The sequence below is a fragment of the Narcine bancroftii genome, chromosome 5 (assembly GCF_036971445.1).
Source record: "Narcine bancroftii isolate sNarBan1 chromosome 5, sNarBan1.hap1, whole genome shotgun sequence".
Classification (NCBI taxonomy): Eukaryota; Metazoa; Chordata; class Chondrichthyes; order Torpediniformes; family Narcinidae; genus Narcine; species Narcine bancroftii.
The window spans coordinates 40,099,898-40,244,076 of record NC_091473.1 but is presented as its reverse complement, the minus strand read 5'-3'; the positions used below and the strand labels follow the sequence as shown (position 1 = coordinate 40,244,076).

The following is a 144,179-nucleotide window of genomic DNA, read 5'->3' as shown; positions in this document are numbered from 1 at the left end:
TTGCTCTATGTTCTTGATCTAATTCCAATCCTTCTGGAAATGCTTCTTTCCCCAACTTTTCCGGGATCCATTTCTGAAAAAAATTTCACTGGATCCGTTCCTTCTATATCTTCCAGTAAACCTACTATTTTGACATTATTACGCTGACTTTGATTTTCCAGTGAGTCAATTTTATTCAAAACCTCTCGCTTCTGTATGCCCAACCAGTTCAACATAATCCATCCTCTCAGTATATCTCTCCACCTTGTCATTACAATCACGAAATGCCCATTTAATTTCTTTAAATTCATCTTGCACCGTATCTACTGCTCTCAAACATTTATTAACATCCATTTTGATTGCAGACACTTCTTCATATATATTAGCCATTTTTCCTCTCAACTCAGCAAATTGGGTCTTATTATCTAAAAAACCTTGAGTTACTTGTCCAGCCATATTATCCATTCTTCTCATAAAATCTAGACTCGAGGTGTTGGGAAAGTGGGCAACTGCCACGGGAGGGAAGAAAAACACCAGGATAGGAAAAACACCCCTGTGGCTATTCCTCTCAGCAACAGCTATATTGTATTGGATGCTGTTGAAGGGGATGATCTGACAGAGGATGGCCACAGTGACCAGGTCACTGGCACTGAGCCTGGTGCTGTGGTGCAGAAGGGAAGGAAGAGGAATGCAGTGGTCATAGGGGACTCCATTGTCAGGGGAACAGACAAGGGATTCTGTGAGCCTGATAGATGGCCAGAAAAGCACCCTTTTATTCCCATCCTTTGTCTCCTGCCAGTCAGCTCCTGTAATTTTCTATCCATGCTAGTACCTTTCCCATAATACTCTGAGCTCCTATCGCTTTAAGCAGCCTCATGTGCGACATCAAAGTCCTTCCAAAAATCCAAGTAAACAACATCCACTGACTCCTTTTTCTATCTTGCTTGTTACTTCATAAAATTTCAACAGATTTGTCAGTCAAGATCTCCCCTGAAGGAAACCATGATGACTTCGGCCTAATTTATATCAAGCTTTCAAGTTCCCGGAAACCTCATTCATCATAATGTTGCCCAACAGTTACTTTGACTACACCTCTTCACACTGTCTCCTGCAAGGATTTTCTCACTATTCCTCCATTTTTGTCACAAAGTAACACTCTCCCCTTTCTCGATCTCTTTGTCTCCATCTTGGGAGCCAAACTCTCGGCAGTCATTTTCTACAAACCCATCAACTTTCAATGTTACCTTAACTACACCTCTTCACACTCTGTCCCCTGTAAGAATTCCTTTCTCACAATTCCTCTGTCTCCATCACAATATCCTGATGAACATATGAGACCAGGTTAATTAGGAAACTTCAAGAATATAAGTGGGTGGGAAATAGCTAGCATTAAAAAATACACAATTTGCAACAAATAAACATGTTTAAGGAACAAACAAATGGCAGAAATTAAAGACATTAAATCTAAAAAGGTAGGTGTTCTATTATTGAACAAAAAAAGTCCATGCAATTGATAAAGAAAAGGAAAATGGAGTGTAAAACAAAGGCAAGCGATAAACATGCAATAAGGTTTCTGTAGGTTTACAGAATGTTTGTGACAAAGTTATATTTTTCCTTTATTTTCCCTTGCACCATAATGTTTGGCACATTTGGCTTCACAGGTGTTTTTGAGTACTTGGGTATGATTAATTGCTTCATTGGTGCAGGTTTAAAAGAGCTCGGCTTGCTTCTAAGCTTTTGACCACCTTTAGAGTCTGTAGTTGCCATTTTTCCACATGAGGACCCATTACAAGGCTGAAAACAAGAATAAAACAGTAAAAGGCAATGCCCAAACCTCAGGATTGCTAACATCAACTGTTTGGAACGTCATTAAGTAAAACAAGCATACTGGTGAGCTCAGTGGTTGTAAAATGTTCTTTTGGATCTTGACTAGGGACCATGGGGACAAGCTGCGAGCGAGGGGTGAGCAAGCAGGTTCCACGCAGATGAATCCATAGCAGGATTGGTAAGTGCTCTTTTGGATCTCTCCATTGGCCAATTTGTTCTAGCCAATAAAAAGAGAGGAAGCTCAAGCTGAGCTGCCAGTGAGGGGTGGCCAGTGGAGAGCAGGACTAAAAGGCTTTGGCTCACAAGGCTTTGGCGAGCAGAGGCTGAGGACGAGTCTGATTCCAATAAGGTAAGACCTTTGATGGGGGATGTCACATGATACCGTGAGGAGCAGTACGCACCCTAATGACTCCTGTGGGATTAATTTAAAAAGTGCATATTAAGAAAAGTTTTTTTCTATAAAAACTATTTTAAAGTTAATATAAGGTGATTAACAGAAGAAAGGAGACGTCACCTAAATTAAAACCTACTAAAAATCAGAAAAGAAGAAAGAAGCTGGACCTTCCTTAACAACAAAGCAAGCCGCTGAAGTTCTCGCTGGATCTGCTGGTGTGGACCCTGACGAGGGACTTTCCTCCGGAGCCTTTGAGGCGGGAACCCTTAAAGATGGCACCGGGGGAAAAACTAAAACTGCACCACGCATGCACGATAAGTCGGACTCATACGATACAGTAGAAAGAAAGTAGGAAAAATGCAAGGTCTCTTAAAGGGTCAGTCCAGCATTTCAACATCTGAACAAGAAGGAGATACATCTCCAGTGGAAGAGGCTTCTGAAGAATATGAGAGTGAAGAAGAAATGTCAAGTTCAAAAGAGGAGCAGACTAGAGGCAAGAAAAATATTTTTTAAAAGGAAATAAATAAGATTGAGATAGAGATAGATGAACTTCAAATAAAAATTAATTTGTCTTTGGAAAATTATTTTAAATTGTTGTCTGAAGAATTGAAGCGAGTTGAAAACAGATTTGACAGTTAAAGGTGATAAATGACGTCTCACAGAGAGTTGACAAGTTGGAAAGTAAGATTCAAGATGAGAGGAGTAGTGTATTGATGAGCGGTCTGATATATCTGAAGACACGACAACTGGTTTGATTTCGATGAATGAAAAACTATTGGAAAAATTTGATATTCTGGAAAATTATAGCAGAAGAAACAGTGTTAAAATAGTAAGGATGCCTGAAGGTAAAGAAGGTGAAGATGTGATCCATTTTTTTCAAGAATGGATACTGAAGATATTTGGAAAGGAACACTTTGAAGACAAGATTCTAATCGAAAGAGCCCATAGAACTCTGAGACCAAAGCCAGGTTCGAGCCAGAGACCCCGATCTATCCTGGTTAGATTATTGAAAACCAGGATAGAGAGAAGCTTCTAAGTTTGGTGAAGAGAAGAGCTAAAGAATATTGACCTTTGAACTATGAAGGGGATAAGATTTTTTTTATCCAGACTTGAGTCAAGTTCTATTAAAGAAAAGGAGGGAATTTAATCCAGTTAAGAAAGTCTTATATGATAAAGGTTATAGATTGGTCTTGCATTATCCAGCTACTTTGAAAATATTTGTTCCAGATAAACAGAATGTTTTTTTACAAATTGTGTTCAAGCTGAAGAATATGCTCAGAGTTTGTCTAAAATTCACGTAACAGAAGGTTCTGTTGCAATTAATTTAATGTATAGGGAGAGGTGGTTTTACCCCCCCCTCTCTTTTTGTTCTTTCTTCTCTTTGATGGATGGAATTGTTCTTTAGATTAAAAGTTTTGTTTTCCCCGAGGGCATCAGGGAAATGTTAGGTTGATTTATGACAGCCGCATGTGTTTTCTTGGCTTGGTCATGACCCGTAAAATGAAGGGAGGTAGTGCTGGTTTCGTCTAGCACTTGGGGAGGGATTCTGTTTTGTTTTGTTTTTTCTTTTAGTAATAAAGTATATTGTATTTAGTTTGAATAATCTGAATTTTTTGGATTGCAGACGATGACATTCAGGAACAAATTAATTTGTGGGAATTCTTCCTGGATAGGAGTGATAAAAAGGAATTTTATAAATTTTATAAATAAGGACAATGAATAAAGTCATTAAGGTTATGAGTTTTAATATTAATGGGACAATGAAAAAAAGAAAATTCTGTCTTATATCAAGAAATTGGGAGTAGAAATTATTTTTCTACTAGAGACTCATTTAACTGAAAAAGAACACTTAAATTTAAAAAGAGATTGGTTAGATCAAGTAGTTTATTCTTCATTTAATTCTAAGACTAGAGGAGTAGCAATTTTATTTAAGAAAAATCTGCCAGTTAGGGTTGAAAATGTGATTATGGACCTGACAGGTAAATATATAATGGTAAATATTTTCAGAGGAAAACACTTTGTTAAATATATATACATCAAATATAGATGATGAAACATTTATACCAGATACTTTTTTGAATTTGGTGGACATTCATGAAAATATTTTAGTAGGAGGTGATTTCAATTTTTGTTTGACTCCTTTATTAGATAGATCATCAAGAATAACAGTTAAATCTAAAGCAGCTAAAGCTTTGTTATATTTAATGAAGGATTTAAATTTAATTGATATATGGAGAATGAAATATCCTAAAAGTAGAGATTATTCTTTTTATTCCAATAGATTTGATATATACTCTAGAATTGATTTTTTTTTGTTGCTTTTGGCTCAAAATCAATCAAGAGTTTTGAACATTGGAGGGTGATATCACACCGATGGAGTAGTGGCTGAAGAAGAACAGCCCTCCACAGAGAAAAGAAAAAACAAAGCTGGACAGAATAGAAGGCTAAAGAAAGATAAAGAAACCAAGAAAACCCAAGAGATGGCACCAAAAAAGGAAAAGACCAGAAAGAAAGATAAAGAAGAAGGCAGGAAAACAGCAGAAAGAAAAGAGGTTGGCCCTACCTTAAAAAAGAATATCCTATCCCCGAAGCTGTTAGATGCCAAGCTGGGCAATGGCCCTCCCCAGAATAAACTACAAAAATGGCTCACTGAGCTACAAAAAGAGATGCAACCGTGCTTGCGCGATTCTTCACGCATGCACGGTGCACATAACAAAAAAGACACTGATGGGAGGGGAGCCCAGCAATAGGACAAAATGGAATGGACAGAAAGAGTCAGACAGATGACATCGTGGCAAGAAGAGGTGAATAGAAGACATGAGAAGGAGTTAGAGAGAGAAGAAAAAGAAAAAGATAAAGACTTACACGGAAAAGAAGAAGGTAAAAAAGATAAACAGTTAATATTTCAATGAACAAATGAAGACATTAAAAGACATTTTAACAACAGAATTTAACACAATAAAAATAAAAATGGAAAAAGCCAAAGATAGAATGCAAAAACTAGAGCTGGCATAGCATATATAGGAAAAAGAACAGATGAAGTGAAAGAATGTCAGGCAGCTGTGAACTGAAAGAAAAGCTGAAAGATAGAATCAAAGAAATTAAAGAAATACAAGATCTGTTAATTTTAAAAATTGATGTGTTGGAGAATTATAGAAAACAAAACAATATAAAAATAGTAGGCATGCAAGAAGGTGTAGAAAGGTCAAACATGAAGGGATTCATAAAAAGATGGATTCCACAAGTCTTGGAAACAGAAGAACTACAAGACAAATTAGAAATTGAAAGAGCACATGGAACATTGGCACGAAAGCCTTATTCAAACCAAAAACCATGTTCCATAATAATAAAGTGACTAAGACACACAAAGAGAGAAAAAAATATTAGAGCAGACAAAGGATAAAGTAAAAGAAAATAAACAACCACTGGAATATAAAGGAGAAAAAACATTTTTCTATCCAGACATTAGTTTTGAGCTCATAAAGAAATGGAAAGAGTTCAACTTGACAAAACAGACATTGTGGAAGAAAGGCTATAATTTTATACTACGACATCCAGCAGTATTAAAAGTATTCATTCCTGAGGAAAGAAATAAACTGTTTTCAGACCCAAAAAATGTCCAACACTTTGCAGAACAATTGCCGAACAGACAACGAAATGAGAAGTACTAAAAAAAAGACTACCTAAACAATGTATAGAAATAAGATGTAAAGATAATAATGTAAATATAAAGTTTAAAAAAGATAAGAAAAAAAGTCGGGGGGGGGGAAAGAGCTTTGTTATATTTTTGGAAAACGTATAATCTTTCTCTGGGGGGGCAGCTGGAGAGAGAAGAAGAACTGCTACTGCAAAATCTGTTGATGCTTGCAGTTATTACCGCAACCCAAATAGATAAGGGAGTTGTGGGGGGCGTGGCAAGATGGCATAAGGAACAGACGTGCCTTCCAGTCCTCTCCTGATTGTGAGTTATTGTTTTGTTTATAAGTGCCCGTTAAAATTATTTAAAAAGTTTATAAATAGTAAGAGGTGCTGAATTAATATCTAATGGTACATTTGCTAAAAAAAAAGTAAAAGAAAACGCCAACAGATTGCTAAAAAATTACATCTCCCGAAATTATCTGAGCCTACCTGTTTACAAGAAGCCAGGACTCAGCGTGGAATGGATCCAGGAGAAGAAGTGCAGGATTCGGCATTGGAACTTCGTACTGTACCGGTAGGGCTCTTTAAAGATGACGCCCGGCAGCCTTTGGAACAAAGGGCTGGCCGGGCGCGTGTATTTCAAATAACGCCCGCTGTGAGCGCTGTTGCTGAGAGTTTGACAGCTGAATCAGCTGGGACGCCACCAGCTGGAGAGTTAAAGAGCCGACCTCCGATTGATATAGCGGTGGCGCTGCGAAATGCACCACCAGTTATGACAGTTTCCCAGGTTTAGATATAATGAAGGCTTTTGATGAGATATGGCTTAAAGATAACCCTGACTATCAGCCTCCTGATATTGCTGAGGGGGCTGTGGCAGGGGTTTCTACACGGAGCCATACTGCAAGAAAGGCTGTTAAACCAAGGGAAGGGACAGAAGATCCTTTGGTCTCAGAAACAGCAGGATCCTACTATGTCTGAATCTACCTTTGCTGATATGCTTATCAAGACTCTTGAATTTATGTTATATTCTTCAATGAAACAGCTAGGTAATTCTATGACCCAGGTCTATTCCAAGCTTAATACATTGGTAGATATTAACACTCAACAGATGGCTGACAATGGAGCTTTTAAACTTGAAACTAATGAAAAACTTGATATGTGTGATCAAGGTTTAGTTGTCGTACAAGATCAATTGCAAGATGTAAACAAAACAATTGAAATATTGCAGATTCAGAATAAAAATTTAGCAAAAAAGGTTGATTATTTGGAGAATCAATGTAGACGGAGCAACGTAAAAATTGTTGGTTTGCCAGAAGACATAGAAGGGCCAGATCCAAGAAAATTTTTTACTGAATGGATTCCACGAGTGTTAGGACAAGACAAGTTCCCTGAAGGTTTAATATTGGAACGTGCTCATAGAGCAGGGGTGTCAAACTCAAATTCACGGAGGGCCAAAATTAAAAACTTGGACTAAGTCGAGGGCCGAACTAAATATTTATTGAAAATTTTCAACAACATCTGCATGTTTTCTCTTCTTTCAACATCGCCATAACCAGCCAAGATATATGCCGACACAGGACGTGGAGTGTTATCGATGTGGAAACCGAGGTCACTTTGGAAAAGACCCATATTGCCCGGCCAAAGGCAAAGTTAGCAGAAAGTGCGGAGGTAAAGACCACTTTGCAAAGAAGTGCAAAAGCAAGTCCAATGCAGACCAGAAGGGGAAGAGCACAGCTTCCAAAGGCAAAGCTTGGGGGAAAGGAAAGTATCCTGGAAAGAAAGACACTATCCACCATATAGACGGTGACCCAGAAAGTGACGATGATGATGATAACCAGGATGGACAGAGTTGTTACCAATTTACGTTGAATAAAGTGCATCATGAGAAGGTCCCAGTGATCATTGGTGGAGTGACGGTGCAGGTCATTGTAGACTCAGGCAGTGACAGTAATGTGATTGATCGACATCTATGGGAGAAGTTGAAAAGGAAAAAAGATCATTTGTACCTCAAAGAAGTGTTCCAAGAAACTGTATCCATACACAGCAACCAAGCCATTGCAGACCATTGGATGTTTTACTGCAACTGTTGAAGCTGGAGATAAGTACACCGAAGCAGAGTTTATGGTCATAGAAGAGAGGGGAGAACCATTGCTGAGTAGAAGCACAGCGCAAGACCTGGCAATACTTCATATTGGAGCGTGTCAATTCAATTCAGTCATACGAGGATATGAAGCAAGAATTCCCCGCAGTCTTCCAAGGAGTAGGAAAGCTGAAAGGTCGACAATTGAAGCTAGCGGTAGATGAAACGGTCAAACCCAAGGCACAACCAATGCGCCGAACTCCGTTTGGACTTCGTGGGAAAGTCGAAGCCAAAATTAAAGAATTGATGGAACAAGACATTATTGAACCGGTGGAACATTCGACACAATGGGTCAGTCCCGTAGTGATTGTGCCCAAACCAAAGGGTGACATAAGACTATGTGTTGACATGAGAATGGCCAATGAAGCTATAATTAGAGAACGACACCCTATACCAACAGTGGAGGAAATACTTCAAGAACTAACTACCAGCAAGGTATTCTCAAAAATTGATCTGAAATGGGGCTATCATCAATTAGAGCTGGATCCAGGTTCCCGAGATGTAACAACATTTGTGACTCACTGTGGATTGTATCATTACAAGAGACTATCATTTGGAATTAATGCAGCTTCGGAGATCTACCAGTATGAAATCCATCGAGTGATTCAAGGCATTCCTGGAGTTGCCAACATTTCTGACGACATCATAGTCCATGCACCAACGAAGGAAGAGCATGACAAACGGTTGAGGCGTGTACTATCTAGACTACAGGAGGCAGGCCTTACCGTGAATGGAAACAAGTGCCAGTTCGGTGTGTCAGAAATGGACTTCATGGGACACAGACTTACATGGGAAGGACTAAACCCTGCAGAGGCCACGGTGAAAGCTATTGCAGAGGCACATGCACCTCAGAACGCAACAGAGGTGAGGAGTTTCGTGGGATTGGTCAATTTTTGTGCAAAGTTCATTCCTAATTTCGCTACAGTGGCAGAACCACTAAGGAAACTAACCAGGAAAGGTGTACCATTTCATTTTGGATCTGAGCAGAAGAAAGCGTTCACAGCGCTGAAGCAAAGCCTGACAGATGCAAAAACTCTTGGATATTACGATCCGGCGGCATCAACCAAAGTCATAGCGGATGCCAGCCCGGTTGGTTTAGGAGCCGTGTTGGTCCAGCTGCATGATGGAGGACCAAGAATCATTGCCTATGCCAGCAGATCGTTATCAGATGTGGAAAGAAGATACTCTCAGACAGAGAAAGAAGCACTCGGACTTGTATGGGCCTGTGAGAGGTTCCATGCATATTTATACAGCATTGAATTTGAACTCATCACAGATGATAAGCCATTAGAGGTGATCTATGCACCTAGATCCAAACCATGTGCCAGAATAGAGAGATGGGTACTCGGACTACAACCCTACAAATATAAAGTAATCCACATTGCAGGGAAAACAAACATTGCAGATCCGCTGTCCAGATTGGTGAAGGATGGTGGTCCACAATCCAAGTCAGAATTGGGAACAGAAACAGAGAGCTTTGTATGCTTCGTAGCTATTCAGTCGACACCGAAAGCTGTGACGACGAAGGAGGTCGAGAGAGAATCCGAACGTGATCCAGAACTCAGGGAAGTAAGAGAATGCATGCAGAGTGGACAATGGGACAAGTGTACTCGCAAGGCTTACATTCCCATTAGAGACGAACTTTGTTGCATCGGACAGTGTGTATTGAGAGGTTGCAGATTGGTGATACCGCAAAGATTGAGACCGAAGATTGTATCCTTAGCGCATGCAGGACACCTAGGTATTGTTGGTACCAAGCAAAACCTCAGGACCAAGGTATGGTGGCCAGATTGTGATAAATATGCAGAGAAATTTGTTAAAACTTGTCACGGATGTCAAATCACAAGTAGGAGTAATCCGCCAGAACCGATCCGGAGTACGCAACTCCCGACAGGACCATGGATCGACGTAGCTGTTGATTTTCTTGGACCTTTACCGACGGGTGAATCAATTATGGTAGTGGTAGATTACTACAGCAGATACTATGAGTACATGGTGTTGAAGTCCACAACCACTGAAAAAACAATACAAGCGTTAGCAGCGATATTTGCGAGATATGGATTACCTGTTACATTATACTCTGACAATGGTCCACAATTCATTTCAGAGACATTTGCGGAATACATGAGGACCACAGGTATCCACCATCATAAAGTAACTCCGAAATGGTCGCAAGCCAACGGAGAAGTAGAGAGACAAAATCAGTCCATTGAAAAACGATTGAGGATTGCACACGCAGAAGGACAAAATTGGCGAGAAGCATTGCTATCTTATGTGGCTGTCTATCGAGCAACGCCTCATTCAACCACTGGGAAAAGTCCTGTAGAAGCATTTTTTGGGAGAAAAATCCGCACAAAAATGCCAGAAATAAAGGAAATCCGAGACGACCAGGAGATGAGGGACCACGATGCTGAAAAGAAAGGTGCAGCAAAGCTGTACACAGATTCGGAACGTGGAGCCAAGTACTCAGACATCATGCCAGGAGATAATGTTCTAGTGAGGCATGAAACTGGTGGTAAGCTAGACACACCTTATTACCATCAACCCTATACTGTCGTATCCAGAAGTGGCAGTATGGTGACAGTCAAGTCTCCGACTGGAGTCCTGTATAAGAGAAATGTCTCAGGTGTAAAAAGGTACCAGTCCAGAGATACATCTGGTGAAGAGGTTGAAAGGCCAATACGAGATGCTGAAACTGAGAGACCTGATGATGTTCCAGAGGCAGTTACCAGCACTCCTAATGAAGTGACTAGAGCGCCAGAAACACCCGAAGCCGTGGCGAGCAGTATTTCCGACGCTGAAAGTGAACAACTGAGAAGCGACGACAATATCGCAGGCAGGCCGAAACGAAACCGGAAAGTGCCCAAACGATACGAAGACTTTGTGCCATAGTTTTAATAAGAACTTTGGGACAGTATTTCAATCTTATATCATAAAGTGCATGTATGAGTGCTGTAGGAAGTAAATTTTATGTAGTTGAGTTATAGTATTACCATTAGTTACGATGTTTGTAGGTTTCCAAGGGATATTGGTAAGTGAAGGTAAAGTTTATTTCTGATTAAAGGAGGGATGTCATCATAATGAATATGTATGAGATGTACCGGAAGTCACGTGGTAGGAGAGAGAGAGATAAGAACACAAGCAGGAGAACAAAGGAAACGGGAAAATAAAAAGACACTGAGAAGTTTACCTGATAAAACTTGTGTTTAATGTTTTATTAACTTCACATTTTGGGCCACAAATGTGACAAGAACATAGTACATTGAAGAGAGACTGGGTAGGGCATGTAGTGGCATCATCATACAATTCAAAATCCAGGGGAGTAGCTATATTAGTTAAAAAAAAATTGCCAATCAATATAAAGGAAATGGTAACAGATCCAACAGGCAGATATGTAATGACAAAGTGCCAGATTTATTCAGAATTTTGGAAGTTACTAAACATCTATGCACCTAACAAAGAAGATCAGGAATTTATGCAAAACATCTTCCTAAAGATAGCAGATACACAGGGACCTATCTTGCTAGGAGGGGATTTCAACTTCAACCTGGACCTAATGATAGACAAAACTGGGAAGACAATTAACAATAAAAACAAAATAACTAAATTTATACTAAAAGCCATGCAGGATATGAAACTAATTGATATTTGGAGGAAGCAACACACAAAAGAGAGAGAATATTTATACTACTTGAATAGACATAAGACCTACTCAAGAATAGACATGTTTTTGTTGTTGGCATAGATCCAAGGGAGGGTTAAAAAGACAGAATATAAAGCAAGATTATTATCTGATCACTTCTCCCTTGTTATTAACAATCGAAATTGAGAATGTCCCACCAAAGATGGAGACTAAACCGTACACTGTTAAAAAGACAAGATTTCAAAGAATATATTGAACAGCAAATTAAAATATACTTTGAGATAAATATGAAGTCAGTAAAAGATAAATTCATTTTATGGGACACAATGAAGGCCTTTATTAGAGGACAAATAATTAGATATATGACTAAAATTAAAAAGGAGTATAACTGGGAAGTAGAACAGTTGGAAAAAGAGATAACAATTATAGAAAAGGAATTAGCGAAAAGGGGAGATACAGAGAAAAAGAGAGAACTGGCAGAGAAAAAATTAAAATATGAAACACTACAAACATATAGAGTAGAGAAAAATATAATGAAAACAAATCAAAAATATTATGAACTGGGAGAAAAACCCCACAAAATATTGGCCTGGCAACTTAAAACAGAACAAGCTAAAATAACCATTCTAGCGACAAGAAAAGATGATAAACAGATCACATATAATCCATTGGAGATTAATGAAAATTTTAAAAAATTCTATAAACAATTATACCAAACTGAAAATATATGAAAAAATTACAAAATTGACAAATTTTTATGTAATATTGAACTATCACATCTACCAATAAACAAAAAAAATAAAATGACAGAATGTTTTAAGACTGAAGAAATACAGGATATATTAATGAAACTACCAAACCATAAAACACCAGGTGAAGATGGATTCCCTATAGAGTTTTATAAAGTTTTTAGGAATCTATTAACCCCTCCCCTCCTAGAAGTAATGAATCAGGTGGAAGAGACTCAAAACTTACCAGAATCATGTAAAACAGCAATAATCACAGTAATTCTGAAAGAGGGAAGGACCCGTTATTGCCAAAATCATACAGACCAATATCATTATTGAATACAGATAATAAATTAATAGCAAAATTACTAGCAAACAGGCTGAATAACTGTGTATGGAAACTAGTAAGGCAAGATCAAACTGGATTTGTTAAAAAAAAGACAGGCAGCTGATAATGTTTGTAAACTTATCAATTTAATTCATACAGCGCAAATAAATAAAGCACCAGCAGTAGCTGTTACGTTAGATGCAGAGAAACCCTTTGACAAGGTAGAGTGGAATTATTTGTTTAAAGTGTTACAGAAATTTAAACTACTGGAAAAATTTATTAACTGGATTAGAGCATTATATAATGGACCATTAGCAAAGGTAATAATAAATGGATATGCATCAGATCACTTTAAATTAAGCAGGTCAACTAGACAGGGATGCCCATTATCCCCTTTACTGTTCGCTTTGGTTATTGAACCACTGGCGGAGTTGATAAGGAAGGAAACTTTGATAAAAGTAATACAAATAAAAGAGAAAGAATATAAAATCAGCCTATTTGCATACGACATCAGACTATGTTTAACAGAACCAATTAAGTCAATTAAAAAAAAAACTATATAAGAAACTTGAAGAGTATGGAGAGAAATCAGGGTACAAGATTAATACAAATAAAATGGCAACCACAGTCGAATAGATAACAACTTAAAACATTTATACAAATTAAACTATGAACCTGTGGCGGCACACTCTCTCATGGTGAACCGGCCCCGTGTGTAATGCCATGTGGCGGGGCAGCCATGGGAAGATGGTGCTGTCAGGGTTTCTCCCTGCCTCAAGTCTCCTGTCCAGTGCACCCTTGGGGCTGCGATTATGATGTCACAATGCATGAGCTGACAGCTCACACTGCCCTTAAAGGGGCATGCGCTGAATTTGAATAAAAACAGTCATTAACGACTTTCAATGTGATGGCTGAATCTTTCCTGGCTGTGTCCAGCACTACATTGGTGACCCCGTTGAGCCCAGATGACTCTCTGGTCTCAAGAACATGGATCAGGCAGAGATCAATGCTGTTGCCATCAAACTGCCCCCCTTCTGGACCCATCACCCACGTATGCATTTTGGGCAGGCTAAGGCGCAGTTTCAACTGGGGAACATTTCAGCAGATGCCACTATGTTCTACCACGTCGTGAGCATGCTGTACGAAGAAACAGCAGCCAGGGTAGATGATCTAATACACAATCCATCAGCTGAGGGTAAATATCCTGCCCTCAAGATCCTGCTCCTTGGCACTTTCGGGCTCTCCCCTCAGCAGTATGCCTTCAGGCTCCTGCACCTCAACAGGCTTGGGGACCACACACCATTGGCCCTAATAGATGAGATGCTGGTGCTCGTGAAGGATCACAAACCTTGTTTTCTATTCTGTCAGATCTTCCTTGAAAAGATGCCCAGGGGACATCCAACTACTACTGGCAGATGAGGACTTCACAGATCCATGCCGAGTTGCAGCCTGAGCGGACACCCTCTGGTGCACTAAGAGGGAGAATGAAGCAGCCCTCAGTCAGGTTGCATGACCAAGAGCCAGCTGGCCGCAACACTCCCCCAGGCACAAGCTGGAGGAGCACCATTCCACCTGGTGCTTTTACGATCAGCATTGGGGAGTGCAAGCTCATAAGTGCCGACAACCATGTGAATACCAAGGGAAATGACCCGGCCATCCACCGTTGATGGCTGCGACGGCTGGCCACGTGGGCAGCCTCCTTCATGTTACCGACAAGTCCACCAGCTGATGTTTCCTGGTGGACTCAGGAGTGGAGCTGAGTGTTCTGCCCCCCACCGCCCTCAAAACATGCACCAGATCTTGTGGTCCCACCCTGTAAGCAGCCAACGGTTCCGCCATCAAGAACTTCAGTACCCGCGTGGCGCAGATCCAATCAGGAAAGAGAAATTCCACTGGAAGTTCGTGTTAGCCTGAGCGGGTACTGCGTTGTTAGGGGCTGACTTCCTGAGGGCTGTTGGTCGACATTAAGGACAAGAGGCTGGTCAATGCTTGCACTTTCCATTCGGTGCACCTGGACACCACGAGCACCTGCAGGCCCAAGATTGCTGCCATCACCACTTCCATGGATGAGTATTCGAACATACTCCATGAGTTCCCCACCATCCTTAAATCACGATTTAGCACCACCTTAACCCAGCACGGGATATACCACCATAACTCCATGCAGGGCCCCCCACTGCATGCCAAGTCCAGATGACTTCTGCCCCAGAATCTACAGCTGGCAAAGGAGGAGTTTTCCCGGTTGCAGGAGTTGGGGATCATCCATCGCTCGGACAGCACCTGGGTATCCCCTTTCCACATGGTCCCCAAATTCTCTGGGGGCTGGAGACACTGTGGTGATTACTGGCATTTGAACTATGCGACCACATCGGACAGGTACCCAGTTCCACACATTCAAAACTTCTCGGCCAATCTCCATGGCGCGCAAATCTTCTCCAAGGTCGATCTGGTGTGGGGTATCATCAGATCCCGGTCCACCCCGAGGACATCAGCAAGACGGCAATCATCACCCCCTTTGGCCTCTTTGAATTCCTGCGTATGCCTTTTGTCCTCAAGAACACGACCCAGACTTTTCAGCGCCTCATGGACGCAGTGGGTAGGGACTTGGACTTTGTGTTTATCTACCTCGATGATATCTTTATTGCCAGCCAAAACTGAGAAGAGCCCACTTCCATACCCTGTTTGCCCGACTGGCGGAATTTGGCCTCACGGTTAACATGGCCAAGTGCCAGTTTGGCAAGCAGAAGCTGCAGTTCTTGGGACACACCATCTCAGCAGCAGATGCTGTCCTGGCACCAGAGAAGGTCGCAGCCATCCAGCAGTGCCCCAAGCCAACCACCCTCAAGGGCCTGCAGGAGTTCATGGGGATGGTGAATTTTTATCATCAGTTCATCCCCGGCGCAGCCAGGACCATGCGACTGCTGTTCGCTTTGATCGCCGCTAAGGAGAAAATCCTGACCTGGTTGGAGGAGGCAGAGATCGCTTTTACCGCAACAAAGGAGGCCCTCGCCAATGCAATTCCATTGGTGCACCCATGCCCGGAGTCACACATGGTGCTCTCGGTGGATGCCTCAGCCACGGCGGTAGGGGGTATACTCGAGCAGTTCCTCAAAGGACATTGGTGTTCACGGCCTTCTTTAGCAAACAGCTGTGCCCACCAGAGCTCAAGTACAGTGCTTTCAACCGGGACTCCTGGTGCTGTACCTGGCCATCTGGCACTTTTGATACTTTCTGGAGGACAGGCCCTTCATGGTGTTCACAGACCACAAGCTCCACACACAGGCACTCGCGATAGCCAAAGATCCGTGGTCGGCTCGCCAGCAATGCCACCTCTCCTACATGTCGAAGTTCACCACCGACATCTGCCACAGGGCAGGCAAAGACAACATTGTGGCAGATGTGCTCTCTCATCTGGCAATCAATGCTCTTGCCCCTGGCCTTGACTACACACAATTGGCACAGACCCAAAAGCTGGACACAGAGACGCAGGCTCTCCAGACTGCCATCTCTGGCCTCGAGCTCCAGGACTTTCAGTTGCCCAACAATGCTGGTCTGCAACGTCTCCACTGGCTCGCCATGCCGGGTAGTCCCACCTCAGTGGAGGTCGAGGGTTTTTCAGCTTAGTCCACAAACTAGCCCACCCCTCGGCGAAGACTTCGGTGCTAATGGTGGCAGAGTGGTTTGTGTGGCACGGGCTTAAAAAGGAGGTGGCTGAGATGGCGAGGAACTGCACCAGGTGCCAGGCCTCCAAGGTCCACTGGCATATGCAGGCCCCAATCCAGCAATTCAACCTGGCAGTGCGGAGATTTCACCACATCCATGTTGACATTGTAGGCCCCCTGCCAGTGTCCAGGGAAGCGCGTTACCTCCTCACAATAGTCGATCAGACCACGAGATGACCAGAGGCCATTCTCATCAAAGAGGCTTCAAGAAAAACGTGTGCCAGAAACCTAGTCAGTCATTGGATCACTAGGTTCAGAGTCCCAGCGCACATCACCAGTGACTGGGGCACCCAGTTCACCCCAGCACTCTGGGATCAGCTGGCGAACCTCCTGGGGGTTAAATTCCACCACACCACAGCCTACCACCCACAAGCAAATGGTTTAGTTGAGAGGTTTCATCATCATATGAAAACCACCCTCATGGCTCACCTCACCAGCCTAGGCTGGGCAGACGGACTGCCCTGGGTCCTCCTCGGCATTAGAACAGCACCCAAGGAGGACCTATAGGCGTCTTCTGTGGAACTGGTCTACAGCGCACCGCTCTCGCTGCCCGGTTTACATATTACCAGTTGAAAACTTATTTAAAAGATAAATTGGGAAATAGCTTGAGATTACCAGAAAGTAGCAGCTATGAATATTTAATCACAGACACAATGATAATTAAAACATTTATTACCAACATGTACATCAAATTGAAATATAAGAAAGAGGATGAAACAAAGCATAAAGCAAAACAAAGTTGGGAAAAAGATTTAAACATAGAGATAAAGAACAAAACATGGGAGAAGTTATGTATAGGAACAATGAGGAACATGATAAATACTAGATTATGTATGATACAATATAACTGGCTACATAGATTATATGTTACTCCTCAGAAATTAAAAGAGTGGGACCCAACATCATCGGATCGATGCTTTCGTCGTAAACAAGAGACTGGAACAACGTTACACGCAACTTGGACATGTTCAAAAGTGAAAACTTTCTGGGAAGATCTAGACCTAATATTAAACAAAATCACAAAAAAATAATATATCGAAAGATCCAAAAAAATTTCTGTTAAATTATATATGAAACAAAAAATTATGACTAAAATTAGACAGAGCCCAAATAAGATTTATTATGAGAGCACTAGCAATAGCAAAAAAAATGTATTATGACAACCTGGAAAATGGAAACAAGCCTTAAAATACAACAATGGTAAACAGAAATAAACAAGAGTATTTCATTAGAAAATATTACATACAATCTGAAAGACAAGTGTACATTATTTGAACATATTTGGGAACCATACATAAAATATGTCAGATAATGCCGACCACAAACCTTCATCTCTTAAAACGACATTTACATGAGCACAATAAGATTTAAATATGTGAAAGTGGACAATACAACTGTTTTGTTTTTTGTTATTTCTTTGTTTTATGTGTTTTATTATTTATTGGTTTTTGAAGAAGGGGGTTGGAGAGGGGGAGAGGGATGAAAGGGGGTAAGGGGGGAAGAGGAAATATCACTGTGTATATATTAGTGATGATCATTTGTGAATGTTATTGATATGATTCATAATGCAAGAAATTAAAAAAAATTAAGTAAGAGTTTTGAACATTGAATATAAAGCAAGAATAATATCTGACCATTCTCCATTGTTGATTGAATTGGAATGTACTGAAAAAAAATCCGATCAGTATATAGATGGAGATTAAACTGTTTATTATTGAAAAGGGAAGATTTTTACGTTCAATAGAAGATAAGTTTATTATTTGGGATGTGTTAAAAGCTTATCTACAAGGACAAGTTATAAACTATACTTCAAAAATTAAAAAGGACTATATGAAAGATGTAGATAAATTAGAAAAAGAAACAACAGTATTGGAAAAATAAATTTAAAAGTCATCATCAGAGGATGAATTTAGATGTTTAATTAACAAGAAATTACAATATAATACATGTTGACTTATAGAACAGCGAAAATTATATTACAATATAAACAAATATTATCTAGGAGAAAGATCTCACAAAGTTTTAGCTTGGCAATTAAAAGCAGACAGACTTCTAGAATGATTAATGCAATACAATGAGATAATAATAAAGTGACATTTAAACCACAAGAAATAAATGAAAATTTTAAGGAATTTTACGAAAAATTATATACATCTGAATCATTACAGGATGAAACTGTTATAGATGATTATTTGTCACAAATAATATTACTGAAACTAACTGAGACAGACAAAGATGATTTGGATAGACCTTTTACTGAGGAAGAGTTTATGAAGCACTTAATTGTTTAAAAAATAATAAATCTGGAGAAGATGGATTTCCAGTTTAATTTTATAAAGAATTTAAAGATTTTATAATTCCTCTATTTATGAAGGTAATAGACAAACTTTTAGATTGTATATTCTTCCAGAAATTTTTTCAACAGTGATAATTATGGCTATTCCTAAAAAAGACAAAGACCTATTAACACCAGCTTCATATAGACCTTCTTCTTTGGCTTGGCTTCGCGGACAAAGATTTATGGAGGGGGTAAATGTCCACGTCAGCTGCAGGCTCGTTTGTGGCTGACAAGTCCGATGTGGGACAGGCAGACACGGTTGCAGCGGTTGCAGGGGAAAATTGGTTGGTTGGGGTTGGGTGTTGGGTTTTTCCTCCTTTGCCTTTTGTCAGTGAGGTGGGCTCTGTGGTCTTCTTCAAAGGAGGTTGCTGCCCGCCAAACTGTGAGGCGCCAAGATGCACGGTTTGAGGTGATATCAGCCCACTGGCGGTGGTCAATGTGGCAGGCACCAAGAGATTTCTTTAGGCAGTCCTTGTACCTTTTCTTTGGTGTACCTCTGTCACGGTGGCCAGTGGAGAGCTCGCCATATAACACGATCTTGGGAAGGCGATGGTCCTCCACTCTGGAGACGTGACCCACCCAGCGCAGCTGGATCTTCAGCAGCGTGGACTCGATGCTGTTGACCTCTGCCATCTCGAGTACTTCGACGTTAGGGATGAAAGTGCTCCAATGAATGTTGAGGATGGAGCGGAGACAACGCTGGTGGAAGCGTTCTAGGAGCCGTAGGTGATGCCGGTAGAGGACCCATGATTCGGAGCCAAACAGGAGTGTGGGTATGACAACGGCTCTGTATACGCTTATCTTTGTGAGGTTTTTCAGTTGGTTGTTTTTCCAGACTCTTTTGTGTAGTCTTCCAAAGGCACTATTTGCCTTGGCGAGTCTGTTGTCTATCTCGTTATCGATCCTTGCATCTGATGAAATGGTGCAGCCGAGATAGGTAAACTGGTTGACCGTTCTGAGTTTTGTGTGCCCGATGGAGATGTGGGGGGGGCTGGTAGTCATGGTGGGGAGCTGGCTGATGGAGGACTTCAGTTATCTTCAGGCTGACTTCCAGGCCAAACATTTTGGCAGTTTCCGCAAAGCAGGACGTCAAGCGCTGAAGAGCTGGCTCTGAATGGGCAACTAAAGCGGCATCGTCTGCAAAGAGTAGTTCACGGACAAGTTTCTCTTGTGTCTTGGTGTGAGCTTGCAGGCGCCTCAGATTGAAGAGACTGCCATCCATGCGGTACCGGATGTAAACAGCGTCTTCATTGTTGGGGTCTTTCATGGCTTGGTTCAGCATCATGCTGAAGAAGATTGAAAAGAGGGTTGGTGCGAGAACACAGCCTTGCTTCACGCCATTGTTAATGGAGAAGGGTTCAGAGAGCTCATTGCTGTATCTGACCCGACCTTGTTGGTTTTCGTGCAGTTGGATAATCATGTTGAGGAACTTTGGGGGGCATCCGATGTGCTCTAGTATTTGCCAAAGCCCTTTCCTGCTCACGGTGTTGAAGGCTATTTCAGTGTTAAATGTTGATTATAAAATTATAGCAAAGATATTAGAAAATAGAATTAATGATTTTCTTCCTTAATTAATAAATATGGATCAAGTGGGTTTTGTTAAAAATATACAAACTTCTGAAAATATAGTAAGGTTATTAAGTATAAATCATTTAGCACAGAAGGAAAAGGATTTAAGTGTAGCAGTTGCAGTGGATGCAGAAAAAGCTTTTGATAAGTTAGAATAGGATTTTATATTTAAGGTTTTAAGTAAATTTGGTTTTGGATCAAATTTTGTAAATTTGATTAAAGCTCTTTATAAAAATCCTAAGGCTAAATTAATAACTAATGGACAGATATCTCAATCATTTAATTTGACTAGATCAAGCAGACAGAAATGTCCCTTATCTCCAGCTTTGTTTGCTTTGGCTATAGAACCTCTTGTACAAAGGATTCATATAGACCAGCAATTGAAAGGGGGTTTGTAGAAAATCAAACCTAATATGAGATTAATTTATTTGCAGATGATGTGTTAGTATTTTTATCTCAACCACAATTATCATTACCTAGATTTTATAAACAATTGATAGATTATTGAAGAGTTTCAGGATATAAAATAAATTGGGATAGAAGTGAGGTAATGGAATTAGTACAAGGTGATTATTCATAATGTTAAAAAGATATTTAATTTAAATGGATGAATTGATTAAGTTCTTAGTATACATACAGATAATAATTTGAAAAAAATATTTATAAATTAATTTATATTCCATTATTTAAGAAAATAAAGGAAGATTTTTAAAAGTGGGTAAATTTATCTACAACTTTATTTGAAAGAGTTAATTGTATTAAAATAAATATTTTCTGATAATTCAATATTTATTCCAGACTTTACCTATTTCCATACCTCAAAGCTTTTTTAGGATTTAAATAAACAAGTTAAGAAATATCTTTGGAAAACGAAAATGGCAAGAAAATATTTAGAAAAATTAATATGGAAATATGAATTAGGTGGATTACAGCTTCCTAATTTTAAGAATTATTATAAATCAGCACAATTAAGATTTATTGTTTATTTATTTGGGAAAGGTAAACCATCATGGAGGAAATTGAATTAAATAAGATCCAAGAAACTACTTCTGAGGAATTTATTTACAAATGGGAACCAATGTAATTGACTACTGAGAGATTCTCCATTATTGAAGCATTGGAGTAAAATCAAATTAGAAAATGATGGAAATCTTTTGTCATTAAAAATGCCATTGATTAATCCTCTTAATTTTTTCAAAAGGTAATCATTTTTTGAATATTTGGAATAATAAAGGAATTTCTAAAATAGAATATTGTTATGAAAATGGTAGATTGATTGATTAATTAAAACTAAATATGATATTCCACGTAATACACATTTTTGCTATTTTCAATTAAGAGCTTATTTAAGAAACTAGGATCTGATATGGTTTTAAAAGATCCTACAGATTTAGAACAGTTAATTGTTGATGGAATGGTTAAAAAATTATCTCAATAGCATACAAGAAAAAAAACCCCAAATTAGGTTTGTTTAAGTCGAAAGAAAAATGGGAACAAGATTTAAAGATATCAATAGATCAACAAATTTGGCAAGATTTATGTAAATAAATTATATCTAATACAATTAATGTAAGATATAGATACTTCATTATAATTTTGTACATCAGTTATATATCACACCTCAGAAATTGAATAGATGGAAATCAAATACATCAGATCAATGTTTTAGATGTGGAGAAGATATTGGAATCTTTATTCATTCTACATGGTCTTGTTTAAAAGTTAAACCTTTTGGATTTCCATTAGTAAGTTTTTATGACAGGTTACAGGTGTTGTTTTTCCACTAATTCCTGAATTATTGTTGATGGGAAATCTTGAAAATATAACATCTGGCAAGGAGCCAGATGTCATGGTCCATGTGGCAACCATTGACATCGATAGGAGTAGGGATGAGGTCTTGAAGAAGGAATGTTGGGAACTAGGAAATAAATGATCTCTATCAGATTTTCAATTGAAATTTGTTAAATTAGCTTTGGTGATAGCAGGGAAGTGTATTGCAGTTACTTGGAAATCAGATGTTACATCGACATTAGGAAGATGGCATACAGAGATTCAAAGTTCTAGTCCTTTAGAAAAAAAATGCATATAATCTGAGGGGTAAATACCCTGTACTTTTACTGATTTGGAGCCTGTATGCTCGAACAATAGGATTAAAATTATAAATAATTCCTTCGAGTCCTCCAGACCAGTGAAGTCTTCCCTTAAAATTAGTAACTTTTTTTAGAAGAATGTTTCTTTTAGATCTTTGACCGTCTTCCGAAGTAATCCAATTTAACATGTAACTAACTATGTTATTAGATATTTTAGTAATTACTTTTTTTTAGTAGCGGTAGTAGGGGTTAGGGTGGGAGGTAGGGATTAGTTGGGGCTTAGATGGTTATTTTTAAAAATTATTTCATATTTTATCTTTCTTTTCTTTTTTTTATATAAACGAACATGTATCTATATGTTTTATAACAAAGTGATTTCTCTTTGGCTTGGCTTCGCGGACGAAGATTTATGGAGGGGGTAAAAAGTCCACGTCAGCTGCAGGCTCGTTTGTGGCTGACAAGTCCGATGCGGGACAGGCAGACACGATTGCAGCGGTTGCAAGGGAAAATTGGTTGGTTGGGGTTGGGTGTTGGGTTTTTCCTCCTTTGCCTTTTGTCAGTGAGGTGGGCTCTGCGGTCTTCTTCAAAGGAGGTTGCTGCCCGCCAAACTGTGAGGCGCCAAGATGCACAGTTTGAGGCGTTATCAGCCCACTGGCGGTGGTCAATGTGGCAGGCACCAAGAGATTTCTTTAGGCAGTCCTTGTACCTTTTCTTTGGTGCACCTCTGTCACGGTTGCCAGTGGAGAGCTCGCCATATAACAGGATCTTGGGAAGGCGATGGTCCTCCATTCTGGAGACGTGACCCATCCAGCGCATCTGGATCTTCAGCAGCGTGGACTCGATGCTGTCGACCTCTGCCATCTCGAGTACTTCAACATTAGGGGTGTAAGCGCTCCAATGGATGTTGAGGATGGAGCGGAGACAACGCTGGTGGAAGCGTTCTAGGAGCCGTAGGTGGTGCCGGTAGATGACCCATGATTCGGAGCCGAACAGGAGTGTGGGTATGACAACGGCTCTGTATACGCTTATGATTTTACTAATTGTCATATATGTGTTAATTTTAAATAAAATATTCAAAAAGATAAGATCTTTGATTTTAAGGTAGGAAGGGTTAATGGAGACAGCAACTAGGGCAGTAGATTGCTCTGATGGCAGGATGTGGGAAATCTGGAGCAGCACAATTGTCCCTGATGACTACACCTGCAAGAGATGCATTCAGCTGCAGCTCCTGGGAGACTGTGTTAAGGAACTGGATCTGGAGCTGAATGAACTCAAGATCATTCAGGAGGCAGACAGTTATAAAGGGGAGCTTCAGGGAGACAGTCACCCCTAAAAGGCAGGAGACAGGTAACTGGATGACTGTTAGGAGTAGGAAGGAGGAAAGGCAGATAGTGCAGGACACCGCTGTGGCCATTCCCCTCAACAACAAGTATACCATTTTGGATACTGTTGTGGGGGATGATCTTCCAGGGACAAGTTGTGGTGGTCACATCTCTGCCACAGAGGCTGGCCCCTTGGTTCAGAAGGGAAAGGGGAGAAGAGGAATGCTATAGTAATTGGGGACTCATTGGTTAAGAGAGCAGATAGGAGGTTTGTTGAATGAAATTGCGGTTCCCAGATGGTATGTTGCCTCCCAGGTGCCAGGGTCAGGGATGTCTCTGATCAAGTTCATAGCAGGAGGAGGGCAAGGAGCCAGATGTCATGGTCCATGTGGCAACCATTGACATCGATAGGAGTAGGGACAAGGTCTTGAAGAAGGAATGTTGGGAACTAGGAAATAAATTAAAAAGCAGGAAATCAAGGGTGGTAATCCCAGGACTGCTGCCCTTGCCATGCACCAGAGAGGGTAGGAAACAAAAGTTGTGGCAAAGAAGAATGCATGGCTGAAGATTTGGTGCAGAGGCCAGGGGTTTAGATTTGTGGATCATTGGGATCTCTTCTGGGGAAGGTCTGACCTGTACAAAAAGGATGGGTTGCACCTGAACTGGAGGGGGACCAATATCCTGGCAGGCAGGTTTGCTCGAGCTGTTGGGGAGGATTTAAACTAGTTTGGCAGGGGGGTGGGAATCAGAATGTGACTGTAGAGATTAGGGAAGGACAAAAGCTTGATGCTACATGTTCTGAATTGGTGATGAAGGACAGGCAGGGGCAAAACATAAATGTAGCCAGTTAGAAGGGTTGGAATGTGTCTATTTCAACACTGGGAGTATTAGGAATAAAGGGGATGAACTTAGAGCATACATCAGTGCATGGAAATATGATGTTGTAGCCATTACTGAAACTTGGCTGGAGGAAGGGCTAGATTGGCTGATGCAGGTATCTGGGTTTAGGTGTTTTAAAAGGAATAGGATGGGAGGTAGAAAAGAGGGGGGTTGAGTAGCATTACTGGTCAGGGATAGTATAATGGTGATAGAAAAGGGGGATGCTGCAGAGGAAGTGCCCACTGAGTTGATGTGGGTAGAAGTCTGAAATAGGAAGGGAGCTATCACTGTGCTCAGAGTAGTCTATAGGACCCCAAATAGCCCTCATGACATGAAGGAGCAGGTAATTAGGCAGATTTTGGAATGGTTTCGGAAATACAGGGTTGTAGTTATGAGTGATTTCAACTTCCCTAATATTGACTGGTACCTCCTGATTGCAAGAGAGATAGATGGGGCTGAATTTGTCAGGTGTGTTCAAGAAGGATTCCTGACAGTGTATGTGGACCAGCCGATGAGAAGAGAGGCCAAACTGGATCTGGTTCTGGGGAATGAATCTGGTCAGGTGGTGGACCTCTCGGTGGTGGAGCATTTGATGAGAGTGACCACAATTCCCTTAGCTTCAGCATACCCATGGAAAAGGATAAAAACAGACATAATGGGAAAGTGCTTAACTGGGGAATTGCTAATTATGAAGTGATGAAGCAGGAATTAGAAAGAATAAACTGGAAACAGATGTTCAAGGATGAAAGCATGGAAGTAATGTGGAGGAAGTTTAGGGGCCACTTGTGCTGCGTTCAAGATTGGTTTGTCCCACTGGGACAAAGAAAAAATGGTAGGGTAAAGGTACCGTGGCTGACAAAACAGGTGAGGCAGCTGGTCAAGAGGAAGAAGGAAGCATACATTAGATATCTTTGGCTTGGCTTCGCGGATGAAGATTTATGGAGGGGGTAAATGTCCACATCAGCTGCAGGCTCGTTTGTGGCTGACAAGTCCGATGCGGGACAGGCAGACACGATTGCAGCGGTTGCAGGGGAAAATTGGTTGCTTGGGGTTGGGTGTTGGGTTTTTCCTCCTTTGCCTTTTGTCAGTGAGGTGGGCTCTGCGGTCTTCTTCAAAGGAGGTTGCTGCCCGCCAAACTGTGAGGCGCCAAGATGCACGGTTTGAGGCGATATCAACCCACTGGCGGTGGTCAATGTGGCAGGCACCAAGAGATTTCTTTAGGCAGTCCTTGTACCTTTTCTTTGGTGCACCTCTGTCACGGTGGCCAGTGGAGAGCTCACCATATAACATGATCTTGGGAAGGCGATGGTCCTCCATTCTGGAGACGTGACCCACCCAGCGCAGCTGGATCTTCAGCAGCGTGGACTCGATGCTGTCGACCTCTGCCATCTCGAGTACTTCGACGTTAGGGATGAAAGCGCTCCAATGAATGTTGAGGATGGAGCGGAGACAACGCTGGTCGAAGCGTTCTAGGAGCCGTAGGTGATGCCGGTAGAGGACCCATGATTCGGAGCCGAACAGGAGTGTGGGTATGACAACGGCTCTGTATACGCTTATCTTTGTGAGATTTTTCAGTTGGTTGTTTTTCCAGACTCTTTTGTGTAGTCTTCCAAAGGCGCTATTTGCCTTGGCGAGTCTGTTGTCTATCTCGTTGTCGATCCTTGCATCTGATGAAATGGTACAGGGCTCATGAAAAATATATGGTAGCCAGAAAGGAGCTTAAGAAAAGACTTAGGAGAGCTCAAGGTGGGTATGAGAATGCCTTGGCATGTAGGATTAAGGAGAACCCCAAGGATTACAAATTTAAAACTGCGGAATACAGGGGCAAATTAAAGAAAAAGGTGCCTTTGTCCCAAACATTATGGAGGGCACTGTATCTATAGACAACTGATTTCTATGGTTCTATGACCCCTTCATGTTCATATGTTTATCTAGAAGCTTTTTAAATGCTTCTATTGTATCTGCTAAAGTTCTTTATTAATCTCAACTAAAGTATATCTTCTCTATTGTTTTCAAGTATAAACAAGGTATATTTCCCATTGCAAATATTAAGATGATGTACATTAGCATGGATTGCAATTATTTTCTCTCTATAAATTTATGGCTTCACTGAACAATATGGTTAAAAAAATCAAGACACCCAAAATAAATCCTTGCTAATTGCTCAGCTTAACTTTTGCCTTTCTAAATGTTCCTAAGATTGGAGAGAAATTGCTTGCACTAAAATGTGTGAAAATATTAGCTGTCACTGATATGTACAGTACTTAAATCCATTGACTCCAAGAGTATTCAGTTAGTTGCTTGATATAATTGGTGGGGAGGGTCTTAAACTGCAAAAAACATTATGTAAATACAAGATTTGTTTTTCTTTGATCTCTTTGAAAATGGAATGCAACGTTCAGACTTTCACTCCAAGATAACATTTCTAAACAGCTTTAAAAAATTAATGTTACGCCATTTCACTCTTGAATTTTCTCCTTATTTTAAAACATTGAATGATAGGCAAATATAAGCTTTATTGTTCACTTTCATGGATTTTTTTTCCACTTTCCATATTAATTTGTGATTCATACATGTAAGATTCTTCCCACTTTCACTTACATTACAGAAATAAAATAAGTTTCTCTGCTTTTGTGGTCCTTTGTTTTCTTTCAAGATGATAGAGTGTACCAAGTGAAAAGGAAATGTTAAAGCAAAATTGTGACTGACAATTAGATGACACTGTGTGGATGTAAAGGAGTGAAAAGGAATGTCAGAGAAGAAGAATCAATAATCAAACATGCAATTTGAATTGTAACTCAAAAATGAAGGCAGTTCATCAGACTGCATTTAAGTGAAATGTAGGTCACTAAATCTAAAGCTTGTCAGATAAATGATGTCTTGAAAAGTTTTGGAATATAGGAGTCATTTGAACAGAAGATCAGAAACCACAAAAGGAACTGCAAATGCACAATTATTGAAATTGAAATTGAAAGAAAACATTTATTGTATTCATTCCATTGTGTAAGAGTGTCTATTCCTGAATTACACATTAATCTTGACTGTGCACAGATTCTTTATTTATGTAAAGCAGTACTAGTACCAGAGTTTGGCATTTCCCAAAGCACACAGCTAATTTGTTGAAGTATGAAAGCATAGTGCTTAGTCTTCTGTCTCACAGCTCAAGTGATCCATACTTAATCGTGACCTCAGGTGCTGTATGTGTAGAGTTTGCATGTTCTCCCTTTGTTGCCATCTAGAGTCCTCCCACCGTCCAAATACCTACTCGAGGTAGGTATGTGGAAAACAAAGCAAAGGGAATATGATTAACATGTGAGAGAGAATAAATTGCAGGAATACAAGGAAATAATGAAAGACAAATAGTCCCAAGGGATTAATCTTCTGGGAGCCAATGGACCAAAAAGCTTCCTTCTGTATCATAATAGGCAAGTAAGCACCAGATGCATTGTTCAGTGTTCCCTTTGGAGCTCAGTAAATCAAAAGTTTCTTCTTCTATCAAAAACAACTGCAACCAACCTCTTTCTACTGGATCTCAGGATTTTTCCAATGATATATTCAAACTGGAGTTACCCTTACAAAAAAATGTGTGGCTTTCCTTCACTATGGTGAGCTCTGCTGAAACTTCTTCCTCCATTTATTACCATTACTGAAGCTGTAATAGCCTCTGCTCTGATTCTCTGCCTCTGGGGCCATTAGTATTGTGTCAAAGTTGCTATTGAATTAAACCAGGAAATTTGCCAGATTCCATTCCTTAAATCCTTCACACCAAGTTTCTAGGCCATCAGACCATAAGATGCAAGAGTAGAATTATGCAATTCAGTTCATTGAGACTACTCTGCCATTCACATCATGGCTGATGAATTTTTCCTCTCAACTCCATTCTCCTGCCTTCTCCCCAATGAGCTCAATCTATACCAACATGTTATTGTTTGAATACACAATGGCATCTTTTCAGACAATTGGTAGCCATGCTGTTTTAATTTCTGAATGAGAATTGGAGCCCACCTTGAACAAAGACACACAATGGTAAAGTTAGCTGTATGTGATGAAGCAGAAGCTTTTGTGTTAGAACTGGGATTTGTACATGGGCATCAAAGTATGATCCTGTGTCTGTAACAAGTTGCTTGACGTTCAACGACTAAATCTGAAGCTTCCATTATAAATGAAAGGGAGATTTATAACTGAAAAAGAGGAATAGTGTGCATCAGTGTGATTTATAAGATGTAATAATTCAACAATAAAGGCAAGAAAGGGATGCTGAAGGGATACATTTTCACCAGTTAATATCAAGTCTTGGATAAATAGAATCAAATAATGAAGAAACAATATAGTCAGTGGGAGTTCCATCGATGAATCCTTTTCCATTGTTGTGAACAAACCAACATGGAACTTTGGTGCCTTGCTTTAGATTGTTCCTGTAATCTTTCTGGGACCCCCTGGAAATCAGGATTAAAAATGTAAGCAAGAAGTTCATAGAAGTTTAAAAATATTGTATCAGACAAATTAGTGGTGTTCATTATCTTAGATTTTATACCTTGTGACTTTGAGTTTGTGACTCTTTACGATCATTGTTGCAACAGGTTTGCCTTGATTTAAGCCAGGACGAATGTTATAGATCTCATGATTCACTCCATGATAAAACTGGCCTGCATCAGAGTAAAAGAAAATTAATTTAACTAAAAAATTATTTAAAAGCATCAGTTTAGGGGATAATGATCTTTTATTTGATTTTATCTGAGAGGAAGGCATTCTGATGGTGATCTGTAAATGCTGTAATCTGAAACAAAAAAATAAATCAGCAGGCTAAGTAATATCTATGGAGGCAGAGAGAGTTTGGGTTAAGACTCTGAACCTGGACTGGGAATGTAAAGGTAAGGTAGCCAGAAATAAAGAGGTGAGGGGGTGGCTGAGTCAGAGGCTGGTAGGTGATTGATGACCCCAGATGAGGGGAAAGGTGGGGGGTAGGGGGGATGATGGACTCATGGTACCATATAGGGGTGGGTAATGAGGCTAGGTAATGAGTGGTGGTGGGGATGGAGAAGATAGGATGGGATAGATGAGCAAAGGATGTGAGACCTTGGGTGGACAGGTGGGAGTGGTAAAGATAGGGGAGATGGGTTACCTGGAACGGAAAAATTCAAATGCCAGTGCGTTGGTGGCTACCTATGTGGAAAATGAGGTGCTGTTCTTCCAGTTTCCATTTGGCCTTAACATGGAGGTGGAGAAGGCCAAGGACAAATTGTAACAATAGCGAGCAATGTGATATTCACAGTTATTATAGACATAAATTGTTTGTCAGAGGATTATTTTTAAACAAAGGAATTTTTAAGCTCACTTCAGTATCAGACCAGCACTAGAACTGCTTCTAGTGCTGCCCAGAGTTGACGTGTGAATTATCCACATACCCAGTAATCCATGGGTCATATTTGAGAACCTGTGGCTGTCAAGTGTATAAAATCCCAGGAAGTCTCTGTGTTGAGGATGCTTTCTCCAGACATGATGCAACACAATAACAAATGTGGCATCACCTCCCATTGTCACTGTGAGATTCCTTTCTTTCATGATCAAGAGTGAGAAGCTATGAAATAAATACAACATATTAGGCTGTGTTTGCATTGATCTCCTGAATACTGAATGAGTAGAAGCAAAGCTTTCAACACTGTCTATTTCAATGATCTATTTCATTTTACCCTTTAATAGAAAGGCAATGCTTGAAACCCTAGTCAATGAGTAGTCAGTAATGGATAGCATTCTGATTGGTCCTTGTCATCATGATGGACCAATTAGTTGTGCCCGCAGAGATCCAACTCTCCCCTCAGTGGATTGCTGCCCAGTTTTACTCTTCCTTATCACAGGTCACTGGCCATCCTGCATCAACCTCTCCATGAAACAACTATGACAACAAGCATCTCTAAAGTAACAGTTACCTCGCTGGAGAATTATTACATCATGTTGTACTGTACCATGGGGGTAAAACAAGGCAATTGAGCTTGACAATGAAGTTAAAGGACAGAGGCTCAGAATTTATGCCCTTGCATCTATATCCATTCACCATTTGCAGCAATGAAAAGTTAGAGGGTGGAAAAGACCAAAAATGAACAAGGAAGGAAGGTCTTTAGAGTAGGAAGAGGAAGCAAAGTATATTAACGATGATTTTAAATGAAGTTTTGCTAAATCATGGTAATTAACCTGTGGGCAACTGAGCAGTAGTGTGGTGGAGGAGGAAACTAGCTTTCATAGTGGATGAAAACATATCACTGTCAAATATGATTTCAAAGTTACAAAGAGCTTAGCTCAGCTCCCGGTAGGAATGTTGACCCCAGTGAGTTAGGGGCTAAAGGCGATGGGTTGAATCTTAACTTGCTCAGGCCCACCACTTAAATCCAGTGATGGTTTTCTACCTGTCCACCAACGATGCTGACCTGTAATGCAGGCATAAAATAAGCTAACTTTCATCAGCATTTCTGCTTTGGAATCTTTTTCTATACCTATTATCATGGATTTACATCAACATTTCCAAAGTTAGATCAAAAGTAGCATCAATCAAAGTTGTAGAAATTAGTAGTTGCTTTGCAAGGAACTTTGTAAGAATGAGAAGTATGGCTAAATTTCTCTTTGCATTACCACTGTTTCCTGAAACATTGCTTTGTTATCATGTAAATCACACCTCGGCTTTGTTATAGATGCTGTTGCAGACCACGGGAAAATCATTTTCTCTTTTCCATGAAAGACTGTGATCGTTTGAGTCGATATTTCAATTTTTATATCCATGTTGTTGTTTAAAATTCCAAATTTTCCAAAGTAGGTATTTGATATGTTGTTTGTGTTTATTTTGTTTCCTATCAACTCACCATTTACCACAAAACCTTGAAGTAAATTGAAGAATACATGAATTAGTGTTAATCAGTTGTAACAATGAGAAATTAAAATCCATTTAATCATCTTACCACAGCACAGAATTATGATGGAAGACCTCAACAAAAGAGAATTTCTGCATGAACGCAAGGCAATTAATTCATAAATCAAGGAAATATAGAAAGGCTATAGATAGGACTGGGCAGATCGTTGGCAGATACAATTTAATGTTCAGAAATGTGAAGAGAGAATAGAATAAAAGTAAGTAGCTTGTTAAAAATAGCAGGACTGAAAAAAAAATGTTTAAAAGTTATATCTTAACTTAACAGAGTCATATACCCACAAGGTATCCCATTCTGGACAATACATTTAGGAAAGATGTAAAGCATTTTAGATTCAAAAGAAATTACCAAAATTCATGGCAGAAATAAGAAATAGATGGCAGAAGCTGGGGTTTTCTTGCAAGAGATGTTGAGATCATAACTAATAGAGCTATTTAAAATTAACAGAATGAGTCAAGAGAAACTGCTCCCATTGCTGGAGGGATCAAGAATCAGGATAAAAGGAATGAATGTGATTGGCAAGAAAATGAAAAAGTATTATATGGCTTATTTTAAAGTTGAATAAGTAAATGGCTTTGAGAATGCAACACGAAGGAGAGCAGTGAAGGAAGAGTAGACAGGTATTTGAAAAGAAAAATTCGAGAAGCCCATTGGAGTGAGGCCAATGTTCTTCTCAGCATGAACTCCATAGGCTAAATGTTCTCCTTTTGTATGATAGCTATTCTGTGAGGAAAAAATGCATAGTCAAATCCTAGCTGGATTGGACATGACTGAAAAGTGACCCAACACTTCAAAGGGTCAGTGATCTTGATTTTGTCTGTCATTCACTGCAGATAACAATTGTAATGTTTTCCTTCCTGTCTTACTTTAACACCCCAAAATTTGCTGTAACAAGGCAGCCTTACAGACACCATTCACTGATGGCGCACCTTGGTGTGCTGATAATCCATGGCTATGTTTCCCTTTCTTGTGCCAGGTTAAGCGATGATGTCGACCTACCTGTATATGGATCCGAGATCAGATTTAGAAATGAACCGGGCTTCCCATCAACATTGAAGCAAACAGCATCATTGTGGTTGTTGGTCGAAATGACAAAATGAGGATCGCTGTCAACTTCAAAAAAATTGTTAAAGATTTAGAACATTTAACTTATTGCTATATTTTCATAAAATAAGATTTGAGTCCATGGCATTTCAACTTCACATATTTTTGAAAGCAAGCTAATAATTTCCTGTTGCTATCATATTTGAATATGACAATTAATCTGGGTTTAAAAACAAGTAGAGCACTTCGTGAAATACATCGGAAGATAAGGCCTTTAAATTATTGGACTTGTTCCTGCATTATGCTCAGAAAGGTCAGTATTTATCTGCAAAATAATATTATATGTTGTAGTCATATTCACACAACATATCTCACACTTGAAACAATGAAACTCTGTAGACTGTAGTAAAGTTTGTTTTAGGAAGGGAATCACATTGAATCATGTTGAATCAGAATTAGTGGCATTACATATGTGAGCATCTCCTTTCCTTAAAATGTTGAGCCATATTATAGGGGTGGGAGTTTTGAGCTGATGATAAGGGAGTGAATTTGCAGTTGCTTTCTGGTATCTCATCCAAAAAGCATCTCTTCACACATGCACCAATAATCTAATTATCTGCAACTTTTTTAAAAAAACTACATGCACACAAACTTACTGCTTCAGCAATTTGACACATGTGGGCATACTCTTTCCAACAAAGTGGCAATCAATTTTGGTTCATATTCGCTTCCTATTGCAGCAGGGTTGAAGTTAATTGCACAAAGAACGGAAACTGGGACGGTCTGATCTGTATAGCTTAGTTACAGTGCTTTTGGAAAATAAAAGATCAGAGCAATTTACCAATCAATAATCCACATTAAACATATTACTCAACAATGTGTCAGCCATTTGATCTTGGATTTTTAATAATAGAGCACATTGTAACTTTTTTTAAATTGTGAAACTATAAACACTGCAAAACCACATATCAGTTCTTCTTTCAGCAAATTTATTATAATTAATTCTGTCCTAAAAATATGAGATATTCTAACTGGACAGTTTACCCGATACATAATCTGAGGTCAAATGAGTTCTAATTGAAACCAGTTTAAAACAGATGACAAAGGTTCAAAGATCACCTACTAAAACCAGGAATGAGGAGTGATAATTCAAATTAAAACAGAAATAATTCTAAACATTTAACTTTGAGGGAAACAGCATGCAACCAAGAGAGGCAAAAGCAGCTAAACAAAAATAGCCGAGGGACCTCTGGAAATTAAGATGTTCATTTACTGCGGGATTAATAAAAATTTTGTTCTGTGACCAATTTTGATCTGCTCACAAAGTGGTGGTGTAATGTGTTGGTCTTGCAGAAAGATCCAAAAAAGCTAGAAAAAAGATTACTGGCTTGAAGAATCTGTGCTGCTCAGATACGCTCAAGGACTGCTGCCCCCTTATTTTAAAACCATGCAGATTTACCAGCAATCTGATTTAAAAAAAACTAGATGGCAAAGATTATTCCAAATCCATAGCTTTGGGAGTTTGGTCTAAACAATCTACCACAATTGGCTGGGTGATAGTTCTTTTTCCCATAAAGAATAATTAGCCATTGAATATGTGGAGTTTGGTAACTCCTTGCATATCGTTTGTAAAGATGCAGGACGATAGAAAGTCTTCTGGCCCAATTACAGCCAAATAACCTACATTTTGGAGGGTGGGAGGAAACAGAGTACCCAGAGAAAACATATGCTAGTTACAGGGAGAATGTACAAACTCCTCATTGACAGCGCCAGATCGAACCTGGATCACTGGTGCTGTAATAGCATACATTAACTGCTATGCTATCCATTCTTTCAGAATGAATGGAGCAGTCCTTGACTGGGACACATATCAAAGTTTAATAACAGGTGTCCTGGACTGAAGGAGAGTTTTCCAGGATATTTTTATTGTTGATATTTTTATTGCCTTTTTTGCCTTTACCTGGAGTCTAACAGCTAGAGAGTTTAATGGAGGTAAGGAAGATATATTTAATCATGATCTCACACCATAACATCCAGCAGACTTGTTGAGACACCTAATCTTTCCTTGTCTGTCAGTTCTAGATGTGAATTGGCACATTTAAAAAATGTATTAGTTCAGTGATATTAAAGAAGAAAGAGTGAAAAATATCTCACCATATGTATACCTGGGTGCTGTAGAGAAAAAAATGGTATTAATATGTCATCAAGCAAATAAGATAGCTTAAGACATCACTGAATTATACTGCTGCACCTTTTGGGTTACAGAGCAATAAAGACATGTACCAGGCAAGTCTAAAGAAACATTAATTGCTTTAAAAATAATTAATGTTGCCTGGTGGAAAAATACACTGGCAGGATGTGTTCAACAAAACAAAAACCTAGCTATGTTATGAGCCCAGAGGACCCCAAAACCCAGCAACAAGACAAATGGTTAAACAAAAGTTGCTTTTAGTTATCTTTAAACATGAAAATAGAATCAAACTTTAACTTATCACTATTGACTTACTAAACCTAACTTCACCCCCTTCTAATTCTACGCGCACGTGTATGTAATGTATGTGTAAGTTCAGAAAAATTCTTTGGTTCACAGTCTAATCTCACTTCTGACTCCTCCAAGTTCACTGGTTGCAGGCAATTCTTATACTGTGCACAGAATTTAACATATATGAAGTTCACCAGGCTTTAGTGCTTGAAAGGTAAATGGTTACTGGTCAGGAAGGTTCTTGTCAGTTTTCAGAGAGAGATTTGTTGTTCCTTTTACTTCCATCAGCCACTTCAATGTCTTGCCGAAGAAACTTTCCCCCTCAGAGTTCTCCAGATGATAACCTCCTTCTTTCAGGTCACCACAGAATTCCTTGTTTTTCTTATTCCAAGTGAAACATTAGACAGCCAGTCCTCTCCTCTTTCATCAACCACAAGGGCTTTGATCAGCCCGTCTTCCAAACGGGGTGTCCACAAGCTTGCCAGCTTGTCCTGTTCAAGTCCCAGCTGCTTATGCTGACTGTAGCACCATACAAGTGATCTCTGTGTGTGTCTCTCTCTCTGAGCGAAAGTCTGTTTTTCTCTCTCTCTTTCTCTGAGAGAAGCCTGTTTTTCTCTCTCTCCCTCTCTCTCTGCTTGCAAAACCACATGACCCTCTTAGAACAACAAGTTCTCTTCCAGACAATCTGCGGCTCCAACAAGATCTTTCATCTGTTGCCTTTTGTAAACAATAATCCATTAGTGAAGTCTCTTGAGCGCTCTTCAAATTGTTCTTGTTTGTGTTTTTGCTGATGCTATGCATTCTTACAACATTGTATGACTGAAATGAATTTATATACAGGTATTCTTGAATAAAAGATGCCTCACAAGCTCCATTTCCCACCCTTCCCAATATTTTACACTTTCCATCTTGACCAACTAAACTTTTAAGTTCACTTTATTTAAATTACTGATTAAGAATAAATAAAATGTATTGAGTGATGTAACTGATTACATTTCCAAAGTACAGTATTGAAATATAACTAGGAGTTCTACAAATTTCCTGCCTGTTGGGATCCTGGTATAGATTTTGATCCCTTTGGTATTCTCCATTTTACAGGCATTCTTTAAACTGGCATCCTGGCAGATATCCCTTTGGCTTATCTTGTTCATGGGACCAAAAAGAAAATCTGATCCATTGTACTTCAGTGAGAGAGGTGGCAATAATTTGGATTTCCTTCATATATTCGATTTGACAAAACATTTTTTTACAGTTGTTTCAGAGATTTTCAGAAATACTTACCTGCGGCAGCTCCCACTTGTCGATAAATTGCTTGGGCCTGGGGTTTCTCTGAAAAAAAGAAATGGGAAGATTCGTGACATTTTTAAAAAAGAATTCAACTTAATGTTTTTTAATCAGCTGCCAGAATATTGTTGGAACCAAAACACAATCCGATGGAGGAACTCAGCGAGTCGAGCAATATCAGTGGGAGAAAAAGCACGGGCGAGGTTTCAGGCCAGAACCCTTCATCAAGATCGATCGAGTGTCAGTCAAAAGTATGTCTTCAAGCTGGGTAAGAATCCACAACCAATATCAGTTGATCTGATGTTATTTTTAAATATACTGTATTAATGATATGATATGCAGGAGACAATTTCAGAAATTGTTCTTATTGTTAAGAGGTTTCAAGAGCTTGCATGGAAAAAGAAGCAGATGGTCACTAGGATTGGGCGTGCAAATGCCAGAAGGACCATTAGCAAGCAACAAAAAGATCAGTTTTACATCACACTGTTCCTCACTGTGGGTTCCAATGAATTGTAATCAATTACATAAATGAAAGGCTGTTTTAGTTGTACAGACTACACATTTAAGTTTGGGAAATAAAGAGTAAATTCAGGTATAAATCTAAAGTATTGAGACTTATAGTTGTCCTTTGAGGGTGGCATCGTAACATAGGAGTTAGTGCAATGCTATTACAGAGCTAGCAATCAGGCTTTGAATTCAGTGCTGTCTGTAAGGAGTTCATACATTCTGCGTGGGTTTCGTCTAGTTGCTCCAGTTTTCTCCCACCCTTCAAAATGTACCGGGGTTGTAGGTCAATTGGGCGGCATGGGCCAAAAGGGCCTTTTACTGTGAAGTATGTCTAAATTTAATTTGAAAAGAATACTACATTATAGAGGTAATGGAAGAAAAAAAAACAAAGTGGATAACTTGGAGCACTTAATCAAATATAGCATACAATTAAAGTTTTTAGAATGAAGTGCAACAGTGTAAATGGTTTCAGTGATCTGATCCATTCACCGTGGTCAATTTACTCCCTTCAATAACTGGTTCAAGGAGCCACTAATCTATTTAGTTACCAATAATTTTATCTGCCCCCAGAGGGATGCCATGCTTTGAAACTGTGATACTCTTGAGGTGTCCACGATCATTACAAAAGTTGCCCTTCTCTTGTGCATAGAACTATCAGAATCCTGTGGCATGATATATGAAGATGACTCCAGACTAAACAACATAGCTGATTGGCACCAATAAATTTTCTCTTTCACAAATTGAGCATTGCACTATTCCCAAATAAAATTATATTTAAACTAGCAATAAGTCAAATTTATTGTCAACTGATTGCCTAAGTACAACCCGATGAAACAGCGTTCACCAGTCCTCGGTGCAAAGGCATAACACATGCAACCAGACATAACACTCATATAGACAAACAATACAAATGCAGGGAAAGTATTCGTCTATACAAACAAACAAACAAATAAATATTGTTTCCTAAATATGAGAGTCTCGGATGGTTAGTATGAGCAGTTCCTTTGGTCGTTCAGCATTCTCACTGCTCGTGGGAAGAAACTGTTCCTCAGCCTGGTGATGTTGGCCCTGATACTCATGTATCTCTCTCCCAAAGGGAGCAGCTGAAGTATGCTGTGTGCAGGATGGAAGGGGTCCTCAATGATTTTGCACACCCTCTTCAGACAATAATCCTGGTAGATCATTTTGATTGGGGGGGGGTGGGGGGAAGGGAGACTCCAGTGATCCTCTCTGCCATTCTTATGGTCCTGTGTATTGACCGCTCATCTATTTTTCTGCAGCAAACATATCACACTATGATGCAGCTGGCCAGGATGCTTTCAAGATGCTCCTATAGAAGGTTAACATATTAGTGGCCGGAAGCCTTGCCTGCTTCAGTATTCTCAGAAAATGCGGTTGGTGTTGTGCCTTCCTGACAAATGAAGAGATGTGGAGTGTCCACAATCGGTCACTAGTTGAATGAACTCCAAGGAACTTACTGCTCTCTACTTTTTCCCCTACAGATTTGTTGATGTTTAATGGAGAGTGGTTGTTGCTGGTCCTCCTGAAGTTCACGATCATCTCCTTCATCTTGTCAACGTTGAGACTCAGGTTGTGGAATCATATCCTGCACCATATCACAAGATTTATCACATCTTCTCTGCAGTGCAATTACTGTTGTGTCATCTGCAAACTTGATGACATTGTTGGAATTGGATCTGGCAATGCAGTTGTAGGTCAATAGCATGAACAGGAGTGGGCTGAGCACACAGCACTGAGCTGCACAAGCGTGATGGTGCTTGGTGAATGTTCTGCCACAGATAGACTGTGGTCTTATCAATAGGCAGTCCAGAATCCAGTTACAAAGAAGGGTGTTGAGTCTCAGCAAAGACAGCTTCTCCACTAGCCTCTGGGGAATGATCAGATTAAATGCTGAGCTGAAGTCAATGAATAGCAGCCTTCCTAACATAGAATATATGGGGTGACTTTCTTATGAAGGCTTCTGTTCTTCCTGCTAAATTACAATGGGCTAATGAAAAAATAAATTCCATGAAAGAATAAAATGCCTCCATTTGTCACATTCCCTTCACTCTCTCTCATCCTGCTTTTCCCAGAGTTACTATTCATGAATTTTGATCATATATTACTTAATATCCTGTAGTAAAACACTTACAGGTGTCCTCCTTTTGATTAAGTTATCTTAGAATGCAGTTATCTTAGAATGCAAGAAATCCTCAACGATAATAACATTTTGTAAATTGTTTCCTGGAAATAATATCAGTATACTTAACTATAACACACACAAATTCATTGGTATTGGCAGAAGGTTGTGGAATCATATCCAACTTAAGCACATGCTTTTGATGAACACTGTGCAGTTTCAAGAAAGAATGGTGCATTCACAAAGGTGACAGACTTTGTTTAAGATAAGCTGAGGCTGTGCTTCCATGTATGGTATCATTCTGAAGAAAAATATGGCCTAAAAAATTCATCATCTAGAAATGCTGCATCTGATCTGTGCATCATTTATGATTTTTAGACTGCAGGAAAATCACTGAAAAAAAACATAATTACTGCCTGTGTCCTTGTTCATACTGGGCACCTTTTTAGGCTGCAAGTACCTGAGTACAACAGTCCCAGAGTGTAGTAGGGTGGATGACCGGCAACACATTTTTCCAGTACAATTTACACTGCAGGCTGCCTCCAAAAAGTTATAGGGGTCCTGCAGGATAAACTGTGGTACAGGAGTTGTCTCAAAATTCCTGCACATTCCTTTCTAGACTGCCCGTGTAGCGGCAACATTCCTTGATTGTGTCGTTACATGCCTGCAGTCTAAAAACCAAAAATGTTCAACAAGATCACACAAACAATTTCATCAAAGATGAATGACCTTCTTTTAATAAAATTATATTTAGCTGCATTTAATAATATTGTGAAATGTTTTAATTTGTAAAAGATGTTATTTATTTGTAAAATTCAATGGTTAACCTTTTAGAAGATTGCAAATTTTGTTTCAGAAAAATTATTTCCATTTTTAGGATCTCAAATATGTTTAATTTACAATGAATGATAAAATAAATCTCAATATTAATGAATTAAAAAAAAAATTAGTGTTGACATAGTGCAAGATGAAAAATAATTGCAAATCAAGGTTAACACAAGAACATCAGCCAATGCTGTGATTGTAGTTGAATATATAAAAATGCTGAAGAAACTCAGCAGGTCATGCAGCATTCTTTATGGTAAAGATAGATAATGATTATTTTGGACCTAAGCCTTTCATCAGGGTATGTGGTGGTACATGGTATTGTGGGCATGTTCCCCACTGAGCTGGGCAGGCTGGCCTGCCTACTGAACTGGTAGCCCCTTCCCTTCAGACCCCTAATAAAGGCCGAGAGCACTAATCTCCTCCCTCATAGCTACCCTTGGATTTGAGCCAGCAGCATGCTGAGGCATGCTTGGATCTTCATATCAATGAAGCCTTTGGCCCTTACTTCATGCCTGTGAATGGTCATTGATTGTGCTACAGGGTATGAGCAGAAAGCAGGCAGGCAGTGACTGAATAAAATGATGGGGGAAGGGGCAGGGAGAGGACAAAGGGTAATTTTATCCAAAGATTACCACCTTCCAATGGCTTGTCAGCTACTAAACTCTCATTCTTGGTTTTCTCTGGTTTTGTAACCACCATTGATGTTAATGGTGTGACAAAGTTGTATTTCAGCGAAAGTTCCAGAATTCTATCTGTTAGATTTTTCTTTTCATTTCCACTGACAGAAACCCTGAACACAAGAATGAAAGAACTTAATTTAGTAGCATTTTGTCGCGCATGAAATAAATAATTGCGATGCCATTTGTGGAATCATTTCAACTATTCATATGACTTTCATCCACAGGAACTTAAAATTATAGCAAAATAATTGAGACATTTTGTAGCAGTGCCACTGAAAATAATGACAAAGCCTCACAAAGAATTAACAACCAAAACATTAATCTTTCAATTAATGGAGCATGTGAAGTAGGATGGCACGGTTTGTTTAATGATTAGAGCAACACCTTTACAGCACCAGCGATCGGGACCAGGGTTGGAATCCTGCGCTGCCTGTAAGGAGTTTTTACGTTCTCCCCGTGTCTGCATGGGCTTTCCCCAGGGACTCCAGTTTCCTCCCACAATTTGAAACATAATGGGGGAGTAGGTTAATTGGGGGTAAATTGGGCAGAATGGACTCTTGGGCCAAAATGGCCTGTTACCATGATGTATGTCTAAATTTAAATTTAAAAGTAATCATTAATTTTGGAATATGCTTGATATTACAGTTTCTTAGATAACAAATGTTTGATACTTTACCGCTGGTTCAAGAGTTGTTTTATAGTCAAATAAGCCCATAGTCGTTCGGTAAATTCACCAAAAATATATTGCTGTTGTTTGGTAATAGTCTCAGCCTCTGGTATATTTATATCAGCTTTTAAAGTTAGGTTTTCAGTGGCCTGTTGAAGAATTAGAAGAGGAGTTAAATCTTATAAAGATTGCAAATGGAGACAGAATAACAAAAAATTGCATGAGCAATATCTGACAGCTTTCTTACATATCTAAAGAGTTATTATGATTGTGTCACATCCTGCCTAAAATGGGAACAATAACCAGTAAACATAGAATTTTACAAGTACTCCTGCATCATTCGAATAGTCTTGGAGACTTTTGATTGCTGAGACAGACAAAATGTACAAAAATACAGAATCCATCCAAATAATACTTAAAATGAAAATAGATCACAATTTCAAAGAGAATGTGTGTAAAATTATACAAAAAGTAATGATAAACTCAGCCACCACAGGTTTGATGGGCTGTTACATGTAGCACTTTAACACTGTCATTCTATTTTCTATATGATACACCCAAAGAAATCAGCAAATCAGATACTATTACTTACTGTTTGAGCATTGACCTCTGCTGTGAATAATTGTAGGGTATTGTCTGAAATCCTGCCAGCAACCACAATTTCTGACCCATCATAATATTGTCTAAAACTGTTTGTAGTTAAATCTGAGATGGCATTTTCTGGGTATTGCAATTCAATATCCAAAAGCAAAGGATTTGCCACTTCATCATAAAATCCCTGTAAAAAGAAATATTTAAAACATTTCAAATATTTTTCTAATGATGCAATCACAGAGTCATTGATTCCTATTTATGCACTAAGTGGTCAGACCCACTTGCAAAATGATATGCCTAACATGAGGACTTGCAACATTTTTTGAAAATAATTTCAAGTCTCACAATCGACTTCCTAGGCAATGGTAATTAAGGGAGGGTGATATTCACATAACTGCATTCCCCACCCTACCCTTCTTCTCTGACCTAGTGAAACTAACCACCAAGCTCTGAACTGTTCCTCAGTCTTGGCACCCGACATCACAACACAAAAAAACGGAAGCATTTTCCCAATCCAATTCCAGTTTCAATGCTTTGACTTAGCCTTCTACACCCACACACCAACCCTTGTCCTCTTTCACAGGCTACAACTCTCTGCAACTACTCATTAGCTGCACAAATGACCATAATATCCAGGAATGATTTATGACATCTCTGAAAAAGAACACAATCAGACTGTATCTCATCAAAGAGCAACTCCTCTAATTGAAAATGCAGAGCTTTGCACACTGATGTCAATCACCATGTGTAACCACCAATTTCTTTGGTCTTGCCTAAGGTGAAGCTAACTCTTTTAGCAGCGTACTCAGTAACTCGATTGTGAGCCAGAATCCAACCTCAATGCTAACCTTTTCCCTCTGGCCCTCTCCTGGGAAAAGCTATCTTTACTCATAGGCATGGTACATGTCAGCAAGGTATATATGAATATTTTATATAACCTCTTTTGGCTATTTGGTGTTAAAGAATGTATCTAATGTAAACTTGGCTACCCTCTTGAATCCCAGGTATTTCTTTGAATTAGCATGTGTAATACATAAATGTGCTGGAGAAGCTCAACAGGTGATGCAAGAACAAAGTAACCAACTTTTCAGGCCTGGGTGTTTCTGACGATGATTTGGCTGTGTCCCGCTGAGTTTATCCAGCACATTGGTGTATTACTTTCAACCCTAGCATCTGCAAACTTTCTTGTTTAACTCTGAGTCAGCAATTGGTCAAACACTTCTTAATCTCCCATTCGATAAATTTGTGTTCATCACTTGGCCTGTAGCAACATGGGCTGCTAGCTACAGGTTGAATATGTTGTTTGAATATTGTTGGTTGAATGTTGGCTGAATTTACATTACACACTTGGCTTTTAACTAATATGCAACTTTAATAATATAATAACTCAGTGGTATCTTGTCTGGATGTTTTCAACGATCAGATGTTCCTTTCAGTTCATTAGGCTCAATATTCAACATCTCAGCTGGAAGTAAGATTGGAATAAATAACTAGTATATCGGACTGCTTTTAAGGCAAGTTTATATAGATTCACAATGCATAGATAACTAGTTAGAATAACATTTAATATTTTCCAGTGCATATATTTTGTTCCTCTGCATCAGTTAGGAATGGTGGGAATTTCAATATGTTTTCAACATATTGCTAGAAATCTGTTTAACAAATGTTTTCTGCTAAAGAGGTGGGGTAGTTCTGATAAGTGAGCCAATATCTAGAAATATCTAACAATCATTTCACCTGGAGCTGCAATGAAGCATCTGAATCCTCATAAATCCGTCGTGCTACACCATTGTTGTCCAGTGCCAATTTCTCCAGAAAGCTGAATTTAACATCAAAACCAAACCCAAGAGTGTACACGTTATATTTTTCATTGACGGCATTTTTAACATTTTGCTGAATATTTGATGGATTTGACTCTCCTGCAGTAAACAAAACAAAGACAAATAATTTATTTTGGAGGGCAAAAAATTCTTCAGCATTCAAATAGTTCCAATAAATAGGTAATTCCTTAACTGGTCATCTGAATGTTGCTGGTACCTAGTTCTATTAAATATGTCCAAGTCTATATTTTCAAAACCTAGAGCATAAGCTCTAACACATGTTGTTAAAGTAAGATTGTGCACCTGTAGCCCACATATTTCAGGATCCCAGCTATTAAAGGTAAAGAATAAGGGTGATTGGATTTTATGGAGAGAATGAAAGTGATTTAGATCGGTCCAAAATGAGAGTAAGAAAAACTTCAAGTATAAGGCATGATTGTAGGTTACAATTTACACAAAATTGATGGAGAAACTCATCAAGTCAAGCTGCATTCTTTATGTATCAAGGAGAAAGATACAGTGTACAATCAGTGTCTGCAGACTTTCCATTGTAGATTGGAGAGCTACATTGAGAAAAGTGTGGCAAAAAGTAACACTCAAAGACAGCAAATATATATCCCATGAACATACAACATCCCCTCAAAAAGTGGCCCTATAGTAGCTAATAAACTATATTCAAAGATTTATTCAAGAAAAAGGCATTTAATATTGTTAAAAAAAGAGTATTCAGAAATTAGATACATTTAAGAATTCAGCAGTGCAGAACTAAGAAATTAATAAAAAAGAGGGCAAGTAATACACAAAAATAATCTCCCAGGCAACCTAAAAATAGACAGTTTTGTACTGAGGACTTGCGTTGTAAGGAGAAACTGGAGATATTAGTTCCAAGAGCGTTGGAGATTGAGGGATAATGTTATACAATCATGAGGGACATGGATAAGGTGAATAGAACCATTGAATATCACAGCACAGAAACAGGCCCTTTCAGCCCTTCTAGTTTTTGCTGAACCATTTTTCTGCCCTGTCCCACTGACCTGCATCCAGTCCATGGCCCTCTATACCTCTCCCATCCATGTACCTGTCCAAATTATTAAATGTTAAAATTGAGCCCGGATTCACCACTTCAGCTGGCAGCTCATTCCACACTCCCATCTCTCTTTCTCTGTGAAGAAATTTACCCTTATATTCCACCTAAACTTTTCCCCTTTCACCCTTAACCCATGTCCTTTGGTTTGTATTTCACCCTCCTTCAGTAGAAAAAACCATCCTCATAATTTTAAATACCCCTATCAAATCTTCCCTTATTTTTCTATACTTCAGGGAATAAAGTCCTAACCTGTTTAACCTTTCCCTGTAACTCAGTTTCTGAAGTTTCTGCATTCTTTCTACCTTATTGATTTCTTTCCTGTAGTTAGGTGATTAAAACTGCACAAAATACACCAAATTTGGCCTCACCAATGTCTGAAGCAACTTAACAATAACATCCAAACTCCTGCACTGAGTACTTTGATTTATGAAGGCTGATGTGCCAAAAACTCTCTTTAAAACCCATCTACCTGTGATGCCACTTTCAGGAAATTATGTACCTATATTCCCACATCCCTCTGATCTCCGCAGTCCTCACTTCCTACCATTTACTATGCACGTCCTTTCTTAGTTTGTCCTTCCAAAATATAACACCTCACACTTGTCGGCATTAAATTCCATCTGATATTTTTCAGCCAATTTTTCCAGCTAGTCCAGATCCCTCTACAAGCTGTGAAAACCTTTTTCACTGTCCGCAACACGTTAATTTTAGTGTCACCTGCAAACTTACTGATCCAATTTACAGCATTATCATCCCGACCATTGATATAGATGTCAAACAACAATGGTCCCAGCACTGATCCTTGAGGCACACCACTAGTCACAGGCCTCCAGTCTGAGAAGCAATCATCCACCACCACTCTCTGGCTTCTCCCATCCAGTCATTGTCAAATCCAGTTCACTACTTCACCATGAATAGAGTGTCTGAACCTTCCTAAGTTCTCGTGGGGCCTTGTCAAAGACCTTACTAAAGTCCATGCAGACAACATTCATAGCCTTTCCTTCATCAACTTTCCTGATAACCTCCTTAAAAAAATTCTAAGATTTGTTTAACAAGACCCACCATGCAGAAAGCCATGTTGACTATTCTTAATCAGTCCCTCGCTATCCAAATACTTGTCATCCAATTTCTTAGAACACCTTCAAATAATTTATCTGCGACTGAAGTCAGGCTCACCAGCATATAATTACCAAGGTTACTTTTGAAGCCTTTATTAAACAGCATGAGCTACTGTCCAATCCTCTGGCACCACACCAATGGCTAAGGATATTTTAAATATTTCTGCCAGAGACCTGCAATTTCTACACTAGTCTCCCTCAAGGTTCGATGGAGTATCTTGACAGGCCCTGGGGATTTATCCACCCTTATTTACTTTAAGACAGCAAGCACTCCTCCTCTTTAATCTGTATAGGCTCCATGACCTCACTGCCCATTTTCCTTACTTCCCACAATGCTGTGCCTATTTCCTGAGTGAATACTGATGCAAAAAAAAAAACATTTAAGTTTTCCCTCCATCTCTTTTGGCTCCATACAAAGCCGACCACGCTGATCTTCAAGGAGACCGATTTTGTCCTTTACTATTCTTTTGCTCTTAATATATCTGTAGAAACCCATAGGATTTTCCTTCACATTGTCTGCCAAAGCAACTTCAGCCTTCCTAATTTCTTTCTTGAGGTTTTTCCTTGCATTTTTGTTATATTCCTCAAGTACCTCATTTGATCCATGTTGCTCTCACCCGCTATACCCCTCTCTCTTCTTCTGAACCAGTTCTCTTATGTTCTATATTCCTCCATTTCTCTGCCTGCATGTGTCTGCCTAAATGCCCCTTAAATATTGCAACTGAACCTGTTTCTGCCAGTTCTGGTGGCTGCACATTTCAGGCACCTCTGTGTTTAAAAATCTCATTTAAATTTTTTTCCCCTCTTTCCTTAAAGCTGTGCCCTGTAGATCTTGACATTTCCACCCTGGGAATCAACCCATTCTATGCCTCTCATAATTTTATATACCTCTATTTGGTCACCTCTCAGCCTGCAACATTTGTGCAAACTCTCCTTATAGTTAATACTCTTTTATCCAGGCCAACATCCTGAATTTTCCAATGTCAGACATATAGGAGACAGTAAACCTACTCAGGCAAATGAAAAAGATCCCATGGTATCATTTTATTGATCGGCAAGGTGTGCTTTAACATCCTTGCAAATATTAATTCCTCACTAATAGATTACTTATTCATTTTCACTTAGGAAATGTGTGAATGACTTAGTAGAACAGAAAACATACACAGAAAAAGAAAGAGGGTGAATGCTTCAGGTCAGAAAGCCTTTTACTCTGATCTGAAATGGTGACTCCCTTTCTCTTTCCACTGATGCTGTCTGACTTACTTAATGTTTCCAGCATTTTATGTTATATTTCAGATTCCTAGCATCTATAACTTTTAATAAATTATTTTATTGCCTCTTGTGATGACATTTCAAAACTTAAAGCTTAACCATAGTGGAACAGCTCCAACAACCTGGCTCAGTCCTGACTTCTGTTGCTGTCCATGTCGAGGTTGCCCGCTCTCTCTGAGATAAAGTGAGGATTTCCCCCTTCTTCGTTGATAATGATAATAAGTCTATTTTCATATACATTATGCAATGGATATATTTACTTAAGTTCTTAATTGCTGCAGCTGAACATGTAGAACAAACTATGATAGCAAACCTAATTGAATTGAAAGAGAAAATCAATACACTAGATAGAAAGGTAATAAATATTCACAGTAATCCTAGTGGGGGGTAAAATGACAGTCCTTTAGTGTATTAGTGTAGGTAGGGAGTTTCAAAAGTATGATGGAAAGAAACTGTTCTTCAGCCTAGAGGTAGGTGATGGTTTTCAGGCTTCTGTACCTTCTGCCTGAAGGCTGCAGTGAAGAGAGGTTGTGATAAGATGGGTGGGGGTCCTTTATGATGCTGGCTGCTTTCTGGGGAAGTGCTTAACAAGTGCAATGGACCATGTGATGAACTTGGATATTTCCTTACCCCTCTCAAAGAATATGTAATTAGTAGGTAAATGACCTGTAGTGTGCAGATGGTAGAGTTTTTCTGGAGTTGATGAGAATATGGGAAGAAAACAACGATTGAAAGTACGTGGTGTAAAAAAATGGAAAGTATGTGCCAGGGTGTTAATATGCCTTTCAATCAGTGGATTGAAAGGTATATTAATGCAATGTTTCTTAATGAGTCTATGTAAAAAATTAGACCTAATCATTCCAGGGTCTTGCTGATGGCCAAAGCCCGCTGCGCAGCTCAGACGGCAAAGTCCTCCTCAGCGACAAGATCTCCATCCTCAACCGATGGTCAGAACACTTCCAATCTCTTTTCAGTGCCAACCGCTCAGTCCAAGATTCCGCCCTGCTCCAGCTCCCTCAACAGCCCCTAAGGCTAGAGCTGGATGAGGTTCCCACCCTGGATGAGACATATAAGGCAATCGAACAACTGAAAAGTGGCAAAGCAGCAGGTATGGATGGAATCCCCCCAGAAGTCTGGAAGGCTGGCGGCAAAACTCTGCATGCCAAACTGCATGAGTTTTTCAAGCTTTGTTGGGACCAAGGTAAACTGCCTCAGGATCTTCGTGATGCCACCATCATCACCCTGTACAAAAACAAAGGCGAGAAATCAGACTGCTCAAACTACAGGGGAATCACGTTGCTCTCCATTGCAGGCAAAATCTTCGCTAGGATTCTACTAAATAGAATAATACCTAGTGTCGCCGAGAATATTCTCCCAGAATCACAATGCGGCTTTCGCGCAAACAGAGGAACTACTGACATGGTCTTTGCCCTCAGACAGCTCCAAGAAAAATGCAGAGAACAAAACAAAGGACTCTACATCACCTTTGTTGACCTCACCAAAGCCTTCGACACCGTGAGCAGGAAAGGGCTTTGGCAAATACTAGAGCGCATCGGATGTCCCCCAAAGTTCCTCAACATGATTATCCAACTGCACGAAAACCAACAAGGTCGGGTCAGATACAGCAATGAGCTCTCTGAACCCTTCTCCATTAACAATGGCGTGAAGCAAGGCTGTGTTCTGGCACCAACCCTCTTTTCAATCTTCTTCAGCATGATGCTGAACCAAGCCTCAACAATGAAGACGCTGTTTACATCCGGTACTGCACGGATGGCAGTCTCTTCAATCTGAGGCGCCTGCAAGCTCACACCAAGACACAAGAGAAACTTGTCCGTGAACTACTCTTTGCAGAAGTGGGAATTACATCCATAAAATATGGACATTTGTTCCGTTTATCAAAATGTATGCGGTGATACTTGTGTAGTTTCATATATGTAATGTTGACAGTCCTCTGGGTTCTGCAGTTTTTAATGAACTACAATATTTTATTTTACTCTTAAAATCCTTATGACATTTTCAAAGAACACAAGTCCTGATATTTGACATACTTGAGTAAATACTTGTTTTGAGCATTCACATGAGATTAAGAAGGCATTTATTACACTAACCAGAATTTGGATCACCATCCGTTAATAACATAATCATGGAGATGCTTCTTTCAGGCAATTCCTTATTTTTATGGGCCTTGTCCAGAAGTTCCACTGCTTTCAACATGGGATCATTTATATTTGTTGCTGTAATACAGATAAACGTCACTTTTGTCTTTTAAAATTTTGCATTCTGATATCTGCATTTCTCATGTTATCAAAAAGTAAAACAGGTGTCAAAATTACAGGTACCAAAACATCACTTATCTGGAGTAACATTTTAGATCAAAGATCTGCAGCATTATTCTTGTTTCCCTTTCCACAAATGCTACCGCAACCTAACTTGCTGTGTGTTTCCAGCATTTTCTGGGGTTTTTCCTCTGAAACTGAGTACAGAGGAAGAGTTCCTTAAATAGCTCTTTGAAATAGTTTGTTCTTCACCAGTTGCCAATATATCAATTACATAGACAGCCGCTAGAACAGACCTATTTATATAAAAAAACAACTCCAATAAACGTTAGGCACTTATTTCAATGCATATGTTTTGAATATGATGGCACTCTTCAGGACACATTGAACATGTGCAAACAACGTGATATTGAATGGTTGGTCTAGAGGATTTTATTAGAAGAACAAGCATAGAGATAGCAAATTTCTAGCAAGAGAAAAAAAATCAAAGATATTGCTCTCCATCTTGATGCCTTGTTTGTTCAGATTTCAGATTTATTGTTAGAATACAATCAAAACATCACATACATCCCTGAGATTCTTTTGTCTGCAGGAGAGGCAGAATTACCACTTGTTGGTAGTTCTAAAAAACTGTACATTGTATATAGATGTAAACAAATAAAGAACTGTAAACAGATAATGAATGTGAATGTAAACAAACTGACTGTGCAATACAGAGAGAATTTTTTAAAGTCAATAAGGTGCACAAGTAAGAGTCCTTAAATAAGTTCCTGATTGATTTTGCCATTGAGGAGTCTGAGGTTGGGGGGGAAGCAGCTATTCCTGAACCTGGTGGTGCGAGTCTTGTGGCACCAATATCTCTTTTCTGATGGCAGTAGCGAGAACAGAGCATGTGCTGGGTGGTGGGGATCCTTGATTATTGCTGATGCTCTCTGATGGCAGCATTCCCTGTTGATGTTCTTGATAGTGGGGAGAGTTTTGCCTGTGAAGTCTTGAACTGTGTCCACTACTTTTTGGAGGGCTTTATACTCAGGGGTATTAGTGTCCCCATATCGGTCCTTGATGCAGCTGGTCAACACACTCTGCACCACATCTCTGTAGAAATTTGCCAAGGTTTCTGGTTTCATACCAAACCTCCGCAAACTCCTGAGGAAGCAGAGGTGCTGACATGCTTTCTTCATGATGCCATTAATGCGTTGGGTCTAGGAAAGATTCTCTGAGATAGTGACTCCCCAGAACTTAAATTTTCTCACCCTCTCTACCTCTCATTCCTCAATGATCACTGGATTGTATACCTCTCGATTTCCCTTCCTGAAGTCAGCAATCAGCTCCTTAGTTTTGGTGACATTGAGTGTAAGTTTGTTTAAGCCCTGCACCTGAACCTGATACTTTATCTTGTCTGATATTTCACTTCACTACTGAGGCAGACTCAGTAGCTGTCTTTCAGACAACAAGACTCAATCAATCTGTGCTCATTTTTAGAATACCTGATAACTCTTTAAGACTCAATCAATATTTATCTTCAACCAACAGGTTAAAGCACATGGGAAGATTGGGTGGTTAAATGGTATCTGTTTTAATGCAAGAAACCCTACATTGAAGATAATTGTCAGCACTTGGCAATATGATATTATTCAGTCATAGTTGAAAGAAAGGTAGGACTGGCAACTCCAAGGCATGTTGAATGGGGGCAGATATACAGAAGAGAAGGGGGACATTGCATTATTGATCAAGGAGACCAGATGTATTAATGAAGGATCTTCAAATGAGACCAAATGGATAAAGCTAAGAAATAAATAGGATTATACGACAGGCCTTTCAACAATTAATGGGAAATAGAGGAGTAGCTATGTTCATAAGTCAAGGAGAGGTATAAAAAGAAAGGTATCTCATACTCAGGGATTTCAACTTCCCGATATGAACTTGGATCATTTTAGTTTGAAAGGATTAAAAAAGATAGACCTTTAAAGAGTATTTTTGTGTTGTTTGTGTACGTAGATATCCCAAACAGAAACGAGGCAGTGTTAGGGGGTATAGTGTCCTCATGCTGTTCTTGCTTGGTTAGAACAGATCATCCTTTTCATTGCAAGCCTACATTCTATTATTGTGCTGTTGACACAACTATATAAAGATCAGACTCCTCAGTGAAGAACCATTCTCACTGTACTAGATATTATGTGACAAATAAACCAGCTTAAAACCTAATGTGTGGGAAAGAAGGTAAGTGGATGAAGTATCCATGGGCAGGCTCTTTGAGGAGAATGACCTCCTCTTTGAGGAGAAGTAGCTATGAAAAGGGACAAGGGACCAGATTTTAAGTGTCTGAATTTGAGCGAATTCTGATTTCCTTCTTGGCAAGTCGAAAGATCATTGAAGATGGCAGCACAGGTGGATAGAGTGATGAAGAAGGCATACAGGATGCTTGCCTTTATTAGCTGGGCAGAGAGTAAGAAAGCAGGAAAGTTATGGTGCAACTTTAGAAAACAATGGTTAAGCTACAGTTAGAGTATAGTGTACAGTTCTAGATGGCACACCATAGGCAGATGATTGAACTGGTGCAGTACACAAAAATGCTGGAGAAACTCAGTAGGTTATGCAGCATCCACAGGAAGTAAAAGGCAGTCAATGTTTTGAGCTGGAAATACAACCCGCAAGTTGGAGGAACAACCAATTCATCTCGGCAGTCTCCAACCAGATGGCATCAATGTCGACTTTTCCAATTTCCGTTAACACCCTTCCAAAGAAATTTGAGATTTATATTGAGGAATAAATATTTCCCAACATTTTCATTTCGCCTTTAAAATAGTAAACCTTACCTCCAGCAGATCTGATATTTTTTACATATTTCTTAGCTTTATTCACGTTATTTGGAGTCGCTTGAACTAGGACGTTTTCCCACATTGAAAATGCATGATCAAAGATAATGATGGCAAAATGATCATTTGCATCCATATCACTCAAAATTTTTAAAAGAGCTTCATTAGTCTGAAAGAGATGAAAAAATCAGTCTGCATAGCCAATGCAGATTCTTTGTTTAAAAGGGACAATCCAGGAGATCATTGGTAGGTGATCCTTATGTCAGTGGTAAGGTAATGATTGGAAAGCATGCTCAAAGATATTCTAACCACATCTGGAAAAGCAGATAATTAGAGATGGGCAGCACGGTTAGTGCAATGCTGTTGTAGCGGCAGTGATTGAGACCAGAGTTTGAATCTTAAGCTGTCTGTAAGGAGTTTGTAGGTTCTCCCCATGCCTGCATGGGTTTTCTCCAGGGGCTCCAGTTTCCTCCCACAGTTTAAAAATGCACTGGGAGCTGTAGACCAAATGGGTGTAATTGGGCAGCATGGGTTTGTGTGTTGAAAGGGCCTGTTACTGTGCTGGATGTCTAAATTTAAATTTATCATCAACATGGGTTTGTGTGAGATAAGTCATGTCTTACAAAATTGACTGATTTTTTTTGAGGAGGTAACAAAAGATGAGGTTAGAAAGGTGGATGTTGAACACAGATTTTAGTAAAGCAATCTCTATTTAAGCTAATAGAACATCTGAATATATTCTTCTTCTGGTTCTTGCTTGGTTGGAGAGACTATACATCCATTATGAGCAACAAAGAGATTCAAAAAAGGGTCCTGACCCAAAAGGTTCACGGAATCTCCTTGGATGCTGCCTAACACGCTCAGCCCCTCCAATTCCTCATTTTGTGCTTCAGATTCTAGCATCTGCAGTTTGTGTATTTCTCTATATATCCATTATGAGGATGAGACTGAATTCTCTTTCTCTCTCTATAAATTCACATGCAAGCCTTCATTCATAATCATTCACCTGATGGCACTTTACTGCTATTGGGGTTAACTAAAGCATGACTGCATGGGGGTCACGACAGAATAGGCAAATTCAATCTGCCATGTTGCTATCAGCTGCTGGAGAGAATCAATGAGTGAAGGAAGTGTGATGTTTCTTTTATTACAATAAAAAAAGGGATATTTTAAAAACAACTAGATTAATTAACTAAGCAACCAGCTCTAAGAACAGAATACACACAGGCCAGACCTCATGTGGAGGCATCCGTTTTGAATCGGCCCAAGATGTAACAGCATTCCCAAGATGCAACATTCCCAGATGCTACACATTCCATTTCCAACTCCTCCTGGTGGTAACACTCTATCATTACATCCCCTTTCCTTGAGATGTTTAATCAAAGATGACACATTAATACAGTATTCTTTCAATTTAAAGTTCAACACAAATGTAACACAAACATCAGCAACACAAACTTTTAAGTGTGTAAATCTTTTTCTTTTATAAATTCAGCCTGTCAGGTGATTTGACAGCTTGTGTGGATCTTCTTAACCCAAGTGCTTGTATTGGCTCTGCTGGTCCACTACTGTCTAGTGTGGGTGGTGATTCCTCTGTTTCTCTGCATTTATCTGCTCCTGCAGTATCTCTGGTGTTTTCAGCAGGCTTCTTCAATTCCTCCTCCATATTTGACCCTCCTCTATTCTGACTATGTAGGATCTTGGATTTGCTTCCTCCAGAACAGTGCCCTTCTTGTCCCAAGAAGGGTCTCACAGTGTCATGTTGTGCCAGTGCCCTAAGCTTCTTGCTGCCTTGTCATAGTTTGCCTTTTGACTCCCTTGCAGATGCTTTTGTTTCTGTTCGACATCTTGGTTCTTGTTTGGGTCTGCAGAGTAGGGAAGTGTGGTGCATAGTCTCCGCCCCATCAGAAGCTCAGCAGATGTCATGCCATGTTCTAGTAGCGAAGCTCTGTAACTCAAAAGAGCTAGATTTGGATTTGAGCCACTGTCAGGTGCTTTCTTAAGCAATTGTTTAACTATGTGAACTCCTTTCTCTGCTTTTCCATTTGACTGTGGATGCAGAGGATTTGAATTCACATGTCGGAAATCATACTCTTCTGCAAAGCTCTGGAATTCTCTACAACTGTAGCATGATCCATTGTCACTGTAGACAATTTGAGGAATTTTGTGTCTTACAAAGATCATACAAGCAGCAGATATGTTAGGAAGCAGCACAATCTACAGATAGTTCAATAGATAGACAATAACCAGCAAGTAATTCTTTCCATCCATGAGGAACAGATCAGTCCCAACTTTTTGCAATGGATCTGCTGTTATGCCTGCTTTGCATGATGTTTCAAACAAGTCTCACATCTGGAAATCATCCTGTCGATGTCAGCATTTATCCCTGGTGAATAAACAGCATTTCTGGCTCTCCTCTTGCATTTTTCATTCCAAGATGCCCCTCCTGCACTCTTTTCAGCATCTCTTCTCTTAGTGATTGAGGAATGACAATTCTGCTCTGTCTGAGTAAAAGTCCATTGACAACACTCATCTCTGATGTTGTAGTATGGCTGACAATCATCTCTAGGCCATTCTTGATTCAGATTCTTGATGACCTTCTGTAGAACTGTGTCCTTTTTTGTTTCAGCTATGATCTGCTTGGATTTCATGTCAGATACAGGAAGAGATTCAGTGATCAGGCTCACATGGAGATTCACATCTGTCTCTGTGGACTCTCATTGTGTGCTTCACTCTGTGTCGTTGCCCTGGATAACGCATCAGTTAACACAACAAGTTTCCCTGGTGTGTACATCAATTCAAAGTCAATACATTGTAGCTTCATCATCAGTCTTTGGATTCTCAGTGGCATTTCACTGAGATTTTTCTTGATTATCGCTATTAATCGGTTGTGGTCTGTCTCTGCCACGAATATTGGCAAACCATAAACATATCTGTGGAATTTCTCATTTCCATAGACCAGACCTAGACACTTGATGCTTATGCTACTGCCCTCCAATTTTCTCCCACAGCCTGAAGTAGTATGGCACCTATTCCATGAATCCATGAATATTTTTGTCTTTCTGGATTCATCAAAGAACATTAAAAGCGCTGGTTCTGGAGTTAGAATGGTCTTCAGTCGTCCCCATCCTTCCTCGTGGTTGTCTGTCCACTTGAATTCACATTTGTCCTGTAACTCCTTCCTTAGGTACATTGTTTTGGAAGACAGGTTTGATATGAATTTACCAATGAAATTGATTATTCCCAGCACTCTCAATATCCCTTTTTTTTGTCAGTGGGTCTGGGCATTTCACACCTGCCTCTGACAGTTCATCTCCCAGAAAGGTGATTTCCTTCACACCAGACTGGCATTTTTCTCTGTTTAACTTTAATCCATATTTCTGGATGCATTGTAGCATTTTGATGAGCCTCTCATTGTGTTGTTCTTGTGTGGATCCCCATAGGACTATGTCATCCATATGCATTTATGCTTTCTATGATGTGCTCCATTGTCCTGTGGAACATTTCTGGAGCTGAAGAAATTCCAAAAGGCATCCTCAGACAGGAGCGTCGGCCAAACAATGTACAGTATTTTGTGCTATCATCATGCAGTTTTATTTGCCAGAAGCCCTGGGATGCATCCAATTTAGTGACAAACTTTGCATCAGCCATTTCACTTGAAATTTCATCCCTGATTGGAATCTGATAATCTCTCTTTATATTGGCATTCACGTCTTTTGGGTCCATGCACACATGCAGGTAGGTCACTGTTCTTCCTTTTGACACACACCATTGAATTCACCCATTCTGTGGGCTCCTCCACTTTCTTTTTGACCCTCTAGTGCTGTCATTTTGTCGAGTTCCTGCTTGAGCTTTTCTTTTAATGGTGCTGGAACCTGCCTCGAGCCATGCACTACTGGCTGTGCATCCTCTTTTAACTGTATTTTACAGGTGAATGATAGAACTCCAAACCCCTTGAAGATGTTGGAAAATTGATCCAGTATTTCTTCTGCACTGTTCTATGCATTGTTGCTGTTAATGTGATACACCCTCTTGGCTAGGTTCAAGTTTTCACATGCTTTGTCACCAAACAGTGAATAATGCCCATCTGGGACAAATGTATCTTTATCTTTAACTTTCACCTTGAATTTACATGTACTTTTCGTGTTGATGCTCTGTCCATTGTATGCTTTGTTTTATACAGTTTTATCTTCATTGCCCTGATGTCGCCCTCAGAGATCAAACTGACCTTTTCCCCTGTCTCTAACCTGAACGGAATATTTGTTCCATTTGTATACAACAACAGTCCATTTATTCTACTAGACACTGTTCACTTCCTGCACCACCATACCCATGAAAAAGTGTATCACTGAGAGCAGTTTCTTTTATACTGTGTACAATGTTGTCTGTAGTGTGTACACTTTAACTTCTGTTTAGTTTCTCTTTGGAAAAACATTGCTTTGCATAGAAATTCTGCCCTTTGCACTTGTTACAGACTTTTCCATCAGCTGGGCATTGCTTTTGCACATTTTTAATGCCACATCATTTACAATTGAATGTCTCTCCATCTTTTTGTTGGTTCCTGTTTCTCATTTTTTGTTTGTCTGTATGTCCAGACCCTGTGGGCTTTCATTTACACTGATTTTTACATTATCATCTCTCTCTCTCTCTCTCTCTCTCAGCAACCTCTCTCTCACATTCTTATCATTAATTCTGAACACAATGTGATCACAGATCATTGAACCTTGCAGTGATCCAAAATTGTATATTCTTGTTTTTAGTTTTAAGTCTGTTAAAAAAGTATCAAAACTCTCTCCCTGCAGCTACATGTGTGAGTGAAACACTTACTTCTCAGAGGTTTTATATTTATTTGGTGAACAGTGTTCATCAAATATCTTGATAATCTTGTCGAATTTGCTCTGGTTTTCTGCTTCGGCAAAAACAAGTATGTCGAAAACCTCTAGTGCTTAAGGTCCCGCCACTGTAAGTGGCATTGCAATCTTCCATGTATCTGGTTGGCTATTGATTCCAATTGCTTGCAGGTAAAGCATAGACCTTTGTTTAAACAGCCTCGAGTCGTGGTCGATATTTCCAGTCCAATTTACAGCATTAGGAGTTTTTAAACTCTCCATATTTTCAATGCTGATATTGACTGTTACTCACTATGCACACTGTGGTGGTTTTCTTTTTTTTTTCACTCCTGGCTGTTTCTTTCACTCCTGGTACCATCTAGTGTTTATATTATTACAATAATGAAACTTGGGTTCTTTTTAAAACAACTAGATTTATTAACTAAGCATCCAACACCAAGGACAGAACACACACAGACCAGACCTCATATGGAGGCATCCATCTTGGATCTACCCCAGATGCAACATTCACCAGATGCCACACACTCTGTCTCCAATTCCTCCTGGTGGTAGCACTCTATTACTAAAAGGAAAGGGAAAAAAAAATCGGAAACTACTTTTCCCCTGAACAGCTCCAAAGTGCTCCATAAATGATGCAGATGTGCCATTACATTTAGTCTCCCATTTTGCTTCTGAATTTACTGAGCAGAGAGGCTGAATGCACCATCTGCAGCCTCCCAGCTTTACACCAGCTTCATCTGGCATAAAGAGGGTAACCCCTTTCATTTGAATAGGGTCACTGACTTTCATTAAAATGCAGGTAATATATTTGTTCAGATTTCTTTATTTTACTTTATATGTTTAATTAATTTCCAGTACTTGGTCCTTTGGTTGCATTTATTATATTTATTTTAAAATACCACTGTTTCAATTATTAGAGACATTTAAAAATAGCGCTAAGGCCTTTAGCAGTAGTGAGCTGCCTTTAACAGGCTGCCCTGCATAATATAGTGCTCAGATGCAATTAGTCAGTGGTATTATCCCTCTGTATCGGGACAGGATTAGTGCAGGTGAGAGGCTCCAAGGTTGGTTGGGAATGATATGACTTATTTTTATCAGCTGTGGCTCAATTCTGGACAAAATTACGAGAAGCTTTGCATTGCAGGAAGTGTCACATTTTAGTTAAACTGAGGACTATCTGCTTTAGGGGTACAAAGGTGAGTAACGACGACCTCCCAACTTCACTTAAACACATTATCTGATCATGAATGTTCTATTATCTGGATGTCTGCAAACTAGGTGCCTTGTTTCCTTCATTACAACTGCAATCATACTTTTCAAATCTCTATAGGTTGTAAAGTACTAAGGTTGTAAAAACAACTACAGGTAGTCCTCAATTTAAGATAGGCTTTCGTTCCAGCACTTCCATCAGATATTGAAAAAGATTGTGTTGAAAAAAACGTAGTGAGATCAGTGTGGGGACTGACACGGGGCTGTCGGGAGAGAGCGGGACAGTGGGATCAGTGTGGGGACTGACACGGGGCTGTCGGGAGAGAGCGGGACAGTGGGATCAGTGTGGGGACTGACACGGGGCTGTCGGGAGAGAGCGGGGCAGTGGGATCAGTGTGGGGACTGACACGGGGCTGTCGGGAGAGAGCGGGGCAGTGGGATCAGTGTGGGGACTGACACGGGGCTGTCGGGAGAGAGCGGGGCAGTGGGATCAGTGTGGGGACTGACACGGGGCTGTCGGGAGAGAGCGGGACAGTGGGATCAGTGTGGGGACTGACACGGGGCTGTCGGGAGAGAGCGGGGCAGTGGGATCAGTGTGGGGACTGACACGGGGCTGTCGGGAGAGAGCGGGGCAGTGGAATCAGTGTGGGGACTGACACGGGGCTGTCGGGAGAGAGCGGGGCAGTGGGATCAGTGTGGGGACTGACACGGGGCTGTCGGGAGAGAGTGGGACAGTGGGATCAGTGTGGGGACTGACACGGGGCTGTCGGGAGAGAGCGGGGCAGTGGGATCAGTGTGGCGGGGCTGTCGGGAAAGAGCGGGATAGTGGGATCAGTGTGAGGACTGATACAGTACTGTCTGGAGACACTGAAAATTCAAAGTACAGCACGAATTCGAAACATTGTAACTTCAAAAAATTGTAAGTTGGCCCATTGTAAGTTGGGGACTATCTGTAAATATAAAATAAATGTTTTTCCCTTGTACCATATATTGACAAAAATATTAAACAGGTTAAGCAGCCACTCTTGGGTACAGATTTGTATGACTCAAGATTAAGAGACCAAAAGAGGGAAACTTCTCCACACACCACCTCCACCCCTGCCCCCATCAAATAGCATTTCTTACCTGCAACATTTTAGTCCCATGCATTGATCCACTGTGGTCTATCACAAATACAACATTTTTTGGAATCTTGGTTAAGTTAACAGGTGCAAAATGATGTACAAAGTATCCATTGACAATCTGAATAAAATAAATCAAGAATCACTAGAACAAGTTAATAGTGTCATCAATAACTTTAATTTTAAGCACGGTGTTCAGTTACCTGAATGCTGCCTGCAGATAGATCTCTGTTGACATCATAAAATATAGTGAAGTCTCCATCCAGAACTGTTTCATCACAAACAGGGCATTTACGCTGTTGTTCAATTGTTGGTTTGAAGGAAACATGTGCCTAAATGAAGTAATGAATTATTGTTAGTTTTCCTCCTACTTGGCCTTCACAATGAAACAAAACAAAAGTTCACTCTTTTGTACCTTTGTTCCACTTAGAGTCTTCTTCACAAGGGAAGTTAGATTATTTACTTTGAAATTGGAATCAACATCGAGAAAGGAAATACCTTGTGGTTCAAAAATGTGCACATTAATCTGGAAATAACATTCAAAATTGATATTGAGTCATCATAAACTGACAACATCACAAAGAGTCAAAATGTATTAGCATTCATGCTACTTTGGCAGTGTACCTGAAAGTGATTGACAAGTTGCTTGGGTTTCACTCGGATGTTCATTTCATATTTCCCCAGGTTACGTTTTAACAATTCTTCATAAATTAGTTCAAATATGACCTTTTTGGTTGGCTCAATATTTATTGAAATTTTAAACGATTCCATTTTTCTTCCAGTTACTCTTTGGGAATCAAAACAAAACGCTGCATGAAATTTATTGTCAGCCTTGGGATTTTCCAAGATAATGTTCTCATTGATTTCCTTTCATGTGTGCTGTTGTAGCATACTTGTTTGATAATAATGAGAGCAGCAGCTAAATGCTGCCCAAATTTGAAGTGGCAGTGGACTTGGATTAAGAAAGTGTCTTGCACCACTTGTTTCTCAACACAAGTCAGGAGTACGTGCTGAGGCTTGGTGCAGCCAACACGAGCGCACTTTGGGGAAGAAGTATAGTTTAGTGTCTTCCCAGTACTGGGCACTGAGGAGCTGACACTGAGGGGAAGCCCCTGAACCAACCGAAGGGAGGGAAAAACAACAAGGTGCAACAGTGATGGTCGCTGAACATTAAGAGAAGAATGTAAAATATGAAATGTACATTGATGAGATGAGCAACACTATGTAAAAAAATTTTTAACAGTTTTTCGCTGTATTGTAAATAACTTGCTCATTATGAGATGACTGATACCATGTAAAAGTTTTGATCAGTTTTTGGAAATAACTTATTCAATATTATAGAAACTATGTATATAAAGTCTTCAATAGTTTTTTCTCTTATATATAATTTCATTGCGAATAAAGTATATTTTTGAAAAAAGAGAAATACTTCTGAATTTTAATCACCATAATAATACTGGTAAACACCACAACTATATATAGTGCAAAACTAGGTTCCACATATCTTAAACAGACTCTGAAAAAAAAACCTCATAAAACTTCTGATCTTTCAGTGAAATATAGTAGATACAGTAATACATATAATAATCACTGAAATCTTAATTCTAAGTAACTTCAATCTAGAATACATAGATTCACAAGATATTATGAACTGAAAGAGTTTGTGTGGGTGGAATATAGGAACATAGGAAGTATGAACAGGAGTAGGCCAAAAATGGCCCATCGAGCCTGCTCCGCCATTCAATAAGATCATGGCTGATCTAATTTATGACCTAACTCCACCTACCTGCCTTCTCCCCATATCCCCTAATTCCTCTATCATGTAAAAATTTATTTAACCAAATTTTAAATATGTCTAATGAAGCAGCCTCAACCACTTCCCTGGATAGAGAATTCCAAACATTCACTACTCTCTGGGAAAAACTATTTTTCCTCATCTCTGTCCTAAATCTACTCCCCCGAATCTTGACACTGTGTCCTCTCATTTTAGCTTCCCCGGCCAGCTCAAAAAACCTTCCTACATCTATCCTATCCATACCCTTCATAATCCTATATGTTTCTATAAGATCTCCTCTCATTCTTCTGAACTCGAGCGAATACAATCCTGGACGATTTAATCTTTCATCATAAGTCAATCCCTTCATCCCAGGGATCAAACTAGTAAACCTCCTCTGGACCGTCTCCAAAGCCAGTATATCCTTCCTCAAATATGGAGACCAGAACTGGACACAGTACTCCAGGTGCGGTCTCACCAGTACCTTATACAGTTGCAACATTACCTCCCTACTCCTGAATTCAATTCCTCTAGCAATGAAGGTCAACATTCCATTCGCCTTCTTAATAACCTGCTGCACCTGCAACCTAACTTTTTGCGATTCATGCATAAGCACTCCAAAGTCCCTCTGAAAAACAGCATGCTGTAGTTTTTCACCCTTTAAATAATATTCATCTCTTTTATTTTTCTTGTCAAAGTGGATAACCTCACACTTACTAACATTGTACTCCATCTGCCAGACCTTTGCCCACTCATCCAGCTTAACTATATCCCTCTGCAGACTCTCCACATCCTCATTACAATTTGCTCTTCCATTTAATTTGGTGTCATCCGCAAACTTGGCTACACCACATTTTGTCCCCTCCTCCAAGTCATCAATGTAAATGATGAACAGTTGTGGGCCTAGCACCGACCCCTGTGGCACCCCACTTACCACTCTCTACCAACCTGAAAAACTCCCACTTATCCTGACTCTCTGCCTCCTGTCAGACAACTAATTTTCGATCCGTGCCAATATACTTCCCCGGACTTTTTGTGCCAATTTACTTTCATAATCCTTTTTCCCATTTCTTATTACCCACTTTGTAATCCCTTGTTGTCTCTTAAAGTTATCCCAATCTTCCAGTTTCCCACTGCTCTTTGCAGCTTTGTATACCTGTGCCTTCAATTTTATACTCTCCTTTATTTCCTTTGTTAACCACGGTTGATTTTTCCCTCCCTTGCTGCCCTTTTTCCTGACTGGAATATATTTTTGTTGAGCATTACAAAATATTTCTTTGAAAATCTTCCACTGTTCCTCAACTGTTTCATCAATTAGCCTGTGCTCCCAGTCCACTCTGCCCAATTCCTCCCTCATCCTATGGTAGTCACCCCTGTTTAAGCATAATATATTAGTTTTAGATCTAACTATTTCCCTTTCAATCTGAATGAGAAATTCAGTCATACTATGATCGCCATTTCCCAGATGGTCTCTGACTATTACATCATTTACTCTACCTATCTCATTGCACAACACTAGATCCAGGAGAGCATTTTCTCTTGTTGGCTCCTTAACACGCTGCTCAAGAAAACTATCGCAGATGCATTCTATGAAGTCCTCTTCCAGACTCCCACGACCAACTTGATTTTCCCAATCTATGTGAAAGTTAAAATTCCCCATGACTACTGCCGTATCATTATTACATGCCTCACTTATCTCTCTATTCATTTCCTGTGCCACTGAACTATTGTTATTTGGTGGGCGATAGATAACACCCACCAATAATTTTTTCCCTTTGTTATTCATTATCTCTACCTAAATGGACTCAACATTATGCTCTTTAGATCTTATATCATCCCTCACTATTGCCTGGAGCTCATCTTTGATTAAGAGTGCAACTCCACCTCCCTTACCATCCTGTCTCTCTCTTTGCACCACCTGATACCCTTGAAAGTTTAATTCCCATTTAGGGTCACCTTGTAGCCATGTTTCCGTGATGGCTACCAAATCATAGGCATGGGTACCGATTTGTGCCTCAAGTTCACTAACCTTATTTCTAATACTGCGGGCATTCAGATAAAGTGCCCTTATGCTCTTTGTCCTTTTAATATCTAGTGACTTCTGTAACCTTTTCTTTTGATTTTTCTGCCCACTATTTTTCTTTGTAATTTTCTTAAGACTATCATTGACCCGAAAACTCACTGCACCATCTGATTTTTTATTTTCTCCTCCCAACATTACTTTTCCTATTTTACTTTTCCTGGCCATTACTTTATCTTCCCTACCCTTTTCCCTATCACTCAGGTTCCCATGCCCCTGCCAAATTAGTTTAAACCTTGCCCCACTGCTGTACCAAACATACTTGCCAAAATGTTGACACCTTTTGGATTTAGGTGCAACCCGTCCTTCTTGTAAAGATCATGCGTTCCCCAAAAAAGATCCCAATGATCCAAGAAGCCAAATCCTTGCCTTGTACACCAGCACCTCAGCCAAACGTTCATTTTCCTTATCCTTACATTCTTTTCATCACTTGCATTTTGAACAGGTAGTAATCCCGAGATCACCACTCTAGCGTTCCTGTCTTTCAGCTTTTGTCCCAGCTCACTGTAATCCCTTTTCATTACCTCCTCCCTTTTCTTGTCAATGTCATTTGTACCCCCATGTACCAAGACATCAGGTGTGCGCGTGTGCTGTTTATTTAAGATTTAATTCTTCTCCTTAAACCTGAAAATCATGAAAGTTTTCAGGCACCATGGTTTAAGTAAAAATACAAGGCTGGAGAAACTCAGCAGGTCAACGAGTATATTTTAAATAGTAGAGATAAAGATACATGACTGATGTTTCAGGCTTGAGCCCTTCGTCAAGGTTATGTATCTTTACCTTTGCTATATAAAGTACACTTTTTGACCTCCTCCAGCATGGTGTTTTTACAATTAATAATGAGTTCACAGACTCACCCTACCAATAGAATCATTGTTATTCTTCATCCTCAATAACTCCATTATTTCTAATTACTGTGATTCTTTGTTGCCCTCAACACCCAAGTATTTCTGCTTTGTCAGTTTATAATCTATAACAAAGACCATTACAGAATGTAGAAATGTACACACATGAAGAACTCATAAAAACTGTGTATATTCAAAGTGCTCTTCACAGATCTGGAACTTTCTTCAAATGTTGCTGCCACATAAGAGCTCTCGGCACATGATGCATAATAATTATTTGAATAAATTATGTTCACAACCATTATGACAGAGTAGAGGCCTGCAAAATATATCTGGTGTTGTGAGAAAATAGGCGAAGTGATTCTATTATCTTACAATTTCCATTTCAGGAGTAAGTACTTGAGGTAGGATGGCAAGCACTTCCCAAAAATGTAATCCCAAATCGTTGCCATTGGGAGCTCAGAATACCACAAAGAACATTTCAAAAAAGAAGAGTGCATTAAATAAAAGAAACGGTACTCTCGAGCAATGAAGACTGTCATCACGAGACAATAATAAATAGGCAAGTATTTATCTATTGGGATGAGAGACACAGACCACTGGAATATCAAGATTTTTTTTCTCATTTTACTTGGGAATAACCCAAAGATGTTCTATTCAAAGTTAAAGAAACATGAATGCAGGAGTGTTACGTGTTCTTACTTTACAATTCCTGCCGTCTGTCCTCGTGACACAGCTTGTTGGTACTGTTTCTGAGCAACTTCTTTCTCTTTGACAACTCCCACATATGTCACTCCATCCAGAGTCCTACAAAGCCAAAACCGCATGGTTGTAATGAAGAAAGTTGATTCATCACTTTCTCTTTGCATACATTTTCCTGTGGCTTCTTTCTATATTGTGTTCATGTCAGAAACAAGGCCTTACACAAAGCACGATATGTGCAATGGTCACGGCGCATGTCCACTGTGTAATATTTTACTGTTGCTAAAGAAAAGAATTATTTGGCACATTTGTGGAGTTAAGAGCTGCTTTCCCTGTCAGAGACCACTTGGGTTAAGATTGGGTGTGGAGAGCTCAACATTTTCAAGTTAAAGCTCCAGAGGACTCGGGAAAACTTGGATAGGGCAGTTAGTCTACACCATGTGACTTTATAGACCCTTGCAATGATGCCAGCAGAGGGAGAGTGACAACTTATAAACTTAACTGAGAGTAAGTAAAGCCAGTGAGAGCAACAAGAAACAATAAAGATTGAGAAGTACTGCAGATCTGGAGTAACGATTTTAGAGGCAGTGAGGACAAAATGGCTAAAAACAAATGGAGGCCTGGTGGAAAGAGACATACGGAAATAGAAAAACGAAAGGAAGATAATGATGAAAATTGAATTGCTAGGCCTTGCTGTAGAACTTTATTGTTATGAACGCAAAATCAATTTGCAAAGGCCTAAAACATTGTCATACAAGGGAAAGTCTCAGTATGCCATGGAAATCCGCAGCTTGTTAGTGAAATACATGAATTAAAGATTCAATGGATGAAGTCTCCTTTAATTTATACCATTATTCTGCAATTCTATATACATAAAAGTAATTTTTTGGATCTGAATAGAATGCAACATATGCACTGTTTTTACTTATTACTTATTTTGGTGCATCTGTATATTGTAGTAATGACAATGAACTCTCATCATATTTATCATTTTGCAAAATAAAGGTTGGGTTCTGTGTTACAAACAGGGTTGAATTTGAAATCAATCTGCATTCAATCTGAGTAATCCAACAGCCCACGTTGAAGAACATTGATACATTGCAGTTGTATCATAACTGTATGTATTTCCTATTCCCTTCCTCCACTGCCCCCCCCCCCCCACAAACCCCCCAGCAGAAAGCACACTGGCTCCTGTACATCAGTCATTCCATATTGGTTTCCAACCATGTGATTGGCAGGGGCTTTTTAAGAGTCTTGTGGGGAAGGAAGAGTAAACACTGCAGCCTTCTTTGTGACATCTGGAAAAGCACCACTGATCATCCTAACCCCACAAAAGAAATTTCCTTGATTACCTTTTCCACCTCTTTATCCTTCCTGACAGCTGCAAGCTTCTGGACCAACTAAGGTGAGTGTAAACCTCAGGCATCACTTCAATTATAGTCAAGGTCATTTTGATGTAATAGGAATTGATGCTGTAGGCAGGCACCTTGAGTACATGAACAACATAGCAAGTTTGGATCAGAGGGTAGGAGAGGGTCAGATTTTGATCACATAATAACTTGCTCAGTTTTAACTGTTCATCTACTTGAATTTTGCCTGACTTTCACTTGTCGAATCTGAACATGCTTGCAAGGTTCTCCATCAGTTTTTGGAGGTTAAGTTTAGGTATACTTTACAGCTTTGTTCATTTTTCAACCAGAAACACTGCTGAGCACCATATTGATCATTATGTTATTCAAACCAAGTACGCAATCAGAAAAAAAAAACTCTTCTATGTTAAATACTTATTTTGATTATATAACGAAGCTGATACGCACATGCTGAAGTTGGAGATGAAGGCTGTTTTAGGTAGCTCTATGTCAAAGAAGACTTCCTTCGACACATTAGCTCGATTTATCACACGGCTAGTTATCACATTATAAGCATATCGAGATGTTACTTTTGAATCGATCTTCATGCTGTAGATTTCAAGCTCTCTCAGAGGCTGGATGAAATCAAGGAGGTACATTTTAGTAAGAACTGAATGAGGAAACAAACTAACATCAGAGTTGCATTAGTGCTAGGCAATCTTCAATGGAAACATAGCAATGGTCTTGAATTTGTGCTTAAAATCCCAGCACTCACTGCTGATCTCAGTAAATGTTTGGACTGATCTAGTGTGGTTCCACAGTAGAAACTCCATCATTCATGTCAAATCCTACAAAGATTCAAAGACTTAGGTGTATGATGTAATCAAGTGAGAAGGGTGGCGTGGATTGGGCTGGCAGGGATCTCGCAGGGGTTGGATGAGGCACAGCCTCATCCACAAACAATCCCTGCCAGTTGTCAAGGATGTCGAAACTCTGAATGTTTCTGACATTTAGAACTATTCCAAAACCATTAAAACCTTTGTAACATTTAAATAAGCTCAAATAATATGTAACAATCCAAATGAGCAAATGATGGCTTTAGTCTCTTTTGGCCAATCACTACCACCGAAATTAATGGCAATGTCATCACTCTGCCAAGTCCAAACTGACGTCTAGAATATAAGTGCATAATATTGTGTCCAATTGCTGCTCCCATTCTGGGTTCCACATTTTTCCACATTTCTGGGTTCCACATGGAGCCCAGCATTGAAGCTTATTTAATAAATGTCATGTGAACAGACACATTTCTGAATATGCACAAAATGCTAAAATTATAGACAATTCTCCTGTGAATTTCTGACATATCTCTGAAGAATCTCAGCCATTATATTTTGTTAAAAATGGTCATAAAGTATAGATGATATCCCCTGAGATACTGTATTTGCATACAATTATTGAATCATCAAAATCAGCTTAATCAAAATCTTCCTAGAGAATGAAGCAATATAATGATGTTGATACAAATGATCCTGTATCTTAAAAGGTAACTTAAATATTATTGAGTTAAATAGAAAAGGAAGATTCACACGTACTTTCTGGTGATTGCTGGCACTCCTCTTCTGTTTCAAGCAATAATAAAATAAATATATCAGTGTTATAAAATTTGAACAGGATACACACAATTTATACAGGCACAACAAACAATAAAAGAACAAATTAAATTTCAATAAATTAATAATTACTTTTTTTTATTCAATAGAGGAGTCAATGAACACCAACCTTTGATAGGATCTCAGATGCAATTCGATCATAGAATTTTGTTTGTAAAATAAATAAATGCACATTATACACATGCATTGGATAAGTCTAATTTTGTTAATTAACAGTTAACACTGAATTAACAAATAATGTACATATTATTGCAATCTAATAAATACTCTATTACAGGAAACTTGTACTAATAATTGCAAAATGTATTGGTACCTGACGTTCATAACATTGTTTGCCTTATGACTACTGTCTGGGCACAAAAAAAACCTGAAGTCTTCAGAGAGGTGAAGAACTATCAATCAGTACTATACACATGGTACACATAATACCCATAATAAACATGGTAGAATGGCATTAAATATTGCAGTTGAGAATAGATTTACATAACACTACTGCTAGAGTATATAATTTGAAGTAATTGAAAAGATATTCACTTCCAACAATTAGTAGATGGGAAGGAAAATAAAACCAAATTAAACCAGTAGTCATTGTTACAGCATATTAGAATCCAAATAGTATTATAGCTTAATGATTTAATGAGGATTAATAAAACAAAAGTACTCATTTATTTGTAATCCAACAATGCTTCAACAATGTGCCATTGTTGTAAATAAAGGGTGAAAAAGATAAGAAACATGCTTTTGTTGAGAGATTTATTAATAGTGAGTTAAGATGACAGCATAACATAATTAAGTTTTCAAACTCTTGGGCATGTGAAAATCAGACAAAGTGACTAACCCCTTTACTTTATTAATTTTATGTAATTAGATGGAAGGCCCTTAACACATTTTCTTCTTTATACCTTCAATATTCTTTGAGGCAGAATTTTTGTCTGAGTGTTCACAAAATCATTCTGCATAAAATAAAGAAAACAGTTTAAATGTTAATATAATGAATTTCCAGAAGATATTGTAATTTTATTTTTGCTAGTGCGATTCATACTTTACCTTATGGTGGTCAGATCCTGTTGCAATGAATTCAGAAGATATTAATACTGGAATAGAAATTAGTAAAAAGTAGTGCAACATTGTTTTCATTTTGAAAAATGCTCCTTTATCAACAGAAGTTGCAAGAAATCTGGTTTTATCCTCAGATCTGTTAATAAGCAATCGCTGCAATGACTCTCCTCTTAAAACTAACAGAGTGTTGACCTGATGGATTATGCAATGCAAACAATCAAAATATTTGAAGCAAACAGTGGTTTCAGGCAAATTGTGCAATCTGACTAGCTCAAAGAATAGTCTACATATATACTCAATAATCCACTGAATTAATTTAACCACAGATGTTTAAGCTTCACTAGGTCTTGCCAATGAAATGACAGTCAGTATAATACAGGCATCTGAGTGAATAGGTATACCAGTTCTAAACTAGGCATGTTGTTGGGTCATGTGCTCAATAAGCAAAATGGAAGACTTTAGGATATTACTGGCTGCTCAACTGGTCAATTTTAACTGCGTGCTCCCCATTACTTTGAGGTAGAAACCTCTAAAACACTGTGGCTGATTTCTGGTTCAATAATAAAAGCTTTGAAGCAGATGAAACTGTAGTTGGAGTAGGATGAACTCTAGATCATTCAGAGGCAGAAGGAGTTACAGGGATACTATCACACCTAGGAGGCGGAAGGAAGGTAGATAGGTGACAATCAGGTGAAGGAAAGGGAAAAGGCAGGCAGTGCCTGTGGCTGCCCCCCTCAGTAATAAGTATACCATTTTGGATATTGTTGTGGGGAATGACCTACCAGTCTCAAGCCATGGAGATCAGGTCTCTGGCAAGAATCTGCTCCTGTGACTAAGAAGGGAAGGGAGGAGAAGAGGAGAGCTGCAGTTTTGTGGAAGAGATTGAGCATCCCAGATGGTATGTGGCCTCCCTGGTGCCAGGTTGCAAGATATTTCAGGTCAAGTTCATGGCATTCTCAAGAGGGGGGGGGGTAGCAGCCAAATGCTGTGGTCCATATAGGGACCAATGACATGGGTAGGAAGGGTGAGGAGGTCCTGCAAGGAGAGTTCAGGGAGTGAGGCATTAGGTTGAAGAAAAAAACATCCAGGATCTCAGGATTGCTACCCATGCCATATGCTAATGAGGTTAGAAATAGGAGGCTAATGCAGCTTGACATATGGCTAAAGACATGGTGTAGGAGGGAAGGGTCCAGGTTTCTTGATCACTGGGCTCTCGTCCAGGGAAGGTGGGACCTGTTCCGACAGGATGGTTTGCATCTGAACAGGAGTTGGAATAATATCCTTGCAGGAAGGTTCGCTTCTGCTGTTCCGGTGGGTTTAAACTAGATTTGCAGGGGGAGGGGAACCAGAGTGCTAGAGCAGAAAGAAGATTGGAGTAGGCAAAAGATGTTGTGAAAATTACACGCACCATTGGAAGTCAACAGGTGTGTGTGGTGGAAATTTTCTAAAGTGCATATATTTCAATGCAGGTAGTATTGTAGGAAAGACAGACAAGCTTAGAGCGTGGATTGGCATGTGGAATTATGACATTGTGGCCACTAGTGAAACTTGGTTGCAGGGAGGGGCAGGAATGGCACCTCAATGTTCTGGGCTTCCATTTCTTTAGATACTGTCTATTAGCACCAATTTTTAAACCGCCTGCCCTCCTCTCCACACGTGACCAATGGGAACATCACGTCCGACCTGCAGGCTGACTACCCTCCGGGTACCCCCCATTCCTGTTCGCTAACCTCACTCCTGACAGCAAACTGATCACCTGCAAGAGCAGGGGGTACAGCATGGGGGACAGGGCATTTATCAAGTCAGATGTGCAACAACCATAAGCCCCTGGAGGGCACAGGTCATGGTGGTCAAGAACGGGGAAAAACTCTACATGGTTGTTGACTACAGTCAAACTATTAACCAGTTCATGCAGCTAGATGCTTACCCCCTTCCCTGCCCAATACCAAGTGTTCTCTACCATTGATTTACAATCAGTGAATCACCAACTCTCTATCCACCCAGAGGACCGTCAGTGTACTGCATTCAAGGTAGATGGTTGCCTCTATGACTTCCTAAGAGTCCCTTTCGGGGTCATCAATAGGATCTCCATTTTCCAACAGGAAATGGACCAGATGGTAGACCAGCATGGGCTGAAGGACATATTCACATACTTGGATAATAAGACCATTTGTGGCCATGACATCAGGACCATGATACAAACTAGGAGAAATTCCTCCAGACGGACAAGACATCAACCTCACTTATAACAAAGCAAAGTGTGTGTTCCGCACATCTCGCCTGGCCCTTCTCAGTTGCGATGTGGAACACGGTGTCATTGGGCCAGATCCCAACTGCATGCGGCTCCTGATGGAACGACTTCTGCCTTGCAGCCTCAAGGCCCTGAAGAGGTGCCTTGGGTTTTTCTTTTATTATGCACAGTGGATTCCCAATTGTGCCATCAAGGCCTGACCCCGGTAAAAGCCACATCCTTCCCACTTCCAGCAGAAGCTCAGGAGGCCTTCACCTGAATCAAAGGGGTCATCACCAAGTCCATGATGCATGCTATGGACGAGTCCACCCCCACCCCTCTCCAGGTGGAGAGCGATGCCTCTGATTTCACTCTCAACAAAGTGGGCAGACAGGAAGCATTCTTCTCCTGCACCCTCCATGGTCCCGAGGTCCAACACTCCTCCATTGAGAAGGAGGCCCAGGTGGTCATTGAGGCAGTGTGCCACTGGAGGCACTACCTGGCCATTAAGCACTTTACCCTACTGACTGACCAATGTGCAGTCACAATCGTGTTCCACAACAAACAGCGGAGTAAAATCAAAAATGATAAAATCCTGAGGTGGAGGAGAGGACTTTCCACCTATAATTACAACATCCTATACTGACCTGGGGGATGTGCACCAGCTCGCAGTCCAACCAGCACCAATCTCTCCATAATGATCTCTGCCACCTTGGGGTCACTGGACTTTTTCATTTTTGTCAAGGCCAAAAACCTCCCCTACTCCATCTCGGACATCCGGACCCTGACTAGAAACTGCTGGGTTTGCACCGAATGCAAACCATCTTTTCGCTGGCTAGACACGTCACATCTGATCAAGGCTTCTTGACCCCCTCGAGCGCTTGAGTGTGGATTTCAAGGGGCCCCTGCCCTCGTCCAAATGGAACCTGTACTTCCTCAAATTGTTGATGAGTTCTCCAGTTTCCCCTTTGCCATCCTCTGCCCAGATATGACCACAGCCACTGTTAAAAAGGCACTATGTGGGCTCTTCTCCCTATTCAGGTACCCGAGCTGCATCCACAGTGATCGGGGGTCCACTTTTATGAGCGACAAGCTACAACAGTAGCTTTTCACACAGGGCAATAGCAACCAGCAGAACAACGAGCTATAACCCCTGAGGGAATGGCCAGGTGGAGCGGGAGAAAGCCACGGTATGGAAGGCGTTCCTTCTAGCATTGAAGTCCAGAGACCTACCCATCTCCCAGTGGCAGGAAGTCCTTCCCACTACCCTCCATGCAATCAGATCCCTCCCGACTACCGCCACCAATGCTGCGCCTTGTGAAAGACTGTTTTCCTTCCCTAGGAAATCAGCGTTGGGGACAATGTTACTGTCCTGGCTGATGTCCCCAGGCCCAGTCCTGCTCAGGAGGCATGTACATGGCCACAAGACCAAACCTCTGGTCAAGAAGGTCCACCTCCTCCACACCAACCCCCATTACTCCTATCTGGCTTACTCCAGACATACGTGAGGACACAGTGTCTGTCCAAGATCTGACCTGTACAGGGTACCCTGAGACTACCACTGACCCAGAACCACCTGTCACACCCACTGACCCCCTTCCCCCACCCTACTCCAACCCAAGCACAAGCTGTTATGACCTCCTCAGCCAATCCCCACCACCCCACCCTGACCCTCGCACTGCCCAACCCACCCTCATCCCCAGGCACACCAACTGCTGATATATTCCCACCTCACTGGGAACCAGCAGCTGCACCGCAGCTGGCATCACGATAGTTCACAAGGAACAGAAGACCACCAGACTAGGTGAACTTGTGGTGGAGCCTGGACTTCACCCCACCCACTCTGGGAAACACCACTGTATACTGTTACTTGATTACTGGCACTGTGCGTATGTTTGGTTCATATGTATGACTGTTCTGCCTTCCCTCAGTGACTCCACCCCTTGGAATCCCTAATAAAGGCAGTTAAACCAAGTCCCTCTCTCGGTACAAGTGCTGGGATTAGGCCAGAACAGGAGCATGGCCCAAGTCTTATAGTATTAAAAGCCTGTCATCCTGCAACTCCTGTCTTCTGGTGTTGATGGTGTATCAGCGAGGTCACATAGTATTTGGATTGGAATTTTGACGTAAGAACTTACAGACAAAGTCTAATGGTTGGCCAGGATAAAATATATGGTCTGTTGGCAGACTGCTAGAGTGCCTTCATGTGTATCAGGGCCAACTCTGCACAAATCCCTTGTTGATCTTGGAGCCATTTCTCTCCAGAATAAAAGTTGAGGGTAATTCTATTTGCTCACAGGCAGATAAATGCAAGCATATTGCTACAACCAAGTTGAGTTTCAGTTTTTGTTGCAGCTTCTGCAGAAACCACTCCATATCATTTTGTTATTGTGGAATCTCAGACCTCTACTGAGTGAATCACGAAAGCATGCAAACGTTGTAATTGTAGTAAAAACACACAGAAATTCTGGAGGAACCCAGCTGCTCTCGCACCATCCATAGGAGGTAAAGATATATTACCAATTATGGGAACCAGAACAACAGGCTGCTTTTGACACAGCAAAGCAAGCTGCTGAACAAGCACTGCCCCTTGCCCCCTGCCAGGCAGGTGTTCCTTTTAAATTACAGATGTCGGCCAGTAAGGCAGGTGCTGAATGGAATCTGGCAGAAGATCCAAGGGTGCAGAGTCTTGCTAGTCTTCAGGACAAAATCTCCTCCTGGTGCCACCATTCGCTACAACCCGTTTGACACCGGGACATCGACCAACATTTTCCTCAGAGTTGTTTATGATTTTGCAAGACCTGGACAGTGACACCGAACTGACGACTGACCAACAAGACAGTTTGTGGTGTATTATGCAAAGTAAAATCAGCAAGAGAACAGCTATTGGTCTGGAAACTATCACTGGACATTCTATCTTGTCAAGCCTTCAACTTCTTTAAAATTGCATGTTTTGCTGTGGTTTTTACAATGCATAAAGTACATTCAGAGAAACTGAAATTTATAGATACATAATCGCAGTCTGTGGATGTAAAGTTACAGTTTGTGAGCTGACCAGTCAATGATCAGACCAAGGTAGGAAACATCGTATATATTTTGTTTTGCAATGACGGCTTCACCCCAGAAACTCCCATTAACAAAAACAAAACACCTGATGGGGTGGCGGCTGTGGGAGCCTTTATTTAAAAATGCTAAATTGGCTAATTTTCTGTCCTGACTCCTCCTGACTATCGTTACAGGGATCCATGCAGGCACTTGGGGCCCCCGTTGAAAGAGAACGTGAGCAGGAATGGCATCCTGTGTCAAACATCAGCCCAGAAAAGTAGATGCCCCAGGTATATCCCAGATGTAGACCTGCTGGCCTGCCCCCTGCCTCACCATGGGGTAGCACGGTGACAGGCACCTGGGCTCTGTGCCTGAAGAATACACAAGCATGAGGCCAAGGTGCGGGATGCGCACCAGATGGATGACCTTGCACTGCCTGCTCGCAGACGTTGGTAAGGGTGCTCACATTTACCAGCTAAGCCAGAGAACCCAGCATAGGAGTTGGTGACCAAATAAATTCCTTTTACTATCCTCCCCTCTGACACTGGGGAGCAGCTCCCACAGCACCCTGCCCCATTGGTAACACAATAACCCTGTTTGATCAGGTGTGCAGGGACTGGTGAGGTGTTGTCATTGAATTTGACTTTGTGCCTTGTCCAGCATTCATACGGCTCTAGTGAATATATTGACCCACTTGATCAGTTTTGCTTTTTTACATGTTTTGACTTGTAACATACATAGTTATTGATTGTCTCATGAATGGCGAGTGGTGTGACCTCCAAGGGGTGGATTGTATTGGAAACCTGGAGGCAGGTAGAAGATTATCACATTGCACACCATCAGCAACTCCTCACTCACCTTATTAACTATACCCATTTGGATAAACTGATTAATGAAAATGACCAAATTACACACCTGATGAAAAAATTAGTCAAGCCCGAGTGGATTTAATTTACAAGGAGGGACAGTTGATCCGGGTTGTAGACCAGGTCACTCAGCTCTCTGCCCATCATTGGTGGAATGTTTTTAAGGGTTGGTCCCCTAAAGCTAAGACTGCACCCAGTCGTCGGTATGATTATTGCCCTGTTACTCCTGATTATATGCCTGTGGATAAAACTTAAGTGGCTAATATGGCAGATAGAGAAGACTGAAAGAAAGGTACAATATAAGTTGTTAAAGGTGGCTGAAAGTGCTAGAAGGGGAGGAGAAAAGGACACATTTATTTAATGGAGTTAGGTATGGGATGTTGATCTCTGGATCAACAAGGAGGGAACCCCGCCAGATTGTTGCGGAGAAAGAATCAACTACCGACACCAGGGTAATGCTTCGGAAGAGTTTTATTAGCAAAATACCTTGGAGAGCATGCCCAGCACCCAGCCTGAGCTTGCTCTGCTCACAGCCAGTTTTAACAGAGTTTATGTACAATAAATGGCAGTGCAGTCCTGCATGTGGGCTTCCTGTTGTGGTTAACCTGACAATAGTTTATCATTGTCAACATTTGGCAATAATTTAATCATTGTTTCACAGAATTCCAAAGTTTATCATGTCTGCAGATAAGCTTGTCTGCAGATACATCGCACCTTGAGGTTCCCTGCCTCCACTTAAGCAATATGCAACTGGCTCTTGTATGTTCTTGTAAGCAACTTATGGGTGAACCCCTAACCCTTTGTATTCAGATTTTCCTCCACACCAATGTTTCAGGCCCGAGCCCTTCCTCAAGATAGAAGCAAAAAAAAACAAGGCGGCATCAGAATAAAGACTGAAGATTAGCAGGGGGAGGAATCCAGATCAACAGTCAAAAGGTGCTAATTGGACATAATAAAGGGAAAGGTGAGAATTGATTTTGGCTCTGTGAAAGGAGACAGAGGGAAAAGGGAAGAGAGAGAGAGAGACAGACAGAGCTGGGGGATAGGTGACAGGGGGAAGAAATGGGGGTCCTTTTTAATAGAAACTGGAAGTCGATGTGAATGCCATCTGGTTGGTGGGTGCCCAGACTCACCACAGTCCTTCCAAGCAAAGCATCATTTTACTTGTGAATCTGTTTGTGCATTCTACTGTATCCAGTGCTCCTTTTGTGGTCTCCTCTATATCAGAGAGACTGGGTACAGACTTTGTTGAGCACCTTGACTTTGTCCAGTGTAATAGTGTGGATCTCCCAGTGGCCATTCATTTCAATTGTCCATCTCATTCCCTTGCTAACATGTCTGTCCATGGCCTCATGCACTGCCAGACTGGGACTACCTGTAAACCTAATCTTTTGTCTGGACACCCACCATCCACATTGATGTCTCCAGTTTCCATTAAACCTCTCATCCTTTCTTATTCCCCTGTCGCTTTTCCCCCTAGCTCTGTCTCTCTCTTCTCTTTCCCATCTGCCACCTTTCAGAGAGCCAAAATCAATTCTCATCTTTCACCTTATCATGTCCAATTAACACCTTTTGATGGTCTGGACTCCTCCCCTGCCATTTTTCTCTTTATTCAGGTGCCTTCATATTTTTTGCTTATACCTTGAAGAAAGGCTCAGGCCAGAAATGTTGGAAATATATCTTTACCTCCAATGGACACTACAACACCTACTGACTTCCTTCAGCATTTTCTGTGTGGTTTTTTTTTACTCAGACCTCTAGTAATGTGCTCAAGTTGCTGCTGGCATCACAGCCCTGGATGTCTGTTTTAAAGGAGTCTCCAATCTAAAAAAGCAGTACAGAAATCTTCTAGTGGAGTGGCTGTTCTTCTAGATCATAGACTTGTCTCTCAGGGTGATCCCATCACAAATATTCTGCTGGGGCACACGCTGTTGTCCATCAGCAAAGCAGCAAGCTCAGACTATAACTGTTCATATTGAAACGTACCATCTAAAGCCTCGCCATGTTCCCTAGTGAGGCAGGAGCCTGTCACTAGCCATGCTGTACCTTAGACAGCATTAACATTGGAGAATCAAGCCAGGTAAGGCATTTGGAAGACAGATTCTAAAAGAACGAACAAGGGAATGAAACCTGGCACATTCTTATCTATGAATCCATTTTGGATATTGTGTTAAATGAAAGCAAAGCAGATGCCACATTGGTCAGTAAAAGAAGGAAGGCAAAAAGAAACCTATTGATAACTGGAGTTTGGTTGAGTTCAATGGAAGTTAGTTCTGAGGAATTGGTTATGAACAATTTAAACTAAAACTGGCAAACTGTATAGTTACAAGCCTAGAAGATCCCAAAACCCAGCAGCAATAGACATTCACCAAGACAAATGGTTACTTCAACAAAAGTTGATTTTAATTATCTTTAAACATGAAAACAGAATCACACTTTAACTGATCACTATTGATATAACTAACCTAACCCACTTCTAATTCTAAGTGCACATGCATGTAATGTGTGTGTAAGTTCAAAAAAGTTCTTTGATTCACTGTCCAATCTCACTTCTCATTCCTCCAAGTTCACTGGTTGCAGGCAATTCTTATACTGTGCACAGAATTGAACATTTATGAAGTTCACCAAGCTTTGGTGAATGGTTACTGCTCAGGAAGGTTCTTGTCAGTTTTCAGAGAGAGATTTGTTGTACACTGGACACCCAAAACTGATTCCTTTTTAACCAGTCACTTTTGTGTCTTGCCGAATAAATTGGCCCCCTCAGGGTTTTCCAGATGATAACCTCTTTCTTTCAGGTCACCATAGAGTTCCTTTTTGTTTCTCTTATTCCAAGGGAAACATTAGACAGCCAGTCTTCTTCTCTTACATGAGCCACAAGGGCGTTGATCAGGCTGAACTAAGCAGCCACAACTCATCTTCCAAATGGGGTTTTTCCACAAGCTTGCCAGCTTGTCCTGTTCCAGTCCCAGCTGCTGCTGACTGTATCACCTCAGAACAGATCTCAGTGTCTCTCTCCCTCTCTCAGAGAAAAACCTGCTTGACTCTCTCTGCTTGTAAAACCACTTGACCCTCTTAGAACAGCAAGTTCCACTCCAAACAGTATGCAGCTCCAACAAGTTCTTTCATCTGTTGCCTTTTTGTAAACAATAATCCATTAGTGAAGTCTCTTGGGCAATCTCCAAAGCTTTAGCAAAGGCTCTGGGGCCAACATGTCTAGCTCCAGTATTTTAAGTAAGATCTGTTTTAAAGTGTTTGTATGTGACCTACATTAACAAACCTGCCCAATTATCTCCCTTAAGCATATCTATATTCTGTCACAGTATCAACTTTCACTTGCTCTCCCACAATGCAGTTGCTGAATCTATTGAGTGGCCAAGTCCCCATGAAAGCAAAACAGTGCAGCAAGTAGCAGACAAATCATGAGATTCATTTCACTGAGTTTTGCAGAGTGGCAAAATCATTTTTGCACAATCCCGTGACGTGTTCCATCACAGTTTGTCGGGCAGCACGGCATTCATTACAGTTCTGAGGCTTGCAGATTGTTGTCTAAAGCTAAATTATCTGTGGTAGCAGGTATGGTTAGGCTGCTGTATAATGAGGACATTATGACTGTGCTATGATCTGATTAGAGAGCATGCCTGCCAATTGCTGACTAATTTCTAGCTACAGTGTTTGGATTTAGAATGAAATACATTCCAATTTTTTTCCACATAAACTGTGCGAAAAATATATGACAACAATATTTTAAAAATTGTAATTACTTTTAATTATTTTTGTGTGATTATCTGATGAGATATTTACTACATTGATGAATCAAGTAAAGAAGAGACAATGTAGTCCGTGTAAATTCCATCAATAAAGCCTTTCCCATTGTTGTGAACAAACCAGCAAGAGATATTGGTACCCCATTTTGAGTCCAGTCGGTAATCTTTCTGCCACCCTCTAAAGAAAAGAAATTAATGTACATTTAATTAATAAAGAAAATTAAAATATCCAGAAATACCATTTTAAATAACATATCCCAAGATGCATCAGTTTGAAACCGCAAATAAAGATTTTTACCTTGTTACTGTGAGTTTGTGACCTTTTACAACCATTGTTGCATCTGGTTTCTGTGGATCTAAACCCGAGTGAATGTTATATACTTTAGCATCAATGTCATGGTAAAATTGACCTGGGTAAATAAAAAGGTAAAAGCCATTCTGTGTAGAAATTACAATAGTGTGAATCTACAATAGTCGTATGAATCTTGCCATTTATGGTTTTGAGACTGCAGGCATGTAACAGCACAATCAAGGAATTTTGCCGCGATACAGGCAGTCTAAAAAGGAATGTGCAGGAATTTTGAGTCAATTCCTGCACCACGATTTATCCTGCAGGACCCCTACAACTTTTTGGAGAAAGCCTGCAGTGTAAATCATACTGGAAAAATTCATCGACGGTCATCCACCATCAACCGGAACGTTTGTACTCAGGTACTCACAGTCTAAAAAGGCACCCAGTGTGAACGACCACACGGTCAGTGATTATGTTCATTTTTTACACTATTTTCCCGACATTGTAGTTTAAAAAACGTAACGATATAAAATTTCAGTTTTAGTTTAAATGCAATTCCAGACAGTTAATCATCAAATGAATCTGTCCCTTTAGTGAGGTACCAGAAAATGCAATGCTCTCAGAGGTACACTCTTCACAATGAGATGCTAAACTGAGATATTTTGTGCTGAAAAAGCAAAAAAATTAAATGACACCGTTCAAAGAGCAGGGAGAGTTCTGCTAATATCCTGAATAAGTTTTTACCTCATTATTAAACTGATTTGTATCAGTTTTATCTGTGATTTTGTTTTATATTTGTTGGATTTCAATTTCTGTATATTACAACACTGTCTACTTAACTGGTCAGGAAATTAAAGAAATTAATATTCCACATACCCAGTAATCCATGGGTTATATTTGAGAACCTGTGGCTGTCAAGTGTATAAAATCCCAGGAAGTCTCTGTGTTGAGGATGCTTTCTCCAGATGCGATGCAACACAATAACAAATGTTATGCCATCTCCCATTGTCACTGTGAGATTCCTTTCTTTCATGATCGAGAGTGAGAAACTGGGAAAATATTTGTTTAAGTATATTGTTTATATCAATTCAATACTCTTTCAATATTTTATAGTAACAGGTAAAATGAATGATCAGAAGAACTCATTTTAAAATGAGTTTTCATCAGAGCCTTTAGTTAAAATGAAATCATGGTAGGGTTGTTGCAGAGAGAAGGATTGGAGGTCAATCCACAGGACCATAAGAGTGGAAAAGAAGACTACTGGAGTCTCCCTCCCCTCCTCCCCCCCCCCCCCCCCAATCAACGTGATCTACCAGGATCATTGTATGGAGAGGGTACACAAAATCATCGAGGACCTCTTACACTCTACAGACAGCATCTTTCAGCTGCTCCCAACATGGAAAACCAAGCTGAGGAACAGCTTAATCCCATGGGCAGAGAGAATGCTGAACGACCACAGGAACTGCTCACACTAACCATCTGAGACTCTCATATTCATGAAACAATATTTATTTATATATATATATATATATATATATATATATATGAATAATTGCCCTGCATATGCATTGTCTATACATGTGTTACATGTGTCTGTGTGTTTTGCACTGAGTGTTTCGTCGGGTTGTACTTGTGCAGTCAGATGACGATGAATTTGACTTGAAACAGCATAGATTCTGTACTGACCATCAACTACCCATTTACAATAAACCTACAGTAATCTCATTGCATTCTTCCCACATTACCATCAACTCCTCCAAGATTCTACATTCACCTACATATTAGGGGTAATTTACAGTTGCCAATTAACCTACCAAATTTTAAGTCTACCAATATGAGGAAAAAACTGGAGCACCTGGACAAAACATATACAAAGTCCACAATGCCAGGTGTCAGAGAAGAACATGAATTGCTGGAGATGCAAGGCAGCAACTCCACTAGCTTGTTCCTGTGTTATTATGCATATAAATAAGAAATACATTCCCCAGCATGCAATGCGCAAGGTTGGGCAGAAACTGGAAGCGATATATGACGGAAGTTGCAGGTGTGGTCACTGGAAACAGCTCAAGGAAAATAAAGTCGGTGAAGCATTAAACCCATGTAAAGTCATTCTTCTTGAAAGAACAAGCATAACAGTTCCAATATGCTTTCATTTCATAGAAAGTAGGAATGTCATTTATCTCACAACATAAAATTTATGATGCATCATACTGACAATATTTTAGGAGTGAACTCTGGAAAAACTCCAAGAAAACGTATAAACAATACTCCAGAACTTGTTTTCACTGATGCCCTATATAACGGAGGCATATAGACTTGAGTTGTCAGTTCTCTGCACAATAAGTGATAATATTGTTTTCGACTACTTGACCTGGTCCCAGGTCAATTAATCCTTCTTTGCAATTTTGTGACTGCCCTTTAGGATGTTGCTAAAGAGCAGCCAGAGTTTAGTCACTGTGTAAGATTCCTCCCTCTTTATGTAGGAACATTATTGTATCTATTCACTGCCTTCCCTGGTGGAGATACGTAACTCACTTAAAAAACAAATCTGTTCACAAACTGTCAAGACAACAACAGTGCACCTGAAGTTCATGGACCAGAATCAAGCTGAAGAACAGTCATGTGTAATCTCACAGCCACAGGGCTATCTGAAAGATTTTAGTTTTGCTTTATTCAAAGATTGAAATTTATTGTAATTTATAAATATATTGTGGTTCTAATTTTAAATGAATCCAATACCTCTCGCATTTTAAGTTCGTTGTGGCTGACCAGGGAATAATAGTCTTGTCTCCATTGTAAAATATGGTGATATCTTCAGTCGTTACTGATATCGACAAGTTGATTTTTCTGTTTTCAAGCCCAAATTTTCCAAAGTAGGTAGTTACTTTCACATTATTTTCTGCTTTCTTATCTCCGATTAATTGTCCATTGACTTTTATTTCTAATATTTTTTATGAAAACATATTGAAAATTATTATAAAACTCAATATATAAATGGAACATCTATCAAAAATAACAGATGCACAGAAATAATCAATGGTCATTAGAATAAAGTAACTCAATAAAACTAAAGAAATAATGGAAAATATATGGAGGAAATATTTGGGTGACATGGCTTGCACAATGTTATCACAGGACTAGTGACTGTGGTATGAATGTTATGACAGGGCCAGAGATCGTGGGTACGAATCCGACGATATCTGCTGGAAGTTTGTTCATTCTCCCCATGTTTGTGTGGGGTTTTCTCCAGCTCTAGTTTCCTCTCACCCTCCAAAAATGTTTGGGGTTTATTGGTTAATTCATGATTTGGCTAGCATGGTCAGAAGGGCCTGTTACCGTGCTATATGTTTAAATATTAAAAATTCTAAATTTAAAAGATACAACAAAGTAAGGAGGTAAGAAGTTAATACAGTGAGAAATTGGGAAGGTAAGATTTGAATATTGAAAACCAAAACAAAATAAATTTATACAGATGTGATATGCAATGTTTTTTTACTTACATCTAGCCAAAATATGAATATAGAAACACAAATTTAGATGATTGAGAGTGATTAGAAAGCAGAAGACACATAAATAAGCAAAATATAGACTGAGAAACCTGCTTGTGCTATATATTTCAGTTCACTATAATTGGTTAAGTGCTTTACTTAGAAACACCAAAACAAATATTTCTATAACATTTCACACCATCTTGGAAGATGATTCCAGACTGAGATGTGCATGTGTGCCTACACATCAGATATACAATAAATGATATCAATCATCATGCAAAATTCCTTTTGAAATGTAGTTGAAGAAATAAGACCTTGGACAACCCTTGGCCACTCCTGAAAGAAACAGATTTTAATAGTGAAGTATCACATGGAACTATCCCATTACTTGCCTCTATTCCTCAGATACCTCTTCCCTGCAACCTGGTAATTGATGAATATTTAATCATCTCTACCCCTGACCTTCTAATCACTATTGCCCTTGAGCTATATTTCGTTACAAGAATGGCTCCAGAAGATTTGAAAGTTGTACTGACAGAACTAATTTCATTTTATTTCACTCTTTGAAGCTGGAGATTCTTCTTTGCAGACAATTATAGGCATTCTATTGTTGTACTGGAACTTATACCACAACATTAATTTAAAGAAGATATTCATAGATGAGTGGACTTAAAAGTTATCTGAATATGCTTCAAAGAAAAGCCCTTCAGGTCACCAGATATCTTGCCAACATACATCTCCAATTTCATTCATCACAAATAAATTGGCCAATGTAGTTATTTAAAATAACATAAAATCTATTTTAAAGGTTTACTAATTGGCTGTCAAACACACTGGAACATCTAAAGGATATGAAATTAGTAATAAATCTAAGCCTTTCCTTTATTCTGAAAATTCAATACATATGGTTGAATTCTGTTTTAATCCTTTGTCTAAAAATAAAATACTGTTCTACATTTAGTATATTATGTTACCTGTGAACGGATCTGTGACAAGATTCATAATTAAACCTGGTTTTCCAGCAATGTTGAAACAGGCAGCGTCATGTTGCTGTGGCAGTAGGATAATGAAATGCGGATCTCCATCCACTTAAAAAGATATTAAGTTAACAAGTCTTAAATAATTACAAAAAATAAAATTAGCTGAGATATTACATTGTTATATCAGATATCAAAATGAAAAAGACCAAATGTGAAAATCTTTTTATGCTAACACTAAAAATAAAATTTATTTTCTGTATATTTTCCGAAAAATAGTAAATCCTATTGACAAAATATCTTATTATAACAAATCTCCCACATTAATTCAGCAAAGACCTCTCTTGTCCTTTTTTGTTACACCATGGCATCAATATTTTTACGTCAGCCATGAAATTCATTTGCCATTTTTTAGTCATTCTGCATGGAGAATTTTAAACTGAGACCAGAAGGGTTGTGTATAAGAGCTCAATTGTTTTCTGATCAGTGAAGTGGAAAGACATTTCATGGTCATCTTAAATATCTTGTTGCAGTAAATTTTACATAGTATTGGCATAGGCTCAGAGAAGCTCTTCTCTTCCTCACTGGACAGGTTTGGAAATATTAGGAACCCCCCCCTCCAAAAAAAACTAAATGGACAAAGATTGCCAAAAATTTGATAAGATCTACTTATCCAAGAAAACTATTTAATCAAGAAAGAAACATGAATAACTTACCACTTGCAAATGAATAATAATCTGTTGAGGGATAAATAAAACAAATCAGCGCAATGTTGCATAACAATGCATAGAACCGTAAAACACGACAGCACAGAAACAGGCCCCTTCAGCCCTTCTAGTCTGCGCCAAGCCAATTTTTTTTGCTCAGTCCCACTGACTTGCACCTAGTCCATAGCCCTCTATACCTCTCCCATCCATGTACCTGTCCAAATTCTTGTTAATTGTCGGAATAGTTAACTGCAATTTTATGTATGCAGTAGTTTGATTTTTAAAAGGAGTAATCTAATACATATTTGTGCACACATGTCTGTTTGTTTGCCTGTTCTCCAGGCAAATCAATATGGAGCACTCTAGAAATGTCCAAGGAGGTTCAGTTGGGGTAACATTTGATGCCATTACCATATTGAATTACATTGAATATGAAGTTCAAAAGTGTTTTTTCACCAACTTGCACTGACCTACATTACTATTTATTATTCAGGTACACAGTCCTTTATCCAGAACCCTTGGGGGACAGTACGTTCCGAATTTCAGATTTTTCTGGATTTCAGAACAAAAGCGAGTTGCCCCAGATTTCAACCCACCCAAATTCTGCTGCTATATCCACTCCCTTCCAGTCACGCTGGTGTCTCTCCCCCTCGCCCACCCGAGTTGCGTTGCCGTCTCTACCCCCCGCCCACCTGAGTCGCGCTGCCGTCTCTCTCCCCCTTCACCCACCTGAGTCATGCTGCCATCTCTCTCTCCCCTGCCTGAGTCGCACTGCGGTCTCTCTCCTCCCCGCCCGCCCAAGTCACGCTGCCGTCTCTCTCCCACCTCGCCCACCAGAGTCGTGCTGCTGTCTTCCCCACCCTCCCCCCAAACCTAGTTGCGCTGCTGCCTCTCTCTCTCTCTCTCTCTCTCTCTCTCTCCCTCTCTCCACTGTACCAGCACCATGAAAAATGCCGGTTTTTGGAGCTTTTTGGATTTTACATATCAGGATAAAGGATTGTGTACCTGTACAAGTATTCATTAGCACTGACTTGCATTACTATATACTATAATTGTGGTAACATTTGATGCTGAGTATTATGACCACATTGAATTTAACCTTTGAAGTTGAAAAGTTAAAAAAAAAAGAACTTACACCAGGGATACCTCAGTTAGTTACAGTGCTCTGCATCAATGTACATTCAGGAACCAAACCTAGTTTAATATGGGGCCATAAAAGTGAAGCAACATTGGCAGAAGCTCTTCACAAGCCTGCAGAGTTAGACAAAGGAGAAAGCAAGAGACAGCAGAGGAGCATCATTCTCGCCTCATCGTTGATGCTTCCAGACATGCAAGGAGCAGGTAGGAAGCACAACAGGCAGCGATACATCCGTCTCAGTTCTCAGGCATCCAGACAGGCAAGGGGCAGGCAGCGGGAAACAGAACAGCAACACCAGGCCCGCCTTAGTGCTGATGTCACCAGATATTCTATGAGCAGACAAGTGTCAGCTGAGAAAGAACAGGCAAGACTCCAAGTAATGTGAACAAAAGCCACCAGCCAAAAGGCAGCACCATTTACTACAGCCAACCTGCTAAATGCTATATTCAGTTACTCAGTTGATATTGAGTATTCTTCCATTAATGCAGTTGTAATTGGCTCCATTTCAGAGATATGTCAACATTATGGAGCAAAGAGGTGGAAAGATGAAACACCATCGATACGTATATTTATGCAGAATTAACCGGAAGTTTTTTGGGTATTTTGTTTCAACCATATAGTAAACAACTGAGTTCTTTATTTCCCGGGAAACACTAAATATCCTGCTCGTAGTGTTAAGACCTGAGTATATCATTTGGGGTAACTTTTGAAATGTTATTTTACCAAACAATGCAATTGGTTGAAAGCTTAGACACTATAAAAGGCTGGAGTAGAGTTCTCATCTGCTGTATCATAGAACACTACAGCATAGAACCAGGCCCTTTTGGCCCTTCTAGTCTGCGCTGAACTGTTTTTATTTGCCTCATCCCACTGACTTGCATCCACTCCATAGCCATTCTTGCGTCTCTCCAAATTCTTCTTAAATACAAGTACAAAATCTTTTAACCAAAATTCTGAAAACCGAAAACCTCCAAAAACAGAACACTTTTTCCATGGATGTCATCTGCACACCAAAGCTCGCTACCCACGATCAACTTGTGCTTGAATATCCCATGTCAGTAATTATTCGAACCCTAGGGAATCCTTACTTTATAGGTGCCAGCGGAAAAATAGAGTCCAGCGCCTCCGATTTGCCATATATGGATGCCCGATTCATCATTTATCTCACTTCATTTAGCACTCCCCCCTTTCCTCCGTCATAGGGTGACCGGCGAGGCTGTCAGCGGCGCAGACATCAGGGCTGTTAGCGCGTGGCTGGCGGGGTGGTCAAAGGGTGCCTGGCAGAGGTGCCACTGGGCAGCAGCAGGGCTATCAACCCCCCCTCCCCCCAATCAAGCACTGCCACAGCCCCCAGTCTAGCAGTGAGGTCATGGAACCCAAGTAGATTAATGAGGAGGAAGTGCTTGCTGTCTTAAAATTTTCCTAGCCACGGATGTGGTGCCAGAGGATTGAAGGGTTGTTCCGTTGTTTAAAAAAGGATCCAAAAGTAACCCTGGAAATTATAGGCCGGTGAACCTGACATCAGTAGTAGGTAAATTATTGGAAGGTATTCTAAGAGATCAGATATGCAATTATTTGGATAGCCAGAAACTGATTATGGATAATCAACATAGCTTTCTGCATGGTAGGTCATGTTCAGCCATTCTTGTAGAGTTCTGTGAGGAGGTTACCAGGAAAGGCTGTCTGCGTGAACTTTAGTAAGGCCTTTGATAAGGTCCCACATGGGAGGATAATCAGGAAGGTTCAGATGCTAGGTATTCATGGTGAAATAGTGAAATGGATTCAACAATGGCTGGATGGGAGAATCCAGAGAGTAATGGTGGATGATTGCTTCTCAGACTGGAGGCCTGTAACTGAGACTGGAGGCCTGTGCCTCAGGGATCAATGCTGGGACCATTGTTGTTTGTCATCTACAGCAATTATTTGGATGATAATGTGGTAAAATGGATCGAAAATTTGTAGATAACACTAAGATGGGAGGCATTGTGGACACCAAAGAAGGTTTTCAAAGCTTGCAGAGGGATCTGGACCAGCTGGAAAAATGGGCTGAAAAATGGCAGATAGAATTTAATGCCGAAAAATATGAGGTGCTGCATTTTGGAAGGACAAACCAAGAAAGGACATACCTTTTACTTCCTATGGATGCTGTGTGACCTGCTGAATTTCTCCAGCAATTTGTGTATTGCACTTGACCCGAACATCTGAAGATTTTTTGTTTAACTGGAAATGTGAAAATTTATTTATCTGTTTAAGATTTAAGATCTCTTTTTCTGCCTTATGGTGTATTATTGTTGGTGAATCTATGTACTTGTATGGCTGGAGCAAGAAGGAATGTTGGTGCTTCTGTACCTTGTTCTTACCGGTACTTATTCGACAATAAACTCTCATTTTCATATAAATCCTTTAGTTTGCAGATCATTTCTATAGCCAAAGTTGGAACAGCAACCTACCAGACCTTCATCACCACCCACTCTTCCCCGACAATCATTTTGGCAGAAGTGCAAGTGTGAAAGATTTTTTTTAAGTTTTAAAATATTTTTGGACATTTTGAAAATGCTTCCATCTTGTTGGATGGAAAATAATTATATGGGCAATGTTAACTGATTTGACTTCACCCCTATATACCCAATCCATGCTCAGAATCCTAGATTGAGTCATAAATTTAAAGGTAGGCTGAGGTCTCACTGAGTTGAAGGTCTTTCACTAATTATCTCTCCAATTCTCAGTGGAGTAGCCTGCACAGTGGCTCAACAAGGGACTAATTTTGTTAGTGATCAGTGTGATATTTAGCTCAGTGATCAACAAACCGCTCCATCCAACATCCAACTGCCAACAGTGTTACTACATCAACTGCTGTTCCACCCAACACGATATGACCACTGTTAGGGAGCAAGGAATGTCAAATGGATTGGACGAAAGGTGCAAAATTCATTTTTAGAACATGCAATGACTTTCAAAAGTGCTAATTTTCAAAAGTAACATCAACTGTATGTGTAACCATAACTTCAAATCTATTTTAAAGAACAAATGTATGAGACATTGGTAGCTATGGGAAAGGACCAAAGTGGATGAATTCAATCATTAACCCATTAGTAAATTTGTCACTGCTGTGTCAATGTCTAATGATAAACAAAAACAAGATGGTTCTGAGGGTTATTGCCTTCCATTAGAGTTGTGCAATTCCAAAGTACATACATGAGCCAGTTATTTCCTGAATCATTAATGAAGAAATGTTTGTTTTGGCAAAAAATCTGTTAAGATCATCAAAACCCAATGCAGTAAATATCTGATAATCTGACTTTGGTGGTGTCAGATTAACATTGCTTTTATTTCACTATTTTGACAAAAATATGATAATATTTCCAGTGAAGTTTAATATGGAAGCATTCCAGATCTGTGTTCTGGCTGCAAATCTAGCCATGTTTCTGACTCAGATTTCATATCCTGAGTATACTTATAAACGTAAATATGTTGGAGTTTACAGATAGAGGAGGAATAAAGTTGAAGAAATTATGTGCAATGGCAAAGTTAACAAGTGGATGGTATGTTGCACATGAAAATTATTTCAATATAGTACAAATAATTCTTCTTACAATGCCACATGGCTCAATTAAAGATGTGTGATGTATAATTTAAAATCAACCAGAAGTGGTGGAAGGTTTCATTTTGAATAAAATACAATGATTTTACCTGATGACGATAAATATTTGGAACGTCTTGCTTGGAATGTGCCTGAAAAAGAAATCAAGATATCTCTAAGCATCAAGGCATCAAAAACACCATTCCCCCATTACTCCTTGTGAAGTTACACTTTCCTTTAATTTGTTCAGTAAAAACAGACAGGCCTCCAACTGTCAAGGCCCTAACCTCTGGAATACCTCCTCAAAAGTGCCTTGCCTTGCCACCTCTTGTTTCTGCTTTACGATGCCCCCTGCTTTGACCAACCTTTTGGTTATCTTCCCTAATATAGAGCTTGATGTTAAAGTTACTCCTCAATACATTTACTCTGTTAATGGTGCTATATAAATGTAAGTTACTTTTGCTGAACCTAATTTGCTTTGATGGTCAATTTTGTTTATCCTATTGTCTTGATAAAATTTGAAGAAAACATCATTTGATTCAATTTCAGTCTCTCGCAGTCCCGAACCTTTTTGGATTTTATTAGGATTTGGAGAAATGTAGTCAGAGCCAGGAGTGTGTCACAGCTAATGGCTCAGCTGCACCGAAGAAGAGGAAGAAAATCAAGAGTAAAAGTGAAAAGGATTTCAGTCATTTGCGGCACAAACAGGCAATTTCAGTCATTTGCGGCACTCTGGAAATCAGATGACTTGCATCTCAAGAGGAATAGGGCCAATATTGCCACAGGTGCTGTTGGGGTGGGTTTAAACTAGTTTAGCAGGGCAGTTGAACCTAAGGTTAGGATCTAAAGTGATAAAAGCTAAGCTGGGAAACAAACATTAAAGGTTCAAGTGAAGGGTTATTTGGCAAGTTTAAAAGAAAGGAAAAGGCATTGTATGGGATATTGACATGGAGCATTGAGAAGGGGAAGAGTGTATACGAGTGTTACAGCAAATAGTTATTGCAAAGGTGTGGGGCCTTGGTATCTGAAGATAAAGAAGGTTGATCAATTAAATCAGCCTTTTTCAACCTTTTTTCACCTATGCCCCCGCCTCCCCCCACAACTCTGCTCAAAGTTTGTGGGCCTCCTTCCCTGTGAAGCAGACAAGCTTTGGTTTCTTCCATACTTCTCAACTGCCGACTACATACAAAAACATTTTAAAAAAATTATATTAAGTGAGGTTAAAAGAAAACAAGACTTTTATTTAAATGTGCTGTGGACCCCAGGGATGCCATAGGGCCCCCATTGAGAATGGCTGAACTGAAGGAACAGACAGAGTATGATGTGACTGCAATAATGGGGAAGTTTCCCTCCCCACCCCCCAGCGACGTGATCTACTGGGATGGTTGTCCGAAGAGGGCACACAAAATCATTGACGACCCCTTCCACTTTGCACTCAGCATCTTTCAGTTGCTCCTGTTGGGGACGAGATACAGAAGTATCAGAGCCAGCACCACCAGGTTGAGGAACAGCTTCTTCCCAAGGGCAGTGAGAAGGCTGAACGACCAAAGGAACTGTTCACACTATCCATCCGAGACTCACATATTCACAAAGCAATATTTATTTATTTTTATAGATATACAGGTATAGCCTGCTTTACAAAACTGTTCAGTTCCTACAGAACCTTTCAAAAGCCAAAATAGCATAAAGCAAAGAAGCAATTACTCTAGGTTTCTATGGGAAAATTTTTTGAGCGTACCCAGACTCAAAAAATAACCTACCAAACTTCTATTAAAAGCAGGAATGATATGATAAATACATTGCCTCTGAAGTAGAAATAATGTATGTACAGTGTAGTCAGGCTGAGTCTTCGGAGATTAGGGTGGTGGGAGGTACAGGAGACTGGGATGTAGGAGAGAGAGGAAGAGCTGCTCAGGGTGCACGTGTAGCCTTTATAACAGCTCACTGCTTTCATAAAAGCGAACACAGGTTTCTTCAAAAAACCGAATTTGTGTAAAATGAGTATTCATAAAGCAGGGTATACTGTAATACTTGTCCTGCATATGTATTATTCAGCTGTATGTGTGTTATGTCTGGTTGTGTATCTGCATGTTTTGCACTGAGGATTGGAGAATAAACTTGACATGACGACTAATAGAAGCTGGGCTGGATAGGGTGAGGCATTAAATATTCCTGGTTACAAAGTGTGCAAGAAATATTGGGAAGGAAAGGAAGGAGAAGGGGGTGGCATATTCATTAAAGAGAAGATTCCTATACTGGAAAGAAAGGATGGTGGAGAGGAGTCAAAGATAGAAATTTGCTTGATTTGAGTTAAGAAAAGGTAAAGGAACTTTACATTGCTGGGTATATTCTAAATGTTACCAGTGTCTGGAAGAGACATAGAGAAACAAATATGCAAGTGAATACAATGAAGAACAAAACTACAGGCAAGTAAAAATGTAGGACTTTAGATCATCCACAGTAGGTATCACAACAAGGCAACTAGTAGAGATGCTACCTCACAGGGCCAGAGTCTTGCGCTCAATCCTGACCTCGGGTGCTTTCTGAGTGGGTTTGTGCATTCTCTTTTTGTGTGCCTGCTGCTTGGACTAAATGGCTGTTGTAAACTTCTTTTAGTGTGTAGGTGAGTGGTAGAATCAAGGGAGAATTGACGAGAATGTGGAGAAAATAAAATCTGAGGTTAAGGTTGTATACTGCAAATGGGTGGTTTGATGGTCAGTGTGGCTGAACACAATCTGCTGGAGGAACTCAGCAGGCTGAGCCGGATCAGTTGCATTCTCTGTTTTCCCAACCTTGGTAAAGACCTCCGGCCCAAAACGTCGTCATTTATTTTTTTTCTACAACTAATGCCACTTGTTTCCTCCATCTTATTGTGCCCAGCTTCAGATTCCAGTATCGGAATCTCCTGTGGGTCACTTGATAGTCTGTGGGGATCTGGTTGTTCTGTCTTCATGTTGTGTTTCAAAATATGCCTGACCTCCTGAGTATTTCCAGCATTTTCTGCTTTTATTTCAACATCTGTAGTATTTTAGTTTGGCTGGATTAAGAGCTGATTGAACAGACATTAAACCGAATAAGAACGGTTAAAGTATTCCTTTTGGTGGAAGGGTTGAGACAGGTTAAGCAGATTTACAAGGGATCTGCAGATTGAAAATGCAGATTGGCAAGGGAACTAACTAAAGGAAAATAATTTTGGTGCGTGTGTGAAATGCACATCTGAAAGTGAGGTTGAAGCAGACTCGATCATAGCTTTCAAAAAGGAATTGGAAAAGTACTTAAGATGAGAACGTGGGGGGGGGGGGAGTGAATGGACTGCTCCCACACAGTATAACTATGACTAATTTGCAGAAGAAATGTTCAGGGACGTGGAGGTAGAGCAAGGAAAGAGGACTAATGACACTGCTCTTAATTGAAAGCTGTAATTCTTTGCTGCAGCAATATTACATAAACTACAGTTAGATTTCTTGATTACACAGTTTGAAAAAAATCTTACCAGCTGATATAGTGCCTGATCTATATTTTGGTTGTGCTTTAGATCGAGGAGAAATCTTTCCACTCTGCACTGTCTGGAGGTTGGCTGGATCAAAAGAAAGTTTAATACATTTCTTTAAATTAATCAGAGCAGTCGGGACGTTGAGTAAATTACATAATGAAAACAATTTTCACTTTGGAACCTGGGTTGCAAATAAGCAAAAATTAAAATCAGGGAGCTTCAGTTAATGGCTGATGTAATCCATAGCTTCATTCTTCTTCTGGAGACAGAAGCTAGAACTCATTCTTACCCTGTACAATACTCTTTTCACTCCTCTCACTTCCTGCAAATTAATGGTGTAGACCTTAGCACTTGATTGGACTCCAGCTACACTTGCATTTTGTTGGCCATGTGGAACGGTGCTTGTCCTAAACTTTTTGTGGTCTCACTCCTCAACTCTTTCTCTGTTACGCTGATGACTGCATTGGTGCTACTTCTTGCACTATTGTAAAACTCATCAATTTCATCACCCTCACTATTAATTTCCAAACATTTTCAACATTTTGCTGCCTTTTCTGGATCTTTTTCCCTCTTTGGAGACAAACTATCCATCAACATTTACTAGAAATCCACAGCTACCTAGAGCCCTTTCTCCCACCCTGTTTCTTTTAAGCATACCATCCCTTCCTCCCAGTCTCTGCTCATCTACTCTCAAGATAAGACCTTCCATTTCAGAACATAGGAAACCATCACTTTTTCAGGAAACATGGATTCCCTGCTATTGTGGTTGAAGGAGCCCTCTCTTGCATTTTCTGTTTCCCAAGCTCCTGATCTCATTTCTCCCACCTCCAAACAAAACAGCAGTAGAGCTCCAGTTGTCCTCACATTTCAACCTACTGGCCTTCACATCCAGCACATCATCCTTTGACATTTCTGCCAGCTGCAACAGGATCCCACCACTAGCCACATCTTTTTCTTCCATCTGCTGGGGACATCCTCTCCGTGACTCCCTGACCCAATCATTTCTCTTCATTTACTCCTCCCTGACCCTTGCCACTCTGTCCTGCCACTGCAGAAGATGCAACACTTGTTCCTACACTTTCTCCCCTTCACTCTCCATGGACCTAACCTGTCTTTCCAGGTGAGAAAGAGGTACCAATGCACCCCCTCCAACATCACCTACTGCATTTGGTATTCCCAACATGGTCTCAATGTGGCAAGACCAAGCACAGAGAAGGTGACTGTTTACAAAACACCTGCACTCTCTCTCTACAATGACCATTCTGAGCTCATTGTAGCATCATTTTAATTTCCCTTCCCATTCCCATAACGATTGTCTATCCTCAGCCTTCTCCACCCCAACATTTCATATTCTGCCTGGGTAGACTACAACCCAATGAATTCAACACTGACATTCCCAATTTCAAGTCACCCTTACATCTGTGCTACCATCTCTCCCAATCCACCTCTAGTCATTCCATTTTTGTTCTCTTTCCCAAACCCAATCACCCATTTTCACCACTGCCCTCCTCTACTTATGAAGCCCATCCACCTGCTTCCCATATACTTTAAGTGGATCTTCTCCTCCATCTGGTACCATCTACCCTTCATCTCTCTGTTACCTTGCTTACCTATCAGTTACTAATAATTGTGTCCTTTCTGTCACCCTCCAGCCACTGTTTCCAAGGGATTCTCTTTTGCTTCTCTTTCTCTTGTACTGTAATGGGCCCAAGCAACATTAATGGTGATTCTTTGACTGTCTTACATGAAAGTAAAGGAATCTTGAATCTTTATTAAATACACACTCTGAAACTGTTGCAAGAATATACTAACCTAGAAATTACCACTGTAATATCAGCAGGTAAACATGTTTGGGGCTTTGAAATAATACAAATCCATAATCGGTTGTATTCAGAAAATTACTTTTAAAATAAGTTTTACGAGAGTTTTTAAGAAAGGAAACATTTCTAATTGACAATTTAGGTGAAGTTTGGGTATTTGAAATTTAAATTTAGAGCTACAGCATGATAACAGGCCTTTCTGGCCCATGAGCCTGAGCCATCCAATTATGGCCCTGTGACCAATTAATCTGCTTATTCCGTACAACTCTGGAACGTGTGAAGAAACCCACGCAATCATGAGGAGAGCGTTCAAACTCTTGACGGACAGCGGCGGATTCAAACCCGGGCAGCTAGTGCTGTAATAGGGTTGCACTAACCGCCATGCTACCCCTTAGATAGACTATTAAAGGAGCAATTCAAACCAGCGAAATTGAATCAGAGATTACCAGTTCCTGGGGTTTTGTCAGCCATGAGGATTCTATCCACTTTGTTCTCCTCTGGTTTAGTGACAATCATTGATGTGAGAGGTGTTACAAAGTTGTACTTCAGCGAAAGTTCCAAGGCTTTGTCTTCTAGTCTTCTCTTTTCTTCTGATTCTGCTAAAACTCTAAATATAGAAGCAGGTTGTAAAATTTATTAACCATTTTGGCAAATAGTTATATATTTTCTCCTCCAATTTTTCCACCAAATTCTTTCCAAATACTTCCCTTTATGACTCAATTCTTTTCCAGCCCCATCCATCCATATACATTCCTCAAACACCCCCCCCCTCACACCCCTGCATATATTCCCTCAAGTACCTATCTAGTTCCCTTTTGAAAAACCTTAATGACTCATAAAAGATCTTTTCCTTACATTCCTCAAATTTAGCACTTGGGATCTGTGACCCCTGGTTCACAAGGTATCTTCTAATGGGAGCAGGTTATAAGCTCGTTGAATGGTGTAATGACAATAACCTTGGGCTCAACATCAGCAAAACCAAGGAGATGATTGTGGACTTCAAGAGGAAGTCAGGAGAACACAACCCAGCCCTCATCAAGGGCTCAGTAGTGGTGAGGGTCAAAAACTTCAAATTTCTGGGTTCAAAATCTATGAGGAACATTCCTGGAGCTTTCATGTTGATACATCACAAAGAAGGTTCACAAGCGGCTATACTTTGTGAGGTGTCTGAAGAGGTTCGGTAGGACACCAAAGACTCTCGTAAACTTCCTCAGGTGTACCGTGGAGAGCATTCTGGCTACCTGCATCACTACCTGGTATGGAGGTGTAATTATTATAATATTTTGGGGAATTTGGTAAAATTTAAAGTAGGTTACATACATATGCACATTTTAAAACAGATCTTATTTGAAAGACTGAAGAATTCACATGGCAGGATCTCTGGAAAATGTTATGCACATTTCACAAGTAGGTGCTAATGGAAATGGCTCATAAAATGCTGGAGTCAGGTTGACTACAAGAATCCTTTCTGCAAAGTGCTCACAGAAAGGTCACACCTGGGTTTTGTTTATACTTAAGATAACAACTTGAAGAAGGAAGAACTCCTGTTGTTTGCTGGAGAAGGTGCAAGTCACATGAGTCACATGCTTTTTCTAGAAGTTTCAGTTGGAGAGAGAGAAAGAGAAAAAGAGAGAGGTCACAATCTCTCTCAGTCAGTGTGTTGGGACACTGAACACTGCAATCCAGGAAGAACTGATGAAAAGTTCCAAAGCAGTGGATGGCTGGAAATGCTATCTGACTGATGTTTCTCTTGTAATAAGAGGAACAGAGTGGAGCTTTGTGATGGCCTGGAGGAAGAGGTTACCATCTGGAAAACCCTGATGGGGCAAGTTTCATCAGCGAGACCTTGAGGTGACTAATGGTGGTATTTCAGTTGTGAAAATACTGGAACAACAAAAATCTCTCTGCAAACCCTACAAGAACCTTCTGAGTGGTAAACATTTACCTTTCAAGTGCCAAAGCCTGGTAAACTTTATACATGTTAAATTCTGTGCACAGTGTAAGAGTTGCCTCCATCCAAAGAACTTGGAAGAAGTGAGATTGAACTGTGAACCAAAGAACTTTTCTTGAATTTGCACACACATTGCATACACGTGCGCTTAGAATTAGAAGGGGGTTGATTTGGGTTAGTATAGAGTATAGTTAAGTAAAACTATAGAGTTAAGTTAAAGTTTGATTCTATTTTCATGTTTAAAGTTGATTAAAAATAACTTTTGTTTTGAAAACCACTGGTCTTGGTGAATGTCTATTGCTGCTGGGTTTTGAGGTCCTTTGGGCTCATAACAGAGGTGCCAACTCTCAGGACTAGAATAAACTCCAAAGGGGAGTTAACTCAGCCTGAATGAAGTGGTTATAGAAATTGACCATACCCGCGAACTCCTGTAGCCCCTTGAGGTTATCCAGATGTGGGAACTCCCTGATTGCAGTGACCTTCGTAGCGGCAGGTGTGGCTTCTTCGGCCATGATGGTATGGCCCAGAAACTGCATGGACTCTTTCCCGAACTGGCACTTAGTCGGATTGATCATTAGTGTCGAATGATCCCCAGCTCCTGCATATGCGAGAACTCTTCCTTCGCTATCTGGAGCTTATCTGGCGGAAGTCGGCATGCTTTGGCGTGGAACGGCAGGCCTTGGGTGGGGATGTAATGAAACACCCCATGGCATGGTGAGGCGGCAGAGAACTGCGGCTTGAGGAGGGATGGGAACTCGTCCAGGATATGGTGAAACTCGTCCTTGGGCGTGCTGACCGTGGCCGTCTGCAGCTGCTTTGTGCGGGAGGCATTGAGGCGAACGGATTGGAAGGTACGGGCATCTACCAGTCGCCTATCTCAAATGTCGACCAGGAGTCTGTGGGCGAGGAGGAAGTTGACTCAGGATTGCGGTTGGAAGGGACAAAACGGTGAACCTCCACGAGAACTTCCGCTGGCCGATCTGGAAGTGGACGGTCTTGTCTCCACATGTTTGGATTTCCGTCGAATTGGCTGCATGGAGGGGAGGTCCTCAAGGTCAATTCCGGGACTCGATGGCTGTGGCCGGGATAATGCTGATATGGGCCCCGGCATTGATGAGGAAGCGTCGGCCGCTGACTGAATCCCGCAGGTAGAAAAGGCTGTGTTCTTGGCCAGCTGCCACAGCCATTAACAGCGGTTGGCCTGCTCGTTTCCCTGGAATGAGCAGGGCTGACAACACTTCTGAGCCTTGGCTCCCCAGTGCTGGTGGAAGAAGCAGAGGTTTGAAGTGGATGACTTGCTTCTGGCTATGCTCTTTGAGGCCCCTGCAGGGGCTGGGTATTCCGCCACAGCACTAGAGGAAGGCTTGGCGTGGTCATGCCCATGACTTGTAACCTGCTGGACTGCTGAGCCCTCCGGGAATCATTTGACCCATAGCTCCTGAGCCTTTTGAGCGACCTTCCTCGGGTCGATGAAGCTCTCCTGGGACAGTAACGGCCGGATGTCTTCAGGCAGATGGTTGAGGAAAATGCGCTCGAAGAGTGGGCAGTTGGTGTGATCACCCATGAGTGCGAGCATCTCTTCCATCAATTCAATTGGAGTTCTGTCCCCAAGGCGTTGAGGCACAGCATCCGAGCAGCATGCTGGTGCCTGGAGAGGCCAAGGGAGTCGGTGAGCTTGATGGTCCTGTACTTTTTTTCTGCGGGTGGGTGCTGAACGAGGTGCAGCACTTGTTTGGCAGTGGCCTGGTCCAGGGCAGCAACCACATGGTAAAACTTGGTCGAATCCGATGAAATCTGGGTGAGGTGAAACTGAGCCTCTGCGTGGCTGAACCAGGTCTCCGGCTCCTGAACCCAGAAGTCAGGAAGCTTGATGGCTATAGCGTTGATCGAAGGGTCGTTCATGTTGGGTTCAAAGTTGTTTGAACCTGTCGGAGTCACCAATTGTAGCGACGGCTACACTGCTAACTGAAGGATCGCACAACCAGACGAGTTGAGTTCAGTGAGCAAAACTGATTTATTGCAGGCTGCCTGGCTGGTCTTATACTCCCAGCCTGGACCTGGCTGAGAACTGCGCTGGGGGGCCTCGACATCACCAGGGCATCACGTGGGTCCCCAAGGGCCGAGGTCGGGAGGAATCCCCCAACAGCACCATTTTGGCCGGCTGCCCCGCCGCATGCGTGACAAGTGGGGCCGGTTCGCCTGCCTAATGGCGTACCGCCACAGCCCAGTGTTATTGAAAGGAACCACTCAAATGAGGACTTCATCATGCATCCAAAACATAATGGAGAAATATACCCATGTTAACGGGTGCAAAAATGCTCAGAATTATTTTCAAATATGAAATTATCTTGCTGATCCTCAATGGCCAATTATGCATATATAAATACTTTTCTCTTTTTACCTTCGTTTTAGGAGCTGTTGAATCATCAAATAAGCCCACAATCTCTCAGTGAATTCGCCAAAAACATATCGCTGATGTTCAAGAATGTTCTCTGCCTCTGAAATGTTGACTTTGCCTTCAAGAGATAAACTACTGCTAGCCTGCAAGGAAATTACATAATCATGACTTGTGCTGAAGATATCAATTCAAGATGCTAAACCATTTTGTTCTTGAGAAGACCATGTACATAAACTCTATTGTTGCAAGGTGATCGGTGGAAATGCATGAACTGGTAGCTATCTTGGATTATTTAGTAGAAATGTGGCTTTTCTAATTTATGATTGCTTCAACGTTAAACAGACAATTAGACATATCTCAATGATTTGAAAGATGATCCCAAAATATATTAAATTGAGGCACCATTTGTCTTTTCTAAATGTTTCTTAGATTCCACTATTCTATTGTAAGAAGTTATTTGTATTGATATATTGTTTCCTACATGGAAAACATTCTGACTGATGGGTATACCCAGTTTTACGAATACTTGCTTTACGAAAATTTGCTTTTACAAAGAAACCTGTGTTCGCTTTCACGAAAGGTTCTGAATGTGTTTTCACTTTTACGAAAATAACCTTCAATAGTAATGAATGGGTCTTTGCTTCACGCCATTTCGGCTTATGAAAGGCTTCGTAAGAATCCTCTTGTTTCGTAAAGTGGGGTATACCTTATTCACTTAAATGCAGGTGGTGGCATTTTTCCATCTGAAAGGAGTTACTGAATTTCAAAGCAGATTTGAGACCTGAAAAGGTGCCACTTAAATGAATGAAACTCTCATACTCCTACAATTATGGGAAATATAAACAAAAACAAATATATGACTCTGTGTCAATGTAATACTTCATTGTGGTAATTACCCAAGCCACCTTGCAGAACACAGTTCATTTTTTTTCACTAGGAAGGCTAAGAAAAATGGGCAAGAGTGTTCAAAGAAGCAGGAATGAAGAAGGCAAGATAATGACAAAAGTTAAGTAAGACACAAAACATCAACCAAATTAAAAGGCTTTGTGGGCAATACAGTCATCTTTGAATGAGAAGCTGTGCCTTGTCTCAAGCTTATATTTCCACAATACAGGCCAGGTTTCCTTTCCTTTTTCCTTTCAATCATCAGTGCAGGTGTAATTCCTAGAACTCATTATATATCCCTTCTGACCTCTTTTATGTAGCATCTAAAGGTACTTTCAAAGCTGTTCAACTTTTCTGATGCATCATGCAGGCCCAATGTCCATTTTATTCCTGTGTGAATTTTATTGGGTCATTTTACAATTTTAGGAATTATATGGATGAGAATTAAAATAGAGATCTCAAGGCACAAGTTTAAAGAGACCAATCTCAATCAAAACCGTAGAAAGCAATTCTTTGTTTAATTCTTTATATTGCATTTAATGAACCTTGTGTCTAAAACAGCTGCCATAATTGTACATTAATGGCTGTTACGGCAATTTAGAAAAGGTAATCAAGTCTTGAGCTATTTTAGCTCACTGACTATTATTTTTAATTGTGATGTTACCAAAACATAAATAATAATTTTAGGAATATTTGGTAGCAATTTAGTTGTGCCCTGCTTTATAATCCATTGTCTGAAATGCAAGTGTATTGCAACGAGTAAAGGAACATTGTACAGAATTTGTGGACTTACAGTTTGTGCTGTAATTTGAATCATGAATACATCCAGGCTGTTGTTTGATATCTTGCCAGCTACCACAATTTCAGATCCACCATAATACTGCTTAAAATGAGCTTCTGTTAGTTCTGAAATTTCATTCTCTACATACAGCAATTCAACATCCAAAAGCAAAGGATTTGCAACTTCAACATAAAAACCCTGAAACAGAAGTAATCACATTTAGACAGAATGAAGGGTACAGACAATTTTGTAAAGAAAGTATCTTTCTTTAAAGAAATTTCAATGAAATATGAATGCACATTGACAAATTTTAACTGGAAGTATAAAAAGTGTGCTGTAACAATATACTGCCTCAAAGGGCTGCAAATTCTCAGTGGCTAAATATATTCAATGTTGGAAATAAACTTTTTCCTGGGGCAACAAAAGCAAATGCCAGAGGGCATCTGTTTAAGGTGAGTGGAGGAAGGTTTAAGGGAGATGTCAGAGTTCATTTATTTATTTTTGCACAGAGAGTAGAATGTATTAACAAGGATGGTAGTGGAAGCTGGTACAAAAGGGACATTTAAAAGACTTACATAAGCACATGGATGTAAGAAAAACAGAGGGCTATAAGTGTGCGGAAGGGAAGGATTAGCTTGATGTAGGTTGGCATGATAACATGGGGTATTGGATCTGTGCTGTGGTGTATTGCTCTGTGTTCTAAGTTGACTGAAAAGACTTTTGGGCGCAACGAGATTTAAGATTTAGGTGATGAAGCAAGCTTGAGATACAGGGTCAGCCAATCTTCTACTGAACGGGAGAGCAAGTTCAGGGGCTCTTTGCATAATATGTTATTATGTTCCTCATTGAATTCTTAGTTCATAAATGTACACAACACCGTTAATACAAGAATTTGAATATTTATTCACCTTTCATCTGATGTAGCATTAGCCTAGTAAAAAAAAATCCATGTGAAAAATGTCCACTCACAGTCTTTTCTGGTGGTTCCCTCATTTTTATACCTTTTTAGTCAGTGGAAAATTGGCTGTGATTTGGGGCATGGTTTTCTTCTAATTACAAACTATTGTATGATTTATCTCCACTTCACACCCATAATAGTTTTAAAATATAAGGAAATATTTTGTTCGATACACAACTTGTAGTCAGGTTAGGAAACTTGGAAGGAAATTAATAATATTGTAATCCCTGGTGTTTAAAATCTTGAAAATCTTCAGGGAGGTGGGATGTGAATTTTAAATTCCAATTACATGATTTATCTTCCAATTCAAAAACATTTCCATCAAAAATTAAACAATTCCACAGATATCAGCTGCATCATACTTTAAAACCAATGGAAAACAATCGTAGCGAGGTCACTCCATATATGAAATACATCTCAGGTTTTTATTTTAAAATCCATAGCTTTGATTTCTCAAAATTCTTATCTTGAGCTGTCAGGTGTAAACGAAGAGGATTTCTACTGGAAGTTATTTCATCCCTCTATCATTATCACTGCTGCAAGTCACAAAAACTATTCAACTGATCTCCCTGATTATCACTTATGTATTGTTTTTCACTACCTGTTGTACTTATGAATGGACTGATAGCATATGCCTTAAACAAAGTTCTTCACCGTATCTCAGTGCATGGGACAATGATGACCAATTTGATTCAATTAAATGGATAAGGTGGGGGTGTTGATGATCATGATCCTGCATTTGTCCTGCATTTTGTGACTAGGTCATGAGAGCTTGAAACCCACTTAGTTCCGAAGCACATGACCACTAATCAAATTTGGTGTGGGCAGTATTAGAAGCTAAGATTTGTTCACCCTTCACCTTGTCTTTCCTTCAATCTTGCTTATTGTTGGAATTCTTAATCCAATAATCCTCAGAGAGGGAGAAAAAGAACAACCCACTGGTGGATAAAAAAAAAATCAGACTCAAAACATGAACCATTCTTTTTCCCTCACTTTTGCAGTTCAACCTGTCTAGTTCTTCCAAAAGATTGTTTTTGCTCCAGATTTCAGCATCGTGCAATCGTTCATGCGTCTGCAATCCTTAGAGAGGACCTACCTACCATATGGCCTTCAGATATTCTATAAAGGCAGCTCAATTCAATGAAAAATACAATGCACAAGCATGCTGCAGAAACTCAGCAGGTCGCCTTAATGAACCTTAGTTTTACAGATGACATCCACATTCTAAGAATGAACACTAAAAATATGCAAAAATGCAACTCTGCTCTAGTATTGGTAAGACTGCCTTTATCCATTCTTCCCCTCCGATGTCTTCAATATTCTGTCCTCAGTTGGAGACTGAACTTGGGAGGGCACATTGGTATTTAATTATTATGGTAGTGAAGGAGTGAATCGACTGTATTTCATAAAGTCTACTATCTTTGCTGCAGTTTCTCTGTTGGGAGAACTTAGGCAAGGAATAACTTAAGTCTCTTTTACTACTATAGTCATAAATTTCTGGATCCTGCACTGTCTGTAAGCAGTTGGTTCGTTCTCCCCGTGTCTGTGTGGGTTTTCCACGGTGGCTCTAGTTTCCTCCCACTATTTCAAATGTACCAGGGGTTGTCGGTTTATTGGGTGTAATTTGGCAGCACAGGCTTGTTGGCCGAAATGGCCTGTTACCATACTGCATGTCTAAGGTTTTTTTAAATGTAATTTTAAAAAATATATATTTAATTTTTAAAAAATCATATCTTTATGCCTATATGTAGTTTTATGTGTGTACGTGTGTGCACTGTGGTTAGGAAAAATGCTGTTTCTTCTGGTTGTACATGTACAGTTAGATGATAATAAACATAAACTAATATGCACACAGTAATAATAAGCCAAAGTCTATAACATTCAAACCAAATGAAGATCTTAGTAAAATACAGCAGATACTACAGATTGTACAGTAAGGCTTTTTTTTAGTTTCTCAAAAATTCTCTCCTTTCATGAAAGCATTAATTGGATATTTGATTCTACCTAATAGCTTACATTATTAAAACTTGAACTTTGAAAATAAGTGCCAGGAAATGTATTCTCTCTGGATAAATTAAAACCAACTCAATCTTAACATTTTTTAGAAATTATTTGGACGGGGGCGTGGCAAGGTGGCATAGAGTCTAGACGTGCAATCTCGACCTCTCTGGCCAGACTTTTAAATACCCGTTTTTTACCCCTTTGTTTTCAAGTTTAAATTTTTTAAATTTTAGTTTAAAGTATTAAGGAATTATTATGGCCACTAATGGTAAAAAGACTAAACCTCAAGTTCAAAAGAAGATACATTTTCGAAGTGTTGAAGATCTGGGGCCTAGATGACTTGAAACAGCCCCAGGCTCAATTTCTTCATTGCTTAAATCCCAAAGATCGCCTATGGGGGCTGAAAAAAAATCTATTATTCACCAAATGAAGGATGGCGCTGGAATTACCCTTTCTCCAGAAGAAGGTTTGATGAGAAAATAACAAGATGCGGGGGGAGACCAGCGACGACTCCCTGAGGAAGTCAGGGTGCTGTCGCTGGGAGCCCAGACCCATATTAAGACTTTAAAATGCCTTCTGTTGAATTGCAGCAGGAGCTGCCACCATGTCAGAGAGAGCAGAGCTGAGATTTACTGATTCACAATGTATGCAATTGAATGCAGATATTCAACCTTTGTTGACATCTCTAATGAATGAAATGGCTCAAATGAATGCTGGTATAAGTTCAGAATTAAATATGGTTAAGGCACGTGTGATTGCATCTTATGAAGTTTAAAAAAAATTTCAGACTGCTTTTTTGGACTGTAAACAACAAGTGACTTCTAACACAGAAAAAGTGTTGAAGGTGGAAAAATCAGTCATAGAATTAGGAGATTGTGAGAAGGATCTAGAAAGAAAAATAGATTATTTGGAAAATCAAAGCAGAAGGAATAATGTGAAAATTATTGGTTTGCCAGAAGGTATAGAAGGACAAGATCCTCTTCGTTTTTTTTAAAGACTGGATTCCGCAAATATTAGGGCAAGAATTTTTCCTCGGGGGATTGGCACTGGAAAGAGCCCATAGAGCTTTAAGAAGAATACCCTCAGCTGGTCAACCCCCAAGACCGGTAATAATTCGATGTCTGAGTTATTTGGATAGAGAAGCAATACTTCAACTTGCAGTACAAAATGCGAGACAACGACAAGCCCCATTATTGATTCAGAATAGCAGAGTCTTTTTTTATCCAGATCTGAGTCAAGATGTCACTCAATGTTGATGTCGATTCAATCCAGTTAAAGAAGTTTTGTGGTGTAAAGTTTATAAGTCTACTTTTTGTTACCCTTCAGTGTTGAAGGTGTTTTACGGAGACTATCAATTTCGGTTTTTTGAATCTGACTGTGAAGCAATGATTTTTGCTGACTCATTGTCAGATATAAGAGGACAAAGACGTAGTCCACCATTATCTCCCAAAGAAAAATTTGGTAGCTCTGGAAACGGAAGAAATGGCAGAAATGGGAAAAATGGGAATGGAAGGAGTCTGCCTCCTTCCAAAATGGGATCTTCGAGATTGGAGTCTTTTGGATGAAAAGAAGAATTTTCTTATTTTATTTTTTCCTTGTTATTATGATACTTTGATGTTACTGATTGTTTGGCTGGGGAGGGAGAGATTTGCTCTAAGTTCTTTACTAGTCATCAGCCACTGGTGGGTGATCCACACTCAATTTTTGTTTAGGGGAGTACTACCTTTTTGTAGTTTTTTTTTGGGGGGGGGGATTTTTTTCTTCTTTATTATCTTATTTTATTTTTACTTTTTTCTTAGTTTTTAATTTGTGATTTTTTTTATTGGAGGGCCTATATACATTGATTTGAGTTTTTATATAAAGATATAGTGATAATAGTAGATATGTCAAAGTTGAGGTTTGCTACTTTTAATGTTCAAGGATTAAATAGTACGATTAAACGTAAGCGAGTCTTGGTGTATATTAAGAAAATGAAAATTGATATTGCCTTTTTACAAGAAACACATTTGAATGTGAAGGAAAGCATGAAATTAAAAAGGGATTGGGTTGGGCATGTATATTCTTCATTTAATTCTAGAGCTAAAGGTGTTGCAATTTTGATACATAAAAATTTATCTTTTGAATTACAATCAATGGAGGAAAAGGCAGGATGTATTCTTAAATTGAACTGTAATATTTTTAGTGAATTTTGGACTTTTCTTAATATTTATGCTCCAAACGCAGATGATGAAGTATTTATTTTTGGATGCATTTTTATGTTTGGGTCAAGCTGATGATAATATTTTAGTTGGTGGTGATTTTACTTAAAAAAATCCAAGATGGCAAACCAGGTCCAAGCGTTGATGAAAGATCTTAATTTAGTAGATATTTGGAGACGTCTTAATCCGACAGAGAAAGGTTTTTCCTTTTATTCATCTAGACATGAATCATTTTCAAGGATTGACTTCTTTTTAGTATCGGCACATTTACAAGGGAAAATACAAGAAGTGGAATTTAAAAGTAGGGTGATTTCAGATCATTCTCTGTTATATTTTACATATGAAACTTCTGAGAAAATTCAAATAGCTTATCGTTGGAGATTTAATACAATGTTGTTAAAAAATATGGAATTTATTGATTTTTTGAAAAAACAAATTAATTTTTTTTAAAGAAATTTCTAAATCTGTTCAAAGTAAGTTTGTATTATGGGATGCTATGAAAGCCTATTTGAGAGGACAAATAATTAGTTATACTTCAAAAATAAAAAAGAATCGATTAAATCAGAGTCTTGAATTAGAGAAACAGATATGTGAGTTAGAAAAGGAATTTCAGAAAGAAGCTACAGAAGATCAGAAAATAGAATTATCTAGGCTGAAACTGAAATATAATACTTTCCAATCTTATCAATCTGAATGTGTGATTAATAGGACTAAACAACGGTATTATGAATGAGGAGGAATTGGATGGCAATTAAAGAAAGAACAAATATCGAGGACTATTAATGCTGTTAGACGAAATTCTCTTATTATTTATAAACCTCGTGAAATTAATGATGAATTTTATTCATTTTATAAAAAGTTATATACACCTGAAGGAAATCAGGAAACTGGATCGATTGATCTTTTTTTATCACAGTTGAATTTATTGATATTAGAGGATGGAGATATACAGGAGTTAGAAGAATCATTTACTGATTCGGAAATTAAAATGGCTATGCTGGAAATGCCGAATGGTAAATCGCCTGGTGATGATGGATTTTCGGTTGAATTTGATAACATTTTTTATGATGATTTATCTATAGTGTTTGGGGATGTGTTATGTCAAGTTGGAGAACATTATTATTTACCTGAATCTTGTTCTAGTGCTTTAATTACAGCAATTCCTAAAAAAAAAAAGAGATCCTTTGAAGGTATCTTCATATAGACCAATCTCATTGTTAAATGTAGATTATAAAATAATAGCTAAAATATTAGCGAATAGATTGGCTAAATTTTTACCAATGTTGATTCATATTGATCAAACAGGTTATATAAAGAATAGATATGCTTCAGATAATATTTTGCAAGTGATTAGTTTGATTAATAGATTTTGACAATCTTTCTGGATATAAAGTTAATTGGGAAAAAAGTGAAATATTACCGGTAAGTGAAGGAGATTATTCAGTTTATAAGAATATAATTAATTTGAAGTGGACTGATCGAATTAAATATCTGGGTATAATTTTGAATGTTAATTATCAATCTTTATATAAATTAAATTATGCTCCATTAATGAAAAAAATTAAAACTGATTTGATTAAATGGAAAGATTTACCTATTAATTTAATGGGAAGGATAAATACAATTAAGATGAATATCTTTCCGCGTATACAATATTTGTTTCAATCTATTCCGTATTTACTTGATAAAATTTTTTTTCGAGATTTGAATAAAATGGTTAGGGAGTTTTTATGGAGGGGTAAATTTTCGAGATTAGCTTTGAATAAATTAACTTGGAAATATGAGTTAGGGGGATTACGTTTACCACATTTTCAAAATTATTATGAGGCAACCCAACTTAAATTTATTAGTTCATTGATGGATTTGGTACGGCCTCCTAGTTGGGCTAAAATTCAGATGGCAAGTATTTCTGAATTTGAAATACATCAATTTTTGTTTAGGTGGAATATAAATTTGTTACATCAATATAATGTGCCTATACTAAAACATTTAATGAAGTTATGGATAAAGAAAAATAAAATGATAGGTTCTAGGGGTAAATTATTGGCTTTGACTCCATTGTATAATAATCAACTTATTTCTTTTTCAATACATAATCAAAGTTTATTGCATTGGAGATTTAAAGGTGTGAAAAATTTGGGAGATTGTTTTAAAGAGGGTAAGTTTTTATCTTTTAATCAGATGAGGGAAGATTTTGGTATTGATAAGTATTCTTTATTATCAAATTCGATCTTTGGTAAAATGTATGTTTGGTAGAGAGATTATTTTACATAAAATGACTAAATTTGAGACTTTTCTTATGAAGGTACCAGAGAAGGGTTATATTTCATTTATGTATCAAATATTGCAGGATGGTATGGATAAAAAAGTTTGGGATAGATCTAAAATTAAATGGGAAGCGGATATTGGTTTTATTTTTTTCTGAAGAGGATTGGTTAGATATCTGTTATGATAGTGTAACTAGATTGATAAATGCACATTATGCAATGATTAATTATAATTTTTCACATCAATTATATTTGACACCTGAAAAATTAAAAAAATATGGTTTTAATGAATCAGATTTGTGTTTTAGATGTGGTGATACGGTCTAGATATACAATCTTTTTGGAAGAAAATTCAATCGGTTTTAGAATGTCTGTATAAGATTAAAATAGTTTTAGATCCAACAGTATTTTTATTGGGTAGTTTGCAACCTCTGAAAGGCTTGGGATTAAAAAAGTTTCAGCTTGCTTTTGTATATTTAGCTTTATCCGTAGCGAAAAAATGTGTTGCTCGTATGTGGAAAGATACAAATATGATTAATATTAATAGATGGCATAATGAGATGAAATATTGTTTAATAATGGAAAAAATTACGTATGTTTTGCATGATAATTATAATGTTTTATTAATAAGTGGCTGTTATATTCGGAATATTTATATTGATTAGATTTTAATATGTATATTTAACTTTTTTGAATATCCTTTCTTTTTTCTTTTTTTTATGGCTCTCCTTAGGAGAGTTGGCTGAAGGGGGGGGGGGTTCTCTTTTTATATATATATATATAAAATGTTCATGTTCATGTTTAATTGCTGTATATGTCATATATTATTTGTTTTTTGAACAAATAAATAAAATTTTTTTAAAAATAAATTATTTGAAGCTTTTCTAGAGTAAAGCAAGGTTGTCACTAATGCTTAGGTGGAATCCTTTTACATATCTGAAGAAATATGGTCCTTGAAATCATTGGGGCTTATCTCACTTTATTTTTCTGTTTGTTCATTGGGCTAGGCAACATTTTCAGTTCTCCCTTCCAAACCTGTCATTACAACTATTCACTCTATTTTGTTTTCCTTACTTCCATTTATTCTTTCTATCATAGCATTGGCAAACTGCAGAAATTGTAAACTAGAAAACCAAAAACTGCATGTGCTGAAACGTTGAGCAAACAAAGAGAGCTAAAAGGACTCAGCAGATCAGATAGCATCCATGGAGAGAAATGAACAATCTCCATTTTGAGTTGGGTCCAATTTTAGATAACTCAAATATTGACTATCCATTTTTCTCCATGGATACTGTCTGACCTGCTGAGTCCCTGGAGCCATCTTTGTTTATCCCAGAAGTGGTACTGCCTTTTCCTATTGCACATCCAGGAACAAATGGCACATGTTGGACAAGATTCCAACTGGGAATGATGCTCTAGATTGATAGATGCCTACCTGGAGTTGCAAGGCTGCATCTGAATCACTGTAAATAAGTCGAGCCACACCACTATTATCCAGCGCCATTTTCTCCAGAAAACTGTAATCCACATCAAAACCAAAACCAAGACAGTATAAGCTGTACCTCTCATTTATAGCATTCTTGACATTGATTTGAATTTTTGCTGGGTCTGTTTCTCCTGCATTAAAATAAAGTTGTCAATTATCCAGCACTTAAGAATGATCTTAACTCTGCTTTAAATTTGGGCTTCACAAGAGAGGCAAAATTCTGCAAGAGTAAAAAAAAACATGTCTATTTCACATTTTAACCAATTTCCAGGCATGTGTGGGTTCAAGTTCCAGGTTTCCATCATTTAGTTTTGAGTGAAATATCCAATGTAGAAAATTAGAAAACAAAGAAGTCTTTAATAGCAATACAAGTACAATAATAATTAAGTACTGGTTCATTTTTACCTTCACAAATTAAAAAGTATATATTCCTGTATGTCAAATGCTAACTGCATTTCCAGAAGATGTTTTCAAACACTTTTCCACAAAGTTCTCCATTTAAGATTTATGTAGTATTTGAGAAATCTGATTATTCCAATTATTTTATTAGGAATATGAAGTTTAAAAAAATACTAACCTACATTTGGATCACCGTCAGTTAAGAGAATGATCATGGACACACTTCTTTCAGGCAATTGCTTTTTCTTGTGAGCTGTATCCAGAAGTGTTATAGCAAGGAGCAGAGATTCATTGATATTTGTTTCTGAAACAAAAGGAATAAAAAGTAATCATCTTGAATTTTAAGCAATGGATTATCTTGGTGTAAAAATGGAGAAAATATTCGTCTGGGATCCGGGTCTAAATGGGTAGCCCAAATATGGAGAAAGAACTGCATTCTAGAAAGCAACCACCATTTAACCACATATGGAACCAAAGTAAAATGGAAGTAAATGGAAGAGAAGATAAAGATTCCATTATTGTCATGTAATACTACATTTAGAATGAAACATACATGAAATTCTTTCTTTGTCTCTCGTAAGGAAGACAGAGAGTCACCATTTTGTCAAGCACCCCTCACAGAAATGAGGCCCCAGCAAGGGGTTTACAAGACCAGTGTTCTTACCACTGAGCTGTTAGAACCTCAAGCATATCAGAGCCTCAAGCGGAGAAGACAAGCATTCTGTTGACTTAAGCTAAACTTAGTTGAAATAAACAAACAAATATGCTGGAGAAACTCAGCAGGTCAGCTGCATGGCCTGCTGAGGTCCTGCAGCACCTTTGTGTGTTGCACTACAGCCCCAGTGTCTGCAGACTTTGCTGTTTCATTTGAAAGAAATAGAGTTGTATTTTGAGTGAGGCCAATCATTTCAGTCCCAGCACATGACAGCAGGAGCTCCTTAGATTAGAAACTTAGGCCGAACAGACAAACTTCAGCTGCTACTAAAGAAGACTGTGGTCACATGCATTTAAATATTCAGGCTTTAACTGAAATAGAAAATAATATGATATATATGCAATTAAATATTTATTTAATACCATTTAATTTAAATAGTATTATGAAAACAACAAATGCAAAGAGGGTGTGTGTGTGTGTGTCTGTGTGAGTGTGTGTGTGGATATTTTACTAATATATGGTTACCTATGACCATGTCCTCCTTTGGAAAGGCTATCCTATGAACTGCCTGGTAGTCAATATGTCTAAGTACCTCTGCTTGAATATTAGGATTTATGGTACCATAGATACAGTAAAACCCCTGTTATCTGGAATTCAAGCAACTGACAACCTCAAGAAAATAGCAAAAAAAAAAGAAAATAATTAAATAAAATGAAATTATAAAAATAAATTTAAAAAAATGAAAGTTTAAAATTATAAAAGTAAATGTTCTCTAAAATAACACATAAACCTTTGGTGAAGATGGGGGCAAATATTCAGCGAGTGGAGCGTCTTGGTCATGCTTTGCTTGTAGCAGCTGTTTGAATAAAGTCATGTTTGAATAAAATGGCTTCACCCAGGATGAAGAGCTGGTTGATGCCGTTTGCTGATGGAGTGACTGTCTTAAAGTATCTCCTTATCCCTGCTTAGTAAAAGTCTTTACCTTTATTAGTATATTAGTAAGGCTTTATCTGAAAATTTGCGGTAGGGGTTAATTATATATAATGTTATTGTTTGTCTTTTTGGCGGTTCCGTGAAGATGCAGTGATGATTAAATGTTTTCAAAGAATGTGACTGAAAATAAAGTAAAATTCTTTCAGGATTATGTATCCATGCAAGTCAAGTTTGTTCAAGTAGAGTATTTTTGTCTTTTAAACTGTTTATTCTTAATGCAGGCGTATTAGTTAGACATTTTAAAAGTGAGTCTCAAGTAACTGGATAACTCGTTTATCCAGTATCAACTAATCCCCATAGGTGCCGGACACCAGGGGTTTTATTGTAATCAGAAAAATGGAGGCCTCCCACACCTCAATGGATCTTGCTATCTGCCAGCCACCAGCATGCTCTACTGTGCATCCAGGATTCTGTTTTTATTGCATTTATCATCCTAGATGACTCCTCTGACTTTACCAGCCATGATAAAACTTTATGTGCCCGTTCTCCTGGGAACAGCACAAGTTCAATGTGTTAACATTCCTCTGTACATGAAGTGACATTAAATGTGAAAGATAAGAAAGAAGCAATAACAAACAATCTGGCAATTACGTCATCCTGAAATTTTACCATTTAAAAAAAATTTGCATTTCTGAAATTTCATTCAGAGGTAATCTCTACAGGCAACATGACAAACTATTCAAAGCAAAAATACATTAAATATTTTATTTATGCACATCTTGCTCTCAGGGCCAAACATTTCTCATTTCGCAAAGCCAAGAGGCGTGAATCATTTCTTCATGTGCACCCTCTGTAACTAAATTCAAGAACAAATGCCTATCCCTAACAAAAGGAAATTCTGGGAGGGATGCTTTGCCTTTGTAATGCCTCCCTAAAGTTGCAGTTAATGGCAATGAGTAACTCTGCCTGGCTCAGTAAGTATTTCCAAGCATCCATCTTCATCCAAGTAGGAGACTTCCTTAACTTTGCATAACTAATTATCTGTACCAGTCCAGTGGTGAGAATCATCATCAGACCATTCACCCCATCATCTTCTAACCTCCCTATCAACTTGCCCTGTCCTCTAATCATCTCGCTACTGACCCCTGCACATCTGACCAAATCCTTAACAACTGCCCACCTCCGTCTGCCCAATACCTCCTCTGTAATCCTCTCCCTGGAAAGCTTCTGCCCCCTGGTTCTGTCTGTGACTTCCACTCCCTGTGGCAATAGGAGATTGGAAAGGAAAGTCTTCTCTCTTTGTACTGATTCAATTTCTTTTAGAAAGCACTCGGGCATTTAATAAATATCAGTTCTCAGCTCAAATGATTGCCTTTATTTAAAAAGGTTGTGAATTTTAATTTTGATGTGCTAGACAGGAAATACATTCTTTCTTATCATATTTATAGTTTAATTAAAATAAATATTTGAAAATGCTTGATCAGGGGTGGCATAGTTAGTGTAGTGGTTAGCACAACATTATTACAGCACCCAGGAACTTGAACATAGAACAATACAGCACCCTACAGGCCCTTCAGCCCTTGATGTTGTGCCGACCTATATATTCCTTCTTAAAAAAAGGTACCAAAACCTCACAACCCCATAACCCTCTATTTTCCTTCCATCCATGTGTCCGTATAAGGGTCTCTTAAATACCTCTAATGCTTCAGCCTCCACCACCATGCCTGGCAACGCATTCCAGGCACCCATAATTCCCTGTGTAAAAAAAACTTACCCCTGATGTCTCCCCTAAACTTCCCTCCCTTCACTTTGTACATATGTCCTCTGGTGTTTGTGGATCTTGCCCTGGGAAACAAGCCCTGGTTGCCAACCTTACTAAGCCTCTCAATCTTGTAGACCTCTGTCAAGTCTCCTCTCATGTTTCTATGCTCCAAAGATAAATGTCCCAGCTCTCTAACCTTGCCTCATAAGACTTGTTTTCCAATCTAGGCAACATCCTGGTAAATCTCCTCTGCATCCTCTCCATAGCTTCCACATCCTTCCTATAATGAGGTGACCAGAAATGAACACGTATGGTCTTACCAGAGATTTGCAGAGTTGCAACATGACCTCTCTACTCCTGAATTCAATCCCCCATTAATCAATCCCAGTATCCCATAGGCCTTCTTAACTATCAACCTGTGCAGAGGCCTGTGTATGGATCTGTACCTCAAGGTCCTTCTGTTCATCCACACTCTTAAGTAACCAACCTTTAACCCTGCGCTCAGCCTTCTGGTTTATCCTTCCAAAATGCATCATCTCACACTTATCTGGATTGAAATCTATCTGCCACTTTTCTATCTAACTGTATCCAGTCTATATCATCTTGTAACCTTCTGCTCCATCGCCAACTCCTCCAATCTTCATGTCATCTGCAAACTTACTGACCCATCCATCTGCCTCTTCATCCAGGTCATTTATAAAATTACAAAGAGCAGGGGTCCCAGAACAGATCCTTGTGGCACTCCACTAGTCACCGACCTCCAGGCAGAATACTTTCCATCCACTTCTACTCTCTGCTTTCTTCCTCCAAACCAATTTTTTTATCTATACAGCTAAGGTTCCGCTGATCCAGAGCCTCATGACTTTCTGGATGAGTCTCTTGTGGGGGACCATGTCAAATGCCTTGCTAAAATCCATGTAGACCACATCTACTGCCCTATCATCATCAATTTCTTTTGTTACTCAAAAACCTCAATTAGACTCGTGAGGCACAACCTTCCCTTCACAAAGCCATGCTGACTATCCTTGAGTAGACTATACTTTTTGGAGAAGTGCTCATAGATCCTATCCTTAAGAATCCTCTCCATTAGTTTTCACACCACTGATGTAAGACTCACCAGTCTATAATTCCCAGGATTCTCCCTATTACCTTTTTAAAACAAGGGAACTATTATTTGTCATTCTCTAATCCTCCAGCGCCTCCCGTGTCCAAAAAGTTTTCAAAGGTCATAGTTACTGCCCCAGCTATCTCTTCTCTCACTTCCCAAAGCAGCTTGGAGTACATTGCATCCGGCCACATCAATCTTGATGTTTTTAGAAGATCCAGCACTTCCCCTTCCTTAATCTCCACATTGTCCAGAACACAGGCTTGTTGAATTTCAACCTCATTGTGAATACTGACTCAAAGTATTCATTTAAGACCTCCCCAAACCTCCAGGCACATGTTGCCTCCTTTATCCTCTAGCGGCCCCTCCTTCATTCTAATCATCAGAATCAGGATTTATTGTCACAAACAAGTCATGAAATTCAGTGTTTTGCCGCAGCATCTTAGTGTAAATGTACATAATATAACCATCATATGACATTACTATAAAAATAAGATAATAATAAAAATAACAGTGCACAAAAAATAAGGCAGTGTCTTTGGTACAATGATTATTCAGGAATCAGATGGCAGCGGGGAAGAAGCTGTCCTTGTGCCGCTGAGTGCTTGTCTTTAGGCTCCTGCATCTTTTCCACAATGGTATCAGATTGAAGAGTGTATGGCCTGGGTGATGGGGGTCTTTGGTGATAAGAGGCTGCTTTTTGAAGACACTGCCTCATGCAGATGTCCTAGATGGAGTGAAGTCCGGTGCCTGTGATGTTGCAGGCCGAGTTAACAACCCTCTGGAGTTTATTCTAGTCCTTACAGTTGGCGCCTCCATACCAGGCAATGATCCAATCAGCCAGAATTTGAAGTTCTTGACCCTCTCTATACTGAGCCCTTGATAAGGACTGGGCTGTGTTCCCCTGACTTCCTCCTGAAGCCTACTATCACCTCCTTGGTTTTGCTGACTTTTCTGACGTTGAGCGCAAGGTCGTTGTTGTTGCACCATTCAATGAGCTGATCTATCTCATTGCTGTTGTGATTCTGCCGACAACTGTGGTGTCATCGGCAAACTTGTAAATAGCATTGGAATTGTGCCTGGCCACACAGTCATGGGTGTATAATGAGTAAAGCAGTGGGCTAAGCACACATCCTTGAGGTAAGCCTTTATTGATCATCAGTGAAGAGGAGACGTTGTTTCCAATTTGTACTGACTGTAGTCTTCCAATGAGAAAGTCAAGGATCCATTGCAAGGGTGTGGGGGGGTACAGATGCTTAGAGTTTGTAGCTTCTTGATTAGCACTGAGGGAATAATGATATTGAAAGCTGAGCTGAGCTATAAAGAGCAGCTGTATGTATGAATTGCTGCTTTTGAGGTGATCCCGAACTGAGTGGAAAGCCAGCGATATTGCGTCTGCTGTGGAGCGATTATGATGTCATCCTTCTGTTCTTCACGTGCATAGAACTCTTTGGGGTTCTTAATTCTACATGCCAAGACCTTCTCATGCCCCTTCGAGCTCTCTAAAGTCCTTTCTTATGCTCCTTCCTGGCTACCATATACTTCTCATGAGCCCTACCTGTTTCCTGCTTCTTAATCCTGATGTAAGTTTCCTTCATCCTCTTGACTAGTTGTCTGACCTGTCTCATCAGCCACGGTTCTCTTTTCCTTGTCCCAGTGGGACAAACCCATCTTCAACCGTGCACAATTGGTCCTTAAACTTTCTCCATATTACTTTTCTGCTTCAACCCTTAGACATCTGTTTCCAATTTATTCTCGCTAGTTCATGCCTCATCCCTTCATAGTTAGCCCTTCCTCAGTTTGAATGTTTTTATTCTTCTTCCTAGCTATGTTGAATCTAAAGGAGTTGTGATCCCCTACTGCGAGGTCCGCCACCTTACCAGATCCATTCCCCAGAACCAGATCCATTCCCCAGAACCAGATCCATTCCCGAGAACCAGATCCATCCCCCAGAACCAGATCCAATATGGCATCTCCTCTAGTCAGCCTATCTACATACTGTGTCAGGAATCCTTCTTGAACACACCTGACAAATTCAGCCCCATCTATCCCTCTTGCAGTCAGTAGGTCCCAGTCAATATTAGGGAAGTTGAAATCACCCATAACTACAACCCTGTATTCCCCACACCATTCCAAAACCTGCCTGCTTATCTGGTCCTCTGTATCCTGAGGGCTATTTGGGGCCCTATAGACCACTCCCAGCACAGTGATAACTCTAATAGATTTGAGTTTGAATCTGGCACTCTCTGTAAGGAGTTTGTACATTTTCCCCATGTCTGAGTGGGTTTCCTCCAGGTGCTCCGGTTTCCTCCTTCATTCCAAAGACGTATGGTGTTAGTAGGTTAATTGGTCACATGGGTGTATTTAAAGTGTGGGCTCATAGACTGGAAGGGTCTGTCACCGTGCCATATCTCTAAATTTTTAAAAAAAGTGGTGTAGTGGATGTTCCATTAAAAAAAAACACAAAATTCACCTCGTAATTCTGAATCAAGCACCTAATTTCAAACATGACAAATGACTTTACATTTGTATATATCATATCTGATCAAGACAACATAACTTTAAAATGTATAACACACTCCCAGACACAATGCCTTGCTCAATTATTCATGCTTTTATAACTTGGCATCCCAAGTTATCGGCTGATGGCAGTGAATCATCTCTCTCATTGTTATGTCACCAGTGAAGGATGGGATTTTGTGAATTGTATCCAATTATACTAAAAGATGTTATTAATATATTGAAGGAAGCTGCATTCCCAACATTCATTTACAATCACTGCATGTTCAAGATCTCATTTTAACAGATTACTTTTTAAGGTTCATCTGCACAGAACTTGGAGTTATGGTAAAGAAAGTATTTTATTTTGCCCTTGAAAGTTTTAAAGTATTCTACAGTTAATGGATTATTTTTATGCAATAATTATTTTAGTTGCTTGGAAATCTCTGTAGCCAGTTTGCACATATGAGGATGCTGTGATACAGCAAACATTCATAAATCTCTCTTTCATGCTGAATGAGTGAAGTGCTTACATCTGGACAACAACATTCTATGAATAGTGCCAAGAATTCTTTTACATCAACCACAACAGCTCAAAATGTTTAAATATTTAAGGTCTGATTCAAAATATTCCACCTCCAACAATGGTGCAATCTCACAAATATGAAACTGGCTTACCCATTTAAAGATCGTGTGCAGTTTAACTTGAATGTATGACCTCTTGATTCTGAGGCTAGAATGCTGTCAAGCAATTTAAAAATTTTGTTCAGTTATGTCTTGGTTTTGACTTTCTGAGATTTTGCTCTCCTGTCAACAGAGAATCACTTCAGAGTAGCAAAGATGGAGAAGTTTGTGACGATTTCCCCCTTAAGAGCAAAGGCATTAGGACAATCAAATGTGGGATAATTTGGAAAATAAACCTTTCACAACAAACAGCAGGTAATAGATTCCAGGGTGCTGGACAAGTTTTTCTCAGTCCAGAGAAGATATTTCTAAGGTCCTTTATATTCCTTCAACTAATCGCCATCTACGTTTTGTACCATTTAAAAGAAGCACTGGACAAGTCTTTCACATAACACCTTCCAAACCTTTGATCTAAATCATACAGAAGAACAAGTACAGCAAGCACATTTGAATACCAACATCAGCAATTACATGTCATTCTTTCTTGAAAACTCGCTTTCTGAAGGGGGTAAGGAGCACCTTCACTAGTCAGACTGAAGCAGTTCAAAAAGGTAGTTTCCCATCATCTTCCCAAGGATATTTAGGGACACGCAATCAATACTAAACATCAATTGGTTTCACATGCCATAGGAGAATAGTAAAAAGCTGATGCATTTTAAATTTATGACAGCAATAATTATGAGTAAACACACCGAAATGCTAGAGGAACTCAGCCGGTCTTTCAGCATCTGTAGGAGACAAAGAGATATTGCCAGGGAGTGTGGCGATGCAAAGGAGCTAGACAAACGTGTCTTGGATGAGCTCTGTGTGAAGAGTTTTACAAAGACGGTTTAAAATTAAGAATTATTTCACTGTGGATGAACAAATTGAATACTAAGAAGCCAAGACAGCAAAAACTAAAATCAGAGGAGACATCGACTCAGCTAGGAACTTCGAGGAAAAGCCTAAAAGGACACAAGTGTGGTCTTGGGTCCGACTGAGCCCGGCAGTGTTGGGGGGCGTGAGACCTGAATATAATCTTGGAGAAGATGGAGATTTTATGCAATCGTTTAATGGGTTTTGAAACTGCAATGAGTGATATGTCAGAGAAGATGATTGAATTTAAAAAGACAATTGATGATCTAATGGAGCAAATGGGCTAAGTGGAAGTTGACTTGGATAAAATGTAAAAAAAAGCTAAAAGCTTTGGAAGAAGATGAGAAGAAGTGGAACTTGGATAAGCAAGCTATGCTGGACAAGAATGGCCACATGGAGAGTTTCAGCAGACACGATTATGTTCAGATTATTGGTTTGAAGGAAGGGACCGAAGGGAGAGACCTGATGAGCTTCTTTGAAACTTGGATCCAACAAGTGTTGAGAAAATAAATTCAACAGAAAACTACAAATAGAAAGGGCTCATCAGACCCTCGGACCCAGAAGATCTGACGAGCAGTGACCACAGCTGGTTCTGGTAAAACTTTTGAGTTACCGGGAATGGGAAACGGTTTTGGGAGTAGCATTTGATTACTCCAAGCAACACAATGGCCCGCCTGAGATTGACAGTAGAAAGGTGTTATTTTTTCAAGACTTTATCCCAACTTTGATTAATCAAAGGAAGGAGTTTGATGATGTAAAAAGAACATAAAATATTTGATGATATATCCTGCGACTCTGAGGGTTGTAATCAACTTTTTATCAAGACCAAGGAAGAAGTGGAAACATTTCTAAAAAGATTATTAAAAGTAAATGTATTAAACAAGAAGATGAAGAAGAATGTTTGCAATAGGACCGAGTGAAAAGTGTATTTTTTGAACGGTCTTGTATTTATTGTTAAATGTTATGGAAATTTGCAATGGAGAGCTCATGAAAGAGCGTGAACTTGTTAAAAAATAATAGCAGGGTAGAGACTCCAGCCTAAGGGGGATAATAGCACCAGGAGAGGAGCAGTTTTGCAAGATGACACTAAAGGGAGAGGTTCTTCTTTCTCGGAAGATTCTGTGGGTTTACTTTGCGGGCTTCTGGAATTTCATGTTTATGTCACCATCAGAGCAAGGGCACTATATAGGTTTCTTTTAAAAGGGGAAAGATCACTGTATTATTTGAATAATCAAAAAGGTTTTATTTCTGAACAATATTTGTTTAAAAATTGTTATGGATAGTACGCTAAAGTTTATTAGTCTGAATTTTAATGGGATAAATGGTCAGATGAAGAACTAAAGGGTCCTGGCACACTTAAAAAAACTAAAAGTAGATGTAGTTTTCCTACAGGAAACACACCTTACTAAATTGGAACATGCTAATTTATAAAGAGGATGAGTGGAGCAAGTATTATCGTCTTCTTTCCATTCAAAGGCGAGAGGAGTTGAAATTTCAATTAATAAAAATGTACCAGTAATAGTAGAAGATATACCGATTGACCAAGCCAGAAGGTTTGCCATGTTACATTGTAAAATTTATGCAGAATCCTGAATGTTTATGAATATTTACACTCCAAATTATGATGATGAAGCCTTTATGAAAGATATTTTCTTAAAAGCAGCAGAAGATAGACAAAGTACATTGGTCGAGGGGGATTTTAATTTCTGTTTAGATCTGATAAATCAGTGAGAATGGTAATGAGGGCAAAGGTCACAAAGCGATGCTATCATTTATGAATTATTTCATTCTAATTGATATTTGGAGGCTGCTTTTTAAAAATAATTTTAAAAAAAAATTTCTATACATGTACTCACATCAAGATACAAAATATTCATAATCATCTTCAATCATGTAATCATTTTAAATCCATTAAACATGATGGTTTTATAAAACTCCAAAAAAAGAAAAATAACTCCCTCAACCCCCTCCCCCTAATAATGACCCTAATGAGGATAGAAAAGAAAGGAGGAAGAAAGAAAGAAAGAAAATAGTACATTTAGTAAAGAAAGAAAAAAAGAAGCAGACCTGGTTGGCTTTCATTTGATTCTCACCTTTTTCAATTTTATTTGTTTATTTATTTCAAGGAATTAATGAGGTTTCACGAGGTTCAGGGAAAACCATTTATAAATTTATACCTACAATATGTAAATATGGCCACCAAATTTTCAAAAATGTATCATATTTATTTCTTAAGTTATATGTAATCTTCTCAAGAGATGCACAGCTGTGAATTTTCACATGCCCTCTTTCCAAACTGAAATGAGAATCCAATTTCAAATCTTCCTGCAATTGCTGATGCAATTTTTACAAATTCTTTTTGATATAAATTCAGTTTCAATTTGGATCTTATCCCTGAAATAAAAACCCAATAAAAACAACATGTGATCTTGTGGAAATTTAATTCCTGTGACTTTTTCCAAAAATGTTTCTAACTCTATCCAAAATGGTCCCAGTTTTGGACATGACCATGTAGAATATAAGAAAGTACCAATCTCTTGGTTACATCTAAAACATTGATCTGAATGATCAATTTCATTTCTGTGGGGTAAGATATAATTGATGTAAAAAATTATACTGAATCAATCTATAACTAACATTTATTGTATTTGCCATTCTATTTTGACATAGTTCTGACTAATTTTTCTCCCCAATAATAATATTTAAGTCTGTTTCCCATCTCTGTATAGATCTATGAATTCCTGCTTTTGAGTTCCCTTGTGCAACAATGTATATAGAGCTGAGATAAATTTCTTAAAAATCTATTACAAATCAAGGTTTCTATTTCACTACTTTGTTGGACGAAACTTAGCTTGTAAATATGCTTTTAATTGATTTTTAAAAAAAACATTGTATTATACTATATCCTATATTTATTCTTTAATTGTTCAAATGACATTAAATTTCCTCCTTCTACATTTCCAATTCCCTTAGAAAACCAAATACATGGAAGCAGCTTAACCCACAGAGAGAGACTACTCATTCTACTCAAGGGTCCATGATCACATACAAGGATTGATTTATTTTTAATGTCTGTACAGTTAAAAAACAGTGGTAAAAACAGAAGACTTGGTGAGGCTACTGTCAGACCACTCACCACTAATCTTAACTATTGCAATAGTGGAAAAACAAGAAAACGTGTGCAGATGGCATCTTAATGCCATGTTGTTGTAAAGGACAGACTTCTGTGAGTTCATCAGGAGACAGAACTATTTTGTGAGACAAATCTCTCCTCCACTGATAACAGATTTTTGATATGGGATATACTTAAAGCTTATTTGAGAGGGAAAATTATTTCTTATACAGAAAAATCTTAAAAGATAACATAATGCAGGATTAGGTAATTTGGTGAAAGAGTTAACAGAATTGCAGAAAGAATACCAGAGGACGGATTTACAAGAAAAATATAGAAAATAAAAAATTGAGATATAACACATTACAAATGTATAAAACAGAAAAAAACTGTTTTAAAAGCTAAGTAAAAATATTATGAATTAGGCAAACAAGCACATAAGGTCTTGTCTTGGCAAGTGAAGTCAGAGGAGTCATCAAGGATGATATATGCAATTAAAACAAATTGATATTTTATCATACAACTAAAAAGAGGTTAATTATATTTTTATACCTTTTTCTTTCCATTTACATACTCTCCGCTCCATCCTCAACATCCATTGGAGCGCTCACACCCCTAACGTCGAGGTACTCGAGATGGCAGAGGTCGACAGCATCGAGTCCACGCTGCTGAAGATCCAGCTGCGCTGGATGGGTCACGTCTCTAGAATGGAGGACCATCGCCTTCCCAAGATCGTATTATATGGCGAGCTCTCCACTGGCCACCGTGACAGAGGTGCACCAAAGAAAAGGTACAAGGACTGCCTAAAGAAATCTCTTGGTGCCTGCCACATTGACCACCGCCAGTGGGCTGATAACGCCTCAAACCGTGCATCTTGGCACCTTACAGTTTGGCGGGCAGCAGCCTCCTTTGAAGAAGACCGCAGAGCCCACCTCACTGACAAAAGGCAAAGGAGGAAAAACCCAACACCCAACCCCAACCAACCAATTTTCCCTTGCAACCGCTGCAATCGTGTCTGCCTGTCCCGCATCGGACTGGTCAGCCACAAACGAGCCTGCAGCTGACGTGGACTTTTTACCCCCTCCATAAATCTTCGTCCGCGAAGCCAAGCCAAAGACATACCACTTTAAGTATTCCCTATGTCATAGGTGCTCTGTGATTAGTAAAGGATTGCTTAAGGTGGTATGTGAGTGGAAAGAAAAAGTTTGAAAACCACTGTTTTAATCATACCTAATTGACTTGTTATATTCACAGTTTCTAACTCCAAAGGAAATGGGCCAATGACAATTTTTTCTCAAGCAAAATATCTCAGTAGCAATTGGGTCTAGAGCAGTGATTCTCATCCTTCCCTTCCCACTCACATACCACCTTAAGCAATCCCTTACTAATCACAGAGCACCGATGGGATTACTTAAAGTGGTATGTGAGTCTAAAGAAAAAGGTTGAGAACCACTGTTTGAGACAATACAAAACTATATAAATCATAATTATTTGGAGATGATAATGAAATGAATGAGCTCCTAGTGAACATTGAGCTTCCAAAATAGGAGGTGAGGGATCAGATGAAGTTAGATGCCTCATTCACAATAGAAGAAACTGAGAAGGCTCTAAACACTCTGCAGGCTAATGAGTCTCCAGGAGAGGATGGGTTCTCGCCTGGGTTCTATAGACAATTTAAAGATTTGTTGATACTTCTTTTAATGCAAGTTCTAGACCAGGCAGTGGAGACTTAGACTCTCTCAGACTCCTTTTCAACAGCTATAATTAGTGTTGTCATTGGAAAACAGAGACGCATTAAAAACCTCATCATTTCGACCTATCTTGCTTTTGAATGCTGATTATAAAATATTGGTGAAGGGATTAGCTAATAGACTGGGACAATATTTACCTAAATTGACATACAATGGAGCTCCAAAGCTTCCTGAGGGAAAGGGACTCGCTCAGGAGGGAGAGACAGGAAAGTTGAATATCGTGGGGGCCGGGGGAAGGACGTGACCAACGTGGTGAGAGCATTGTCAGGCGTGGGAGACACGGAGGGCCAAGATCGCAGGGGCCTGACAGAGACATGAGTGACAATGGGAGCGCTGTGTCTGGCGTGGACAGTTTGGGGACCTGAGGTCGGGGGGACAGAGCTGAGGATAAGAGGACAACAATGCAGGCAGCAACAGGAGCATTGTTGGGCATGGAAGATGCAGGGACCTGAGGTTGTGGGAGTCAAGTCGAGTGGAGTTGGCAGTGGAGAGAAAGACCCTACAGGCTGGAAGAAAAAGTAAAGTTGAAGACAAGAACTTACTTGGTAAGGCCACGCAAACCAGTGGGCATAAAGAGGCTGGTTCCAAGGCATCAGAGGACATTTGAAGTGTCGGGCCTGGAGGATTCCAGGAACAGCGCAGCCAGAGGAGATTAGGTGGGAAAATAGCATGGCAAAATGACCAGGAGTTGGAAAGTGACGTTGAGGAGTCAGAAAGCAAGGTGGAGGAGGAAGAAGAGAAAAAAAGAGGTAGTTAAAAGAAGGACATTACAGGGAGGTGATAGGCAGATAGAGGGGGCAGAGGACCTGATGCCTTTTGCCAGAGAGATACTGGAGGCCATTGGCCAGATGAAAAGAACTTTGAAGACACTGGTGGCAGACAGGGGCAATTAAAGAAAGGCTGATAAACCTGATGGAAAGGATATCTGAAACTAAAGAGAGAAAGATTGGATGAAAGAGAGAACAAAATGGATGTGTGGGAAAGGGATAGGGTAAGGATGTGGGAGAAGATTAAAAAAAAACTCAGCAGGAGGAATACAATTAAAATGTGAGGGTGAAGGAAGGTATGGAGGGGAGAGACACAGTGCAGTTCCCGAAAAAGTGGATCCCAGATACATTGCGGAAGGAACATATTGGAAATAATCTAAGAATAGAATTGGCCCACTGGGGCCAAACCAACGGCCATGCTCTATCCTGGTGAGGTTCCCCTTCACTACCAGGATAGAGAGAGGATTTTATGGGTGGCAGCAGTGGGTGCAAAGGCTGGGGGGAGGGGGGGGAGGTGGTGTCCATTGGAATGTGAGGGGGAGAAGATTTTATTCTACCTGGACATAAGCGTGGTGCTATTGAAATGCAAGAGAGAATTTGACCTGGTTAAAAAGAGTCTTAAATAAAAAGGAATCGAGTTTACCCTGCAAAGCTGAAGATAGTAAGGACAGGAGGTGAAAATAAGTTTTTTTTAAGCATCCAAGGGAGGCAATGGACTTTGTAAGAACACCGCCAATGCTTCATGATTAAATGTAAATAAGGTGAAAAGAGGGAATACGAGGGGGGATATGTTTTTTTCATAATGTTAATGTTTAAAGATGAATGTATATAAGAAGTAAGAATGAATACGGGGAGCTCAAGGAAACAGAGGGAGGTACAAGTAGCAGATGGGTGCATTGGGCACATCTCAAAATGGTGGGGGGATTGGCACCTATAGCTTGGTTATTGGTGCCGGGAGGGTAAAGATAAACTGGGAGGGGGAAAGAGGAGGGAAGGGGAATTTATGGGATGTTTTTTGATTGCTATCGAGACAATTTAATTGATAGTACTTTCAGTTGCACGAGGGTGGAGGTGATAAATAGAGACAGACTCCATTGGTGAGCCCTGTGCTATGAAGCCTACACCAGTTTTGAAGATAGACGCTGCCAAAAACTGATGGAAAACTGTGAATGTTGTAACAAAGAAGAAGCCATAGTTATAACAAAAATGGACTTCCAGTGCCCCCATTGTGCTAGACTTTGCGCTTCCAGCCTGGGACTGCAAAGTCACCTTCATGTCCACAGATGAACTGCAAAACAACACTTCTTCTCTGAATTGATGGACGACCAATATAGAACAAAATTTGTACAAATTAAATTATACTCCCCTGTTAGGGAAGATAGCGAAGGATTTGCAGAAATGGAAAGATTTGCCAATTACTTTGAATGAAAGGGTTAACTGTATGAAAATGAAAGTGATGTCAATTGTTGCCTATTTCTTTGCCGAAAAATTACTTTACATTATTAAATAATTGTATTCGACAATTCCAATGGAACAATAAGGTGCTGAGAATTTTGCTGGAAAAATGAATGTGGGATTATAAGATAGAAGGATTTAGGCTACTGGGTTTTAGAAAGTATTACTTGTCAGCACAAGCCAGATTTTTTTTTCCATCTTTCTTTGAGGAAGGCAAATCTCCTCCCCACACCTTCTTGGATTTGAATGGGATTATACAGAATAAAAGAGGAGGTAGCGCAGGATAGTATTTACATGGAGTGTTAAGTCAAAAACAAAAAAGATGGATAATCCTGTATTAATACATATGATTGGCTTTCGACACCGTGAATAGGAAAGGGCTTTGGCAAATACTAGAGCGCCTTGGATGCCCCCCTAAGTTCCTCAACATGGTTATCCAACTGCACGAAAACCAACAAGGTCGGGTCAGATACAGCAATGAGCTCTCTGAACCCTTCTCCATTGACAATGGCGTGAAGCAAGGCTATGTCCTTGCACCAACCTTCTTTTCTATCTTCTTCAGCATGATGCTAAAACAAGCCATGAAAGACCTCAACAATGAAGACACTGCTTACATCCAGTACTGCACGGATGGTAGTCTCTTCAATCTGAGGCACCTGCAAGCTCACACCAAGACACAAGAGCAACTTGTCCGTGAACTACTCTTTGCAGACGATGCCGCTTTAGTTGCCCATTCAGAGCCAGCTCTTCAGCGCTTGACGTCCTGTTTTGCGGAAACTGCCAAAATGTTTGTCCTGGAAGTCAGCCTGAAGAAAACTGAGGTCCTCCATCAGCCATCTCCCTACCATGACTACCAGCCTCCGCCCCCCCCCCCCCCCCCATCTCCATCGGGCTTACAGAACTCAAAACGGTCAACCAGTTTACCTATCTCGGCTGCACCATCTCATCTGATGCAAGGATCGACAACGAAATAGACAACAGACTCACCAAGGCAAATAGCGCCTTTGGAAGACTACTCAAAAGAGTCTGGAAAAACAACCACCTGAAAAACCTCACAAAGATTAGCGTATACAGAGCCGTTGTCATATCCACACTCCTGTTCGGCTCTGAAACATGGGTCGTCTACCGGCATCACCTATGGCTCCTAGAACGCTTCCACCAGCGTTGTCTCCGCTCCATCCTCAACATTCATTGGAGTGACTTCAACGTTCATTAGCAGCTACTTGTGGAATGTGCACAGCATTCTCCATAGTTTCTGTAAAGTTCACTGAATATGAATTCTTCAGTATTTCAAATAAGATCTGTTTTAAAATGTGTGTATGTATGTAACCTACTCTAATTTTACCAAATTCTCCCAATATTTATCTACATTACAGTTCACACATGTGAGATCAGGTACTACCAGATTCAAGGACAGTATCCACCCTGCTGCTTTCAGACTCTTGAATGAATTTCATGCAAAATAATGCTGTCTTTGACTCAGTTCAACTGATTTTTCTCTGAAACTCTGTACTTATCTATGGGTTGACTTGCTGGATAACATTAAAAAAAATAGGAACTTCTACCTTACCTTGATAAGCGCAATGATGAACTTAAAATTTTTACCTGCTCCTAGTCTTAAATAGAGGATGTATTTTTTTGCTTGCAATACATTTTCTGGGGTTGCCTGGACAAATGAATCTCTCCATGCTTCAACAATGGAGTCAAAAATAATTATTGTAAAATGATCTTCTGTATCCATATCTCCTAATATTTTGAAAAGAGCAATCTTTGTCTGTAAATTGGGAAAAACATATTCACATTAATTCTTCAGAATAAGGATAGTTTTTTCCTTTTATCTTCCATCATGTTAAGTGTGAGAGAGTTCAACTGTTCCAATTAACCCCCACCTCCCCACCTTGCTCTGTAACAATTAGGCAACTTTTTGAAGAGGACGTGCACCATGGAAAGACATAGTTCCAGTTAACTATTACTTCATGTGCTGCAATCAGATATCAGTCTCAATTTAAACATCTGTCACTTTTGCTTTAAGGTCTTTATAAACATGCACATTTGTTAAAATGTCACGGCCTGTAAAAATAGCACTAGTGAAGGTATCTTTCAAAAAGAACAGATGCATTTACAATATTTAGCTAAATATTTAAATTCATTTACTCATCTTAACATAGATAAAGCATTTTGCAATACCTGCTTAAATTTGAGGCCACGCATAGAAAAACTGCGATCTATCACAAAGACGATGTTCTTAGGCACTCTTGGCAAATTTGTTGGTGCAAAATGATGGACAAAGTATCCATTCACAATCTGAAATGAGGTTTATAATCAGTAAAATGCAACATGACAAGGAGAAGTGAAAACAATTTCCTAATGTCATCTTTTCACCTGAATGTCGCCACTGGAAAAGTCTCTATTGACATCATACTGTAAGATGAAATCACCATCCAGCAATGTTTCACCACAATTAGGACACTTGCGCTGTTGCTCAAGGGATGGTTTGAAGGAAACGTGTGCCTAAATTGAACATAATTCGAATGATAAATTCTGCAATACGGACAGAAGGACCATTAAATACAAGTTCATCAAGTTGACAATAACTTACCTTTGTTCCAGTAATATTTTTTACCAAAGCATTTTCCAAATCTTTTGTTAAAAAGTTTGCATGAGCATTAAGGAAAGCAATGCCGTTTGGTTCAAAAATATGGACATCAATCTAAAAAAGATTTTCATTATAATGTTAGTAAATGTATAGCAGGTTATTATTAAAATGTTATAAAATTAAAAAAAAACTGAAGTTTGAAATAAAACAGAAAATGCTGGTATTTCTGTGCATTAGGCAATGTCTGTGGAAAGAGAAACAGAGTTAAGTGATCTTCAACTCTGTGCCTATTTCTACAGACTGCTTGACCTGCTGAGTGTTTTCAGCATTTCGTGTTTCAAATATTTCAGTTTTGGAATAATAGTCATTTTATGGATGTACCTGAAAATGATTGACAACCTGCTTAGGTTTTATTTTGAAGACCATCTCATACTTTCCCAATTTGCGCTGCAATAATTCTTCGTATATTAGTTCAAACAGAACTTTTTTGGCTGGTGCAATATTCACTGAAACCTTAAACATCTCGCTTTTCCTTCCTGATGCTCTTGCAGATGGGAAGTTTAAAAAAAATAGGATTAATCAAATAACACTTGATGCAGCATCTGAAAATAATTCAGCATTAGACAAGATAAAGCTTTGATCCCGAGTTTCTTGAACCCTAGTTTCATGAACCCTAGTTTCATGAACCCTAGTTTCATAAACCCTAGTTTCATAAACCCTAGTTTCATAAACCCTAGTTTCATAAACCCTAGTTTCATAAACCCTAGTTTCATAAACCCTAGTTTCATAAACCCTAGTTTCATAAACCCTAGTTTCATAAACCCTAGTTTCATAAACCCTAGTTTCATAAACCCTAGTTTCATGAACTGTTTTCAACATGTCATTTCGTAAATTACTTTCACAAGTATCACAATGCCAAGCAATCTGTAATTATAGATGGATAATTTAGCTCTTACTTTACCAAGCCTGCGGTCTCCTCCCGGGAAACTGCTGCTCTGTACTGTTTCTGAGCAGCCTCTTTCTCTTTTACTTGTCCTGTGTACATGACACCATTTATAGTCCTACAGAGGAAAGCAGCAGACAATTTATGATTAAACTGAAAATGAATGCATTATTTCTTTCAATGCTAGCCACACACTTAGTCTGAATGGACATAAAATGCTTAAAGAGGAAATAAAATTCATCTAACACATTCTTCCATGATTCAATAGGATAGTTGGGTTGCATTGTCAGGCTGGTTACTTCACAAATACTCAACCACAATGCTCGGTGCATTGGACTGAAAGTTCAATCACAATAAAATTTATATTTAATAGCAGGTTTTCCTTATAAAACAACACTAATACCATTACCCTACAATCTCCTTTGGGGGATTCAGCTTTTATTAAAATCTCATGAAACAAACATGCAAAGCCAACTTGATTTTGAGAAATGCCTGGAATTTTTTCACATTTTCCAATACACATCTAAAGAACATGTAAATCAATTGAAATGTGACAAATTGTATGCATTAATTGCTTAATAATAATTTATACAGTATTTATATAAACAAAAAAATAGTATGGTGCCACATAATTATAACATGATATGGTGCGTAATTGGATCCTGGATTTCCTCACCTCCAGAACACAATCAGTGAAGATTTGTAAGAACTTCTCCTCTACAATCTCCATCAGTACCGGAGCACCACAGGGCTGTTTTCTTAGCCCCCTGCTCTACTCACTTTACAGCTATGACTGTGTAGCTCAGTACGACATTAACACCATCTACAGACTTGTTGATGATGACATGGTAGTGGGTTGCATAAAGGAATGGGATAAGTCAGCATGCAGGATAGAGATTGAAAACTTGCAACAACCTTGCACTCAATGTCACCAAAACTAAGGAGCTGATTGCTGACTTCAGGAACGGAAAGCCAGAGGTGTACAATCTAGCGATCATTTGGAGACCAGAGGTGGAGAGGATGAACACAATCAGGTTCTTGGGAGTCACTATCTCAGAGGATCTTTCCTGGACCCAATTGCATCACGAAGAAAGCACATCAGTGCCTCTACTTCCTCAGGAGTTTGCGGAGGTTTGGTATGATATCAGAAACCCTGGCAAATTTCTACAGATGTGTGGTGGGAAGTACCAGCTGCATCAGGGTCTTGTATGGGGACACCAATACCCCTGAGCCCAGGACATCACAGGTACATCTATAGGAAACTCTGCCGTCGGAGGGCAGCAGCAATCATCCAAGACCCTCACCACCTTGCACATTCTCTGTTCTCGTTGCTGCCATCAGGAAAGAGGCATAGGTGCCACAAGACTCACACCACCAGGATCAGGAACAGCTGCTATCTTGCTACGATCAGACTCCTTAACAACAAACTTAATCAGGTTCAAATTTAAGGACTCTTACTTGTGCAATTTATTGTTTTTCTTTGTTCTCTCTGTATTGCACAGTTTGTTTACATTCATTATCGGTTTACAGTTCTTTTGATTGTTTACATGTTCGTGCTGTGTACAGTTTATTTTTGGCACTATCAATTAGTGGTAATTCTGCCGCGCTCGCAGGAAAGAGAGTCTCAGGGTTGTATGTGATGTCGTGTATGTACTTTGACAATAAAATATGAAATAATTGTATCAAAGCATCAATTCTTCTTGCAATGTGAAAATCTAAAATGTGGTTGTTGCATGATCAAAGAATGTTTCATTCAATCCTGACATATTTTATGGCTTACCAAACTATATACCATTAGCAATTCAATGGGAGAGTTCACAAAAATAAATCACAGTTGGTTTGCAAATTTATTAAAACGTGCTCACTGATTAACATTTTGAAGCATAAAAATGGAAGAGATATTGGGGAGCTGTTCTTGGACTGATCACATTGTTGAAATGGTCTTCTTAGTGCAGAATACATCCTCTTAAATGGGAATCATCTTCCAAAGGCTGGCAAACCTCTGAAAGGCCATTTTACTCAGAAAGACCTGACACTACCTGGGGCCTCACAAATCAGCTGGGTGCTAGCCTTCTACTTCTCCCAGGCTTGCGAGAAACTATGAGGGTTTGCTGTTCTATTCAGCAGCATGCCCATTTTCCAGCAATGCCACGATTTCCCAAAACCACTGCATTCCCCAATAACTGCAATTACTTTGCAATCTTCAAGTCTCCTTTGGGTGCATGGTATGCTCATCTTGTAGAGATACCAAAACAATATTATCAGCTACTGCTTTGTTAGCTTCAGACGGAGCCATTTCTGTGATGATGGGCCACAAGGTGCTGAAAGCTTCACTGAAGCCATATTAATTCTAATAGATTCAACTTGTGTTTCTCAACTGCTCTGAACAAGCATGGAAAATGAGTGGGATTGCATTCACCAGGTAATAGGCAAGGTCGAGGTAAAACATGAAAGTCTGCAGACACTATGATTGAAATAAAAATACAATGCTGGAGAAACCCAATTCATTTTATACCCATATAAAGTGTACTTTATATGGCAAAGATTTCAGGCTTGACCCCTTCATCAAGGTATGAAAAAATGGTAGGGGGGAGAGGCAGTGGGAGGAGCACAGACCCACAAGCAGGAGCTAATAGGTGGATAAGGGAGGGAGGGAACACTAGCAAATGTGGAGAAGGGTTGCCTCTGTGAATAGAAAAAGGGGGCGAAGAGCTGGAGGAAAGAAATCAAAGGGAAAGGGAAGGTAGGGAAAACAAGGAGTGGTCTAGCAAAAACCAGAGAAGTGGATGTTAATGCCATCCAGTTGGAGAGTGACCAGATAGGAAAATAAGTATTGCTCCTCCAATTTATGGGTGGTCTTGTTGGGACAGTACATGAGGTCACAGTCAGACATGTCAGCATGAGAGTGGGGTGTGGAATTGAAGAGGTTGGCCACTGGGAGATCCCTGTCACTGATGCAAATAGAGCAAAGGTGTCAGGTAATGTCTATTCCTACTTAGAGACATAATAGATAAGTATACAGATGCCGGCATTTTGTTTCATTCTTATCTATCTACTTATTTCGAAAGAACCAGATGTAATGGTTTCTCATGCAGCACATTTGCCATTATCTCAGATGCTTCCCAAGATTGCTCTTTGCCTCTTGTCTTTTTCTCATTCCCATGCAGCCCTTTGACAACATCACTCAAAAAATACAGCATGTACACAAAGATAAGTGTACTGATAACACTCAGCTCTACCTTATCAAAGGTCTTGAACTTGTCACTTCATTACAAATTATCAGATGACTCCAGTACTGGATAGGCAGAAATTCCTTCCACAAAATATTGCAAAAAGTAAAACTGAAGTGATTGTCCTTGTCACAGACTTGCTATTTGTCATAGACTCCATCTCCTTCCTTGGGAATTGTCTGAAATTGAACCACAATGCAACCTTTGCATTGCTGTTGACACCAAGGTAAGTGTGAGACAATTGTTCATATTACATACTAAAATCACTTTGTTCCACTTTAGTAACATTGCCTAATCCTGTCGCACCTAAGTTAATCTGTTGTCAAAACCCCCATCCAAATTTTTGTTACATCGATATTTGACCATTTCTGGCTCGCCTAACTAGTTTTACTTTCTGTAAAATGGAGCTCATTCACATCTCTGTTATCTGAATCGTAACTGACACTAAACTGTGTTCGTTTATCATTTCAATGTTTAGTGACCTAAATTCATCAGTTCCTGGTTAAGCACTGATTCTATTTTTATATTCTTTCCCTTCCTTTCAGATCTTGTATCCTTTTGCATGTACCAATCCTAAATCTCGAGCTTACTAACTAACACTCAGAAATGTATTTACACCACTGCCTGTAAACATTTTTGATTGTTTCATTATTCACAATTGTCCACTTCATTGCCAGCACCTTAAGATGTGGGATTCCTTCCCAATCTCTCTGCTTTTCTCTCCTCTCAAAATCTACAGATTATAGAGATTTTTAATATCTGCCCTTAAGTTACTTAGTGACATTTATGTTTAATTCTGCTCCAGCCTTGGGGGTTTTATTATGTTAAAGGTTTTATATAAATAAAAGTCATTGTTGCATAATCCTTTTGCTTAACACATGCCTCAAAGAAAGTAGCTGGAGTCTGCAAATTATTTGTCAGATGCAAAAAAAGTCAAATAAATGCTGTTGCTCAAAACAATTTGAGCCCACTATTTTAATGGGATGCTGATTTAAACAGTTAATGGATTTCAGGCTTTGGGTTTGCACTTTCTGATTAATGATGAAAAACTGAAGCAAACAGGAGTATTCAGGCACCTACAAGAATTACCTTTAAAGTGCAGAACCACAAGGCCTGAAAGGGAGACATTCCAACAGTTTCACCAAGATGGTTTTTACCTCATTTGGTAACAACACACATGACAAAATCCAGACTAAAAAATGTTAAAGGTGACAAGAGGATTCCTGTCATCATGTTCTTTTCTTTTAAAGTTCATGGACCACTAGATTACTGAAAGAATGGACATTATGGATAAAAACTAAAAATTGGAATTGAAAATGACAATCGTTTGAACTCTATTTTGCTAATAGGTAATTGCAGCAGATACACACATGGTAAAATTAGTGATGAAAGCTGTCTTGGGCAGTTCAACTTCAAAGAGTGCTTCCCTGGATCTCAATGCCCGGTTTACCACTCGGCTTGTAATTACATTATGAGCAAATCGAGATGTAACTTTGGAATCAATCTTCAAGCTGTAGACTTCAATCCCTCTCTGATCCTGAAAAAGAAATACAGCTGTTACAAGCCCAGAGGATGCCAAAACCCAGCAGCAATGGATATTCACCAAAACAAATGGTTACTTAAACAAAAGTTGCTTTTAATTATCTTTAAACATGAAAACAGAATCACACTAACTTATCACTATTAACTTAACTAACCTAACTCCCTTCTAATTCTAAGATCACGTGTATGTAATGTGTATGCAAGTTCTTTGATTCACAGTCCAATCTCATATCTCATTCCTCCAAGTTTACTGGTTGCAGGCAATTCTTATACAGGTACACGATCCTTTATCTGGTCATCTAAAATCCGTAAAGTTCCAAAATCCAGCAAGTGGGGAGAGAGGCAACAGCGCGAGTCGGGCGGGCGAGAGACCAGCAGCACGAGCCGGGTGGCCAAGGGACCGGCGGTGCGAGTTGAGCAGCTGAGGGGGGTGGGGGGGAGACAGCAGGATGACTGGAAGGGGGTGGGGGTGGGTACGGCAGCACAATTCTGGTGGGCTTAAAACTGGCTTTCTGAAATCCGGAAAAATCCAAAATTCAGAACACACTCTATGCCAAGGGTTCCGGATAAAGGATTGTGTTCCTGTACTGTGCACAAAATTTAACATTTATAAAGTTCACCAGGCTTTGATGCTTGAAAGGTAAATGGTTCTTGTCAGTTTTCAGAGAGAGATTTGTTGTACACTGGACACCCAAAACTGATTCCTTTTTAATCAGCCACTTTAGTGTCTTGCCGAAGAAACTTTCCCCCTCAGGGTTTTCCAGATGATAACCTCTTTCTTTCAGGTCACCACAGAGTTCCTTTCTATTTCTCTTATTTCAAGTGAAACATTAGACAGCCAGTCCTCTCCTCTTGTATGAACCACAAGGGCTTTGACCAGGTTGAACTAAGCACTCCCAACCCATCTTCCAAATGTCCTGTCCCAGTCCCATCTGCTGCTGACTGTAAAACTGCAGAACTGAATTCTCACTCTCTCTCAGAGAGAAAAACTGTTCAACTCCCTCTGCTTGCAAAAACCACATGACCCTCTTAGAACAGCAAGTTCCACTCCAGACAGCCTGCGGCTCCGATGAGTTCTTTCATCTGTTGCCTTTTTGTAAGCAACAATCCATTATTGAAGTCTTTTGGACACTCTCCAAAGTTTTTGCAAAGGCTCTTGGCACCGGCCTGTCCAACATGAGCAGAGCTCCAGTATTTTAAATAAGATCTGTTTTAATGTGCCCTGCACTAAAACCTTCCCCAATTTATCTCCCAAAAATATATCTAAAATCTGTCACACAGGTGAGGAATCCAATTGTTCATTGATAACTAGAGTTATGTTACAGCAATGGATTGATTTACTCTATCATTTAAAAAAAAATGGCAGCACCGGTGGAGCTGCTGTAATGGCAGTGCTACTGCTGGTGCAGACCCACAGAGAGGGGGATCAGAGACACAGAATTTCCATGGGGTCCAACAGCCTGATACGACTGCTGTCAGCTCCATAAAGGCTTTGAATGGCCGGTTAAAATAGCCGATGGTAGTTTTATTTAAAATTTCGTGACCGCGGGGCCTGGACCCAAGATGGTGGTACCTACGATTAGTAGCAGCTTTGAGGGGTTCCAGACTCGAGGGAAGCGGAGGACTAGTGCAGAGCACTATAAAATGGGACCAATCCTCATCTGAGGAGAAGCAGAGGAGATGACCCACAGACAGGTTGGTGACCATGGCAGTGAACCAGAGAGGGGTTCTGCTGCTGAAGAACCCACACAGGCAACATAAGGAAGTATGGCACACTCATTGAAGTGTGGCCACCATATCTGAAGCACATAGGTGCACAAATATGGGCTAGGTCCACCCCCCCCCACCCCTCTATGTTTGAACCTTGAGTAATGAGGGGGAAAAACCATCCCACTAGGTATATAAAGGAGAGAGTGAATTGGAGGACATGGCATAGATGACGTGTGTTTTAGTTTTAATTTTTATTCTGATTTTCATTGTTTATCCCCTATCTTTTATTGTTTATTTAATACGTGGGGTCCGATAACATGTCGTTTTTCTTATGTAATTATGTATCTGTATAAGTTATGGGAGGGGAGGAAATAAGGGAAGGGAGAGAGAAAATGCTGGACTTTGAATTATATTGTGTGTAAGGAAAATGTACTATATTGTTTGCTTGGATTTGCACGAGCCTTGAAAATAATTAAAAAAAAAGAACCCACACAGAAAGAAGCCAAGCAGGCTGTGGACTGTCGGAGACTGTGGTTAGGGGACTCGGACCAGGCAACGGACTACTCAAAATTGTCTGAAGGGGTGCCAGGTATCACAACTGGGATGCTAGATTGTGCCGAGGGCACTGAAGGGCTCCTAATCACTTTGGAGGTCTGGATCTGGAGCTCAGGTTGCCAATGGTTTGGACTGAAAACTGTGGCTGTGGAAGCTGTGGGAGCACTGGAGCAAGTCCAAGGACACTCAATGACTCTGGGGGAACTCTTCTGCCTCTCTTTCTCCGTCTAAGAGGCGCTTCAGGCAAATTCTGCCATGATGAATCTCTCTGCCTTAGAGCAGACAATAGCAAATTTGTGTAATACGACACTTTTTATGACACAACAATACATTGAATCTTGAGTGAAACTGTTTATACACCAGGCTTCAACCATGCTTGCTCCCAATGTTAGCAGTATAATTAATCAAAAGGATTAGGAATCACAGAAATCAGCTGCTTGAAACACAGATAAAATTGGTAATCAATCAAAAATAAATAAGCAAACAGGTAAATAAAAATATAATTAAACAAGAAAGAAAATAAAAAAAATAAAGAGGAGGAGGGAGGGAGGAAAGAAAAAAATAGTAGTAGATATTCAAGTCAATGTCCTCGACCCCTGGTTCCAAAACCATATTGCAATTAACAGCTGAAACCATTCACGAGCCATCCTCGCCATCGGCATTCTCAAGAATCCTGGACCCGATACCTGGTTCCCAGAAGCCAGTCTCTCACAGCCCATGGACTGGTGTGAGGTCTTCAGCCATCAAGCTCAGTTCTGATCTGGTCTCCTGCACTGTTGGGTCCTCTTCCAATCTTCCCCTTCTTGGCAGGGGTGTGTTCTCCAGCTCTGCACCAGTCTACTGGTCCACCAGAGCCTGCAACACATGAACTGGGCTACTGAGCATGGGGGCCACTTATTTTGGATGTGAACCCCCGTGGGTCCTTATTTAAAAAAAAAACACCTCTAGCTGCATTTCACAGGCAGTTTAAACCTGCACAGTGTTGTGGGGCAGGACAGCCAGGCATTAAGACTCCATGGAGGAAGACTGAAAGCCTCATCTCCCCTTTTCCTGGATCCATACACTGGCAGTGGTGCCATTACAGTGGCTGCAACAATGCTGTCATCTTAATTACTTGTAGTTTCTATTCTGCATCCTTTCTGTTCATTATTGTGTGCTTAATAACGAGTTGAGTTGGTGGGTGAGGTAAACCAAATAAAAGACTTTACTGATCATAACCAAACATGATAAACAGGGTAGGGGAGAGGGAAGAAAGCCCACCGTGTGGCATCTGCTACTTCTTGATTCAAGTTCTTGCGCATACGTGGTGGACTGTTACAAGTACGGTGGCTGCAATGCAATTGCAGTGGGTGCAGAGCAGCCGATGTCTACATCCCCTTTCTTGAGCTTCCCCCACAAGATAGAGTGAACATATCTAACTTTCACTAGTACAGTAGTATATACATTAAACCCAGTTCAGTCCCGATATTTTGGGTTCAGCTTACAGTTACGCTCAGCGAGCATTTTGTAATACCCTCGGCTGATGTGGAGGCTTGGAGCACCTTGTCTTGATTATCTCCACTGTCCTTAATCTCAAGGGCATTGCCCATTTCTTCTCCTGTGGTTACCGGCGTGGGGGCTGATGTTCCAAATCCAAAAATGCTGATTTGTTTGGGTTGGTTTGAGATGGGGATAGCTCTCTTCCTAGGAGGATGTCATCTGTCCTTCCTTTATATTTTCCCTCTTGAACAAACTAGGTATTTCATGGGTTCCTGGCAGCTCATTTCCACTGTGCATGGGCAGTCGTAACTTTGTGGAGTCTGCATCCTTATGACTTCCCCTTCAGTCAATGGAATAAGCGGCCGGCTGGTTTTATCGTAACTTTTCTTTCGCACCAGCCTTCTGTTTAGCAGGTGGGCCTTGATATATTGCGGGTCCTTTGGTTAGGGCTCCAGAAGTCTCCTTGCCACTGGTGAGGGTAGTCCTGGCCTGCCTCGATGTTAACTGCTGCGTCAGTGGTCCCAGGATGGTGTCATGAGGGACACTTCTTAAATTCAGTAGACTGAGGAAGACGTCTGTTTTCTCTCTGTGGGACTTCTCCATCAGCTGCTTGGCTCTTCTCACCGCCCTTTTGCCCAGCCCGTTTGATTGTGGGTACTCTAGGCTGCTGCTAATATGGGTGAAGTCCCACGCTGTCGCAAAGTCGCAGAACCTCTGGCTGCCGTCGTCTGAGAGAAGTGTACGAGGTGCCCCTTGTACCGAAAAGTGCTGTTTTAGTTTGGTGATGACGGCCACAAAGGTTGCATCCCAGAGCAGGTCTATCTCGAACCAGCCTGAGGAGGAGTCTATTAGTACTAGGTACTGTTGGCTCCACCATTCAAAGATTTCGGTCGCCACAGTTGGCCAGGGCAGGTCGGGTACTGGGTATAGCTGCAGTGGCTCTTTTTTGCTGGTGTGGCTTGGTACTGTTGGACACTGAACAGGACTGTTCCTTGTCGTCTATATTCTCTGTCTTACCTGACCAGAAGACAATGTCCATCACTCTATGCTTCATCACTTCTGCACCAGGGATCCCTTTGTGCCCGATCTCCCCATACGTATTCTGCAGTTGCTAGGGATGACTACCCTTAAACCCTTCATAATGATACCCTCATCAATAAACAGTTTGTCATGGTAAGGAAAGGAGGGTTGCACCGCTGGTGGTAGGCTGCACTGCTTGGCCAGTCAGCCACCCTTAATGAAGGTACCCAGGGAGTTTAGGGTTGTGCCTTCTGCCATGTGTTTTCTTAGTTCATTCACCCAGGCCGAGGATATATGGTTTACTGTCATCACATTGAAAGTGTCCTCTTCCTTGACTTGCTGGACCATGCATTTTTTGGGATCCCGTGATAAGGCATCGGTTAAATGGATTTCCTTGCTGCATTTGTGTACAAGCGTGAGGTGGTATTTCTGGAGCCTGAGCATCATACGCTGCAGTCTCACTGGTGCTGCATTAATTAGCTTGTTTATTATAGTCACCAGAGGTAAGTGGTCAGTTTCTATTGTTACCCGGCCTGCCATAGACATAATCATTGATATTTCGAGCAGGCGAAAACCACCACCAGTAGCTGTTTTACAAAATGAGTAAGCCTCGTTTCCATGTCCATAAGTGACCTGGAAGCGTACGCAACTGGATTTCCATCCTGCAGACATGCTGCCCCTAAGCCATACTGTGAGGCATTGCAGGTCAGCATCATTAGTCTACGTACATCACAGTAGGTGAGGACCGGAGGGCAAGACGTGTTTTTTTAGGGCATCGAAGGCATTTTGTTGTTGTTCGTGCCAGGTCCATTCGACAACTCTATGGGTCAGCTGTCTGAGTGGGACTGTCAGTTGACTGGATTTAGATAGAACCTGCACTTGTAGGGGGTTGAGCCGTAGGTTGATCTCCTGTGCCTGGTCAGGCACCTTCTTTAGGTTGCATCGTGCTCTTCTAGTGTCTTGCCACCTATTAGTATGTCGTCGACTATGATGGCACAGGGTTACCCAGCTAAAATTTGTTCCGTAGACCTTTGGAATATCTCGCTGGTCGAATTGGTGCCAAATGGCATCCTCAGGAACCTGTATGACCAAATGTGGGGTTGAACGTGGTCAGTAGTGACGAACGGTAGTCAAGCGAGACCTGCTAGATCGAGTTCTTCACATCGAGGACTGAGAATACCGATGTGTGAAAACTTCCTCTACAGTGCACATGGGATGATGTGGATTTTTTAGTGCCACATTGAGGTCTTGTTTATATAAATTTAGATTTCCTGTCTGTCTTTTTCTTGCTGGCCACCATGGAGGACACCATTCGGTTGGTTCTCAGACTGGAGTGATCACACCTAGGTCCTGCTCTCTATCCAGCTTGGCCTTGACTTTATCCTTCATTGCTACTGGAATGCGGTGTGCCGGCCAGACTACAGGTCTTACCTCTGGGTCAAGATGCATGGAGTACGTCACCGGCAGCTTCCCCAGCTTATCTTTGAAAGGTTCACCATACTCAGAAAAGATTTTCTGTGACAAATTGTCCTCAGATGGGCTTATCTGATGGACCTCTGTGCTGAATGAGACAAGCCATGCATGTACTGAGGCCTAGCAGAGGCTTGTCATCCTCACGGACCACAAAGAAGTTTAGCACGTGGAGCCGTCCTTGCAGCTGCGTCGTGCCACTGGTCTGGATTCTGTTGCCTCCATAAGCCACTAGGCTTGTAGCCTTGATCCATGGTTTGACTTGTTCAGTCTTTCTCAGCTGGTTAAATGCTCCCAGTGATATGGTGTTGACTTTCATCTTGGCCATTGACTTCCAAGGACACAAAAGCTTCGTTGTTATCTGTGATCCAGGTTTCTGCTGGGCGGCCATCTGTCCTCATGGTGAGTCCATTGACATAGTACTCATCGTCGGGGTCGTTCCCTCTCTGCTCCGGTTCTAAATGGTCGATGATCCTCTTGGGTCTGGTCCATGTGGTGGTCTGCTACCTGGATCTGCAGCATCTGCTGAAGTGGCTCCATTTGCTGCAGTTACTGTACTGTCTGCTGAACACTGGGCACTTCTCCCTTCAATTGCTGCATACTGTCCTGGGTGTGGGGTGGCCTGGCTGCCTCTTCCTTCTAACATCAGAGCACTGCTGCTCATGTGTCACACTTGGATTGTGTTGATGCTTGGGGCCTGCTGTTGTGGAGTGGCCAGCCTTTTACTGTTTTCCTTGGTAGTTTCATACACCAAGCACATTGTGATGGCCTTTGCTAGTGTCAGCTCGCTGTCTTGCAGGAGCACCTTCCGCATATTGTCATCGCAAATGCTACAGGACATTCTGTCTTTAATTAGTTTGTTGCAAAGCGTGGTGAAATTGCAGGTTTTTGCCCTGATTTTTTGTTTATAATCGCTTATGTATGAGTGCATTGATTCACCAGGCTTTTCGTTTCTCATGTTAAATTTGTACCTTTCCATTGTCACTTTTCTCTGAGGGCTGCCCATTTCTCTGAATTTATGCTTTAAACATTTGGTGTCCTATCTCGACTCAGCTGGGTTGGTAACGAGGTTCCCATCACACACTTCGCCTGCGTACACAAACGACGATTCCTTTTCAATGGCTTCCAAGCCTGTCAAGTTTAAAAGAGTGTACACCCTGGTACGGGCAGGCTTGTCGCTCACTATGTGTTGCCAGCATAAATATGTTGTATTCCTGTTCTAAGATACATCAGTTTTCTGCCACAATTCCATCAGACATGTGGGTCAGGCTACCTGAATCCATCCACCATTATGGTGACCATGCAAAACGTGGTTGTGGTTACTCACTGTGACCGATTTACAATTGGAAGACTTCAGGCTTGGGGCGCTCCTGATCCCATTTCTGACACCATGTTCATTATTGTGTGTTTAATAATGAGTCGAGTTGGCGGGTGAGGTAAACCAAATAAATGCCTTTACTGAACACAACCAAACATGATAAACAGGGTAGGGAGAGAGAGCCCACAGTATGGTGTCTGCTCCCTGCTAGTTCTCTATTCAACTCACATGCCCTGTTGCAAGCATGGTGGCTGCAATGCAATTGCAGTGGATACAGAGCAGCTGATGGCAGCGGCTGTCTACACTTTCCAAAGTGTCTACATTCTTCCTTACATGAGGACCAGAAATGAACACAATTTTCCAAACATGGTCTGACCAAAGGTCTATTTAGCTGTAATGTAATATTCCTTAAACTCAACGTCCTGCCAATGAAGGCAAGAATGCCCTATGTCCTCTTTATCACCACATCTACTTGCATGACCACTTTCACAGTCCTAGATCCCCAGATCCTTCTGCATTAATGCTTTTAAGAGTCCTGCAATAAATTGTACACTATCCCCTGACATTTGACTTCCTAAAGGGAATAAACATCCCTTGAATATCTGAATATATAAGTATATAATCTATTGATCTTTATCATGAATATACATAACCTACCACACCCTTTTTGGATGAAAACTTAAAAAGATTCATTACTCTCTGGGTGAATATTTTTTTCTTATCTCTGACCTGAATAGGCTACCCCTTACTTGGAACCTAATTTTAACACACCTATCTTGGGGAAAGAATATTTCCAATTCCTACCTTCAAGCTCTGTTAGAATTTAGTATGTTTACCTCTCGTTCTTCTAAACTCATTGCATCATAAGTTCAGAATGTTTACTTCTCTCCTCATACAACAAGGCCACCCTCACAGGATTAGATTTTTTTTTAAATTGTCAAGGAATACTTACTTTATATATCGGTCTCCATGTGCTCCTTTTCTGTAATCAGGAGAGAAGAATATAAGATTGGCTATTGAGGGGTAATTTGGTTCTACATAGTATACAACACACTCCCACAAAAGGAAACCAGATGTAATAAGAAAGTGTATAATTGTAAATGAAATGAATGCAAATCTGGAGTATTATTAATGTAGGCAAGAACCACAGTGATCTGCTTCTACATTTCAACCTGTGAACAAATCTCTGGTCACACCAAACATTTTAATTTATTAGATCTTCTAATAAATAACATGAAAGTGACACAAACATGGCCAATCCTTATTACTGAAAAACTAAGGGGGAAATCAGAAACTCTGCTTGTAATCAGGATATAGGCTGTAAGGAGATCAGCTTCTCTAGAGAAAGGATAGAAACACTTACAATGGCACTGATTGTGCCTTAGCTTTTCTATCTTAATAGTATATTTAATCTGTTTGATTTGACATCATAAGTTTAGACTTAATTTTTAAAATTTAAATGTAGAAATACACCATGGTAACAGGCCCTGTCAGCCCATGGGCCTGTGCTGCGCGCATAACCAAAACAACCTATAACCCTGTATGTTTTGAAGGGTGGGAGGAAACCAGAGCACCCAGAGGAAACCCATGCAGACAGCACAAACCCGGGTCGCTGACACTGTAATAGCGTTGCTCTAACTGCTACGTTTACCACACCACCCTGCTAACAATGCTGTCCTTGCCAAGCACGATAATAGTTACAAAACAAATATTATGTTTCAATATTTTTACATACCTTTAATAGAACTTTTAATGGCTTAAGGTTTGGTGAAAGGCTTCCATAACCGATCTACCATGTTAATTATAAAAAAATAAATTTATGTTACAGATAGTTATAACACACCTAAATTTTCCATTGTAATTTAAGTAAGTTCACATTACCCCAGGCTCTTCTGATTCTGTGATTATAAAATTTGTTGACGCTAAAGTTGGAAGAGACAACAGCAAAAGATAAAATAACATTTGCCTCATTTTGAAAAGTTGTGGCTGCACCTTCACACGCAAGTGGCTTTATTTGTACCTCTGTTAATAATGGAAAACATTTACTGCTGAGTTAAACTCATGAGATTTAAAATCATGTTTTAACCCTTTGTTGTATCCTGCTCAATGCCAATCCCTACCACAATTTTACTTTGATTTATATTCACTTCTGCTATACTTTGACAAAAATATAAAAACAAGAAAGTCGTTGAAATCAATACAATATCCTAAAGCAGTTGTTTTAAAGTGTGAACCATCATTCTTCAAAAGACCAAAGAAACAAGAGCAAGTGAAGTAATACACAACAGTCTGTAGTCATCGTGATAGAAATAAAAACACAATGTTGGAGAAACACAGCAGGTCAAACAATGTACTTTATACAACAAAGATAAAGATTATAGATAAAGGAAAAGATTTCAATGACAGGGATCTCCCAGCAGCCAACCGTTTTAATTCATGCCCCACTCCCACGTTGACATGTCTGTCCATGGCCTCATGCACAGTCAAACCAAGGCCACCCGTAAAATGGAGGAGCAACACCAAATATTCTATCTGGGTAACCTCCAACCGGATGGCACTAACATCAACTTCTCAAGTTTCTGCTAACCAACTCCCTCTTCCCCATCCCTCTGAAATCTGAATCTGAGTCTTTTTTCCTGCAGCTCTCCACCTCCTTCCCACTCGATTCACAGAGCCATCCCTATCTCTTCGTTTGTATTTGTGCCTCCCTCCTTTATCCACCTATTATCTTCTGCCTATGAGCCTCCCCCTGCCTCTCCCCTCCACAATTTTGTTAGTGTATCTGCCTACATTTTGATCACATCTTGATGAAGGACTCAAGCCTGAAATGTTGGTTATGTTTCTTCATCTTTGCTACATAAAGTACATTATTTCTCCAGCATTTTAATCACAAAATTCTGTAGATGCCATAGTTGAAGTTAAAAAATCACAACATTGGAGAACCTCAGCAGGTCAAACAGTGTCCTTTATGTAGCAAAGGTAAAGATACATAACCAATGCTTCAGGCTTGAGCCCTTCATCAAAGTATGAGAAAATGCCGGTAAGCATCCGAACAAAAGAGTTGGGGGGGGGGGGAGGAAGGAAGGTGGCAAAGGCAAGGGATGATAGGTGGAAAAAGGAGGGGACAGCAACAATGGGGGGGGGGAGGAGGGATGACAGGGTGGGTAGAGGAACTGGAAAGATAGGGAAAGGGGGTGAGGAGAAAGTAAAGGTAACCAAGTT

The 144,179-nt window shown here is 39.8% G+C and overlaps 2 protein-coding genes and 2 long non-coding RNA genes across 6 annotated transcripts in view; 1 reads left to right on the top strand and 3 right to left on the bottom strand.

The window, feature by feature from the left end:
• Positions 1–13,485, bottom strand: part of LOC138763301 (uncharacterized) — a 15,004-nt gene extending 1,519 nt beyond the window's left edge. For both annotated transcript variants that reach the window (XR_011357475.1, XR_011357476.1), the window contains exons 1-3: positions 13,354–13,485; positions 12,598–12,632; positions 1–1,773 (exon numbers count right to left, since the gene is read on the bottom strand). The exon at positions 1–1,773 is cut by the window's left edge. This is a non-coding gene — a long non-coding RNA (uncharacterized lncRNA). The remainder of the gene's footprint in view (positions 1,774–12,597; positions 12,633–13,353) is intronic.
• The window catches only part of LOC138763302 (uncharacterized), a 45,686-nt gene extending 5,877 nt beyond the window's left edge, over positions 1–39,809 (top strand). The window contains exons 2-4 of one of the 2 annotated variants that reach the window (XR_011357477.1): positions 1,913–1,984; positions 36,440–36,593; positions 38,335–39,809. This is a non-coding gene — a long non-coding RNA (uncharacterized lncRNA). Of the gene's footprint in view, positions 1–1,912; positions 1,985–31,995; positions 32,873–36,439; positions 36,594–38,334 lie in introns of those variants that run through there. The other variant, XR_011357478.1, reaches the window with a different exon arrangement.
• On the bottom strand, positions 27,095–68,913 carry LOC138763296 (inter-alpha-trypsin inhibitor heavy chain H3-like). The gene is made up of 22 exons (XM_069937188.1): positions 68,778–68,913; positions 68,633–68,683; positions 67,653–67,679; positions 66,529–66,695; positions 64,712–64,816; positions 59,935–60,097; positions 59,726–59,836; positions 59,514–59,642; positions 59,315–59,431; positions 52,131–52,299; positions 49,147–49,272; positions 43,479–43,660; positions 41,740–41,925; positions 41,157–41,296; positions 40,436–40,590; positions 36,323–36,370; positions 34,714–34,731; positions 32,515–32,628; positions 31,266–31,464; positions 30,004–30,176; positions 29,133–29,244; positions 27,095–29,034 (listed from the first exon to the last, which is right to left on the bottom strand). The coding sequence occupies exons 1-22, from the start codon at positions 68,865–68,867 to the stop codon at positions 28,872–28,874; spliced, it is 2,745 nt and encodes a 914-aa protein (XP_069793289.1). The 5' UTR covers positions 68,868–68,913; the 3' UTR covers positions 27,095–28,871.
• Positions 68,914–78,672: 9,759 nt separating this feature from the next.
• LOC138763293 (inter-alpha-trypsin inhibitor heavy chain H3-like) lies at positions 78,673–142,950 on the bottom strand. Its single transcript, XM_069937179.1, has 23 exons — positions 142,839–142,950; positions 142,693–142,746; positions 141,910–141,939; positions 133,234–133,400; positions 128,647–128,751; positions 128,072–128,234; positions 127,694–127,804; positions 127,477–127,605; positions 127,282–127,398; positions 126,700–126,868; positions 109,695–109,820; positions 109,067–109,248; positions 100,220–100,405; positions 98,545–98,684; positions 94,639–94,799; positions 92,373–92,456; positions 88,990–89,031; positions 84,171–84,191; positions 83,452–83,565; positions 81,726–81,927; positions 79,863–80,035; positions 78,993–79,104; positions 78,673–78,872 (listed from the first exon to the last, which is right to left on the bottom strand). The coding sequence occupies exons 1-23, from the start codon at positions 142,926–142,928 to the stop codon at positions 78,731–78,733; spliced, it is 2,820 nt and encodes a 939-aa protein (XP_069793280.1). The 5' UTR covers positions 142,929–142,950; the 3' UTR covers positions 78,673–78,730.
• Positions 142,951–144,179: the final 1,229 nt, after the last annotated feature.

Excerpts from the sequence above, each read along its gene's own strand:
- LOC138763296 (XM_069937188.1), bottom strand. The coding sequence starts at position 68,867 with ATGAAAACAATGTTGCACTACTTTTTACTAATTTCTATTCCAGTATTA. Across the intron at positions 67,680-68,632 it reads TGCCTCAAAGAATATTGAAG|AAGAGGAGTGCCAGCAATCA; the intron begins GTATAAAGAAGA and ends TGCTTGAAACAG. Across the intron at positions 59,432-59,513 it reads TATCTGCAGGCAGCATTCAG|ATTGTCAATGGATACTTTGT; the intron begins GTAACTGAACAC and ends TATTTTATTCAG.
- LOC138763293 (XM_069937179.1), bottom strand. The coding sequence starts at position 142,928 with ATGAGGCAAATGTTATTTTATCTTTTGCTGTTGTCTCTTCCAACTTTA. Across the intron at positions 141,940-142,692 it reads CATTAAAAGTTCTATTAAAG|AAAAGGAGCACATGGAGACC; the intron begins GTATGTAAAAAT and ends TCCTGATTACAG. Across the intron at positions 94,800-98,544 it reads CAACAGCTCCTAAAACGAAG|AGTTTTAGCAGAATCAGAAG; the intron begins GTAAAAAGAGAA and ends TTCTATATTTAG.